Source organism: Cyclopterus lumpus, chromosome 6 (assembly GCF_009769545.1).
Source record: "Cyclopterus lumpus isolate fCycLum1 chromosome 6, fCycLum1.pri, whole genome shotgun sequence".
Classification (NCBI taxonomy): Eukaryota; Metazoa; Chordata; class Actinopteri; order Perciformes; family Cyclopteridae; genus Cyclopterus; species Cyclopterus lumpus.
In genome coordinates, this window is record NC_046971.1 from 5,314,671 (window position 1) to 5,454,673 (window position 140,003).

General features: G+C 42.7%; 11 protein-coding genes across 26 annotated transcripts in view; 4 read left to right on the forward strand and 7 right to left on the reverse strand.

Moving 5' to 3' along the window:
- The window catches only part of LOC117731962 (WD repeat-containing protein 78-like), a 7,641-nt gene extending 6,594 nt beyond the window's left edge, over window positions 1-1,047 (reverse strand). The window contains exons 1-3 of the mRNA XM_034534543.1: window positions 1,019-1,047; window positions 469-583; window positions 188-348 (exon numbers count right to left, since the gene is read on the reverse strand). Coding sequence (XP_034390434.1) covers window positions 188-348; window positions 469-583; window positions 1,019-1,047 — 305 coding nt within the window. The remainder of the gene's footprint in view (window positions 1-187; window positions 349-468; window positions 584-1,018) is intronic.
- A 1,527-nt stretch (window positions 1,048-2,574) lies between these two features.
- LOC117732773 (AP-3 complex subunit beta-2) lies at window positions 2,575-34,033 on the forward strand. 6 transcript variants are annotated; one of them, XM_034535945.1, is made up of 28 exons: window positions 14,002-14,077; window positions 14,448-14,522; window positions 14,726-14,821; window positions 15,803-15,963; window positions 16,170-16,236; window positions 16,481-16,663; window positions 17,644-17,829; window positions 18,693-18,790; window positions 19,807-19,861; window positions 19,985-20,056; window positions 20,133-20,195; window positions 20,342-20,474; window positions 20,836-20,945; window positions 21,059-21,235; window positions 21,398-21,584; window positions 22,121-22,255; window positions 24,026-24,081; window positions 25,086-25,124; window positions 25,884-25,998; window positions 26,862-27,048; window positions 27,203-27,374; window positions 27,502-27,580; window positions 27,752-27,861; window positions 29,198-29,426; window positions 29,953-30,037; window positions 30,216-30,313; window positions 32,171-32,309; window positions 33,396-34,033. In XM_034535945.1, the coding sequence occupies exons 1-28, from the start codon at window positions 14,021-14,023 to the stop codon at window positions 33,544-33,546; spliced, it is 3,315 nt and encodes a 1,104-aa protein (XP_034391836.1). In that variant the 5' UTR covers window positions 14,002-14,020; the 3' UTR covers window positions 33,547-34,033. The 6 variants fall into 6 exon arrangements, with proteins under 6 accessions (XP_034391831.1, XP_034391836.1, XP_034391832.1 ...); XM_034535940.1 differs by lacking the exons at window positions 24,026-24,081; window positions 25,086-25,124 and adding an exon at window positions 2,575-2,839 and having other exon boundaries at window positions 22,121-22,239; XM_034535941.1 differs by lacking the exons at window positions 14,002-14,077; window positions 14,448-14,522; window positions 14,726-14,821; ... (4 more) ...; window positions 24,026-24,081; window positions 25,086-25,124 and adding an exon at window positions 17,971-18,081 and having other exon boundaries at window positions 22,121-22,251.
- A 2,380-nt stretch (window positions 34,034-36,413) lies between these two features.
- sv2 (synaptic vesicle glycoprotein 2) lies at window positions 36,414-44,397 on the reverse strand. 2 transcript variants are annotated; one of them, XM_034534397.1, is made up of 13 exons: window positions 43,290-44,397; window positions 42,731-42,829; window positions 42,207-42,368; window positions 41,321-41,483; window positions 40,955-41,076; window positions 39,831-39,994; window positions 39,648-39,728; window positions 39,316-39,411; window positions 38,239-38,327; window positions 38,009-38,154; window positions 37,308-37,403; window positions 37,017-37,176; window positions 36,414-36,822 (listed from the first exon to the last, which is right to left on the reverse strand). In XM_034534397.1, exons 1-13 carry the CDS (start codon window positions 43,372-43,374, stop codon window positions 36,639-36,641), a joined length of 1,647 nt encoding a protein of 548 aa, XP_034390288.1. In that variant the 5' UTR covers window positions 43,375-44,397; the 3' UTR covers window positions 36,414-36,638. The 2 variants fall into 2 exon arrangements, with proteins under 2 accessions (XP_034390288.1, XP_034390289.1); XM_034534398.1 differs by having other exon boundaries at window positions 42,731-42,810; window positions 43,290-44,001.
- snx1a (sorting nexin 1a) lies at window positions 43,807-55,371 on the forward strand. Of its 2 annotated transcripts, none has more exons than XM_034534395.1 (15): window positions 43,807-43,971; window positions 45,823-46,792; window positions 47,458-47,594; window positions 47,840-47,933; window positions 48,213-48,256; window positions 48,490-48,631; window positions 48,723-48,801; window positions 48,883-48,958; window positions 49,297-49,410; window positions 49,999-50,092; window positions 50,559-50,764; window positions 51,608-51,751; window positions 52,350-52,430; window positions 52,533-52,604; window positions 53,161-55,371. In XM_034534395.1, the coding sequence occupies exons 1-15, from the start codon at window positions 43,831-43,833 to the stop codon at window positions 53,209-53,211; spliced, it is 2,445 nt and encodes an 814-aa protein (XP_034390286.1). In that variant the 5' UTR covers window positions 43,807-43,830; the 3' UTR covers window positions 53,212-55,371. The 2 variants fall into 2 exon arrangements, with proteins under 2 accessions (XP_034390286.1, XP_034390287.1); XM_034534396.1 differs by having other exon boundaries at window positions 47,461-47,594.
- A 4,754-nt stretch (window positions 55,372-60,125) lies between these two features.
- On the reverse strand, window positions 60,126-71,409 carry ireb2 (iron-responsive element binding protein 2). The gene is made up of 22 exons (XM_034534599.1): window positions 71,278-71,409; window positions 68,737-68,823; window positions 68,332-68,497; window positions 68,096-68,233; window positions 67,649-67,879; window positions 66,995-67,064; window positions 66,440-66,623; window positions 66,199-66,338; window positions 65,816-65,987; window positions 65,621-65,721; window positions 65,292-65,408; window positions 64,656-64,815; window positions 64,347-64,482; window positions 63,854-63,938; window positions 63,599-63,755; window positions 63,224-63,348; window positions 62,992-63,096; window positions 62,750-62,892; window positions 62,363-62,510; window positions 62,086-62,208; window positions 61,794-61,979; window positions 60,126-61,649 (listed from the first exon to the last, which is right to left on the reverse strand). The coding sequence occupies exons 1-22, from the start codon at window positions 71,300-71,302 to the stop codon at window positions 61,539-61,541; spliced, it is 2,910 nt and encodes a 969-aa protein (XP_034390490.1). The 5' UTR covers window positions 71,303-71,409; the 3' UTR covers window positions 60,126-61,538.
- An 888-nt stretch (window positions 71,410-72,297) lies between these two features.
- slc25a44a (solute carrier family 25 member 44a) lies at window positions 72,298-76,988 on the forward strand. Of its 2 annotated transcripts, XM_034534601.1 has the most exons (4): window positions 72,299-72,614; window positions 73,785-74,492; window positions 74,586-74,713; window positions 75,654-76,988. In XM_034534601.1, the coding sequence occupies exons 2-4, from the start codon at window positions 73,859-73,861 to the stop codon at window positions 75,843-75,845; spliced, it is 954 nt and encodes a 317-aa protein (XP_034390492.1). In that variant the 5' UTR covers window positions 72,299-72,614; window positions 73,785-73,858; the 3' UTR covers window positions 75,846-76,988. The 2 variants fall into 2 exon arrangements, with proteins under 2 accessions (XP_034390491.1, XP_034390492.1); XM_034534600.1 differs by having other exon boundaries at window positions 72,298-72,614; window positions 73,785-74,713; window positions 75,654-75,954.
- A 446-nt stretch (window positions 76,989-77,434) lies between these two features.
- On the reverse strand, window positions 77,435-83,040 carry wdr61 (WD repeat domain 61). The gene is made up of 11 exons (XM_034536125.1): window positions 82,931-83,040; window positions 82,515-82,558; window positions 82,388-82,415; window positions 81,371-81,476; window positions 81,002-81,174; window positions 79,795-79,943; window positions 79,438-79,531; window positions 78,999-79,092; window positions 78,707-78,799; window positions 78,256-78,334; window positions 77,435-77,673 (listed from the first exon to the last, which is right to left on the reverse strand). Exons 2-11 carry the CDS (start codon window positions 82,524-82,526, stop codon window positions 77,584-77,586), a joined length of 918 nt encoding a protein of 305 aa, XP_034392016.1. The 5' UTR covers window positions 82,527-82,558; window positions 82,931-83,040; the 3' UTR covers window positions 77,435-77,583.
- Window positions 83,041-87,110: 4,070 nt separating this feature from the next.
- On the forward strand, window positions 87,111-100,708 carry crabp1a (cellular retinoic acid binding protein 1a). Its single transcript, XM_034536103.1, has 4 exons — window positions 87,111-87,415; window positions 90,150-90,328; window positions 97,743-97,856; window positions 100,321-100,708. The coding sequence occupies exons 1-4, from the start codon at window positions 87,346-87,348 to the stop codon at window positions 100,369-100,371; spliced, it is 414 nt and encodes a 137-aa protein (XP_034391994.1). The 5' UTR covers window positions 87,111-87,345; the 3' UTR covers window positions 100,372-100,708.
- A 10,549-nt stretch (window positions 100,709-111,257) lies between these two features.
- sin3aa (SIN3 transcription regulator family member Aa) lies at window positions 111,258-128,284 on the reverse strand. Of its 8 annotated transcripts, XM_034534749.1 has the most exons (23): window positions 125,737-125,957; window positions 123,533-123,755; window positions 123,050-123,247; window positions 122,645-122,751; window positions 122,366-122,419; window positions 121,716-122,016; window positions 121,363-121,611; window positions 120,544-120,696; window positions 120,152-120,307; window positions 119,936-120,025; window positions 119,526-119,644; window positions 119,185-119,395; window positions 118,941-119,057; window positions 117,909-118,147; window positions 117,621-117,804; window positions 116,765-117,365; window positions 115,931-116,100; window positions 115,666-115,839; window positions 114,855-114,947; window positions 114,277-114,371; window positions 114,157-114,178; window positions 113,702-113,894; window positions 112,847-112,955 (listed from the first exon to the last, which is right to left on the reverse strand). In XM_034534749.1, exons 2-22 carry the CDS (start codon window positions 123,722-123,724, stop codon window positions 113,751-113,753), a joined length of 3,669 nt encoding a protein of 1,222 aa, XP_034390640.1. In that variant the 5' UTR covers window positions 123,725-123,755; window positions 125,737-125,957; the 3' UTR covers window positions 112,847-112,955; window positions 113,702-113,750. The 8 variants fall into 8 exon arrangements, with proteins under 8 accessions (XP_034390634.1, XP_034390637.1, XP_034390636.1 ...); XM_034534743.1 differs by lacking the exons at window positions 114,157-114,178; window positions 125,737-125,957 and adding an exon at window positions 128,214-128,284 and having other exon boundaries at window positions 111,258-112,955; XM_034534746.1 differs by lacking the exon at window positions 114,157-114,178 and having other exon boundaries at window positions 111,258-112,955; window positions 123,050-123,229.
- A 1,618-nt stretch (window positions 128,285-129,902) lies between these two features.
- On the reverse strand, window positions 129,903-133,864 carry LOC117732890 (paired amphipathic helix protein Sin3a-like). The gene is made up of 4 exons (XM_034536130.1): window positions 133,738-133,864; window positions 131,659-131,781; window positions 131,193-131,299; window positions 129,903-130,318 (listed from the first exon to the last, which is right to left on the reverse strand). The coding sequence occupies exons 2-4, from the start codon at window positions 131,746-131,748 to the stop codon at window positions 130,189-130,191; spliced, it is 327 nt and encodes a 108-aa protein (XP_034392021.1). The 5' UTR covers window positions 131,749-131,781; window positions 133,738-133,864; the 3' UTR covers window positions 129,903-130,188.
- Window positions 133,865-134,712: 848 nt separating this feature from the next.
- Window positions 134,713-140,003, reverse strand: part of ptpn9a (protein tyrosine phosphatase non-receptor type 9a) — a 17,721-nt gene continuing 12,430 nt past the window's right edge. Inside the window, exons 8-13 of the mRNA XM_034534458.1 lie at window positions 139,848-139,935; window positions 139,640-139,709; window positions 138,061-138,139; window positions 137,800-137,950; window positions 137,351-137,558; window positions 134,713-137,256 (exon numbers count right to left, since the gene is read on the reverse strand). Coding sequence (XP_034390349.1) covers window positions 137,066-137,256; window positions 137,351-137,558; window positions 137,800-137,950; window positions 138,061-138,139; window positions 139,640-139,709; window positions 139,848-139,935 — 787 coding nt within the window. The 3' untranslated portion in view covers window positions 134,713-137,065. The remainder of the gene's footprint in view (window positions 137,257-137,350; window positions 137,559-137,799; window positions 137,951-138,060; window positions 138,140-139,639; window positions 139,710-139,847; window positions 139,936-140,003) is intronic.

The window sequence follows — 140,003 nt, forward strand, 5'->3', positions numbered from 1 at the left end:
GTACATAACACTACTGAGTCACATATCAGTAAACATCTAACAGAGCTGCTTTGCTCAATTCAAGTGGTGCAGCTATGAATGGGTTCACACACCCTGCACTCATCCATGTCAAATCGGCTCTAAACTGTTTTTGTTTGCCATTTCATCATCAGCTCAGAAGTTGCACCCGCATGTTACCACCTGGTACCTGTAAGAATGCACATTGGAGCTTGAAGGGGATCTCGAGTGGTCTGATCCCGAGCTGGTAAAGACTTCGTCCAGAAAGTATCTGCCTGGTTGGGACTCTTCTCCTGGCTCTGCACGATACAGCAGCAGAGGAGTGACGTCTTTGCCATCCTTATTCAACACCTGCGAAGACGGGAACCAGCAGCCGGAATCCGTTTTTTAGATACTTCCACGGTGTTTTCCACGTAGGCCCTGTTTGGTGATTTACATCGTAGGCTTAATCTTAGTAGATTAAATAGATACCTTGACTTCTTTTTTGGGAGCTTGATTAGTGATCCTTTTCTTATTCTTTTTGCTGCCCCCGACCGAGAGGGAACTGCTTCTGCTTTGTGTGACGCTAGAACTCGGTGTCCTGAGACTGAAATGAATCGAGAAGAGCTAGTGTTAAAGCTAGAAGAAAGCTAGCTACATTAGCTCGTCAATTTAGCTAGCGTTAGCTAACACCTAGTTAGTTAGCTACCACTACCACTAACTAAGGTAAGCAAGCTAACTTTAATAATTGAAACCATATTTTTTTTAGAAAGGTAATAAGTTAAAGTTTAGTTTAACATCATTAAATCAACTGAAACTGACAGATGATCATTTGTATGAATATTGTAAGTGGATTTTTATTGCCATGTTAGCTAAAAACGGTCCGTTAGCTAATGATACATTGTACTAGCTAGCTAGTTAGCTAGTATAGCTAACTAGCTAACAAACTAGCTACAGTAAGCTAGCTAAAATTAGTATATTGTTTTCTTTTAAACTTAAACTGTGTTGATTAACTTTACTTTGTGTGAAACAGTGAACTTACGAGTGGAGCAGCTGGCTGTGTTTCTTCATTTTTCCACACCTGCTTGTCTCTGTTAAAATGGCTCAAAGCTACCTTTGCTCTAGGTTGTTGGCATGGAGACGAACCGACGACCCTCGCGCCCTGTCAGCCTCCGTCCAACCTTGATGTTGGAGCTGGTCTCATACTAGGTTAGTTTTCTGTTGTTGTTGTTGTTTTATACTGCAGCAACGTTTCATCTGATAAGTATGTTGGTTTCTTGTAGCTCAGTACATTACAGCAGTTTTTCATATAGCCTAAATAAGTACAGTGATGTGATTTGAAGTACTTTAAAACTTTATTTGAGTATTACCATGTTATACTCACGTTTCTTTATATTTCTCCTCCACTATATGTATGTGATAGTCTAGCAACATTAAAGTGATGCTATCATTAATGCATCACTTTTTTTAATCCAGTAGTATATCACGATTCTACAATGCACCATTCTGCATTTGGTACTTTGAGTATATTCTAATCCGAATACTTAAGCACTTTTTTTACTTAAGTAGAGTACAATTACTTAATATTTTAGCATTGACATGCTCCGCATACCGCCTTCACAGAACATATGAGTTTAGTGTACACCCGCTCTACCTCCTGAGTCACAGCTGCCTACACAATATTATCCAGATTAACGCTATGGGTTTTACTGACTGAATACAAATTATTGAAATATAACAATTAAAACTCTTGTTGGGCAATTCTGATTCATATTTTTAAATGATATTATCCATATTAACATTTAGATGAGAGATTACCAATGTGGGAATGTGACATGAATAATGCCCACATCTAAGTTTATTGATTTAGTAATATAATATATGAGATATTAATTAAAGATTTGGAGACATTATGTCAAAAATATTAATACACTAAGTCAGGGGTTGGCAACCTTTTCTTATCCAAAGAGCTTGCACATCATGTTTATAATTCAGAATCTATAGAACCTAAGAGTTGGGTAAACTAAATTGTGTCACTCTTGTACGTCACAAAAAGCTTTTGTTTTTTATTGGTCTTTAAATGTTGGAAAACATAGTTTAAAAGTACAATGTTTGTTGTTAATTTACATGGATTTTTAATGCTGCTACTGTATAAATATTTGTGAGTTTATAAAATCTGATAATGCTATATCGGCTGATTATAATTTACTTATACATAAACAAACAATCTTTATACAGAGCCCCTATAGGTTTTTTTTGTTTAAATATTGTAACCATGACTGACTGAAAATACACAGGTCATAGACCTATTAATAGCTGTTTTTATCTTAATAATAATGATAATCAGAGCAAAGTAAATCCACATCAATCATTGCTGGATATGTTTTATTTTGAGAGAATAAAATATTGATATTATGAGTCATTACAATGATCTTTATTATTCATCACAGGCCCATGCATACGGTGACGGAAGCCTACATCCTGGTTAACGGACTACAAACAGAAACAAATCACGTGACCAGAGCATCACGCCCCCCGCCCCTCCGTTACCCATCACCCCCCTCGGCACCGAGCATCTCACAGATAACCGCCGTGTGGTGTGCGTCTGTGCGCCTTTAAGAGCCGCGCTATCCCGCTGCCCTCTGCACTAAATCTCCATCGAGGCTCTGAGAGGGCGACAGGGATAAAAAAAAAAAAGAAAAGAATAACAACATTTAAAAAAATAACAAAACCACAGGAAAGCCACGGCAATGTCCGCCAGCTCCGCTTTCAACGACGAGAAGGGGGGCTCGTCCAGCGTCGGAGAGCCTGAATATGGTCACGACCCGGCGAGCGGAGGGATTTTCTCGTCCGACTACAAAAGGTACGAATTACCACCTGCCTCCTCGGTGCCGCTGGACGCCGTTTTTATTTGTCATAATGTGCAGTGAGGGAGGGGGTGGGTGCTACACCGGGGGCAGCTAATGGCGGGGGAGGCGCAGCGTGAATGTGGTTTCCTGTTTTGTGAAAATGTATAGAAAGTCATTTATTTGAATGCAACATATGAACTTTTGTTTGTTATTCGGCCCGTGATTTTTTTTTTTTTTTTTTTTTTTTTTAAAGCGGCGCTCTAGCTTCTCCTCTCGTGAATCTCTCCACCGTGATTTGGTCGCTCGGGCGGCGGCGTCAAAAACGGCGAAGCCTGGTGCCCGGTGCGGTACTTTTAATAAATGCGCATCTCTTTTTTTTATTTTATTTATTTTGACAGCGTTTTTAGAGGATCGGGTGGTTTTTATATGCGAGGTGAGACCGGGAAAGGCCTGACAACAGAAGGGGGGGGGGGGGGGGGCAGGCCTCAGCGCCGGCCTCTTTCAGCACCACCCCTGCTGGACAGCGCGCAGAGCCGCAGCGCAGCTTCGGTGTCAGACGCCATATAGAGCCGGTTTATTATGACCGGAAACACACACTTTTAGCTACTGGTGAGACCTGCTTCAGTCGTGCTCCTATATGAACACAACAACAACTATTTATGAGGATGGATGAGTTTGTCCATGTTCGTATTCGGGTCCCGTGTGTGTGTGTGTGTGTGTGTGTGTGTGTGTGTGTGTGTTTGTGTGTCCATACAGTACATTAGCTAGACAAACACAATATTAAGTACGGTAATAATGATGATAATGATTAGTCATTATCGATACATTATTTGTGAGTTTCATAAAATCTGATAATGCTATATCGGCTGATTTTATAATTTACTTATACGTAAACAAACAATCTTTATACAGGAGCCCCTGTAGGTTTTGTTTAAATATTGTGACCATAAAATGTACTAAAAATACACAGGTCATAGCCCTATTAATAGCTGTTATTATCTTAATAATAATAATGACCATGCCCATATGTACGTACATTTAAAGATGTGTTGGTTTCTGAAGACGTGACGCACATTTACACTTTGATCTGTGAGCTTTTAAGGCAATACAAGACAGTGGACAGATAACCAGCTGCATTTATCCAACACTGATAAATGAGTACGTCAACATATTCATGGTTCTTGGAGGAAAACTTGTCGGTTAGTCGTCCTGCGCGGGAACAATTTGTTCCTCCTGGAGCATTTTGTTCACCCGGGAACATTTTCTTTTTGCGCAAAGCAGGATTATTATGGTATAGCATTTCAGCAGGACTAAAAATGGTTAAATAATTGGGTTTAAAAACCACAGTGTGCTTCAGTGTGCAGCCTGGTTAATACCATGACCATAATAATCCACAGCAGACATTTGGACTTGACAATTTAGTCTGCATTGATGTTGTTAACGACGACATGTCAACATGTCTGCTGTAGAAAAAGGTCTGTTGAAAGAGAGCATTTGGTACGCTGGACAAACAGGGAGGAACTCGGGGCTCTTTTTCTGTTTGTTTATCTGTGTTTTAATATAGTACGTCTGCTAAATATTTTCGTCACACCTTTCTTTCTGTTTTCCCCCTCAATTTGTCGACATTCACAGGAATCTATGCACAATTCACATATGTTTAAGGCCCGACACGCAGTGTTTTAACTTAGTCGGGTTGATTAGACCTCTGTTCGGGTTGAAATAGGCTCTCGGAGCAAGGAGAGGCACCACAGGTGTATCCTGAGACAAACTACCTATGGAAACACAAACAGCTGCACATTATTATGAATTATTATAAAACACTCTTTATAATACGCTCTACATAAGCCAAACAGCATTGTTTGTATTCCTCCTCTAACACTGTACAGCCACACAGTTGTGGGTATTATCATAGCATCGTCCTATAACGCTAACGGCAGGTGAACCAAATCACATTAACGATGGCCGAGGCCCCATCATGTGTCTCTTGTTGTCAGGCAGCATCCACCGTACCAAAGCCCCGGAGCTCGCTCACCTAAATGTCATGCAGTCATTATTAATGCCATTAATAACTTATCCTGCAATGACATGCAAACAAAAATGTCCGCTGTGAGGACGGTCTCGTTGGTGTAGAGCGATGCAGGGAATTATTGAAGGCACAATGGCGGTGACAGTTGTTTTTTTAAATTTTATTTAAGCTGCGTTCCAAATCCCTTCTTTTTTACTTTTTGATACATGCTGCAGCTGCCCATTCAAAGTACTTACTGTTGCATGCAGTATGCATTCAATTGGGACATTTGTCATTAAAATTGCACCTTGAACTGCGCAAAGGATTGTGGATCAGAATTACCCAGAAAACCCTGCTGGCTTGCAAACTGTGAACACTAGAACATCCTGGTACTTTTGACACACTGCATTTTACATACTGTGTATTGGAACATACGGAATCTTTTTTTTATTTTTTTTTTTGGCGTGCCAAGTAGTATAATAGTATGTTTTTTTTGGAATGCACAGTGTGTTTCCAACCACTTCCCACTTCCTCCAGACCCCTGCATTGTCATTCTCCACCCATCCACCAGATGCCCTCATAAATCCCCTACCTGTCCCAGTCTCTCTGGTTCCTCCGCTCACCGGTTTCTGCTTTCACTCATCGTCTCGCAGTGCATAACCACCCTTTAACCGCTCATTCCCCGCTCAGTCTGGCAGAGTGAACATGTGCTAACAACGGGGTGAAGAAACGAGCTAGGACGAATAAAGTCTTCATCTCCAAACACAGCACATCAGTGTTTCTATTGGTCCACCATGGTCCAAGTCGAAGTCCACAAGAGCTAAAACAGGCTTGGGTGTGTCCATTATAAGGGCTTCAAATGAAACATGCTGCCAACCACTGTGTGCTGACTAATACGTCCAAATGCATCCATATGACGCATCGGTGCCCGTGTGAGTTATACTGAATGCACGTTGTGTCAGCTCTGTTTATTCACTCAGCTTTATTAAAATAATTTAAAATAATTTGACAATTCCCATGAATTTTTCTACTCATAGTCTTCATGACATGCAATTTATTTCCCCACAGCAGGCTTTTATTATGTGAATTATTTGGTATGAGTTGTCTCTAACCGACACCACTGCTAACTCACCAACAGAGGGCGCTCACTGTTCATAGATAGTAGATGGAATGTGTGGCTGTGAACTGTGACCTTTGGATCTTAGAGGGGGGTACATTTTAAACGTTTAAACTACTGGTGCTCTGCCAGTGTAGACTGGGAGTTGTCGTTACGTCTCTGTGTTGATTACGTCGATTGTCTGTAAACATGTCAGTGAAAGCACAGACTCGACCTTCGCGGTCGTCTCCTTGGAAACACGGCAGACGTGAGATGCTGCTCCAGTCCTCAAACCACGTCAATATTTGTCTGATCTATTGTAAGTTTAATAGGAGTGTTGGTCTGTGTCAGTGGATATTTCTTGGTCCTGAGATTTTAATGTTTAGTTGTGCTCTGCAACTCACGATTTAATTTAATTTAATTTTTAGTATAATTTCACAAGGTATGGTTGCTCTTCTTTTGGTTAAGAGTTCAGTGATCTGTGAGCTTTCTTTGGCTAGTTGCTTGTTCTTTTGTGAACATGTGACAGACCTATAGCCATGCTTGTATTGATTAGGGGGTTCTTGGCCCATCAAAAAGGTTGATAGACTTCAAACATTGCCTTTTTTCTTCAAAGGAATAGTTTAGCCACATCAGCCTACCTGCACGTTTAAAGCTCTCTAATTAACATGTTATATCTTGTTTTTGTAATAGATATAAAATCCAGAGTGTTTAAAAGACAAACGACACAGCCAGGCGATCTTTCCTGTGTCTCCAGTCTTTATGCTAAGCTACGCTAACCAGCTGCTTGAGTTACCCTTTCTATTTGGCACACAGACATGAAAGTGGTATCAGTCCTTGCATCTAACAACTCTCAGCGTGACCCCAAAATGTCCAACCATTCCTTTGAAAAAACACACTCACACACACACACACACACACACACACTGAAGCACACGCGCGCACTCGTGTATCAGGATCAAAGCTAACACAAATGTACTGAAGCTACACAGCTTATTTCCATCGTGGGCCCCAGTGGGGGGATGAATATGAATTATCCAACGTCATGACTTGCATATAGAGTTTATTAATTCATGGCTCGCCTTCACATGTTCTTTGTACAGTAAGCCACCTTCATTTTAGAGAATATGATATTTGCACTGCAAATAACAGCAGCTTTTCTTTTTGTGGTTAGAATCACAATAGATTTGTAGAACTGGATCCTCTTCGATATGTTTGGAATAATAACCCATATTTGTTGTGTTTATGAGGATTTAAATGTGTTCCTCCTAAACTGAGTTTTTTATTTTTATTTTTATTTTTTTTTTAAACCACCAAAAATAATTTCTGAAGGGACTGCATGGAAGATTATCCTCTCTCTCTCTATTATATCCAACATGGCATCAGTTGTCACTGCATTGTCATTGTCAGTGTAATTAATTGTCAGTGCTGCAACCCTGGGGTGTATTTCCTGGTGACATTACAGATTTAAAATCATATTAGTCCTTAGCTAATGTCACATAATAACAGGAATAGCATATGTGAGAGAGAGAGAGAGAGAGAGAGAGAGACTCATTACGACACGACCACAGAAAGCTGAGTCATGTAGGAGGAGATATTAAAAAGGCACCTCTCAGAATGTTAAGAATGAACTAGACGGGGACATTTTTAAACACAATGAGCGAGAGGAAGCATCTGTCGGGTTCGCGTGGCCGTGAGAAAGCTGTGACGGAGTGAGAGTCAACGTGGAGAGGCGGAGCGCGAGGAGGGGAGGAGGAGGGGGGGTGACAGTGTGGCGGAAAAGGTGGGAGAGAGAGAGAGAGAGAGGCTGTGTGTGTGTGTGTGTGGACGTGTTTTGTGCATGCCGGGAGGCAGAGAGAGAGAGAGAGAGAGAGCGAGCTGCTGCTGCTGCAGCGGCCGGGAGGAGTCTCGGGAAGAGAGGCCAATAAAACGCGCCACGCCCCTTCTCTGCCCAGCATCCATTTACTGAGCAGCTGATGTCTGCTGCTCCGCTGGATGCGTAGGGAGGCGACTCGGCGAGCAACAGAACAGGAGGAGGGAGAGACACTAAACCCTACGATGCACCGGAGCTCTGGTGGATTTGGATTACAGCACTCGGGAGGCAAAGTGCATCCACCTCGCCTCCGTTGAGAAGAAGAAGAAGAAGAAGAAGAAGAAGAGGTGCGCTGCATCATCTTGGTCCACATTGGATGCACTTAAACTCGGATTTGAAGGAGCTTTGTAACGCAGAATCTGTGTGGAAACAGTCCGGTGGAGAATTTTACAAAACCGGTTGATTTTAACACCGAGGAGCGGCTGTAAAGGGGGGAGGAGGGAGAACCGCACAGTCCACTTGACTCCACAGGTTGCTACGAGTTCCCAACATGACCACCATGCAAAGGCTGCTGCTGCAGCTGCCGGTGAACGCGGCGAACATCGTGAAGACGGTGCAGAGTCAGGTCCAGGGCCACGAGGAGGACAAGAGCCCCGTGCTGTCCCCGGACGGCGGGCAGCAGGCCTGGTACAGCGCGCTGCAGCCGGACGAGCTGCGCTACCTCCGGTCCGGAGGTACGGGAGGAGGAGGAGGAGGAGGAGGAGGAGACCACCACGGGGAACGGGCACCACTGGAGGAAGGCGGTGGTGGAGGTGGAGGTGGAGGTGGAGGAAGTTTCCAAACACAACCTTTGCGGTAGGAAAATCCCGGAGAATCCAGACCTGTTCACGCTACAGTTGTGTGTGTGTGTGTCTGGGCATTTCCAGGGCAGATTACAATGGGACTCAAAGAATAGTAGGAGATTAAATCAATAGTCGGTGCCCCACAATGGGTCTCAAGATAGGTCTTAAGATGAGAAAAATATATTTCTTCAACACTGAATCGTGAAACGCCTCATCAGGCTTATGAAACTATTATAAAACTGCATAATGCTCAGATAAAAAAAGTGTATACTTTCCTTTGGTCTATAAAATCCTCAGAGAATACTGAAAACGCCCATCCAAAAGAATCCAAAATCACATTTCCAAATTATCTTTTGTGCAACCAGCGGTTCGAAAAAAAACAACCCCAAAATAATTCAGTTTGCGATTTTTAAAAGATGGACTGGCGGCCTGTCCAGGGTGTCCCCTGCCTTCGCCCTATGTCAGCTGGGATAGGCTCCAGCGCCCCCGCGACCCTAATGAGGATAAGCGGTATTGAAAATGGATGGATGGATGGATTTTTAAAAGAGAAAATTAACATCACATAGAACAGAAAATCTTTTTTGAGAAGGAAAACAGGAAACGATGAAGCACAATACATGTTCTGTCATTTCAGCGCCAGTCTGCAGACAACATAACGTAACTGATGACTTTTGAGAGTCGAGAATGCTTCATTAGTAATGCAAAACGGATGAGAACATATGGTAAAAAACAAGTGAATTGCACCGGTTTACCTTTTTCATAGCACTACTGTATGTGTAGCTTTTGTTTTGATACACGAGTCCAAGGTAAATATGCGTCTACAGCTTTTCTGTATTGGTGCCGTTACTTATGTAAGACGTGTATTTGCATTTTGTTTAGTGAATCGGATCCATGAAGGCCGTATGGGAGCTGCTGTACTCTTCAATTAATTAGACTGCGAACCTTTCAAACCAAACATCAAAAGTGCTTCTCGTCCGAAATAGATTTGGTTAAAGAGAGCTATAATAATTTTTTTTTGGGGGATGATATCGGGGTCGTGTCTATAAACTAGATTATTCTCATTTTAACAGCATGAGAGATTCACGGAAGTAAAGTTTTTTTTTTTTTTTTTTTTTAAGGAGGCGTATTTTACATCTGTCGCAAAAAAGAAAAAACAAGAAACGTTCAAAAGTCTCTGCAGAAAGAGTCGGCTTATGTAAAACGGCCTCCTTGATGAATGCACGCTGCAGCCCTTCAATCTTTTTCCTTCCCTCCCTGATTCATGCAAATGCACTTCCATATCTTTTTGAAAAACGCCGGCGAGAGTCGTGCACGGCTCTGTTCTCGGGGGGGGGGGGGGGGGGGGACAACGAGGTTGAGGGGGTACGAATACGAGCGCCGGAGGCCTTCATCCAAGCTGATCTCTGGGCTTCGTGGGTGCCGGGTAACCTGACCGCCGGTGGCCTCCGATGTACCACGGCGGGTTAAATAATTCAGAGCTGTTTGTAAATTCAGCTTCTTGTTCGTCAGGACGGGACAAAAAAAAAAAAAAAACAACAACTGAGAAATGAGAGAACCGGTGTTGGTGTCGAGTTACCGTACGGCCCTGTGGGCAAGAGCAGGGGAGTGTGAAGCCGGTCGGAGGATAACTCACTGAGGCTTGAAATGTGTCACGGTTCAAGCATGTAGACCTGAGGCTGTATTTTTGTATTTTTGTCTCCATTATAATTTTTAACATGGGCCACTACGCTTTGATTTAAAGAATCAAGAAGAGTTTTAGTGTATAAAATGGTGAAAGTGATGTTCTTCTTTCCTTATTGGTTGTTAACGGGGGTTGTTTTTAATTATATTGTTTTCCTTAAATCGTAATAGTGTCGCTCTGTTTTTAACATCGTTGTTTGCATGGTTGAAAGGATCTGAAATACAAACCATAATAGCGAGAGAAGTTTAACAAAAAATACATATATATATATATCTTTTTTTTGGCGTTTCAGTTCTGTGATGATGTCATGACGCGGTGCAGAATAACGCCAACACACCAATGTAGACACTTCTATATTGCACAGGACACTATTCCAATGCCTTTGCACTCACAAACATCTAAATATATATATATATATTTAATTAGATTTTCAGAAAGCCTATTTGTCTTCACACATGAATCCCCGTCACGTTATTAATTAGCGAAGCCGATCACGGTGGTGAATTGCAGCCGTCGTCTCTCCTTTTTTACACTCGATTCTTTTCCTTTAGAGAAGCTCGGGCTGCAGACGGTGACGCCCACGCTATCGGGTGTTGGCGTGGCTCTGAGGGGAGGGGTTTGAGGGTGGGGGGGGGGGGGGGTCAGGTTGAATATTTTTATCTGGTTCATGAATAAAGGATCTCACGTTCTTGTGAAATTCACAGACCCGACTGCACTTTTTTTGCGTCCGGTGCTAATTAGCAAACGTTTAGCATGCCGAGATCTAAACTGAGATATTGAACGGTAAACAATTTTAAAATGCTCGAACGAGCTCATTTCATCCAAATGTTTTATGCAGCACATTTGGTAAACGTTAAAAGGTTTGTCTGTTGGCAGTAGACATTTAAATGCAGGATATATCATGCAAAAGGTGCTTTATGGATAGTCAACTCCCCAAATCCATTGCATCCACGTTGCATTCTCTGCATTTGTGCTGTTATTCACAGGAATGAGGAAAAGAACCAAATGTCAAATCTGGCATTTCATGTTTTAAGGTTTCCTGGCTGTAATAAAGAGACTAGTTGATAGAATTGTGAATATTTCTAGGTTTGTATGGCCCCGAGGCCATAAAGGGAGACATGAAAACGAGAAATTAAACTTAATTTTCTGCTGGAGATCGGCATTCGTGTTACTCGTCCTCGTGTCTCGGCTGTCGGCCCTTTGGGCAAAGTTCTCTTGCATTTCCAGAGTTTATTTAGTCATTTTGTTTTGGTCGGCAGCCACGTATATACTTGTTGTAACCAAGGAACCGGCTTCTGCTCGCGGGCCAAAAATAACTCGCCATGAACAGCATTTTATAGACGCTGTTGGGTTTTAATCCGACACACTTTGATGCATTTAGGTTTTATAGTGTGTGTGTGTGAGTGCTTTTTATATTATTCATGCATTATTTGATGAGAATGGGCAGTTAAGAGTATTAATAATACACTTTTAAGTATTCTAAAAAGATTAGTACAAGTACTCCAAGGTAGTTATTCTACCCTTTTCTGGAAAATGTTTAGATTTTCATTTAAAAACCTGCATCTCCCTTCATATGGATCAACTTCAAAATACACACATGATTGGAATTGTTGAAACGATCGATTTGCTGCAGAAATATTAGGGCTCTGAATTCTGCCGAACTGCATCGTGGGTATTTAAATATAGCCATTATGCCACGTGTGGCACGCTAACAAGCAAATTAAACTTTCTCCCGGCTCGTCCAAATCTCTTTATGCACCACATTTGGTAAAGTTAAGGGTGGAAATTTGAAGGATTGGTGTAAATGTAGTATGCAGAAGATAAAAAAAATAAATACAATTAAACAGACAAATACAATACAAGACCTAAAAAAATATATATCTGATATCTGAATTGCGTCGTCCGTGTAGCACCTGTTGTGTTTTCAGTGTGAGCGTGAAGTCTCAGGAGGAGATCAGCTCAGCAGACCTTCGGATGCAACAAAGGCGCCGCAGGAAGACGGGAAATCACTTCACATCGCCACTTTGCGTCTTTTGTTGCCGTGGAAACTAGAGTCCGGGGGAAATGTGCAGCTCCACAGCCGTTAAATCACAAACGATCCCCGACCCAAAGACTCTCTCAGGGAGGGGATTCCTCCGGGGTCGGTAGCTCTTGAGTTTTAACATTTTGTTTTTCGTGAATTCAGGCGGGCGAACTCACAAAAGGATTTTTTTTTTTTTTTTAAATGTAGTCTTTTAAATATTGCCTGTGACAAAAGCTTTTATATGACATTTTAATTGGAAAATTAGAAAGAACACCAGGGGTACGACATTATGGTCATGGATAATATGATTAGTGTGAAAATGAATACATACATTGGATTATTACATTTTACTCTTAACGTGGAGAAAAAGTATTATTGTGGACTTTTTATGTTTTTAAGTTTACGTCATCATTTTTAATAAAGTCAATAAAGTGGGCTCTCCGCGCACACGTAATACCGAACATGATACCGTTTTAATTAAAAAAAAACATGACGTTGCTTAGAAGTCGCCATCGGTGTCTTCTGCTCTTTCGGGGCCTTTTATTCCATAACGTGACCGCACGATGCTCTGACACGGCGACGTTGTTGTTGTTGTTGTTGTTGTTTTCTTCTGTAACTGGACAATAGAGAGCAGCGTAATAAAAGGTGCCGTGGATCATTAAATAAAGACGTCTTCATCCCGGCGGCGGCGGTGATCCGGTCTTCGCTGCTGCTGTTTGCAGGTTCCTCGTCTCTTTGTTGTTTTTGTGTGTTTGCATTGCAGCAGGGTGGAGACGTCCGTCCATCAAATCCACCCAAAGGATCCGGCTCACAGTTGCAGCACTTTTAAACTATACAAATACATACTTCACCTGATACCTTACGCTGGGAAACTCAAATATGGAACGTGAGACGCCTCCGATCCACAGTGCTCAGAGGACGAATCCTCAACCAATATCATTCCCACATCCTATTGTGGTTCACTGACGATAAGAACAGGAATTATCACGCAGTTATATTATTATTTATATGCCGCATTACCACGAGCAGCACATCTGAGACGAATGGTGACGGTTATACTTCTCAACTCTAATCGATTTGAAAGTGAGAATATACAGAAGTGAAGAATCACAAATTTCACGAAGCTCAAGGTGACGTCTTCTAAAAATATATATACAACTTCACATTTGAGGAGCTGGAACAATACATTGTTTTAAATGTGTGCATTTAAATGAATAATTTGCTTAATGCAAATGATTGATTGATGTCCTGTTGATCTACTCATCATTTCAGCTCTGGAATCTGGTTATTTGAGTTGTCTCGATTTTAAAAAGTGAGCTTCTGCTGCGTCACATTTTCCGACGGAGAAACGTTTCTTCCGCCCTTCCTGCTAAAATATCTATCATTTCTATTTCGAAGTCGACATCTTTTTCAGAGATTATGTCTCTTTGCCATTACGCCCAGCTTTTGTGAGCTGCGGTTTCAAAGGTTCCCACATTTCTGCAAGGCTGGATTTCATGCTTCAAAAAGAATAATTTCTGGCTCACACCAGCACATTTTTAAGCATTTGAAAGGGAAAATCGTTAAAAAAAAAAACCCAGGTCTACGTTTCTCGTCTGAGACCCTCGGTAATCTCTGCCGGTAAAGAGTCTTTTTTTTTTTTTTTTGCTGCTTTTAAACAAAACCAAAGAGCCGGTGAGATCATTTTAATTTTTTTTCTTCTCCTCCTCAACTCAGACATGACGACTTGAAGGAGATGCTGGACAGCAACAAAGACTCCCTGAAGCTGGAGGCGATGAAGCGGATCGTGGCTGTGAGTACGAAATTATGTTTGCTTTTGGGGATTTTCGCAATGATCGGCAGGCGAAGGTACGGATGCGGGATCAGCAGGCGCGCTTTCTGGGAAAAGGACAAAAAAAACAACATGCAGCATTTGTTATGAATTCAGAACAACGGTAAAGACACAAAGCGCGTTCTCTGTACCAGACTTGATTTGATCATTTTGACGAGAGACGCGGATGCAAACTCAACCGTAAGTGAGATTTAATGTCCTTCAGCTGCGATATAACTCCAGTGGTTAGAGAAACAAACGTAATCTGAAGCTCTTCAGTCATCAGCGGGACCACGAGTGTGAAATACAAACCTCCTCTTATGATTTCCCCGGTTTGTCTCTTTCTCCGCAGATGATCGCCCGAGGTAAAAACGCGTCGGATCTCTTCCCCGCTGTGGTGAAGAACGTCGCCTGTAAAAACATCGAGGTTTGTAACGAGGTTTCATGTGTTTGTTTGTTTGCTCCGTCGCTTCAGTTTGTGGAGTTTTCTCTGTGGTGAGGCTTTCTTTCCCCCGGATTTGCCGAAGTGCAAACGGGAAATAATTGAAGTAATCTACATAATTTGGATTAAGCGTGTGTGTGTTTTTTTTTCCTCCCTCCATCATCTCTCCGTTTGTTTCTCTCTTGCAGGTGAAGAAGCTCGTCTATGTTTACCTGGTGCGTTACGCCGAGGAGCAGCAGGATCTCGCTCTGCTCTCCATCTCCACCTTTCAGCGAGGGTTGAAGGTACGACGACTCATTCAGATTTGGACTTTTTCTCATGAGGAATGCACATTTATAAAGATTTGGATTCAGTTTCAATTTCAATTTTCAGTTTATTTTGTATAGCCCAATATCACAAATTACAAATTTGCCTCAGAGGGCTTTACAATCTGTACACATACGACATCCCTGTCCCAGGACCTCACATCGGATCAGGAACAACTCCCCAAAAATAACCTTTCACAGGGAAAAAAGGGTAGAAACCTTCAGGAGAGCAACAGAGGAGGATCCCTCTCCCCGGATGGACAGAAGCAATAGATGTCATGTGTACAGAATGAACAGCATTTACAAAGTTACATAAACACATTACATGAATATGACAATGTATGAATGGACCTCCAATCCATGAAACAGAAGGAGGTAGAGAGGAGGGGGGGGGCGGGGCGCATCAGCAGGGCCAACGCGGGAGGCCGGCTCACCAGGCAGCAGACACCTCCAGGTCCAATGGACCCTATGAGACGTGAAGTCACAACGACTCCGGGGAGGAAGCAGAGTTATCTGATGTTGTGATGAAACTCTATAACTATATATGTAGTCGATAGATGCCAAATTCCTGCAGAAGTAACAATGTTACCTTCAGCTGAAAGCTTTGTGCCTCCAACCGACCTTTTGCCCCTCCTAAGAGCGAAAGTGGCTGAGAGCTAGAGCATTTTCTGTCTCGCTTTTATGGTCCTTTGATAATGTTTCAGCCGCCACATTCATCTCCTCTATTACATTTCCACCACTGCTGAGGAAAATAGAGACTTTTATCTTTTAAAGAGTTGTTTTCCAGCTCCTTTACCGTCTGCTACGAGCTGGAAAAAGTCCCACAACAAGTCCAACAACGTAAATGAGCCATTTGTCATGCGCATTTGTAAAGAAAGAAGCAATTACTCTGGGAAGAATTATATATATATTTTGCCTGCTAAACATCCCGTACGTGAACCTTGCTCTGTACTTCTGCAGGATCCGAACCAGCTGATCAGAGCCAGCGCTCTGCGAGTCCTCTCCAGCATCCGAGTCACCATCATCGTCCCCATAATGATGTTGGCCATCAAAGAAGCCGCCTCTGATATGTCGCCGTACGTCAGGAAGACGGCCGCTCACGCGATCCCCAAACTCTACAGGTGACGTGCCGAAATCCTTTCCGCTTCTCAGGCCCCCCACGATTCCCTGTTCTTGGGTATAAAGAAGATTATTTCATCAGTAAATAATCGGAAGATTGGCTTTTTTAGTTGAGGTTTTATTTTTTTGGAACAAATGATGGGCAACTCTTTCTCCAGCATTTTGTTCCATTCCTTTTTTTAATGGTTTTATTCTTCTCTGCTCCCAGTTTGGATCCGGAACAGAAGGACCAGCTTATTGAAGTTATAGAGAAACTCCTCGCTGACAAAACCACGGTGGGTTTTTTGCTGATTCTTTTATTTTGATAACAAATGCGACTGCCAGATGGCGTTCAGCTGTTTCACGACTGATTGATCCCTCTTCGCCGTGCAGCCGTCGTACATTTCCGAACCTTAAATTCGGGTTTATCGTTAAACTTGAGAATGTACGTGGAGAATGCACGGATTGTATTTTGTGCATGTGCCCTCCTGACGTCGAAGAGAAGCGCCCCTGACGTCCCCCACCTGTCGTGTGCCGCAGTTGGTGGCGGGGAGCGTTGTCATGGCGTTCGAGGAGGTGTGTCCGGAGCGCATCGACCTGATCCACAAGAACTACAGGAAGCTGTGCAACCTCCTCATCGACGTGGAGGAGTGGGGCCAGGTCGTCATCATCAACATGCTGACCCGCTACGCCAGGACCCAGTTCCTCAACCCGAACATGAACGTGAGTCAGAATACCGGCAGTGACATCAGACGCGTGCAGCCGTGTCCGTCGGAGAAGCTTCCGGTCTCGTCTGACGGTGCCGCCCTCCCCAGATAATCAGTACTGCTCAATGCGCACACTCCATCCTCATCTTTATGCACGTTAATACGCACTTTGCTGCTCCTCTCGCACGTCTGTTTAAATGCCAAACTGCACAATGTTGTCTCAGCAACTGGATGTGCAGTTACAACCAAGTAGAATCTGACCTGATGAATCTTATTTTAATAAGTCTCTTCCTTCTCCGACCGACTCTGGTTGTCCCAAGTTTTCGTGGCTGCTGTCTGAGATTCAACTTGGCTGTTACCGGAAGTTCTTGCGCAAAATGGCAAAAGGAAAAAGTTTTTAAAAAATTGCTTTGACTGAATAAGAAGTGACAGTAAGCTCAGTCTGTAAAAAAAAAAGAGATCAGAGACCATAATTAACAAATCAATTTAAGTTAGTCGTTCCAGCACCACATGCAAATATATCTTACGTGGTTCTTTTTGCACGTCGTCATTTACTGTTACGCTGCCGCGTGTCTCCTGATCCCATGTGAAGGATCGTTCGTGCAAAATTTACAACACTTGAGTTCACTGCGAGTTCACAGTATGCAGCTGTATCAAGTTGCATACTGTTGGATTAATCTTTCCGCTTGTTTTCTATGTTTATCAATCTTTCAGACGCACCTGTTGAATTATTCCCTCGTCTGTCTAGACTTATTTTCACACCGTGTGGAACGTTCTTATTGTTGTAATATAATTGTCTAATAGTACTTTTCATATTTTTTAACCACATATATTCAAGAGCAGATTACCATCTGGTGACTTTTTTTTTTTAAGGAGCCAATAACCAATTTCCTTCGCAAGAGAGATTTCTTTTCTTGGTCCCGTTTCGCCTGCAACAGACCAAGACGTCGTGCCTTAAACCCCCCCCCCCCCCCCCCCCCCCGGCTGTCGTTGCAGGAGTCCCTGCTGGAGGAAGGAAACGACAAGACCTTCTACGGCTCGGACGACGACGAGGACGAGGAGGAGGAAGAGGAGAAGAAGTCGGAGGCTCCCATGCCGAAGAGGAAGCCGTACGTGATGGATCCAGACCATCGGCTGCTGCTGAGGAACACCAAGCCGCTCCTGCAGAGCCGCAACGCAGCTGTGAGACCGCTTGCACTTCTAAATAAGACGCACGGCGTACATCATTAACTCTCGACTCGGTTGCCATGGTAGAGATCGTTATTGTTTTCTCTCAAAAGCGTTATTTCCACTTTTTTTTGCAGCAGCTCGTTGTTTCGAGTGGTTGACGTCTTCAAAAGCTCGACCTTGGTTCACGTCAACAAGCAGCTGAAGTGCCCTTGAGCACTAAATCAGAGTTGACCTCTCACTCTGAAATGAGGACAATCTCCCGAAGTAAAATTAATAATGCATCACTCTCTATTAGTGCTGCTGTGGTCACCTTGGAAGGCCTGCTTTACTTTGCGTTATGAAATTCCCCCGTCGCACATTATTAGCCGTCGAGCTGTGTTCCAGATTAACAGGTTTCCTTATCTTGCATTTAGTATAGCAGACGATCATCAAGCTCTAATTTATGCTTTATGCTATATAAGTTACTGATAAAATGTATGTAGCCACGTAATAGAAAAGCCTGTTTAAAGAAAAACTCTACAAGTTTAAGAATCTTCTATATTTGGAATATTTTCCCCGCTTTGTGTTGGGGCTGTAGCCGATATCTTTGCTCTCTTCAAAGCCGCCAGACTCCTTTGACAAAAACAGTCCGTTTACCTCAACAGAATAAACCCTAAATACTAAATGAATGGATTCTTAACAGAGAACAAAAGCGTTCCAACACCCAGACGGGAAATACATATATATATATATATATATATATATATATATATATATATATATATATATATATATATATATATATATCACATGCAACTCTCATACTGTATTTGTGAGATTGTACCACTGGTGATGATTTAACCCCCCCCCCTGTCTGCTGTCTCCGCCCGCTCCAGGTGGTGATGGCTGTGGCTCAGCTGTATTTCCATCTTGCCCCTAAAGTGGAGGTTGGGGTGATTGCCAAGGCCCTGGTCCGTCTCCTGAGGAGCCACAGGTGAGCTGTATACTCTCCGATAATTTATAAATTTTTTCGAGCCAGCAGCGCGAGCAGTCTCGCAACGTTCTTGTGGCAAAAGTGGAAAAATAAAGAAGAGTTTACGAGTCTCGCTTGAAAAGGAACAAAAAAACGAATCCACGTGCCCGAATGCGATGAGAGGAAACCACGACGAGCAGGAAACGGAAACGAGAACAGGGGAAAAAAAAAAACACATAAAAATGACAAGCGAGGGTCGTCAAATGAATCCGTAACAGCCCTGAAGCAGGAAGTGAAATTAAACGGGGGAGCTCGGTGAGTCTGAGGTAAACACGGAGGCATAAACCACGAGGATTGATGACGGCACAGAGGCGGCCTCGCGGCAGTAAGTCCTGCGAGCCGTCGGGCTTCTTATTGAGCGAGTGCTCTTTTGGCTCCGAGTGAGCTGTAATGGGATCAAACAAAACGGCAGCGTCTCCCTGCAGGGGTGGGGGGGGTGTCAGGACCGTACGATATGTTTCATTAGAATTTATTATCTCGGGCTCCTAATTAAAACCACCATCTGTTTACTACCTCGAAGAATAACATTCTCGGATGTTTACCATAAAATCCACTGAAGTTCTTCAAAAACAATCCTATCGGTCTTGTTTGTGTACTAAACCGTCCACAAACATACCCGAATGGAGAAGTCCTGTGGTATGTTTGCTTGCTTTTATTCACTCGGGAAATGCTGTAGCCATTTTTCTGTTTCTGTAACATTAATCCAGTAAGAAACGCAGATGAAAAAAACTAAAAAATCCAACCAAACTGCCCTTTTTATTGCTATATATTGGTATCTTTTGTTAGGGATGTATTATCAACAAGACTGTGAGGTTTTTTTTTATTTTTTTACTCTCATTCATTAGTCAGCTGATATGTAGTTGCATGATTTTCTCCAATATGGCCGCAGGCTGTCTCGGGTCGAGTGCAAAGGGATTGAATACGTCTCGTTTCCCCTCTTTTTGATCCATCGATATCTCCCGTGTCTCTCCCTCCAGTGAAGTCCAGTATGTCGTTCTTCAGAACGTGGCAAGCATGACGATTAAGAGACGGGTGAGCTACACCTGGTGGTGTCTTTTGGATCAGTTTGAACAAGTGAACACTTTTTAAAAAGCTGCAAATGGCACTGCAGATTCACTGAGTTGTTTCCTCTTCATCTGTCTTTGTGTCTCACAGGGAATGTTTGAACCGTACCTGAAGAGCTTCTACATCCGGTCCACAGACCCAACGCAGATTAAAGTCCTCAAGGTTCTTTTTTCGGTTCCGTTATATCCTATTTGTGCTGCCGCTGTCCCTTCTCCCTTTTAATCTTGTCTTTTTGCAGCTGGAGGTTCTCACCAATCTGGCCAACGAGACGAACATCTCCACCATCCTCAGAGAGTTTCAGGTGCAGTGAAACGCGCTCCACGAAGAGCGACTCTTGTCCTCCGAAGTAGCAAAAATAAGATTTTTTTTGGGTACTTCAGCGAGGAGGGATACGCCAACTTCCTTCAAGTTTCCCTGTGCACTCAGTGGACATTTATTTTCCTGCAGACTTACATCAAAAGCATGGATAAAGACTTTGTGGCCGCCACGATTCAAGCCATCGGCCGCTGTGCCACAAACATCGGCGAGGTGAGGGACACGTGTCTGAACGGCCTGGTGCAGCTGCTGTCCAACCGAGACGGTGAGTGTCTCCCAAGATGTTTTTTTTTTTTAGGTGGTCCATATTGCAGTAGATGTACTAGAAGGACTTAATTGTTGCATACTTTATACATCGGGTCGGTAGGATAATTTAATCCAGTTTATCCACGTGCAAATATAGTTTAGCACAGTGAAGAAAACAGGAGATCAAATACAAATCTCCAACAGACAGACTTCAAGTCCAAACACGCTGAAAACAACAACAACAACAACATATTAAAACACAAAAAACTGCCCGTGAATAAGTAAACGACTGAATTTGAATTTTTTTGCAACTCAATCCAGTCCGAAGATGAAAGGAAACATCTTCCAATGTTGATTCTATTATTCCTCCCGTTCAACAGAGTTGGTGGTGGCGGAGTCGGTGGTGGTTATTAAGAAGCTGCTGCAGATGCAACCGGAGAAGCACAGCGACATCATAAAGCACATGGCGAAACTAACCGACAACATCCAGGTGAGCGTCGTCACAAGGGAACGACACTGGGGGTTTCGGCGTGTTGTAAAGAAACGAGCTCGCCGAAGGAGGTTCATCCCAAACTAAACTTGTGTCCTTGTTGTCGTCGTCAGGTGCCGATGGCGCGGGCCAGTATCCTGTGGCTGATCGGCGAATACTGTGAGCACGTACCTAAGATCGCCCCCGACGTCCTGAGGAAGATGGCCAAGTCGTTCACTAACGAAGAGGACATCGTCAAGCTTCAAATCATCAATTTGGCCGCCAAGCTCTATCTCACCAACTCCAAACAGGTGTGAAGAACATGCGTTTATTCATCGATCGGAAAATATTTGAATCAAGACTATAAAGCTCGTCGACGACGTTGTTGTTCTTTGTTGTTTTCCGCTGTCCTCGCCCGACACGCGTCCGTCCGTCCGTCCGTCCGTCCGTCATAACATTCTCTCGTCCCGCAGACCAAACTGTTGACGCAGTACGTTCTCAACTTGGCCAAGTACGACCAGAACTACGACATCCGCGATCGGGCGCGCTTCATTCGTCAGCTCATCGTGCCCACGGAGAAGAGCGGCGCTCTGAGCAAGTACGCCAAGAAACTGTTCCTCGCCCTCAAACCCGCACCGGTGCTCGAGTCTCCATTTAAAGGTACAGGAGCCATTTTACCATTTTACAGTTGAACGCAAGACACGCTATAATTCTCAAGATGAACCTGAACACTGAAATAGAGATTCCCCAAATATGAATATACATACATATGTATGTATGTATATATATATATATATATATATATATATATAATACTTTTTTTTTTTTTTCTTCAAAAGTTCTGTTTTCGTAACACTTTCATGTTTTTATTAAATATTCCTTATGGCTTTATTACATTCAGTGTTTCGACTTTGAAATGTGTGAAAGTAACTTTTTTTTATCAAATTAAGTATTAATTTGATTAAAAAAAAGTAATTTCACCACCAGCATTGGTCTTGTTAGTTAGTTAGTTTTTTCCAATTAACATTATATCAGATATCCATTTCAAATTATCATCTGCACAGAAATCATAGAAAAAGCTGTTTACATCAGCTAAAGCCAACAAAATAACTAACCCCCAATATTAATAATAATAGAGGCTACACAGTGCCTTACTTCTGTGCATTCTGGATTGCTTTTTCTTTTGTTGCCTGCAGACCGAGACCACTTCCAGTTGGGCTCCTTGTCCCACTTGCTGAATGCCAAGGCTGGCGGCTACCAGGAGTTGCCCGACTGGCCCGAAGCCGCCCCAGACCCCTCCGTGCGCAACGTGGAGGTGAAGGATTCTGTGCGTGCAGTGGGAACAGTAACTTACAGAGACACAGGGGGGCCCTTTGGGGTGTCCAGGGGGAAGCGAGGGTTGCTCCCGCGCCCCCCCCCCGGAGCGTTGCCTCAGAGGGGGCTGAACAGAGTCACCAGAGCCTCACACCCAATATGACAATTAACTCCAATATAACGCCGATTCCTCTTTCACTAGCCATCTGTCATCCACTTACAGCCCATAAGCATTAACATGCATCCTTTTGGGCCTCCCATCTTATTTCCAAAAGGATGCCCCCCCCTCCTCCCCTCACACACACACACACACACACAAAAAAGAGAAAAGAGGGGTTTATGGCTTTTATTCAATAACTTCCGATACACTACGAAAACACGGCGGGTGGTGTTGAACTCCTCGCCCCTCTCTGCTGCACTTGCTTCGGGGTTCGGCGGCAGCTCGCTCGACCCGTCCGAGTGATTTCTCACCGATGTCGGAGCCAATAGCACATGCGATACAGAAGGGAACCGAATTTTGGGAGCATCAGTCAGCATCAACTGGACCCGCCTCCTGTAGTCTCTGGAGGGCCGGCTCTGAAAACAACACGGATATTTCTGTACAGATAATAACAGCTAATAGTTGACTTTTAAGCGTCAACGTATTTATTACGCTCAACAAACACACTTTTAATTTTGATCTGAATGCATTTGTCTCTCCTCTTCTCCTCCATCCCATTCACTCCATGTGCCATCGGTTCACGAACACTAATGAGATCTAAACGAAGACGTGAAATCCCCCAAAAAACTTGAGCGTGTTGCGTCTGTTTTAAAATCAAGGCTGGTAAAAAAAAAATTAAAAAAAATCCCTTGATTTTTAAACTACAGGAGCGACCTCAAGGCTTTGATTTCTGTCGTCGTAGATTTGTTAATTATCGTGATTACGGCGTCGTTTGTTTTTAACGTTCCATATCCTGGTGTTTAACGTGTCATTTTACCTGTGATGCAGATTTCAAAACGAGGCCACAGGTGCATGGAGTTGCATTTTTTATTTTTTTTATTTGTGGTGAACAAGAGGCCACACACGGGCAGTTTAGAATATTTTGTGAGCTAAACAAGGAAATAAGTTTCGTTGCTGCTGAACGTTTTATTTTTTTTTACAAAACATTTAATCGCTGCTCTCCAGGCAGGTCGTGTTTCTTTTTGAGCGTTGAGACTCGCTCGAGAGCGCCTGATGCAGTACGGTGAACGACGTGAGGATGCAGGTGTGTTTTTGCCGACATCCGACTAAAATGAGATTTAACCTGGATTCAAGCGCAGATCCTAAAATATTGTTTTTACACGTTAAAGAATACCATGCAATAATGCAATTTTCTCATCGTACCACACCGGAAACACCTGCTGCGATGAAAACAATATTAATAATAGTAAATAATAATAATTAATAGAGTTTGATAACACCCAGTTCAGTAAAATCCATTCAAAATAATATACATTTAAACATCGACTCTCGAGCACAAGTCTCAAATCTCAAAAGTGAATGTTATAAAAAAAAAAAAAATATATATATTTATTTTTATTTTTATATATATATATATATATTTTATTTTATATATATATATATATATATATATATATATAAAAATAAAATAAAAAAAAATAATATATATATATATATATATATATAGAAAAAAACGGCCAGCAGTGACGTATAATATCGAGAAAACCTCACTGGGTCACTATCAATGTGTGAGTGTCCCATTACATCCGCTGCTCTCCCTCTGCTCACTGTGCATCTCCACAGACAGAGGAAGTCAGAACCACCGGCGAGGGGCGGATCAGCTTGCTAGGAGAATGGAGAGAGGTGCCCCCCCCACCGAACCCCCCTCGCCTCAGTTTGGGAGTGTGGTGATGTTTGTTTTGAAGACAGCTCTCTCTCTCTCTCTCTCTCTCTCTCTCTTTCCTCTCTTAGTCTCTCTCCGGTTGTCACAATGTAGGAACAAGTCAGTAAGATTAATGAGATTTTACTCCCCGGTGCCGATTCATATTATACAAGTATTTAATTATTCTGAGCATAAAAAGATGAGTTTGACACTCGCAGTTGACAAGATCTATAACTCAAGGTCCACATGCTATGATTACATTTTAGCGTGTTCAAAATAATAGAAAGTTTTCGGGTTGTTGTCACGACAACTTGGCGAGCTTCATCCGTTGAGGATGAAGAGGAACCGGAAGTTAAATTTGTAAAGCGTTTTCACTGTTTCCTTCTCTGCACCTTACTGGTCTCGCGTGAAATTTGTGACACGGTTTGTGGTTGTGTCACAAGCGTTTCTGTTGTTGTTGTTGTTGTTGTTGTGATACAGAGTGATCTCCCGTTCCGCCTCTCGTCATTTAGCTCATCTTAATCCATGCCCAACGTCACGCTTTGTCACCGATGAAGTCTAAATGCATCGTTGTGTGTATTTGCTTGACGTGTTAGTACGTAGTGAATGTTAATGTTGACCTCTTCTATCTTCATGCAACGCAGTATAATTAAGTTATATTGGAGTGCATTGAAAAAAAAAAAAAAAAAAATCCCTTTAATTTTTTTTTTAACTACCTAATTGACAGATATTGTGGCAAATACACACATCTGGGGTTTATTTTTCGTCTCTGATATCAGAAACTGTTCTCACGCGTTTTTTTAAATTTTTATTTAAACCAAGAAAGAATATGCCTGTTTTTCTCTTACTTTCCTGGCTTTTTTTTTTTTTTTCTTAAAAAAGAAGAGAAAAAAACCCCATCAAAAACCCCATCTTCCTCTTTCCTTATCTCACCTGCATCCAAATCTCTTTTTTTTGTTTTGTTCTTCTTTTCTACATCTACCAGGTTTTTACGCTGCTTGAAAGAGTCGCAACATTAACGAGTGTGAGTCAGTTAGCGGCGAAGAGCCCATATACCTCCTTGAGCCTCAACCCATATAGCCCCCCCCCCCCCCTAAACCCCCCCAACCCCTCGCCTAGTAATCCGCTGTTCTGTGCTTATAGCTCAGCCAAAGCTACCTGAAACACAGCCTCCTCTTCCTCGGTCTTTACCATTTAAAGAAGTGATTCTTTTAGCAGGACGTGACACGTCGGGATTCCTTAGCAGCCCTGTGGGTTTTAAATGAGCTTGGCGGGGGGGGGGGGGGGGGGGGGGGGGGGGTGTCCACCCTCATTTGCTTTGGTCACAGAAAGAGCGAGACAAATCTTCTTTTATTTTATAAAAATATATATTTCTTGTGTGAGAGCGTCGTCACCACTCCTCAAAGACATCACTTCTCTTAATGGAACTGCTCCCTGTATTTTAAAAAGGAAAAAAAAAAAAACATTTCTGCAACTGGTCATGAAGGCATTCCCCCCCCCGCCCCCCCCCCCCCCCCCCCCCCCCCCCCCCCCCCCCCCCCCCCCCCCCCCCCCTCCTGGTGCTCGCGTCCTATAAACACACTTTAAGTGTCTGCACTGAATTTCTTCTCCAAAAAAAGAAAGAAGCGAATCTGACATCCGTGGCGCCCAGGCTGGGGAGGCGTTCATGGCCACGCTACTGTAATCCGCGCGTCTCCGCTTCTGTCCCGAGGAAGGTTTTTTTGTTTTTGTTTTGTCAGCGAAGGTTTCGAACCACTCACTGTTTTAAACTTCCTCCCTACAGGTGCCCGAATGGACCAAATGCAGCAGCCGAGAGAAGAGGAAGGAGAAGAAGGTGGAGAAGCCCTTCTACTCCGACTCGGAGGGCGAGTCCGGGCCGACGGAGTCCGCTGACAGCGGTAGCTTGATGCGCCGTCACATCCTTCTAATGGGTCTAATGGGGCCCAGTAGATGAGTGTTTGTGTGTGTGTGAGCACGAGTGTTTGGTCTAGGGAGGCATAACCGCCATCATTCAAGGTTGTTGTTACTGTCAACAAATACTATGAAAAGTCTTCACATAAGAGCGGTTATAAGTATATAGTTTAATTAAAAGACAAAATTCATGGATGTCATTTTGTATCTGACAAGTCTGTGTAAACATCAACAAGATCACTTAACATTTCTTCTGCTGAATTTCGTGTGTAATACCAAATTATCGATATCAAAATCTTCATATTTAAAATATTTTTCCAATATCTTTTCTATTCACATTGTTGTGTGTGTGTGTGTGTGTGTGTGTGTGTGTGTGTGTGTGTGTGTGTGTGTGTGTGTGTGTGTGTGCACGTGCACAGGTAAGACCTGTAGGAAAATCTGACAGTCATTGTTGCTGCTTAATCTTTTTTTTTATCGGAACTTGCCCTTGACAACATATATACGTGTGTGTGTTTATATATATATATATATATATATATATATATATGTGTATATGTATATATATTTATTTATATATAATATATGTATATAATATATATATATGTATATATATATATATATATATATATATTTATATAATATATATATATATCTGAGGCATCAATAATACACCATTATATATATATTTATATATATAATATATATTTATAATTGTACTATCTGTACTAATAAATATATATATATATATAAAATTAGTACAGATTTTACTGGATATGCTGTGGACATCACCAGGAAGTCTTCACTGTTTTCTGTGCTCGCCCCTCTGATCCCGATCTTCTCTCCCTTTCAGAGTCGGACTCGGCCAGCGGCTCGGAGATCGGCAGCGGCGTCGTGGGCAGCGTTTCTGGAACGGCGAGCGAAGAGAGCGAGGAAGGCTCTGAGTCTGAGGAAGAGGAGGAGGAGGAGGAAGAAGACGAGAAGGACAAGAAGATGACGATGAAGAAAGAATTAAAGAAGCCGGTGCAAGAAAGCGAAAGGTAGCACATTCTGTTAATATTTTTATCTTATTTTGTGCCAAATATTTTGACTCTTTGACCTCATCCATTCATACCGGTGGTCACTTTACCCTCTTCCTGTACATCATGACGATAATAACAGCAGCATCCTAAAATGGGAACCTTTCCTTTCCAGCGAGCAGAGCAGTGAGGAAGAAGAGGAGAGGAAGCACGAGAGGAAGAAGAGTAAAGCGCGCAAGAGCGACTCCGAGTCTGAATCCGACGAGGACGAAGACAGCGAGTCTGAGAGCAGCCAATCGGAGTCTGAAGACTCCGAGTCTGAGGCGGAAGTCAAGAAGAAAAAAAAGGTATCGAACAAAAATAAATAAATACGCCCTGGAAAAAAAAAAACGTACAAAAAACCCTCGTACATCGACAGACCGACCCGAACATTAATCCGTCTTGATTTCTCAGTTTTCTCTCGCCTCCTCCCAGGCAGCTCAGTCCAAACCTCCTTCTAAGCCGGTCAAGAAAGAGAGCAAGAAAGAAATGTCTCTGCTCGACCTCGACGATTGTGAGTTTTTCTCCCCTTGACTAGTAATGACGCTCACTTCAGGGTGTGTGTGTGTGTGTGTGTGTGTGTGTGTGTGTGTGTGTGTGTGATTTGTTCTTTTTCTCACAATGACTGTAAACAAAGACCCACGAGAGGATGACATGCGTCTCACCCTCTCGTCTCTTTTCCCAGTCGAACCTGCTCCGTCTCCTCAAGTCACGCCTCTCAACAGCTTCCTGTCCAACAGCCTCGCCACCGACCTGGAGGGTCTGTCTTTGTCTGACGCCGTCCTCTCTCCGGCAGTGAGTAGACTTCACTTCTTCTTCTTCTTGTTCTTCTTCTTCTTCTTCTTCTTCTTCTTCTTCTTCTTCTTGTTCTTCTTCTTGTTCTTGTTCTTGTTCTTCTTCTTGTTCTTCTTCTTGTTCTTGTTCTTGTTCTTCTTCTTCTTCTTGTTCTTCTTCTTCTTCTTCTTCTTCGTCTTCTTGTTCTTGTTCTTGTTCTTCTTTATTCCTTCTTTCCTTCCTTCCTTCCTTCTTTCTTTCTCCCTTCTTCTTTTCCTTCCTTCTTCTTTATTCCTTCCTTCTTCTTCTTCGTTCTTTCTTCGTTCTTCTTCTTCTTCTTCTTCTTCTTGTTCTTCTTCTTGTTCTTGTTCTTGTTCTTCTTCTTGTTCTTGTTCTTGTTCTTCTTCTTGTTCTTGTTCTTGTTCTTCTTCTTCTTCTTCTTGTTCTTCTTCTTGTTCTTGTTCTTGTTCTTCTTCTTGTTCTTGTTCTTGTTCTTGTTCTTGTTCTTGTTCTTCTTCTTCTTCTTGTTCTTCTTCTTCTTCTTCTTCGTCTTCTTGTTCTTGTTCTTCTTTATTCCTTCTTTCTTTCCTTCCTTCCTTCCTTCTTTCTTTCTCCCTTCTTCTTTTCCTTCCTTCTTCTTTATTCCTTCCTTCTTCTTCTTCGTTCTTTCTTCGTTCTTCTTCTTCATCTTCTTCTTCTCGTTCTCCTTCTTCTTTCCTTCCTTCTTTCTTTCTTCTTCTTCTTCTTCTTCTTCTTTTCCTTCCTTTCTTCTTCTTCTTTCTTTCTTCCTTCTTCTTCCTTCCTTCTTCTTTATTCTTTCTTCCTTCTTCTTCCTTCCCATCTTCGTCTTCCTTCCTTCTTCTTTCTTCTTTCTTCCTTCTTTTTCTTCCTTCCTTCTTCGTCTTCCTTCCTTCCTCTTCCTTCCTTCCTTCCTCTTCCTTCCTTCTTCTTTATTCTTTCTTCACAACCTGATGGTGGTTCAGGCAGTCGCTCACGTCCTTCTACATTCTCTGCATCTCTGCTGCTTCCACTCTTGTCCTTCATTAACATTTAGCCGTGGGGGAACTTTGAATGTTTAAAATATGAGTTTATGTTTTATGTGACGGGTTGGAAAAAAAATCTGAATATTTGTCAGTTATTGAAAGAGTCAAAGTGTCGGTTAAAATCCTCATCCAACAAGGATCCACCAGATGGATAATAGATAGGGGGAAAAAAACGTCAAAAATAATGTCTTCCATTATTCAGAGTGCATCTCCCTATTGAACTATTTTAAGAGCACGTTTCCTTCATGAATAGTGAACCTTTTTCAAACGTAGCTCGTTAGCTTGCATCAACCCGTCTCCTCCTCCGCCTGCAGACCCTTTCTCCCTGCAGCGCGCTGAAGAGCTACGAGCTGCTGCACCGGATCCGAGGGGAGGGTCTGTCGGTGGAGTACTGCTTCAGCCGACAGCCGTTCAGCCCCGACGCCAACATGGTGGCCGTGCAGATGCAGTTCACCAACAACGCCACCTCCGAAACCAAGAACCTGCACATGGAGGAAGTGAAGCTGCAGTCCGGGATGAGGGTCAAAGAGTTTCCGGAGATCGGTGAGCACTTCGCAATGAGAACGACGCGACGTGGAGTCGACGTCGTGCTCTTCGTGCCTTTACGAGCAGTGTGGTTAAAAAATGTAAAGGTTAGAAAAGGGATCGTCAGAAACACGAATATGGATCTTCTCTCCTGTGAAGATGGGGTTTGTGTCGAAAAGGCCCGACGGTCACAAAGAAAGAAGACGCAACAGAATAGAAGCAAACAATATGACTAAAAATGGCATTTCCACAAAATGCTTATGTTGTATATTTTACTCCATTTGTAAAAATGCCTCCTGATCAACTAACTACATGATCATTTTATGCATCTTATGCAAAGATAAATAACTATTGGTTCATTAACATTTCTTTCAAATGTATTTCACTGTGCAGCTTTCTTCATGCATTGTATTCAACGGCACAAAGTGAAGTGTTTCTAGTATCCAGGCTGTTGCAGACTGACGGTTTATGTTGTTTTATTCGTGTGTGCGTGTGTGTGTGTGTGTGTGTGTGTGTCAACACCGTTGTCTTTTTGTTCCTATAGAGCTGCTGCCAGCAGGCGAGACGGCCACAGCGGTGATGGGCATCGATTTCTGTGACTCAACGCAAGCAGCAAATTTCCAGCTGTGGTGAGATGGAGTGTGTGTGTGTGTGTGTGCGTGTGTGTGTGTGTGTGTGTTTTTTAATGTGCAGTCCTCCTCATAGTGTGGCGAGGTCTGCGTACAGCACTGAGGACGCAAACACTGTAAAAATATGATAAAAACTGCTGTTTTCTTTATTTTCTATTGTCTCTCTCTCCATTTTCAGCACTCACACCAGGAAATTCTTCGTGTCGATTCAGCCGCCGGTCGGGGAGCTGATGAGGCCCGTCTTCCTGACGGAAAACGAGTTTAAAAAGGAGCAAGGTGAGCGATTTTAAAAGGGAATTGGATTACTCTGTTAATGAATATAAGAACATTAAAAACACTGTGACTTTATGGCCGTCACATTAAAATAAATCTATAAAGGTTGGTATGTCCGTACCGAGCGGAGGAGGACAGACGAGTGATTTTCTTTTCTTTTTTATATTTATACAACAAAAAATAATTTGTTTGAATGGGCAACTTAAATTAAGGGCCATATCTTTCAGTCACATATATGTGGTCCACTTCAATGTTTTACATTGACTTTGTCCCATTTAAACGTGGATTATTCTGCAGTTTTATTTAATTTCCAACATTCAGCAACAACCGCACTTTCAGTACTCTAGTAAATAAATCGCCGCCAGCTCTTCTATTATTTTGAAGGTTTTATATCTGATATAATTTTTAAATGAATTAACATGTTTTCTTATTCATCATAAGATATGTTATTAATTTATGTCGATATAGAATATCATTCATATCACTCTCATGAAGCAGAATCTATCTTTGTTGGCTTTGTTGAATACTTGACTCTCGTTATATCAATTATACGTCGTTCTTCGGGCCTGTCGCCTCTTTAATAAGACTGTTGCCATGGACACGGTTCTGACATCAGTCCACAGTCAAATGTTTGCGATTGTCGGTCACGAAAAAATCATCACGGATGTTTCCTTTAGCGCTGAATACTTCTTTGAGGCGGTACGAGGACCAGTTATGTGTGTATGTCTGACGTGGGACACACAGTGTGTGTGTGTGTGTGTGTGTGTGTGTGTGTGTGTGTGTGTGTGTGTGTTGGGACAGTTCCCGCGTGTTTACTGGCCACGAGCAGCGACAGACGGCGGTTAGCGGCGTGTTTCTGTCGTTGCGTGTTCGTCCTGACTAACAAACCTGCAGTGACTCTTTAAACATGTGTGTCGTATCCACGGTTCCTCCCTCTTCGTACTGTCCCCCCCAATAGAGAAGCTTTTACTAGGTAAGTTGATAGATTTGTTTCCCCCAGCCATCCGTGTGCCCACCTGCCTTTTAGCCAACCTCACAGAGACCCTCCTCCTCCTCCTCCTCCTCCTCCTCTAATGCCTCTGGCTGACCCCCCTCCCCCTCCCCCCTTCCCTGCCTTGGTAATGAACACTTAACTGCATCTCCAGACCTGCAGCTGCAGACAGACTCACCTGTACTAACCTGCATCTTATTAAAGGCCGCTCTCACTCTGCTGCACCGGGAATGACTGGAAATGCTCGTCCACTGATCCCGAGTCACTCTTCAAGCAAAAATAGTCTGCTTGAACCAGTTGTCACAGGTTTTCTTCTTGTTTTAGGGGTATTTTTTTTTCGCTTTTCTGAATTGAAGATAGAGGTTGTTGTACGTTTTATATTTAATATAATATATATATATATATATATATATATATATATATATATATGTATTGGAGTATATGTGATATTAGGCTATATAAAAAAAAAATGTACTTGACTTTTTTTGTTAACCAAAGATTCAAAGTGTTTTATCTGAGTACTTTGCCAAGAGCCTGAATATTAACATAAAACATAATTCTTAAGTAAAAAGAAAAATAGATTTAAGTCAGAAAAAAAGGCTGAAAAATAAAGATTATTTTGTGTATTCTTCTGCTTTTGTTCCCTGTTTATTTATGGGTCCTATATCCCTGTAAACTGTATATGTCGGTTTTAATTTGACGTAATATGTAAAGGAGCAACTGTACTGCGATCCCCCACACTGTTATCCATAACTGCTTTGCACTTTATGCTACTGGGAGATGCAAAAAAAATAAGCAGGGACTCTCTTCTTTTTTTTTTTTTTAAAGCTTTTCCCAGTTCGACCAGTGCTCTGCTCGTTGCTCCACAGGTCAGCTGATGGGCATGAACGAGCTCTCGGAGAAGCTGACCCTGGACGCAGAGTGTCGGAACGAGCACGCCATCGTCCAGAGGGTGACCGCCGCCGCCAACCTCAGCCGAGTGCCCTGCGGTTCGGACAGGGAGTGCAGGTGAGAAGATTAGCAGGAAGTTCATCCCTCCAGCGTCGCCCCGCGGGACGCCGCTGGTCGTACCAGTAGACGAATACGTCTGAGATCCTGTTTCGACTGTTTTTTAAACCCATGAATTATGAATATATCCACTGTCGGTGGTTGGAACAGATTTCAGCTTTAAAAGGGTTAAAAACAATTGTTTACTAGTGTTGGAAGACCAGAGCGGAAAGAAGTACTGCAGGTTTTTGTTTACTTATTTCAAAGTAGCAAATACCACAGTGTAAAAATACTTTGTTACATTTACAATTTACTGAAGTAAAAGTACAAATTATTAGTATCAAACTATACTTAAAGTGCTACAAGTAATAGTAGTCAACTTTCAGAATTACCCATTTCAAAATTATGCATTTTTGGATTATAGTTATTGATGCATTGATATTTGAGCATCGCTTAAATGTTGCAGCTGGTAAATGTGGAGCTAATTGTATTTAAAGTGTGTATACCGCTGGGTGACGTGTGAGTTTACCTTCAGGGATCAATAAAATCCATATCCATATTTAAAATATGACATCATAATTGGATTTATATTTTGTATCATTAATCTGAAATAAACAACAATATTTCCCTCCGAACTCGTCCTGAAGATTTAAAGTTCCCAAAAAACAAAACTGCTTTGTTAATTATGGTTTCGAGGGAAATCTTCTTCCTTTTTTTTGGGATTATATTTGTAGGGAGAAGGTTGAGATGGAAGGATGGTTCAAACAGACACAGGACTTTCACCCAGGTTTATTTAAAATAAAGTCCGTAACTTAAATAATGTTAACGCGTGCACATATTTTTATTTAATAAAACTGCGACCTGTAATCCGGGAGTAGACGAGTTTTCCTTAAAACACAACTGAGAATGCAGTTTCAATAGAATTATAGAAATGAGAGCAAAAAAATGGAAAATACTCGAGCCGAGTGCAGCGCTCTCGTAAATGTCGTTGGTTACTTTCCCCCACCGGGTATTTAAGGAAAGCATCGTTCTTCTGCCGCTTTGACCTCCTCCTCTTCCTCTTCCTCCTCTTCCTCCTCCTCCTCCTCCTCGTCGTGCCGTCCTCAGGTTCGCGGGCCGGACGGTGACCAGCGGCAGCCTGGTCTTGGCCACCGTGGCGACCAAAGAGGAAGCGGCCGCCCAGCTGACGGTCAACTGTGAGAAAATGGTGATCGGCACGATGCTGGTGAAGGACGTCCTCCTGGCTCTGACGCAGTGACGCCCCCCCCCCTCTCACCTTGACCCGCCTCTCGCATATCGTCCATCACACGTGTAGCACTCTCCTCCGTTCTCCTGTTAGCGACCGATACTTTCAGAAATGACTCCTACACCCACTGAACGCCGCAGCTGTGCGTTGTGTTTACGACAATCAGACGTGAATCCCTCGCTCCCCTTTTTTTAAGTTGCTTACATGTCGTTACCCAAAAAAAAATACTTAATTTTCCTTCCACGAGGAGCCAATTGGATTTATTTGAATGAGATTTTGTGCAGCTTTTTAAACCTCATATCCACTTGAAATGAAAAGTGGCGCGTGCATCGACTCCTCGGGGGGTAAAATAAATGAACATGAGCAAAACGCAAAGTCGGCTTACGCATTGTTTTCTAAGCTTTCCGCCGCGTCTCGTGGCAGATTGCAGTCGCTCTCTCGACGTGAACTGAGACTGAGTGAATAAACGAAAGGCGAGTTTATTTGGATTCAAAGTGATAACAAAAGACAATTAAAAATATATATATATATATATATATATATATATATATATATTTAAGTTTGAGAACTAGGTATAAAAGAAACATACGGCAAGTAGAAGAATAAGAGACGGCAGCTTTATGTTAAGATTTTTATTTATTTTTTCAAAACAAAAGGATTTCTTAATTCATTTTTAAATTTAAAGAACTATCTAGTTTCACCCATTTTGTTTTATTCCAAAATACGGCGCCCCAAGTAAGTCATTCTAACTGTTTAACGAGCGGATACCCGCATTATGAAGTCATGAGCTGATTCGAGATGTAGATTATATAAGTGAGGGTTTGTTTACTGGAGGAATAAACTCGTCACCGCAATACAACGGCATTAATCAATTCTCGTCCAGTTATCGGAAGTCATTACTTGAATGTAGCGTGAAGTTCTCCACTGAGACGACGACGACGACCTTATAACTGATCAACTTTGTTTTAAATACAACCGCTCCGGGGAATAAAGACTATAAGCATCTCTCTGTCGTGGTGCACTCGTTCATTACAATAAGTGGGGGCATTCATAAAATCTGAAGATGTATAAATGTTATTGTATGTATTACAACATGTAATACAGTACTACTATAAGTAAGGGGCGTGCGTGTGTGTGTGTGTGTGTGTGTGTGTGTGTGTGTGTGTGTGTGTGTGTGTGTGTGGGCGTGATGGCACTGAACATTTAATTAGCCGTTTTTTAAAATGATTCAAAGTGACACTTGACTTGAAAACATCATGAAGCACATTATTATTATTATAATAATAGTGATAAACACTGGACAATAAGTAGAAAATCGCTTGTATTTGTCGATTGCTACAAGATGCAACAATTTAAAAGTCTCACATTTTACGTTTTGTTTAGAGCTTCATAAATCTGCCTGAGAGCAAATTTTACTGTCGCTACGGAAACAAATCTATTTAACATTAGTCACCAAATTATTGAGCTTCAGCTAACTTGATTTTTCAACATTGAGAAATAATAATAAATATTTTCTTGATTGGTTCATAAAATGTAAGAAAATATAAATTTCCATCAATATTAAAGTCTTTCTTTGTCTAAAAAAAAAAATAAGAATAATAATTTTCCACAGGTAGCAACAGGAAAACCAGTAAATGTTCACATTTAAGAACCTGTTAACACAAACAAACAAACAAGTGTTAATTAGTGATCTTTAGAGACAGATTGTGTCACTTTTAAATAGTCTTTATGCTAAGCTAACGAGCTCTGCTAGCTGCATATTTACACACCAATCTTCTCATCTAACTTTAATTTTCTACACATTCATTTAGGGGTTCAAATGAAATCCTTCCCGGTTAAAACGCATACTGTAAACATCTGATGTTTACCACGTCAACAAACCTTCCCTCATTGATTCTTGCGTTTTAGTTTGAGAATAAATTTAGATTATGGTGCTCGTGATGACGTGAAGTCAAGCGTTCCCTTGATGTCGTTTGTCAGGCGACTGTTTTCATGCCTTCTGTTGTTGTTTTCAGGTCAGAGGTCACGCTGTGGACCCTCACGTGTCCAAGCTGCATGTTTCTTATATTTTAAACACAATATCTGTGTATTTATTTATTGTTTTACTGTTGTAAAAATGTGTTTTACCAAAGGAGTACGTTACGGTCTTAAACTTGTATCTCTTTTCGTAGAAAGAACTGAGCGTCATCAGCAGTGGGCGCTTTTATTTCAGCCTTTTTATTTTATTTTTTTTACCTGCTGCATTGTTTACCATTAAACCACTCAGACCTGATATGTCCAGTCGCTGCGTCAGTCATGATGAAGAATGTAAAGAGTAAAAAAAATAATTATACTTCTAATGTAAAGATACACACTGATAAGAGAGACTGCTTTCACAGAAACAGATACATTATTTAATTCAGGTCTTGCAATATTATTTTTTTTTTTACCTGCATCTTTCAAATATCCAAAGTGTTTTATTTAAACCGTGTTTGGTTGTGAAATGTGGTTCCTGAAGTATTACAAGTTTATTTATTATACAAATAAATACAAAAAAATACTGAAAGTCTCGTGTCTTTTGTTATTTAATCGAATCATTCTCCATAAAATATATATCAAAATTTTTTTTTTTAAATATAGATATTTTTACATTTATTTTTATATATATATATAAATAAATTAAAAAAAAATATATATATATATATATATATAAATAAATTTAAAAATATATATATATATAAGTTTATGAATGCAGGACTTCATTAATAGTATTTATTTAATGTACTGTTCTTTAGTTAAGTGAATACTTCCTACACCACTAGTGTTCATTAACAGCTGAAATGAACAAAAACAGAAGAACAAAAATAAGAGTCTGTTACAAAAGGCAGCAGTTTCACGGGTGGGAGCTCATCAACACTCATAAAAGTGTTATTTTAATCCTCAAGATGACTTTCCTTGAGTAATGATTCTTGGAAGGTGTAGAATGTCCCCTTTTTATCCCAAGAAAACAAGGCACAGGATGCAAGAGAGAGCAGAAACGGGAGCTAAACGATCAAGAGAACCAACGCAGCCGTCCTCCAGTCCGCTTCAGAGGGCGTCTTCACATCCAGTCGCTCCGGAGGGGGTCAGGTGAGCTCGGTCTGCCTGGTTTGTGGAAGCACGAGAGCCACCAGTCCTCCGGTCAGCAGCAGAGCCGAGACCAGCAGGACCGGGACGGAACAGTTCGTGTCCACCAGCCTGCCGAAGGCCAAGTTACCCATGATGGCCGCCACCCGGCCCACGCCGGTGAAGAAACCGAGAGCGGAGGACCTGAAGGGGGAGAAGAGAAACAACGGGACACACAGTGAGCAGCAGGATGTGTTTTAATAGAGAACGCAGCCGATTCATAATAACCTCACACTTTTCATTTCTCCTACCGGTTTACTTTTTGACAGTTTAGTCACGTCTTGTTCCCGTTTCTAGTACTCAAAAGGAAGTATGACGTCGTAGAACTTTAAAGTTACCGGAGCTGGGTCGGGTAGAGCTCCGTTCCCAGCACGTCCAGGGCGTTCCAGGTGATCACGGACACGCCGCTGAACACGCAGGACAGGACCAGACTCTGGACTTTGGTCTGGACCACGTAGATGAGGAAGACGCTCAGACTGGACACCATCAGGCTGCAGGCTGGAGGCGAGAGATTTGGGGACGTTCAAGGATTAAACTATGATGTGATCTTGAGGTCGAGGTGCAGGAATGTTGATTTAAAAAAAAAAAAAAAAAAAGCGATTAATGGTCCAGAATACTGAAAGACTCACACAGTAGAGCCTTTCCCCCCAGCCTGTCGATCATGAAGATGGTGAAGATGTTTCCCGGTAGGTTTGACGCAGCGATGATGAAGCCCTCCATATACACTGTCGGGTGAGGAAGAGATACAGGAAGGCTCAGAGGAAACATCCATTCATCACTTATCGATTCCAGATCATTCGCTGGAGCTTATAAATATGAACTAACTATAAAAAAGGAAAAAGAAAGAAAAGCACGCCGTCGCTACTTTCTCTTTAATTGGAACCTAATTATAAAAGTTATGTCCATTAACCTTGTTTGATTTTTATTTTTTTAAGAAAACAGACAGACCCATAAAATAAAGCAATACAAATACGTTCTAATGCAGGTAACGACAAAAAGACATTCAGAGCCTCCAATTCACAGAGGAAGCTCAATAGACTCAAACTAAAATCTGGTGCCCTTTAAAACAGTCAGAGAGGAATTTTAAATGCAAGGGTAACAATGTTATTTGTTTTGCAAGTTTTAAAAACAGCCTGACACTCTAAACGTGATCAACACCTCTTCTAACTCTATTTCTAGGCACTTTCATAAGATATCGGCACTAACAATGATTTAACCTCATTCTCAAACTCCATATTTTCTTCTGTGGTTTGAGCTATAAGTTTGTGCAGTAAAAATCTGCATATTTTTCTCTGCCATCCCACACACACACACACACACGCACACACACCTGCTGTCTTGACCGGGTAGCAGCTCTGGTTGTGGAGCGGAGACGCGGCGGACGACGACGACGAGGCGTTGGCGTTGGCGCACGGCGAGCCGCCGTTCTCCATTCGCTCAAACAGCTCCGGGAACCACATCCACAGTCCGTAGTAACTGAAAAGAGACGTGAGTTGTTGTTTTTTTAAGTGTCCTCTGACTCCGAGGTCTACGTGCAGACGAGCGGATGGGATTCCTCACCCGAAGGAGATGCAGTAGAAGACGATGAGCAGAGCGATGCTCCTGGATTTGAGCGGACCGTTGAACATCTGTTTCACAGGCGCCAAAGCCTGCGAGTCAAAACGAAGACGGTATTTTAAAAAAATGACATAGACACATTTTATACAATCAATTATTTATTTGTATTTATTTATTTGCACAATTCAAACAATAAAATAAAAATCACAACAGGAGATAAATGAATATCACAGTGCAGGAAGAGATAAAAAAAAAAAAAGCCAACTGGCCTTTTTTGAAGCCTCCACTTATATAATATTTAACATTTTACAAAATTACAAAAATGCATAAGATGGACAACAAAAGAAAAAAGAAAGAAAGAAAAGAAAATATGAAATATTACCAACAGGGCAAAATGCCCTCAGGGACGACTTTAAGTCAAGTCTTACCGTCAACTTGTTTTTGCCAATTTTATTGAAAATATGTTTGGGAATATGTAGTAAAGCACAATAACTGGCACCTTGAGAGGCTTATGTTGGGTCCTGCTCCATAACTTCATCTTAAGGCTCCACCATGAAGAGATTCTGACTGTCAAAGTCCAGTTTTTAAGAACTCAATTATTTCAATTATTATTATTTTTTAATACTCCTCAATGAATGTGTCAAATCCAATAACCACGCGGCAAATCTGCAAAGAAGCTTAAAATAATTAGACGTTTAATCGATGAGTCAAAATCGACTGAAAAATAATCAACAGCAATTTTTAGCAATTTTCGAGCCAAAACGCACAAAATTCACCAGTTCCTGTTTCTCAAAAGTGATTTGCTGCTTTACTATATAAAAAGAAAACAAATAGTTGTTTATTAATTAAGACAACAATGATGACCCAGAGCAGTTTAATACAACCATGCTGCTTCAGGTCCTTAAAGGACACATATTGAACAGTGATGGACCCTAAGGGTCTACGATGATGTAGTAGACAGGCACCCCACTTCAATATATAGAGCAGAATTAAAAAAATTAATGTGCTTTTACACATGTCCTCGTCCTCGGACTCAGGCAACCTGTAAAATGTGGAACTGCCTCTCTGTGGACGTTGTACCTTTTTCAAGCTCCCGGCCAGTCTCTCTCTCCGTGAGCGGGTTCTGGTCTCAACTGGTCCCCCTCTTTGCTTGGAGCTGGTGCACAAACCAAATTCCTTCAAAAGAGTTAAAGACAACAATCAATTGTTACCACAAACACAAATAATCTACTTTCAAATACAAATATCACTTCCCTTTCAGGATTTCCCCTTTTGCACTATTTGTTTGTTTTCTTTTTATTCGTGATCATTTGTAATCCCTATCCTTTGTATTTTATCGTGGTCTAAATAAGCCACACATGTTCAATTTTTTTCCACTAAACAATGATAATGAGTATAAGAACAGTTCATACCGGTAAAGTCTTTCCTTTCCCCCACATGTTCAGCTTAAACATCACTTGGAAGACGTGGATCGCCTCTTTCTCCCGACCCGCCTGGCAAAGACAAGACGAGAAAAAAATATATATATTAAAAAGATATAGCTCGGAAAGGACAGGCTGCAAACCCTGAAAACTGGCCCGGGGCCTTTAAATGACCTCCATGAGGAACTTGGGGCTCTCGGGCATAAACAGCCGGAAGAGGAGGGCCGAGGTGAGGCTGGGGACGGAGCAGAGCACCACAAACAGTCTCCAGCTCTGAAAGTCCAGCGTTCCCAGTGAAAAATGCGCCCAGGTCCTTGGAATCACCAGCCAGGCCAGACCTGCAGACAGAAACCACTCATGGGTAAACACACGGAGCGATGCGTCGTCTTGTTTTTGATCGCGCCTGCCAAGGACGTTCAGGCTTTCACCCTGAAGTCTAGAAGTCAAAATATTTGTGTTTTGAAGGATGTATCAATACCATTAAAAGGTTTTGAGGGTGAGAACCATTTGACTAAACTTGGTATTGATCCAGCTCTGGGGTTTCTGCCAGCAAATGATTCATTTTTGGCTGCGACTATGAGCCGAGACAGACACTGAATTGCAATTTGTTGACGAATTTGTACTTTCTGGTGGTGAAAAACTATACGACCGCAATGTCCCCGATGCTGGACATTTGTAGTATTTCACAACCCTCACTCTATCTCTACAGCCACTATCAAATAAAAAAAGGCAACATGATAAATAAATACGAATTTAAATCATTAATTCAATTTTAAATTATGTAGTGTTCATACTATCACTCGCCAGTTTCAGCGATATAATATGGACAGAAAACTCCACGAGCATCAGTTTCAGTTTCAGAGAATAATCAATGAAGCTAAATCCTTTTATGAGACAATGGAAAAAGTAATCGTCTATCCAAGGAAGAGACGTCGAATGCTCTTTATGACTACTGAAAGGTCACAAGCTTCACGTGGCACACTTAAAGACATAAATACTATGTGGGCATATCTTGTGTATACGATTGTTGTGTTCCTGCAATGTGATATGATTCATCTCCGTTATATTTGCGTAATTTTTTGTTAATTGAGCAAATAAACTTGCTACTGTAAGACGAGTCAAAACATGTCATTAAAAGGCCGATTGATGACACCAGCGAGCTAATGTGCACAGAAATACACACCAAATTTCCGCATGTGACTTTGGGGTTTTCGGCACTTTTGCAGACAACTTTGGTTGAAATTCTGTTTCTTTGATCCTGCAACACTGACATTGTTCTCTTGATATATTTTCCTTACCTGCAGCCAGGATGTTTCCTGCCATCCAGAAGGTGGCCAGAGCGCTGATCATTGCACCTCTCCTCAGTCGAGGCATGAACTCTGAGAAGTAGGAGAAAATGACGGGGATCGACCCCCCGACCCTGCAGAGGTTGGAAAAATAAGTTGGTCAAATAAGGGCACAACTAAATTGATTCAGACCATTGTTTTTCCCCAAAAAAGTCCTTCATGAAGGAACCTGTAGGTTCTGTCAGGATAAACACTCTGACCTGCCGGTTGCAGCGTGATCTCTCCAAGCATCAGAAATACGTAGAAAAACATACTGCATTCACTGTTTGGACGTAAACTATATCACTCCAGAATAAAAAAAATAAATCCTGTGCTCACCCGATGCCGCTGATGAACCGCAGTAGCAGGAAGAGCCAGAACCACGGAGCCACGCTGGCCAGACCTCCAAACACCCCGTTAACCGTCAGGGACACGACCAGGACCCGGCGACGCCCCCTCTGGTCCGCCAGGTATCCCCACATGTAGCCGCCCACCATCATGCCTAGAAAGAAAACCCAGAAAGAAGACAATAACATACACACATCCGTGTTCAGCTCGAAGCGTTGCTCTGCCAGGCTCGACTGTCTTCTTATTTTTTTCCTTTAGTGTTGATTTTACAACCAGATTTGATAGTTTTGGCTCTTTTTTTTTGTTTTGTTTTACACAAATGTTGGCAACATTTCTAAACTCCTGTTTTAACTCATTCTCCACTGCATCCTCATGAGTTTGTTGTCATCAAACATTTGTTTTTTAAATATTTCCGACAAACAAAAAATAAAATCAAACTATGTATTCATTTACCTTGTGTGTAATTTTGTATTATAGTATTATAGTTGTTCATAAATTTGTAACACTGCAAAGTCACAGTGACTTAAATTAGAATTGTACGTATGAGAAATACCACAAACTGCCTGCTCAGTAGGACTGCAACATTATCGACAAACATGTTTATTATTTTATTGATTAATTGTTTAGTCTATAAAATGCTAACATATAAAAGTACCATTCATAATTTCTGAGAGCCTACGGTGATGTCTTTAACGTGCTTGTTTTGTCCAGTCTAAAACTCAAAGATATTAAACTGTCATATATGGACAGTGGGTTTGAGACGCCGAAACAATTGGCAATTATTTATTTTTTTAAACGATTATCAAAAACTATTTCTGTCGATCCACCTCGGCTCGGGGGAACGACAACACCGGTTCATTGACTGATCGTGATTCACCGAGGAAAATGCTGCTGGTGAGCAGGCCCATGTCCGAGGAGCTGAGCAGCAGGTCGCAGCGCGCCGTCGGCAGCAGGAAGGACACGCAGAGAATCTCCACGGCGTCGCTGGCGTTGGCCCAACCGCACACCACCAACAGCAGCCAGTGGAAGGAGCCAAAACCTGAGAGCCAGGGACGGAAACAAAGAGTTGAGTGAATAAAGAGAGAGTCGTCCATAAAAACTCGATGGGCCTGTTTTTGGATATAGGCTCAACAGTGGTCATTACGGTCCACAGACACCAGGGTGTTTTAAAGTTAGTCAAATGTGTCACAAACAGAGCACAATAATGTGACCGAATTATAGATTTTTTAAGAATGCATCGCCACTGACAAAACCTTAGTTTTCATAGACTATGAAACAATACTGTGTTTTTAGCTTGTAGTTTTCCCCTCTTCAGAACATCAATACCATGTTCACTCTTGCTTTTTGTTTCACACACACAACACAAAACATCACAGCAAAAAAGGGAAACGACCACCAAACCTGCTTCCTCTACTGCTTCCTCATATGTCAATCTTCTCTTTGCGTTCCCACCAGGGTCACACGGGATGTTCGACGTGCTCCTGTCAAAAATAATTTCTCCTAAAAAAATTTAAAAGTAAACAAAAAGGTTCCAACCACAATCTAAACTTGACAAACAGAAAATCTGGATCAGGAAGTATTTGAGTATAAGAGTGCTGAATAATATAAGCAAAACATGCCAAAATGTCACTGGTCCAAGCTTCTCAAATGAGATCACTTATGTTGTTGTTAAAAGAAGCATAACTTGTAAATACTCAAATGAAGTACAAGTTTCTTCAAATTATACTCAAGTAACAGTTGGAGATGAGTAAATGTACTTAGTAACTGACGCTGTTTGTTTTTTTAAAAGGGATATTTTGTCATGCACTACAAATCCTGTTTGTTGTCTTCTTCTGCAACACGTGTGTTTACATTGGTCCAGTGTGTGTGTGTGTGTGTGTGTGTGTGTGTGTGTGTGTGTGTGTGTGTGTGTGTTGTACAGTTTGTGACGAAATAAAGTCACAACAAATGTTTACGTTACCTTCATCTGAGTCCCGCTCCGGGTGTTCACCTGTAAGAAGCGGCTCACGCGCTTCACGGTCTCCGGTATGCACGTGATGAGACATCCCCCCCCCCCTCTCTCTCTCTCCCCCTCCCCACAAAAAAAAGAAAAGAAGAAAAAAAAACTGACGTCCTCAATATGGGCACGGATTGACACCACTGTCCAGGTCCATGTTACTGTTGCAACCGCTGCATCTGTCTCATGACCGACGACAAGCTTTCTGGCTAGCTAACAGTAAAGAAGGAGGACCAGGAAGTAAAAAAAAAAAAAAAAAAAAAAAAGGACAAGCGGCAGTTCGCGCGTCCAGAAGCCTCCAGTCAGTCTCTCTGCTCGGTTTAGCTGTAGCTCCGATCTTCCGGTGAACTGGAAAGTTAGCAGCTAAATTAGCAGCTAAATTAGCAGCTAAAAAAGGTAGCCAACGTCTGTCGGTTAGTGCGGCGCGAGCGAGCAGAGAGAGAGCGAGCGCGAGCCGTTGACGTTGCCTCCCCGTGTGTTGTGTTTGTTTTAAGAAGATTTGAAGATGGCGACCAGCTCGGAGCGCAGTCCTCCTCCGTTCCCCGACTCCGAGGACCAAGACGTGCTGGACTCCGAGGAAGTCGGAGGCCGAGAGAGCGACGAAGACGACGACGGCGGCGGGGACGACCTCCTCTTCGTGAACCCAGTATGTCCGAGCGGAGCTAACGTCGGTCTCGCGCTAATAAGGCTAAAGCCGCCGCTGATATCTGGCTAACTGACACCAACTGCCAAAAGACTCGCTGGCTAGCCGTCATCGAGAGATGCGCTTTAAGCAAAAGTTTAGGAGGGTGTTGGACACGCTTTGAGTTAGTTTAATAGGCGTGGAGGAAACCGTAGGAGAAATACCGTCGACATAATCGACAGTCTTTCTGTCGGATAATGTGACTGATACTGTGATTTTAAACGATCGATGCAGCGAGGGGGGTTTAAATTGAGAAAACACACCTTGTATCGCAGCTTTTTTAAAGCGGTGGGGATCTTTAACACTATCTTTAATTCGCAAACGCCCATTTTGGTATTGATTTATTCCTGAAAAGTTGCATTGCTAGCTTTTTGAAAAAAAAACATTTTTATCAGGTCTACTGCGAAACCGGATGACTTGATTTGATCTCATTATAAGTTCCTGTTTGTCTGACATGTGTGTGGGTGTTTTTGTGTGCAGACTTTCATGCCATGCAGCATGGCAGCAGCTTAGTGTGAGCAGTGTGTAGCGGATGTGGGTTGTTTGTGAAAGTTGTTATATTCACAAGTGGTTTTAAAAATTCACTATACAGTATTACACAAATCTGGCTCGTGCAGCCTCCTGTCATGTGAGCTGTGGTCACGTGGTCAGAACCCGGATGTTTTGTCAAAGTCAAAGTTCAGAGGAAAGATTGGAAAGTTGCTGTCTGTGATTTTTTTTTTCTCTCTCTCTCTTTGCTGCATGGAAAACATTACTCAGCAAGTTGTGGATGTTAGGTTAAAAACAGATTTTTTTTTAAAGCTGATGTAATGTTTGGAGATGGACCATGCATTCAGAGCTGCTTCATACATGAAGGAGACGTGATTATTGGTTTATTGTTGAGTATTTATTTAAAACTGCAACTTGTGTGGAGAAACTATTTACATAGTATTACTCAACGTGATAATTAGCAAGCAAGTACACCCAAAGCCTATGACGAGTTATTTACACTACAGCTCTGCTGAGAGTGATTTCTAATGTGGGGCTGGACTAAATATTACACATCTCCCTACAATACAATTCAACCGCATGATTAGTTTGAGGAAGTTGTGTTTTAGCAATATTATAGGTAAAACAAATGCGTAAAGACTGTACAACTGGATACCAGAGACGTGGATAATGCTGCAGGAACAGTTTACGGTTTGTTAACATTCACAAACTGCAGCCGGATAAACTATCATAAAGTTTAATCAACACCTCTCTATAAAAGTTTCAACAAAAATGTAACTTTACAATCTTTTGGATTTATTGGGGAACTGTTGTCGTGAGAAGTACCTACTAAACTGTCACCGCAGCCGCATTTACTGCTTCCAGTGAAATTTTTTTTTTGTTTAAGTTCATTGTTATGAGGAAGTGTCTTTTTTATTTGCGGTCTAATTTTGGATGCTTTATTCCTTGTGACAGAACGAGAGTACAAATTAGAAAATATTGTTTTGGTTAAAGTATTCCTTCCAGACTGTAACAATGACATTCATGGAATACATATTACAAAGTGAAGGGAAAATAGGTTTAGGTGATTGATCTGCAATTTTTTAAATCGGTTAATCATTTAAGTCATTTTCCAAGCAGAATTCAACAGTTCCAGTTTCCCAACTATGAAGATTTGCTGCTTTGTTTAGTATAATTGAGGATTTAATATCTTTTTGTTTTGGACTGTTATCAAACGATTGGAAGTTAGTTGAAGGAAATCAGGATTTTATTTTATTGTCCAGATGAACAACCCAAAAAACAATTGACAGATAATTGTTCAAAACCTCTGTTTCCCCTCATCTCCAGAGCAACCCTCCACTGACCAAAATGGACACCACACTGCCACCTGCCAGTCAACCCAGCGATGTTTTAATGGAGCCTCCCAGTGACCTCATGAATGATCCCTTAATCGAGCCCTTCAGCAGCCTAACGGAAAACAAACCAACGAGCAAAATCGTCAGCGAACCCTCGGATGATTTTGTCGACCTTACAAACAACTTGGCCGACTCTCCCGAAGACGCGGCCGAAAGTGTCCTCGCTGATGTTGCCATAGACACGACTGAAATCCCTTTAGATGAACCCTCAGATGATTTTGTTGACATATTTGGAGGTGAGACTGAAGCTCCACGAGAGGAAGTCGTGATAGCGAATGTAACTGTTAAAGCAGCAGCAGCAGCGGATAAAAGTGAAGTGACCAGTGATGTGACGGATCCACCTGGGGACCTGAAAACAGGAAGTGATTTTGAACAGGAAGCCAACGAAACCGCCACTGACTCAATTATCGACCTCAGTGATGATCTGTTATCCAGTAACGCACAAAAGCCACCACTTGCCAGTGACCAATTCGTCGACCCTCTGGTCGACTTCCTTAGCGACGCTCCACCCGCTGCCGATGCCAAAATACCCAGCCGAGCGACAGTCGACCTGTTCGAAGATGAGGGAAACGACTTGTTCACGGAGCCGCGGCAGACTAAATCTGCCAAGCAGCAGCAGAAAAGCCTCTTCGGCGAAGCCGACGAGGATCTGTTCGGCGAGCCACTCGGTGCCACTACAAAGAAACCCGTCATCAAAGAGCCGAAGGGCAAACCGGTCCCAACCAAAGCTGCTCGCGATGTCAGCAACATGGGCGGTCCTCTGCAAGACGGTTACACTGCAGAGCCTGCTGACATCTTCTCTGAGGAAGCCGTCACCACAGTGCCCAGCATCAAAAAGACCAGCGCCGTCAACTCCAAGACTAACGGAGTCCACTCTGAAGAGGACACGGATATATTTGCTGGTAGGTCCACAATTTTTATTAGTATTATTAATATTATTATTGTGTTCCCTGAATGGGAATGTTCGCATTGAGCAGATCATTCAGACTCCATTGTTCATCCGATTTAATTCGGTTGGTTTATGTTGCATTCAAAGTCGTCTGTGCAACAGATGTTTATTTTCAATTAGAGATTTTTACTGGAAGTAAAAACATCAAGAACCAACTACAATTTAAACACACCAGATGGTCATAGTTCAGCATTTCAGCGTGTTCTTTACTTTCCAGTGTTTATTTTTTGGAGGTATGTTTACCGTTATGAGATAGTGAACAATAGAAGGCTGACAGGAAATGAATAGAGACAGATGGAGGATAACACGCAACAAAGGGTTCACAGTCAGGAATATAATTTCATGGTCAACATGGACTGTTGTGTGTGTGTGTGTGTGTGTACAAACAGTGAAGTCTCCATTTAACTGTCCCATAAAATAGTCACTTGTGACTTCAGGTCACACGCACCAGTCCTCACGTGGTCGAACTGTATTAAGTTTGAGCATCAGAGTCCATGATCTGTGCATGAATTTGCATGTTTATTTGTGCCAGCATGAACATCTCACGTTACATTTCCATTCAGCATGTAATGACCCGAGTCTGGTTTCTTTCTTTTTTTCTTTTCCTCTCTCCAAAAGAAGCAACAGTGGAGCTTTCTCTCGACAGTCCGCAGGAAGAGAGAAAGAAAGGTGTGCCGGCCGTACCGTCTGCGTCCGCCCCCTCCGTGTCAGCCGCCACCAGCCTGGCCAAGCCGCAGTCTGCTTCCCTGGAGGAGGTACACACACATATCTAATCCAAGAGTGACATTCCCAGTGGCACTGCAACAAAGTAACGACCGAAAAATGTTCAAGTTTAGGGATTTGCAAATTGAAGTTTTCTGGAATAAATTTATTATTTGCAATTCTGACTCACCCCGAACAAACGATTCAAAATAAACTGTTTTTACAACAACAACAAAATTCAAATTTTAAAGAAAATGAAGTTTTAAGTGTTACACTTTCTGTTCAATATTTGTTTCAGTTGGATGATGATGAAGAGGAGGAGGAGGAGGAAGAAGAAGAACAGGAAGACAAATTTGATATCTCTATCTCTGTCAAAGACCCTGAAAAAATAGGTGAAGCTTAATTTTTTTTTCATTCTTAATTTAATTGCAATAAGGTTTGTCATTCGTACTACAAACATCAAGCAAGCAACGGTTGTTTTGAGGTGTTTGACCTTTTTTAATTAAATTATTTCAAACTTGGGAAGAAGACAAAGGACCCAAGTGGTGAAATGAGTGATAAAGTATCTTTAAAGAACCACGTGCAGCTCGCCCCGAGTGATACTCTTAAGTATTTATATCAGTTTGTGTCTTTTCTTGCTCTGACTTTGATCCTTTTTCTTTTTTTTCCAGGGGACGGGATGAACGCCTACATGGCCTACAAAGTAACCACACAGGTAAAAAACTTGTCGAAATGGAGCATTTCAAGTGGGTCTTCTTGTAATCCAGAGGACGTTAGTCATTGGATGTGTGGTAACAATGTGCTAAGAGAGGATATGGTCAGCGATTTGTAGCGGAAACGCCCCTGCACTGGTCTTGGAAGACAAACATAGATTACATCAGAATGTCACAGTAGTAGTTCACCAAACTTAAGCCTCTTTTAGGGACTAATGATATGAATGCGTTTCAGACCCCGCTGCCCATGTTCCGCAACAAGACATTTACAGTGAGGCGGCGCTTCAGCGACTTCCTCGGCCTCTACGAGAAGCTGTCTGAAAAGCACGGACCAAATGGCTTTATTGTGCCTCCGCCACCAGAGAAGAGCATTCTGGGTAGGCTGCCTTGGCTTTGCCGTTCCCTCTTGATACCGCAACTTTAAATGTGCTCTCCATCAGCGGTAAGAAGGGTTGTTATGTTGCACAGGTATGACGAAGGTGAAGGTAGGAAAGGAGGATTCCTCGTCTGCAGACTTTGTTGAGAGAAGAAGAGCCGCTTTGGAGAGGTAAAGGAGAAGCGAGGAAGGCTGCGTCATGACACTTCAGTTAGAAAAACCATAATGTTCTGAGCTGTTATCGTTCTACAGATACCTCCAGAGGATCGTACATCACCCATCACTTCTCCAAGATCCGGATGTCAGAGAGTTCCTGGAGAGAGAGGAAGTAAGTCGAAACTGACTCAGCCTTTTTAAAAAAGACTATGTATTACTCAACCTGTGTCACCTTGTATTCTTAAGGAAAAACATTGTTTTTAATCAAATGCCTACACAGTGACTGAAAAGAAAACAACAAAAAGCTCTCGATTTAGAAATAAATATCTCCAGCAAAACTACACAGAACTGGATAAATGAGACTAAAATTATACCGCAAGTTGTGTGTGACGAAAACTTTTTTTTTTTACGGTTTTAATTCAAGAATATAAATTTGTGTTTTTTACTATGACTAAAGTTTAGTACATTTCTACCTGCAGTCTGTGTTGTAACGTGCGTTCATGCCTTCAGTTGCCCAGAGCAGTGGGCACCCAGGCTCTGAGCGGCGCCGGCTTCCTGAAGATGATCAACAAAGCAACGGATGCCGTCAGCAAAATGACCATCAAGATGAACGAGTCCGACGTGGTGAGTTCAGCGGTAAACGGTCAATTCCTAAAAATGAAAAATTGATTGGACCGTTCTGTGTCCGGTGCATTTTGAACTGTTTATTTAGATGATAGCATTCTAGTTGACTGAATACTAAAGAAGAAGCGGCGAGTCCTGCTGATCAAAGAGTTGTTATATAAAGAACCTGAGCCGTGGCGCTGCGTTCCTTTTGATCTGAGCTCAAAGTTCCACACGCATGCCAACTTTGAGCTTATTCAAATATTCAGCATGCAAAGGAAGATGAGTGCATTAAACTGCACTGGATTATTAGTGTGTTTTAAGACCCCAAAGAGTCCTCATTTGCCTACATGTATGAATCTAGAAAGTCTGGACAAGTATTTGGATTGCATGAGATATCTACGACTCCTTTTCATAGTTCAAATTATAATTATTTCACCTTGGTGACCAACAAACTGTGGTAAAGTATCGAAGTGTAAAAATGTAATTCAAACACATTTTATCCATTTTTGACCCAATGAGACTTGGCATTTCTCTTTTTACAGTTTGTGATAATGTGGCTTTGTAATGTAATAGAGTTGTACAAACATGTATTTTTTTTTCCCACAGTGGTTTGAAGAGAAGCTGCAGGAGGTGGAGTCTGCAGACCAGCAGTTCAGGAAGCTCCACGTGCTGGTCGAATCTCTGGTCGTTCACAGGAAAGGTTAGAAGGACACGTCTTCAATAAGTGTCCGACGCTGTTTGTTTATTACTCTGAAGATGAGGATCATTTTGACACAAAGTTCAGTGTGCCATTCGTTAATGAGATCAGCCGTCGCCAGGTGGCAACCTGCGGGTCTGAGAGTGAAGCCTTAAACCTGCATTATTTATCATGGCCAGCAGGGGGCGACTTCTGAAGTCTGATGGTGTAGAAGTCTAAGAACATAACTACAGCCTTTTACTAAAGCCTACATTTTTTAATATATATATATATATATATATATATATATATATATATATATAATTACTCTCTTTACCAAAGTGCTCTATAGAAAGTGTTATTTTGACACAAACCCATGTCCAGAAAGTAGCTCACCCAGATGATCACTCACTTGTTTTTTATGTTTTTGGTGTTTCTGAGACCACAACGCCTGTTTCACACCGTCGTTTGGCTCCCTCTTCCCCTCCAGAACTGTCGCTAAACACGGCCAGTTTTGCCAAAAGCACGGCCATGTTGGGCAGCGCGGAGGACAACACCGCTCTGTCCCGAGCACTCTCTCAGCTGGCAGAGGTGGAGGACAAGATGGAGCAGCTGCACCAGGATCAGGCCACGAACGACACCTTCAACTTTGCCGAACTCATCGCAGATTACATCCGCCTGCTCGGATCCGTGAGGGTACTGAGGACATCTGGTTACATTTTTTTTTTTTTTTTTTATATATTCAAATATCAGAAGCGCTTTCACTTTTTAAAGGGTGGGAGGTGAAATTAGATAGTAATTAAATATAATTATTTCTCTGCTAATCGCTACTTTCATTATGGACTTTATTGGGCTTGGCATAAGCATACAATTGCGTCTCAAGCTGTGAGGTAAAGTCGGCCATTTTTATTTAGTCCAAATAGTTGTGTTGAATCTTCATACAGAGAATCTTGAATTTAACATAAGAACCGAGGCGGAGAAGGAATTAATGAATAGTGTATAATATAAAGAGTGATGCCGTGTCGGTGTTGTAGTATGTTTTTGAACATCACTATCATTAATTTGCATAAGAACGTGAGAAAGAAAATTATGATTTTGAAGATTACTCTGCAAACGTAAGTCATATCTGAAAATGTGTAGGAAGAAGTAAATACTTAACTCTTCACACAATGAGATTTTTTTTAACATTTTTTTTTATTTTTTATTTCAGATCATGTTGGCGCTTAAAACAATCTGGAATAATCTTTTATTTTTCTTGCTCCGTACCGGATTTGAAACCATATAAAAGTCAAATATAATCTTTACTTTTCAGTGCTTTTTTTTTTTTTATTTAAAGGCTAAAAGATGAATTCAGAATCTGTTATTATTCTAATGGTTGCTTTAAAAATATTTTTAAAATCTACAAATACTCCCCCACAGCCACGACGCCCTTCAACACTGACTGAAGGGCGTGACTGTCGTTGAGCGGTTTTGAATACGAGGCTCCGCTTCGTGGCTCGCGTGAATAAACCAAATGGAAACGTGTCATGTGACCCGCAGGGCTCGTTCGATCACCGGATGAAGGCGTGGCAGCGCTGGCAGGACGCGCAGGCCGCGCTGCAGAAGAAGAGGGAGACGGAGGCCAAGCTGCTGTGGGCCAACAAGCCCGACAAGCTGCAGCTGGTCAAAGAGGAGATCGCTGAGGTACACAAACAACTCAGGGCTGCAGTTTGATGCTTTTTCGTTTCTTTTTTTTCCTTCTTTTTTTCAAATAAGTTTTGAGAACAACGTTTGAATAATAAATGAGCCACTTGAAAAGCTTTTCATATTGTTTCCAATCAAAAAAAATAAAAAAAAAAATAAAAAAAAAAAATATATATATATATATATATATATATATATATATATATTTATTTTATTTTTTTTTACATTTTCCAGTTATGGTCTTGAGACAATAAAAAAAGTACTTTTTTATTCCTACTATTTATTTGGTCCTGGTAGGAACGGGCTTGAATATCTAATGTTTAGTTGTTTTTTTTCCCATCTGACGAGGCTGATTTTAATCATCGACGTTTAAAAAATAGCGGCAGTACAATTTTTAAAAAGGTCCATAAGTTATGAACACGAATCACAATCGACATTTTGACTGCCTGTGAAAGTGTTGAGATATCAAATATCATGTTTGTTTTTTTGCGATTCAAAGTAGATGGCGTGTTAGTATTATTATATTATATTATAACACTGACCATAACCTTTTTTAAGTGCATCGTTCCCGGCGTGATTGTTCTCCTCTCGTTCTCAGTGGGAGGTCAAGGTGACGCAGTACGAGAGAGACTTTGACCGAGTCACTGCGACCGTGCGCAAGGAAGTCGTCCGCTTTGACGTACGGACGTTTATCTTTCTAGCGTTCACATCGGTTACCGCTGAAAACGATATTCAGTACTGATTGGAGGATACTTTTTGTTGTTGTTATTTGCTCATGCAGAAAGAAAAGGCCAGGAACTTCAAAAGAGAGATCATTAACTACCTGGAGTGTCTGCTTCAGTCCCAGCAACAGGTGAGTGTCAAACATGAATTTACATAATCAAATATTCCTCTTGTCCTACTGGTAACCAGTTTGTAATTAGTTCTTTTAGTAATTAGTCTTTTTCTATTTTCTCTTGTCGTCTTTTTTATTATTCGATTTTAAATTAAGATGATTTGGAGTTGGTGATCTTATTTAGAACGAATCAGCAGTAATAAGTGTGAATATAAATAATCAAAATGAAAAGCAACCATAGAAGCATGGTGTCTGAGTGGTTTATTTAGGGAAAGTAAATACGAGCTTAGGTGGGAGATGTGAATGAATTTTCCTAACAATTTATTTTTTATTATGAATTAATCTGTTGATACGTTTAATAAGAGTGCATAACAAATATTGAAAAGTCTCAACAGCCAATATAACGTCTTCAACCTGCTTGTTTTGTCCAACCAACAGTCCAAAATACATAAATGTTAAAGTTTTTGTTTTAATCTTCTGCATCCGTTTTTTTTTTTATTCCTGATTTCTGAACCACGTCTCGTCTGTTCATTTTGAATGACCGCTGGTGTGCCCGTGTTCTTCTCTCCTCCAGCTCATAAAGTACTGGGAGGCTTTCTTACCAGAAGCGAAAGCGATCGCCTGATCCTCGAGCGCCAGCCTTCAGGACGACGGCGCCGGCGGCCTTTTTCTATACACTTTACCTCTTGCCTTTAAACCAAGGAAAATGCGCGGCATTGTAAAGGGAGATACAATCAACCAGTTTTTTTTTTTTAAATCACCTTTAACACATAGCTCTGTACTCCTATTGTATTAATAACTGTATATTTTCATTTAACCTTCCACAAATATTTTCTTAATAGATGAAAAGAGTTTGCATATACAAAGATATGGACGCGCGCAAAGAGAGAATAGACACACGATTCCATTGAGTTCCACAAGAGACGGGGAAACGAACCCGAGTCCGTCGCTCTCAGGATTTCCTCCTCCACGTCAGCAGTGGGTCTTCGTTTACAGCGCGGCCGCTCTCCTCACACGTTTCTGGGGACCCAGGTGAAGAAAGTGGCCGAGAGTCTCACTACGATTTTTTTTTTTTTTTTTTTTTTACAACTCAAAGGGATCAAAAAATAATTAAAAAAATTTAAAATGAGAATGACGAGCACTTAGATAAAGTACTTAAGTACCAGCCATGTTTTTGTTTTGTCTTTCCAGGTTTAAAAATACTATTGTTGCTGAAGGGCGGGGCGTCATTAGATGGCTGTGGTCAAGGAGGGGGGGGGTTGCATTGTAGGTCAAAGCTTGTGAGTTTAATGTTTTTAGGTATGATTTCAATCATCATTACTTATAACCACACGTCTGTGCCTTTTTTCTTCTTTTTTTTTTTTCAAAGTCCGAATGATGTTTTTGGTATAATCCGGTTTGGGGGGAGAGTTGCACGCGGTTGTGGGCACTGCAGAGGCTCGTTACTGGATGAGTGTCGGTGCTGGAAAGCGATACTGGTGTACGTTAAAGCCCATTTACTACAAATTAAGTTAGTTTTTTTTCCCCCTCTATATTCTTGCTTATAACTAAAAAATAGCACATAAAAGACGGCTTATTGTATGAAGATCCACCTGCACAGACTTGAGACCTCACAGTCCGCATCGTGTGCGTTTGTAGTCGTCGCGTCGTTGTCATGCGATAATGCCGTAATCGGTGGCTTTGAGGCGTAACCGGGCAACAACGACTTACTCTGAGAAGAGTACAGTAAATGCTGCGTGGAAAAACATTCCCAATTGTTTTAAGTCTCCGCAAGCCAGATGTTCATGTTGTGGAACGAATGGAAAGCAAACGCTGCCTCGATCGTAGGGTTCTGAATTCTGCTTTAAGACAAACAAATATGTGTTGTTCCATCAAAGGAAATGTAATTGTTTAGTGTATAAAATTAATAAAATGTTTCCGAGAGCCCAAGAAGACATCTTGAAATAGTTTATCTGACTAACAATTGACATTAATTAGATTTATTTTAAAGGTACCCTGTGGAGTTTTTGATCAGTAATGGAGGAATGGAGCTTTACTTTTTCTTTTTAAGGGTGGGTGAGGCGACGCAGTCCTGGTTGCTTCACGTTTATCAGCTGATCGGCGGCTGGTGGCAACGCAGCAATGTGCCAATCAAAAGACGAGACGCAAACAATGTAGACTTCCAAATGCCTCCACTCACAAAAAAAAAAAGGAGATAAGATACTTAATGCACTTTGGTGGGAACCGGCGAATGTAAATACATTTGTTGCAAAAAAAACTCAACAGGGTACTTTTTTAAAATAATTTTATTATTTACAAAGATTATAGAAGCAGATCCTCAAATTGTGAGGCACTGGAACCAGAAACTTATTATTATAATAAAATATAATTATAATCAGATTGTTGTTGATCCGTTAATTAATTTCAGCACCGCGTGTAGTAAACGGGCGACATGATGAAACGGGCTGTTGACGTGAGATTAACGTCTCGTACTAAACGTAACGATGTCGTGATGAACCCAACGATTCCCACGAAGCCTCGGTAACAAACCCGTCACATCTTTTTTTTTTTATTCCTTTAAATCTCACATATGCAGACGGTTCTTTTTCATTTTTGATCGTTGGAGCCAGCTGCGTTTTTTTCGGCTGTTCGACAGCACGCGGATGAAAACTGGTTGTTTGTGCGGCCTCGTGTTGTGTGTCATCACTCGTTTAACGTGCAGAGCAATGTCGGCACTGTGTCATATAAATTGCTTTTCAAACAAATCAATAAAAGTTGCACTGTTTACACTTGGAAATTCCATTAACCTCAGACGTCAGTGTCTTATTTCTCCATTCACATTAAGTACTTTATAAGTGTGGGATGAAGTCATGATGTAATGCTATGTGGTGTGGAAACAAAAGGCCCTAAATAGCATCTTTGTTAGTCCTTTATTCCTGGTGAATGCACCTTATGTATGACAGACTGAGCCCATGATTACGCTCTCGAGAGGTTCCCTCCACCATTTATTAAAAACTATTTACAATACAATTCAGTGACAGACATGCTGCAGTTGAGCTTTCACGCTCTGCTGCATCCAGACGTCACCGACCAATCACAGCACAACACCAGGAAGGCAAACTGTGGAGGGGCAACTTAACTTAAAGCCCACGTGTAGTATGAAGCACTGGAGGAGCAACTTAAAGCCCACGTGTAGTATGAAGCGGTGGAGGAGCAACTTAAAGCCCACGTGTAGTATGAAGCGGTGGAGGAGCAACTTAAAGCCCACGTGTAGTATGAAGCGGTGGAGCAACTTAAAGCCCACGTGTAGTATGAAGCGCTGGAGGAGCAACTTAAAGCCCACGTGTAGTATGAAGCGGTGGAGGAGCAACTTAAAGCCCACGTGTAGTATGAAGCGCTGGAGGAGCAACTTAAAGCCCACGTGTAGTATGAAGCGGTGGAGGAGCAACTTAAAGCCCACGTGTAGTATGAAGCGGTGGAGGAGCAACTTAAAGCCCACGTGTAGTATGAAGCGGTGGAGGAGCAACTTAAAGCCCACGTGTAGTATGAAGCGCTGGAGGAGCAACTTAAAGCCCACGTGTAGTATGAAGCGGTGGAGGAGCAACTTAAAGCCCACGTGTAGTATGAAGCGCTGGAGGAGCAACTTAAAGCCCACGTGTAGTATGAAGCGGTGGAGGAGCAACTTAAAGCCCACGTGTAGTATGAAGCGGTGGAGCAACTTAAAGCCCACGTGTAGTATGAAGCACTGGAGGAGCAACTTAAAGCCCACGTGTAGTATGAAGCACTGGAGGAGCAACTTAAAGCCCACGTGTAGTATGAAGCGGTGGAGCAACTTAAAGCCCACGTGTAGTATGAAGCACTGGAGGAGCAACTTAAAGCCCACGTGTAGTATGAAGCACTGGAGGAGCAACTTAAAGCCCACGTGTAGTATGAAGCACTGGAGGAGCAACTTAAAGCCCACGTGTAGTATGAAGCACTGGAGGAGCAACTTAAAGCCCACGTGTAGTATGAAGCGGTGGAGGAGCAACTTAAAGCCCACGTGTAGTATGAAGCACTGGAGGAGCAACTTAAAGCCCACGTGTAGTATGAAGCACTGGAGGAGCAACTTAAAGCCCACGTGTAGTATGAAGCGGTGGAGGAGCAACTTAAAGCCCACGTGTAGTATGAAGCGGTGGAGCAACTTAAAGCCCACGTGTAGTATGAAGCGCTGGAGGAGCAACTTAAAGCCCACGTGTAGTATGAAGCGGTGGAGGAGCAACTTAAAGCCCACGTGTAGTATGAAGCACTGGAGGAGCAACTTAAAGCCCACGTGTAGTATGAAGCACTGGAGGAGCAACTTAAAGCCCACGTGTAGTATGAAGCACTGGAGGAGCAACTTAAAGCCCACGTGTAGTATGAAGCGCTGGAGGAGCAACTTAAAGCCCACGTGTAGTATGAAGCGGTGGAGGAGCAACTTAAAGCCCACGTGTAGTATGAAGCGGTGGAGCAACTTAAAGCCCACGTGTAGTATGAAGCACTGGAGGAGCAACTTAAAGCCCACGTGTAGTATGAAGCACTGGAGGAGCAACTTAAAGCCCACGTGTAGTATGAAGCGGTGGAGGAGCAACTTAAAGCCCACGTGTAGTATGAAGCGGTGGAGGAGCAACTTAAAGCCCACGTGTAGTATGAAGCGGTGGAGGAGCAACTTAAAGCCCACGTGTAGTATGAAGCGCTGGAGGAGCAACTTAAAGCCCACGTGTAGTATGAAGCGGTGGAGGAGCAACTTAAAGCCCACGTGTAGTATGAAGCGCTGGAGGAGCAACTTAAAGCCCACGTGTAGTATGAAGCGGTGGAGGAGCAACTTAAAGCCCACGTGTAGTATGAAGCGGTGGAGCAACTTAAAGCCCACGTGTAGTATGAAGCACTGGAGGAGCAACTTAAAGCCCACGTGTAGTATGAAGCACTGGAGGAGCAACTTAAAGCCCACGTGTAGTATGAAGCGGTGGAGGAGCAACTTAAAGCCCACGTGTAGTATGAAGCGGTGGAGCAACTTAAAGCCCACGTGTAGTATGAAGCACTGGAGGAGCAACTTAAAGCCCACGTGTAGTATGAAGCACTGGAGGAGCAACTTAAAGCCCACGTGTAGTATGAAGCACTGGAGGAGCAACTTAAAGCCCACGTGTAGTATGAAGCACTGGAGGAGCAACTTAAAGCCCACGTGTAGTATGAAGCGGTGGAGGAGCAACTTAAAGCCCACGTGTAGTATGAAGCACTGGAGGAGCAACTTAAAGCCCACGTGTAGTATGAAGCGGTGGAGGAGCAACTTAAAGCCCACGTGTAGTATGAAGCGGTGGAGCAACTTAAAGCCCACGTGTAGTATGAAGCGCTGGAGGAGCAACTTAAAGCCCACGTGTAGTATGAAGCGGTGGAGGAGCAACTTAAAGCCCACGTGTAGTATGAAGCACTGGAGGAGCAACTTAAAGCCCACGTGTAGTATGAAGCACTGGAGGAGCAACTTAAAGCCCACGTGTAGTATGAAGCACTGGAGGAGCAACTTAAAGCCCACGTGTAGTATGAAGCACTGGAGGAGCAACTTAAAGCCCACGTGTAGTATGAAGCACTGGAGGAGCAACTTAAAGCCCACGTGTAGTATGAAGCGCTGGAGGAGCAACTTAAAGCCCACGTGTAGTATGAAGCGGTGGAGGAGCAACTTAAAGCCCACGTGTAGTATGAAGCGGTGGAGCAACTTAAAGCCCACGTGTAGTATGAAGCACTGGAGGAGCAACTTAAAGCCCACGTGTAGTATGAAGCGGTGGAGGAGCAACTTAAAGCCCACGTGTAGTATGAAGCACTGGAGGAGCAACTTAAAGCCCACGTGTAGTATGAAGCGGTGGAGGAGCAACTTAAAGCCCACGTGTAGTATGAAGCGGTGGAGCAACTTAAAGCCCACGTGTAGTATGAAGCGCTGGAGGAGCAACTTAAAGCCCACGTGTAGTATGAAGCGGTGGAGGAGCAACTTAAAGCCCACGTGTAGTATGAAGCACTGGAGGAGCAACTTAAAGCCCACGTGTAGTATGAAGCACTGGAGGAGCAACTTAAAGCCCACGTGTAGTATGAAGCACTGGAGGAGCAACTTAAAGCCCACGTGTAGTATGAAGCACTGGAGGAGCAACTTAAAGCCCACGTGTAGTATGAAGCACTGGAGGAGCAACTTAAAGCCCACGTGTAGTATGAAGCGCTGGAGGAGCAACTTAAAGCCCACGTGTAGTATGAAGTGGTGGAGGAGCAACTTAAAGCCCACGTGTAGTATGAAGCGGTGGAGCAACTTAAAGCCCACGTGTAGTATGAAGCGGTGGAGGAGCAACTTAAAGCCCACGTGTAGTATGAAGCGGTGGAGGAGCAACTTAAAGCCCACGTGTAGTATGAAGCGGTGGAGGAGCAACTTAAAGCCCACGTGTAGTATGAAGCGGTGGAGGAGCAACTTAAAGCCCACGTGTAGTATGAAGCGGTGGAGGAGCAACTTAAAGCCCACGTGTAGTATGAAGCACTGGAGGAGCAACTTAAAGCCCACGTGTAGTATGAAGCGGTGGAGGAGCAACTTAAAGCCCACGTGTAGTATGAAGCGGTGGAGGAGCGGTGGGCCTCGGGACACCGTGCTACTTGTTTCAGATCGTTTTGTCAGTTTGGCAAAAACAATTCTTTGATCGCTATTTGAAATGATAAAATCAAATACACCGTTTTGTTTCAGGCAGAATATGTTTCAACGTATCACAGTAGTGTGTTTAAACCAATAAATAACTTCCCTTTAGCACAGCCAGTATTACACCACGCTATTACCACTAAAATAAATTAATCTATATATATACACATATATATACATATATATATATATATATATATACACACATATATATATATATATATACACACATATATATATATACATACATATACACATATATACACACATATACACATATACATACATATATGTATACATACATATACATGTATACATACATATACATATATGTATACATATACATACATACATATATGTATACATACACATATGTATACATACACATATGTATACATATACATATGTATACATACATGTATACATACATATATGTATACATATGTATGTGTATACATACATATATGTATATGTATACATATATGTATACATATATGTATACATATACATATATGTATGTATACACATATACATATGTATACATATATGTATGTATACATGTATGTATACATACATATATGTATACATACATATTCATGGTATATATGTGTGTATATATGTATACATATATGTATACATATATATACACATATGTATATATATGTATATATATATATACACACATATATACATATATATACACACATATATATATACATGTATGTATATATATATATATATAGCGCCTTCACGCTAGAATATATATATATATATATATATATATATATATATATATATATACACACACACACATGTATTCTAATGGAGCGTGAAGGCTCCAATCTGTATTCTAGATAATGTGACGCGATACAATGAAGGGATGGTTTTATAAAGTGCCGTTAGCCAACACAAACTTTTTACTGCGTCAAAATGATTTTGAAAACATGCACAAAATGATACCGAGCTGACAAACAAAAAAAATGAAGTCCGATCCCTCAGCACATGTAATACATATACATTTAAGAATACCTGTATTTTAGGCCGGGCTGCTGTCCATCCATTCACTTACAGTTCAGGTCAAACTACGATAGAAGCTGGAAAAATGAGCATTTGTTATAATTTTTTCCCACTACAATTGATTTGATAATCTCCTCATGCTTTATTTATTTATAGTCAATAAGAGACAGAAGTCTAAGTGAGAAACGCCGACGCCATGAAGGGACATGATGACGCGTCACTTTCAAGCAGTTTTTAACTCCACATCCGAGTCACGACCGGGACGAGTAAAAAAAATAAATAAAAATTAAATAAATTAAAAAGGGTCCAGTTGAGAATATGTTAAAAAAATTATTATAATAATAATAACTTTGGGGAAATACAGTCATCCGCTTTCTTGCCGTACCCCACACATTTTTTTTCTCCTCAAAGCCCGTCGCCAACATTACCCACAATGCATCTCACGAGCCGTCGGTGTAAAACCTCTGAACGCTGCAGGCCGCCAGTCTCCCGAGATTTAAAAGCTGTTAAACTTATAATATTGCATTTAGATAATATTTAATACTTTGGGTACGAAGACTAAATGTGTCAAAATGTAATTAAACCGTTATGGATTATTATTAATGCATTATTAAGGACGAGAAACTTTCATGATTTATAATTTACCTTTAATGGGAAGCTGTCGGTGGGAGATGGGGGACATGTTTATGTAGCTTAGTGATGCCGCCAAGAGGGATTTCACATTTCCCACATAACGACTTTAATTCTGCAAAATGAGACTTTACTTGGATGTTGGTAAAAACAGGATATACCCTTAAAAAATTAAAAAATAAGTATTCACGCCGCAGTACCGCGAGCACCATGTGCGCCTTTCTAGGCGTCAACAGAAGCAGAAACTCTATGACAAACCGTCCCCTCAGTACGCAGCAAATCCGGTCTCCCAACGCAATAAAACAAGAAAGAATGATTAAAAAGGATGTTTAAAAGGTCGTCTTGGGTTCAAGTCTCCTCATTGAGCGAATGTCACTAGTCGTCTTCTCGTGAGGAGAAACGTTGAAGAAGAAAGGTCACGTGTAGCTCAGGTCGGGGGAAAAAGAAAACAACTCCAAAAGTCCGGAGAGGTTCATCCAGCTCGAAAACGGACAAATCATCATCATCATCATCATCATCATCATCATCATCATCATCAATGTCACTCCGACGAGCGACTGGGTTCTTCGTCAGAACTTGAAGACGAGACCGGTGACGCGATGAAGACCGCTGGGGTGCAACATTCAGTCGGGCTGCGGGACGTTTTTTCAGAGCAGAGTCCGAGCGACGTATCGAAGGAGGCCCCCGTGTCGGAAATATGTGACGTCCATCTCCGTGTCGAACAGCGCGGTGACGGAGAAGGACTTTCCTTGGCTGGTCTGTTAAACAAGAGAACAGAGATCAGTCAAATTCATTTCACCAGGAAGAATATTACTCGGTCTCGGTTTCCAGACTTTACCAAACAAACCGTAAAAAAAAACCAGTGCGGTCGGTTATCACGGCTCAGGGCTCGGCCGGCCTACCTGGACTGTGAGCCGCTGCCTCGGACTCGGGCTGTCCGGCTGGGTGATGGTGAACCTCTCCTTCCCGCTGAGCTCCAGCGAGTCCGCGCTGTCGCCGGGCAGGAACTGGAGCGGCATGATGCCCATCCCCACCAGCTGATTCTTGTGCAGCTTCTCGAAGCTCTCGGCGATGACCGCGCGTACCCCCTGACGACGGAGCGGCAAAGAAACAAGTGAGTGAATAGCTTTGTGGGGCGTAATCACTGTAATGTACCTGCACCATGTTGGATGAAATGTGTGTGTGTGTGTTTACCAGCAGGTACGGGCCTTTGGCGACCCAGTCCCTGGAGTTTCCCGAGCCGTAGTCTTTGCCCGCCAGGATGATGAGGGGAACGCCGTCTCTCTGATAGCGATCGGCTGCCTCGAAGACATCCAGCTGATAAAAAAAAAAGAAGGTAAACAAGGAGGGAGGATGCGTTATCGTCTTTGACATCACACACACACACACACACACACAATGTTCCAGCTCAAAAGATCACAAACAAAAGAAATCCGCCTTCTGGGTCTTAAAAAAAAGCGTTCTCGCTCACCGTCAGGCCTGAAGGAATGTGCAAAGTTTTGGGGCCCGGTTTGCCGATGAAGCGATTTTGGAGCTTGATGCTGGCGAACGTGCCTCTGGTCATCACCGCGTCGTTCCCCCTGCGAGCGCCGTACGAGTTGAACTCCCGCGGCGTCAGGCTGAGGGGAATATGTTTTTCAAAAGAGGCATTATGACATTTGCATAGCAACGATGCCCGGCGACAACACTTCATACATCCTTCCCCGACATTATATCTTTCATTATTTATTCGTCATAATAAAAAATGTAAAAAAAGGTTATTTATTCTATTCTACCGTTTCTCCACATACAGTTTATTTCCTGTAACTGCTTATTCACATTTATTGATCGATGTTATCTTGTCGGATTGGAAACCGACCGTTTGCTCAGCAGGTACTTGGCAGCGGCGCTGACCCGGGCGATGCTGCCCGCTGGCGAGATGTGGTCCGTCAGCACTTTGTTCCCGAGGAACAGCAAGACGTGAGCGTTCTCTATCGACGGAGGAGGAGGCACCTCTTTACTCTGAGACGAGAGAGAGAGAGAGACACGGGCAGAGGAGGCGCTTATTGTCAAAACTGCAGCCGTTTGTATTTGACTCCCACAAAATGTCTGGAGACGTACCAACTTGCTGAAGAAAGACGGCGAACGGATGTATGTGGACTTGTGATCCCAGGGGAAGAGCACCGAATCTGGACATTCAATGTTGTTCCAAAGTGTGTTCCCTTTCTGGAGAGAGAGAGAGAGAGAGAGAGAGAGAGAGAGAGAGAGAGAGAGAGAGAGAGAGAGAATCACTCATTTACTTGATTTTAATTGAAAAGGACGTAAAATAAATAAAGCTGGATCGTGTTCTGACCTCCATCCTTCCCCTGAGATCCTTAAAAATGGAGCAGATGACCGTGTCCTCCTCAGTCTGCTGGACCTCCTCCCTGGACGGCCAGATATCACAGAGATACACCTCCTTCCCCTCGGAGGTCACACCTTCACCAAACAACAGGACGCTCCATGTTAAAGTCTAAAAACCTTTAAATGAAAGCCGCTCATTTCACTGCTATAGTCACTGCCAGATTACCCAGTGGGTTAGACTCTTAAACTACCCACAATGCTCTTTTGTCACCCGTTCTGTGGCTGATGCATGTCTGCACAAGACACAGAATGCCTAAACGTTGCATCCCTGTAATCAGCCAAGCCCTCCGGCTTTAGAGCAGCTCCTGACGGGTGCCTTCCTTACCCACGGGCTCCTTCTCAAAGTCGATTCCCACCGTCCCCGCGAGAGCGTACGCCACCACCAGGGGCGGGGAGGCCAGGTAGTTGGCGCGCACGCAGTTACACAGGCGCCCTTCGAAGTGCCTGTTGCCAGACAGCACGCCGCAGGCCACCAGATCCCCCTTAAAAAAAACGCAGCAAGATCATCGACGTCATTGTTTTCGCGACGGGTGAGATCTACAGGAACGGCGTGAGATCGATCGCATTGTGGAGATCTCACCTGTTTGATCGCATCCACGACGGCGTCGGGTAACGGGGCCGTGTTCCCGACACAGGTGGCACAGCCGTAACCGCTCACCTCAAACCTGGGGAGGGGAGGGAAAGGTGAAAAGGAATTAAATCATCGGCCGCCTTCACAGATGTGCTCGGGGGGGGGGGGGGGGGGGGGGTGTCACAGATGCAGTTTGAAACTAGCTTGAACTTATTCAACACCTTTTAAACTGCATTGCAATACACCGAGAGGTGTTTGTTATTGTTATATGTATCCGTAAATGGGGTGGACAAAATAATAGAAACACCTGTAAGGATTATGTGGTAAAATCCCAACAGGGCCACAAATTAAATCCTCCAAAAATGATCACGTGAACTCTTTCAAAACCAGAGCTAAGCTAAGTTAAATCAATGGTATGGGTTTATCCCAGGTCATCGCCCTGGTGGTAAAGGGGCGTGTGTGTGTGTGTGTGTGTGTGTCGTCACTGTGTACACACGCTTACCCTAGCTGGCTAAAGTAAGGCAGGACTCCACTGGTATTGAGGTAGTGAGTGACCATGCCACTTCCAGGAGCCAAGCTGGTCCGAATATAAGGCTTGACAACAAGCCCCGCCTCCACAGCCTTTTTGGCCAGTAGACCTGTCAAGCACAACAACAAAAAACAGACGCGTTATGCAAAGTAGCCACAACAACGAGTTCAGAGACACAGAACAGGAGATTCATTTGGTGAAAGACTGGGGAAAAAAGCACAACATTTTAGGGAATATTTTCAGAGGAAATCTGATCCATAGTTTCATCTTTCGAGTCTTTACCTGCAGTCAGCATGACGGACGGGTTGCAGTTGTTGGTGCAGCTGATAACGGCAGCGATGACCAGCGAGCCGTGGGCCAGCTGGTACTCCTGACCACAGTGCAGGAAAGGAACGCGCTTGTCCTGCTTCTCCTTGGAGACGTGGAAGCCTTTGAAGCCAACCTGCAATAATTAAAATAATAATAAATATTTAAAAATGAAAGGAGAGAAGTGGGGAAAGCCTTCACACACCGGAGGAGTTTCACACGGAGCGAAAAAGTCATCATACTGGAATAAGGTCAATTTGAATAGCTTCTATTTAGGAAACAATAACATGGAGAGGCTTCATAGTCTGAACCAAGAAACTCTATTAATTATTTCATCCTCAAACAACGGCGACGGAGACCAGATCTACTCCTTCTGTTCTTACCTTTCACAATAAAAGCCCTAGCCATATCATATTTGCGAGTCTTCGATTATTCGTCAGCTCCTGCTGGCCTTGAGGCGCCGGATACATTTTGTCTTACTCTGTTCTTTTTCAAGGCAATGTTTTCCAAATGCACCCGAGTATCTTTGCATGACTGTACACTTGGTTCCTCTCCAAAAGGGCAGTAGACATAAATATTTTGCAAAGTGTTATTGTGCATTTTCTTTGTTACCTTCTCATTCAGACAACTCTGGAAGTCTTCTTTCATGCTGCTGACCGCCACTCGGTCCTGGGGCCTCTTCGGTCCACTCACACAGGGCACGATGGAGCTCAGGTTGATCTCAATCACCTGCACAGAGATGAATGGTTTCCACGTTATTATCAAAATTAAATTCCTCTACTGCTGCTACCTTGGCACATACCGTATGACAAAGAAAAAAGGGAATTAGATCAAATAGTTTTAATGTTAAACCACATTCAATGTTTCTCTGTTCTTAATCATTATTTTACTAAAAAAAGAAAACTTAAATAAATAAATCATAAATATATTTGACGCGTTACCTCAGAGTACTGAGGGTCTTCTGAGGGCTCTCCATAGCTTCGGAAAAGTTTTACAGCTCGCATGTAAGACTCCAGTAATTCAAGTTTTTCCTCGGTAAAATCTGGAAGAAAGACAACGACAAGTCAGTTCACAACGCATGAACAGAACCGGGCGCTGTGACTCTCAATGAGCCGCGTCGCTTCTGCCAAACTTACTCGTCTTTTTAAAGTGCTTGAGGGTGACTTGGTCCACGGGGAAGAAGCTGACGGTGGCGTTGTACTCTGGGCACATGTTGGCGATGGTGGTCCGGTCGGGAACCGATAGCTGGGAGACACCAGGTCCAAAGAACTCCACAAACTTTCCAGCGATCCCAGCTTGCCGCAAGTGCTGCAACAATAAAATGGTACACGATACGATTGGTGCACAACGAGAGGCAAAAGAATAAGTGCTCTTCCTGTAAATCGTGCCATTGATTGCTTCTTGCAACAATGACTGTGCGTTTTTTTTAGTCGACAACGGTTTCAGTTTAACTGTCAGTCCTCACTGAGAAGAACGGACATCCTAATAAAAGGCAGGAAGAAAGGCAGAGCAGTGTCACCTTTGTGATGCCGAGGACGATGTCGATCGAGGTGGTCAGAGGGTTGATGGAGCCCACCAGTTTACAGCCCACCACATGAGGAAGGGTCAGAGACACCGGCTGGCCCAGCATCACCGCTTCTGACTCAATTCCCCCAACACCTGGCGGAGGAAAGCGCGGACAACATTTTCTTTTTAATAAATCAACTTCCCTGGTTGACAAATATGTCAACGACTGGCGAGAACAGTTTTTGTGCGTTTACCCCAACCCAGGATGCCCAGGCCATTGATCATGGTGGTGTGGGAGTCGGTTCCCACCACGCTGTCGGGGTAGATGAAACCGTCGGTGACCTGGATCGCTCTGGACAGATACTCCAGATTCACCTGGTGGACCGCACCGACGTCCGGAGGAACCACGTTCACATTCTTAAAGGCTTTGGAACACCACTGTGTTGGTTGATTGACAGGGAGAGGAGGAGGAAAGAAATGTGACTTGCGTCCCACTCAAAAGTACAAACACTGTTTTGTTCTGTTCTCTCGAGTGGGAGAAAAGTTATTTACATGACTTTACACTGAAAGCTACAGAAGAAGCCGAAAAATACGAATAAAATATACGGAGCTGTTCTGTTACAAAAAGTGTCAAATAATACAATAGTTTGACCTTTTTGTTTTTCAAACTGCCAGCAGCCCGCTAACTTTGCTTCGGACTACTTCTTGATCGGGAATAAAGGAATGAGATACACTTTGTAAAATGTCCTTTCCCTCCGATGATCTGATGTTACCGCATCAACAAAAAAAAGATTTGCCGTTAGCCGTACCTTAAAGAACTGAAGCCTCTCTTTGTTTCTGATGAGTTCCACTTCCTGATTCTTCAGAGCTGTTTCAGTGCTGCAGAAAAGAGAACAAATCCACATGAGACGTGCTGAAGGGGAACTCTGTGTTTAAAAAAAAAAAGACATATAAACATGTGGTGAAAAAAAATAAAAAAGGCAAATTCAATTAGCTTACATAACAATGTGTCAAATGTGTGGCTTTGTTTCCTTGGAGTCTAACGTGAGCTGGGGTGCTATTTATTCCAAACTTAACTACTACTTGTTTAACGTTACCATTTTACCGGCGATTGATTTACCGAACTTCCCTGATGCTTTATGCAAAGATAATCTTTTTAGCATAACAACACAATTAAACTAATTCCCTTTGGATTCGTTTTGGAAAATGAGACTAATTCATTAAACAAAAGGTGCAGACAGTTAGCTAAAATGGCCAAAAGGTACTCGTGTAGTTAGTTAGACAGATATTTAATTATGTCGCTTGACAAAGGGGGAAAATGACCATGTTTTTATTGTGGTTTTAGAGGTTGTAAAATCCATTTCTAAACATCACATCTAAGCGCTGCCTATTAATGAACCACACAGCAGTTTCAGAAGCCGTAAAGAGCGAGAAACCGCATTAATTTTCACAGGCAAACTCACTCAGACACAGGCTGCAGGTGGAAAGGGCAGAGGAGAGGAGTGTTCTCGATCTGCTGGACTGAGGCTGCAGGTTGACCAGCGGAGGCTGGAGGGTCACTGCAGGTAGCTTTGCTACAGGAGCCCCGCTGGGCCCCGCACTGTGAGCCCCGCCTGGAGGGCGTGGAACGGGAAGGACCCTGGCTTTGGTTTGGACCGTCGCCTCCACCGGGGTTTGGTGCATTCTGTATGGAGCTGTGAGTAAAACAAACTTGTGTTATCTCACGGAATACATTATGAGAACAGATGTTCATGTAAATACAGACAAAAAGTCAGTTTTACTAATTCAGATTTCTATCGATAAAAAAAAAAAAAAAAAGGTCACTAATTAAAAGTGTGTGTACCTTTATGTTCTCCCTTTTTTTAGCTCACTGTTAGTATATAAAAAGGATAATATACACGCAAACACACCACTTGCTGTAGTCGATCTGTAATGAGTGGTCTACGATGAGGTCTGTGGGGCATTTAGGGTTGACCAGTCCGGGGTCCCCGCCATGTTTGGCCACAGCGTCCCTCATGGCTGCCAGGTCCACCATGGCAGGAATACCACTGTCAAAGGACACCGGGAGAGGAAACAAATGTAATCAACCTCACCGTCACTTTTATACCTCAAAGCATGATGATATTAATAACCTCGCGAAACTCACGTGAAGTCCTGAAGAAGGACTCGCGCTGGAGAGAACGGCACCTCGGCTTCATTCTGCTGCTGCTGCCAATCCAGAAGGTTCTGGACGTCGTCTTCTTTAGTGTAGACGCCATCACAGTTACGGATTGCTGCCTCCAGTAAGACGCGGATGGACAGAGGCAGCTTGTCTACATAGGGAAGCAAAACAAAAAAAAAACAATGTGTAAATAAATCTGATTATTATTATTGTGACAAATGCGAAAACAAAAAGGCTCTCATAGGTTAATTCGACAATTATATGACGTAGATTTCTACTGTACGACGTCGTACTACTTATTCTTCGTTGTGAAGATCCGAGTAAAATAAATGCCACCTGGAAAAGGTCTAGAAAGAGGGACTTTCTTTTACTCACAGGGGCTGAACTCACCATATCTTGGATCGTTTAGTTTCTGTGGATTGAAGAACTTGATCCTGCCGTCTTTCAGGGTGTCAATTAGATGGTTATATGGGTGCTCTGCAGAGGGGAGACAAACATTTAGTTATGCAACCTAATAATGTGTTACGAGTCCAGGAAAGGTGATATCATCAAATGTTTTTCTTTTTGTCTCAGCATGTGTACTTGTAGGTTGGACAGGTTTACTCCACAAGACTTTAATATATATATATATATATATATATATATATATATATATATATATATATATATAGTTAACTACCTAACTAACAACATTGAGACAGTGCAAAAAACATGGCAGTTCAAGCACGCACAAGGCTCAAGTTATCTCGAAGGCCTCAGATTTTCTGAGCTGTCTGTAAACAAACAGTAGTGCGTCCATAGAATTGGGTTATTACATACCATATTGTATTAGTGGTCATAAGTCGCTGAGCAGAAGGGCCAAACTTTAATTTAGACTGTACTGTAAATAAGCTTCTTGGATAATGTAACAATGAACAACGGTGCATTTTGGGGCAAAATGTAAATGCAGAGAAAAAAAAAACAATAAAAGAAAACAATCTCTCCGGTCTCATTTCATTTATTTAGCCCCCAGCTGTTAAACGTTGATGATATTCTACTTTAAAACTTAAAACGAAGCAAGTGCTGAGCCCCTATGGACACAGTTATCTTTTAAATCTTGGCCCAACTCTACTGGCTGGACTCACAACAGGACATCAACACACTGTAACTTTGGCTCTCAGGTTACTAGATTTTAAAGTATCAATTGTGTGATGATTGTGAAACAGAAACTCTCTACACACTTGACTTAATCTGAATTACATATTGTGTAAAATTACTATATAGTGTCTTTTTCTAAAGCATGTACTGTAGGTTTGGTTACCTAAATCCTACCGAGCATTCACCGAATAAATAATAAGAAGAGGAAGAATCTCCTCAAGCCTCCCTGCTGAAATCCATCATGCAGAGGTGAAACTCATGGGAAAGATGTGAGCGTGCACACACGTGCACACACACACACACAGAGAACTGGTTTAGAGTGAGTCCTACAAATCTGATAAACCAATGTGAAAGGCACACACTGTCTATTTCTTCTGCAGTATTTCCTCTCAACATGTTCACCATCGGTGAGGCAAAGCAACACGAGTATTATCACTGCTGCCAGAGAAACAGGAAAAACAACTCCGGTTTTATAATCTAGCAATTTAACTAATCGGGCATAAACCAGTTTTGAAACAAAACTTTTGTCATAGTCGGCTCATGGGGGAGAGCGGTCGTCCTGTAACCACAAGGTACCGGGTTCGTTCCCCCCATAGTTGCATGTCGAAGTGTCCTTGAGCAAGACGCAGAACCCCCAGTTGTTCCTTAATAACTAAGGATGGGTCGAATGCAGAGAAGAATTTCCCCACGGGGATCAATAAAAGTGTACATTTCTTTCATTTATTTTTCTAAATCCTGATTAAAGAACAGCGTCTGTGCCCACTGCGACATATTTAGAAATGAAATGCATGTTAAACGAATTTAAACACCCAAAGCGAAATATGCATTCAACCTTTTCAAAAGGAACTTGTCCTCTTTTTGGTCAGATAATTTCACAGGAAGCCAACGCTGGTGTTTTATTGCTCAACATTTCCCTGCATCACTGTGATCCTTTGTCAGCAGGTGTTTTGAATAAGCTGTATGAAACTAAAACCCATAACCCTAATACAAAGCTGGGCGAAAGGAAAATATTCAGTTTTCATATGTTACTACTTGACCCACAACAAAGACACGATGGTTGATCCTGTGGAGATAAAAATCATTTTTGGGGAAACCTGCTTGCACTGAAAATCCAGGTTTGTTGAAAATACCCAATTATTGTGAGGAAACTTAAATGTCAAATTTTTTTTTTTAAATCTGATTTACAATTTGTTTTCCTCGACGGTCTGTTTTTTTTTTTGGGGGGGGGTGTTAAAATATAAACCAATTCTCGTCTTGTTTGTCGTCTTGCTTGCGGTCGACACAACTGTGATCACGCGCATCGACGTGGTGCGAACAGGACAAGCGGTGTCGACGCCGCCTGCGAACATCCTCACACATGAACCCGTCGTCTCTGTCCCGGTGTCACGGCTAACGGTCAGCTAGCTTAACACTGGGCTAGTTAGTCCTTATCGTGGAGCGCACTCTCTCGCTTATCGTGCTACATGCTGGACCGCCTTGACGCGATAAGGAAAAAAGGGCAATTAGTCCTAAGCACACGGTTTACGTTTAGCTAGAGAGAGTGCTTTAAAGTTGTGACACATCTTTGCGCAGAGCAAAGACGTGTCTAGCTTTCGGCGTCAGCTAGCTAGCTATTTGTACTGCGAATAACACCAAGCTAGCGACTGTTTTAACTAACTTAGCTATGACAGCAAACGACAGACATTTTAAGGATCTTTTTTAAATTATTTTTTTTGTTATCGATTCCCGTCTTAGGTGAACGGCCTCTCGGATAATGGCTGACTTAGTAAGGGTTAGCAGAAGACAGCTCTTTACCTTCGACTGGCGGAGTGAGCGCCATGATGACTTCTGAAACCAACACGACCCGTTTTGGCGACTGCACTGGAGCAACACCGAGCTGACCAATCAGAGAAGGGAGATGTGTTCGGCCACGCCCACTCCCCAAATACTGACAAAATAAAAACGATTTAAGAGAGCGCGTCATGAAGCTGGCTCTATATTTATTTATTATGCTGACATTGTGTAAAAATAAGCAAATGTATAGAAAATAAATAATATTTCAAAAACAAAGAAAATTGCAAAAGATATGGAAAATCCATGTGAAGTCAAAAATAACGACATGATTATTTAATAAAACTTCTGCCCTAGTTTTTTAAACACATACATGAAATTCTTTGTGAACATAACAGGACTGTGAGACTTTGTAATTTTAATGTTATGCTTTTTTTCCTGTCTCTTATTCTCTGCGTTTGCCACTCTGGCATGTTAGTTTAAATGGAAATTGTACATGGGCAATTGTTGAATAAATAATTATAATAATAATAATAAAAACAGCAGAAATTAATGATATTTGCTACTATTGCAATATGTATGTAAATTAAATAAAAATTACTGTGTGAAAAAACGTGTAGTCGTAAAGGTCCCACGTGACCGTACAGATACTTGCAGATGCCTTCAGAGCGCCTCCGACTTTGTCTGTGTGTGTTGCAACGTAACTAATACATATTTAAACTAGTAATACCGGTGAAACTCACACATACTCACAACGAAACACGGCTCAAGGTTTTAGTTATTGTCATTCTACAAAACAACACAATTCAGTTTGTACTCCCATTTTAGTACTTCAGAAAAACACAATAAAAAGACTAGAAATTACTAGATTTAACTTTACAACTAGCAAACGATGTATCTGATAGTTCTTCATACGTGTACAACTTGAATGCATTGTTATTCATACTCCTACCTTAGTATATAATCTGAGCACTTCTTACGCCGTATATAAATCCATGTCAATGTTGTTTACTCGTTGTTCGGGCCTCGCTAGTTGAAATTCCTACGCTCGCATTGTACCGTGAACGCATCAGCATGTGCAAACAACAAGCTAAGTACCCGACAGTAACTGATAACCGTTACAGGGATCACCTGCACGAGGACACTAGCGCCACGCTCTTTTTTCTTTTTTTTTAAACTAAAGAAACGTTTATTTCTACAGCAGTAGTTTAAGAAAAACCACCCATGACCTTTCACCTTTTACAGCGTTAGTTCGGAGCAGAGAATGGGCGGAAGACATGATCCACCTTGTCGCGGAGCGGGCCGACGGAGTTTAACAACGAAGCAGCGAGCGGGCGGCGGAAGGTGAACCCGAGCTACAGGTACGTTTAATCGTTAAACCTCTTTCTTATTTCTCGCGCTCGCGCTGTTAGCTCGCTGCCAAAACAGCTCGAGTACACTGTGTGACATTGCACGTGCTGCCCAACCCCCCCCCCTTCTTCACCAACCGCTGCAAAAAACAACAACAACAAAAGTGGATTATTAGACTTTCAGTGTTAAGACACAATACTCGCGGACTAATCTGTAGTTAAAAATGTTACGTCAGATACGGATACAAGTATCATTACATTTCATTTAGCTAGCTGACGCTTTTTTCGTTTTATACCTTTATCGTTTTATGTTTTCGTTTTATTGAATATATTATAACATGCTTGCTGCTGTAACAAATAAATTGAATAAAGTATATATAATCTGATCTAATCCCTTGCAGATCAGTCAATTTCTCCTTTTTTGTCCGACGCTTTTTGTACGACCTTGAACGCAACGTTAGTTTTTAGATGTGTGTAATGTGTCGCAGCCTCAGAGGCAAATGGCTGCGCATAACTCTCTGCGCATGTGGCTGATAACACCGTGGAGCCGTTCAAGTCCTGTGAGGTTTTTCCGTCTCTGACTTGCGACTTTTTTTTAAATATTACAACTAATTAAACGCATCCGCAGCGCCACTATTTTAATAATGCGGGATGTCATTAAATGGATTCTTCTGCGTGTATATTTGTTGAAAGAGCTCAGACAGCTCAGGTACGCCTGCTCACATCACGGATGCAACGAGTGGGAGAGAGAAATGGACCTGCTTTATTGTGATGGTCCACTCAAATCAAGGTCAAATAAATTAACAGCGTTGGAATTTATTGAGGAAGTCTGTATAATAAAAATTAAAAAAGGAATATGTCAACATGTGTTTGGGGTTTTGTGCCGGTTCTCTGTATATTCTGACATTTTTAATAGACCAAATGATTGATAAATGAAGCTGGAAAATAATTGGCAGATTAATTAATAATGGAAATAGTCTTATTCAAGTTATGCTATGTGCGAGAGCCCTGTATTGTTACACATATAAAGACTGATTTAGTGTGTTATCTGGTATTGCAATGCCTTTTGACAGCCGTCCTGGGATCAGTCCAAATTCTGAAAAAGAATGAATGAATATTTTCGTGAACCCACCTTGCATCTGATCCCGGAGCTTTGCTAACGCCGAATGTTCTCGTTCTCAGGTGTGATGGCAGTTGGAGGGCTGACGACCGCAGATGCGTGGCTTTAGGGGTGCAGCGCTGCTCTAGCCGGCACCATGCAGCAGAAAGGTGCGATCAAAATTATAGAATGGGAGGACCTGGACAAGAGGAAGTTCTACTCCCTGGGTGTGTTCATGACCTTGACAACCAGGGCCACCGTCTACCCGGCCAGCCTCATCCGCACCCGGCTCCAGGTGCAGAAGGGGAAGGCCCTTTACTCCGGCACCTTTGACGCTTTCTGCAAGATCCTGCGAGCCGAGGGCGCGCGAGGCCTCTACCGCGGTTTCATGGTCAGTACGCTCACGCTGATCTCGGGACAGGCTTATATCACCACCTATGAACTCGTGCGCCTGCATGTGAGCCAGTACTCGCCCAGTAACACGGTGAAGTCGGTGGTGGCCGGAGGGGCAGCGTCCCTGGTGGCCCAAACCATCACGGTGCCAATAGACGTGGTGTCCCAGCAGCTGATGATGCAAGGACAGGGGGAGCACCTGACCCGCTTCAAGGCCAAACCCAAAATGATGCTCGCGACAACCAAGCGCAGACTGATTTTCGGGCAAAGCCGCGACATCACGGTGCAGATATTCGCAGCCGATGGCTTTAAGGGGTTTTACAGGGGCTACGTGGCATCGCTTCTCACGTACATCCCAAACAGTGCACTCTGGTGGCCTTTTTATCATTTGTACACAGGTAAGTCGACGCCCCGGCTCACCTGCTTGACTAAAACCCACAAATGTGCACAGTTTTTTGTTTTATGCATCCTTTTTTGTTTTTGTTTTCCAGAGCAGCTGTCCTTGTTGGCGCCAAGCGAGTGTCCCCATCTAATTCTGCAGGCTTTGGCGGGACCAATGGCGGCGGCGACCGCCTCCACCATCACCAACCCCATGGATGTTGTTCGCGCTAGAGTACAGGTAAACTCCCTGAAAACGCCATTGTGCACCACGTGAAAGCAAAAACTTCATATGCGTTTAGGTTTCGTCATTTATGTTATTACTTTGCTTTGATCAAGTTTATGGCTGACAAAGTGGATGTTTTTAATTGATACATTTTTTACTTTTTTTAACAGTTAAAAACCTGCAACTGTTAGTTTAAAGCATCTGCAGGTTAAAGGGACGGTCTCTAACCTCCAGGCTGCACGGCCCAGCCACGGTCTGCTAATAGACTCGCTCTACAGAACGGGAATTATTAACCAACACAACTTAGTCTTAATCCAGGGTGAGCATTCACACTCAGAGTATTCAGAGCTCACTAGAATCGTGTACAGGCCAAAAATGAGTTGGTTCAGATAGCAGTCAATAAATCTACAGAACCATTAAGTGAACTCTCTGTGAAATGCCAGCGTTGACTCTGTGTCACAGAGTCCGAGAGGTAATCTCTCGGCACCAAATACAGCCGCAGTCGGCTCGTTTCTCTCTCTGTTGCGACACACTTCCTTTTAGTCCCTAACGTTACTCAATAGTGCAGCAACAGGCCAACCGATGTTTTTGTAGACGTATAAGCATCAACACAAAGTAGTTTACTTTTTCTTTCTCTTGTGTACATGCACACATCCCCGTGTTTTCATTCGGCGCTCACACAGACAGAACTTTGCTGAACTTTAATTAGATGAGGCCTCGAAGCACCGGTGAAAAACTAAAGTGTAAAAAAAAAAAAAACGTCTCTTGGTCGAGATTGAAAAGTTAATTCTAGAACTTGAAAAACAGCAGTCGACGAAAAAAAACAATCTTACCATAAAAAGGTCCATTTAGTAGTCGTTTTGTGACCGTGTCACATGACATCCCGATGAAGACTTTTTGGTGCGATTTTTCTGCAAATAAAAGACGATTTACCGTCTGTTGCGTCTGCTTGCAGGTGGAGGGGCGCTCGTCTCTCAGAGAGACGTTCAAGCAGCTGCTGGCGGAGGAGGGCGTCTGGGCGATGACCAAGGGGTTGTCCGCCCGCATCATTTCCTCCATGCACACGTCGGTGCTCATCGTCGTGGGATACGAGACTCTGAAGAGACTGAGCCTGCGAGACGATCTGGTGGACTCCAGACACTGGTGAAAGGCCAGAAGGGAACCAGGACCGCCTCGTGCCGGGCTTTGCGCGCACACACACACACACACACACACACACACACACACACACACACACACACAGCAGGGCAGGAACATTTCACGCACCAGCCTAAGATTGTCACTTGATGCAGCTACAGTTCACAATCCAGCTAGGTTCAGTTTTGTTTATATAAATAGTTACTCTGCAATTAATCACAGTACGTTTTGGTTTTTATAAGAGAGTTTGTGACAGAGCCAGTCAAATGATTTTTTTCAATATACCAAAATCTGCACACACAAATGCCGTCTCTGCTCGTCTTGAGAAGTTTGATTTCTTATGTGCATTCCAGTGAAAATGTTGTGCAGAGGTGTGAACCACCTGTTCAGGATCTCACCTTTCTTTTAAATTTTTTCTTTTAGTTGAGGCATAAATTAAGTAAGAATAAGATTTGTTATTTAATGAGAACAATACTGATTCTGTACATCTTCCAAATGTAAAAAAAACTTCAGTTAAACTGCCAAAAGAATATATATTTAAAAAAAACAATTTCAAAAGGTCTTTGTAACCTAAAACCTTTCTGTAATATATGAATCCGTGTCACGTGATTTTAATTACTAGCTGTCTGAAGTCAGGTTTGATTTAATTGTACTAGAAGACAAGTCTTTCTGCTTCTTGGCGTCTGTGTGAATGTAAAGTACAAAACAACGTGGAGCTTGAGATAAAGAAAGCTACAGGATCAAATCGCTTAACAAATTATTTACAGCGCTCTGATCACATCGGCAACTGTTTGGTGGCCGGACCGAAACCACTGGGAGATGGTTTGCTTAAAGCTGACACACCAGCAGACACGAATGAACTTCAGATTTCACTTTCACAGAGCGTGAGGTGCATCAACAAGGCCGTGTTTAGACACGACTATTACTGCCAGGGATCTCAGTGAGGTTTGACACTCTCTGCTCTTTCTTTTGCAGTTACAGTTTCTGAACTGATGTGATTTGATTCTGAAAAGCAAATGTAAAATAGACCTACCTGTGCTACACGTGTATTTACCGACTACCTGCTTGCTGTGTGCGCAGTATCAACAAATTGTTAAAAAGTACAGTTTAATGCGTTTCAAGCTTCAAAGTTAATAAAGAATTCTGAATCACCGACTAGTGTGAGTGTATGTACTTCATAAAGATAATACCCTTTGTTTAAAAGTAGTGACGATGAGGCTGCAGTGCACCAGCATGACCACCGGAGGGAGCACTGCAGCTGAAACAAACCTCCCTCCAAACCTGCTTTTGCCACAATATTTTAAATGTACATCCTGAAGCAATGCCTCCAGATTATGAAGCCACAGAAAGTCTGAAATGTGTAGGCAAAAAATAAAGTTAGTTAAAAAAATGTAAGATTAATAAAATAGGAAGAGTTAAAGAAATGTGATTTAATTAAAGAATTATAAATCCATATTTGACCCATCTGATGATCTTTTATTGCCTTGTGTCCGTTTCAAGGCTCCATGCCAAGGCACTTACTTTATTAATTTAATATACAATGAAATTTATGGGCATGATAAATATCAGCCCATAAACTAAAGAAAATACAATACAAGCTTAAGTACAAAAACAACCATTTTATTTGACCGTAGTGGGCCAGTGCAAAAAAAAATACCTCCATCACCATTTACAGTTCCCCCCCCCCCCCCAATTACCAACTCATGATTTCATAAGCAGCTGTGTGAATCCTCACAGGACGACGCCCATCACATGGGACAGTCGTAGATGTGGATGGAGCGGTCGTCTCCGGCCGAGATGATCTTTGAGCCTTTGCTGTTGTACTTTACGCTCCACACCTGAAGAAGAAAAAGGAGGACCACAAAGGCCGAGAATAAGATTCGAGTGACGTGAAAAGGGCTATTCCATAAATCACAAAAAGTGTCCACATATTAAATAATATTATGCATTGAGATTGAAGAAATGGACGGCAGTTAAAGCAGAAACCACGCAGGTAGAAAACAGCGGTTATATATCTATTTGAGCTTTTTCACAAACGCCTTAAAAAAAAAGAAGCTCAGCGGCGCGGAGAGCTGAGACTTCAGGAAACAAGGGCTACAAAAATCTGGTGCAGAACAAAAACAATAGAGCAGTCAAAACCGCCTCTGAGGAGCCGGGATATTTCATTTAGAGGCGTTGTTGGAGAACAGAGCAACCTCCCCACAGGCGTCTGCAACCAGGGATCTAATGACAGCGGGCTTTATTGGTTTAGCCCCAGCTGAAGCGTCAGAGAAGGGTCATGTGAGGGGCCCCTCCGTGACATATTGATTCCCCCCTGCTGCCCCGACACATCAGCACCTACAGTGGATGGATTTTTCTCACTTTGAATCCGATTATAAAACACACTCCCGTGAGGAGGCGCCGGGGTTTGTCTTTGTCACCTGGTCTTGATGGTCGAAGAAAGTGTTGATGCATGCCCTGGAGCCGGCGTCCCAAACCTTCACACTCTTGTCAGACGAGCTGAGGGGGGTAGTAGCACAGGAGAGAGAGAGAGAGGACGTGGTTTTTAAACAGTTCATCAAACGTCGCGCTGCTCAGTGTGTTTTTGGCAGCGGGAACTGGAAACTTAAGTCTGGAAAAGGTTTCACGCGCCGGGAGTGAAAGCTCGTTGAGCGTAGACGACACAGAACGTACACACACTCACACAAGTACTGGATATTATATTATAATGCATTTACAGCAGCTCGGTCTGCTTTTCAGGTCAACCAACGTCGTCTTCTGCTGGTAAAATGTAATGTTGCAGAAATGCAGGTTTTATGCTTCAGCACTGGAAAAAAAAGAAGGTATTCCTCCATTTTGTTGTTTTTAAATCTGTGTGTGTTTGATGTTTACCTTGAGACAAAGTGTGTGTTGTCCGGGGAGAAGGAGACATTAAGAACCCAGGATCCGTGTCCGCTCAGCGTGCCGGCCAGGTTGGCATGTTGCCTGTGAAACAATAGCTGAACGGTTAAAAAAAAACTTTTTCTTTTCCCTTTCGATACCGTTTTGTGTTTGTAATTTGTCACACGTGTAACACTGGTGCACCCCCCCCCCCCCCCTCCCATGTTCAATGTGTGTATATTTCATTTTTTTAATGTATAATGAGCATCTTTGGCACAGAATACAGTTCATTCACAAAACTCACACGTCGTATATTTTGATGTAGCCGTCGTCGGAGGCTGTGACCAGGAGCTGGGAGTCGGGGGAGAAAGTGAGGGATCTGATGGGCATGGCGTGCCCTGAAGAGAGAGGAGACAAGTCACTTATTGATCCATTCATTTATGAAAAGAAAACACATTTTAGTTTAGTTCATTTAAAAGTTATTTATCCGGGAAAATAGCTAATGTTTTCCAGCTTGTGTGGATGTGAGTATTTGTATAAGTATAAATCTAACTGTTGGTAAAACAAAACAAGCAATCTGAATACCTTTAGGACATTGTGGTGGACGTTATTCATTGTATTTTATTACGTTTACCCAACATGAAAATCAATTAATGTATAATTGGTAATGAAACCAATCACTTGTTGCAGCACTAGATCCATTATTTACGACATAAACAGTGGATACTAATATTTGAACCGACCTTCCAGTGTGTGGAGTAGCTTTCCAGTGGCGATGTCGAAGATGTTGATGATCCCATCGATGGCTCCGCTGGCCAGATATTTTCCATCAGGGCTCTGAGGGGCAAAACAGAATAAAACCAATGTGATTAATTATAAAAGACAACCTACAAATATAGACACGAGACTGGATGAGCTATTAATCTTTCTAAAACCCTCTCTTTTTTTTTTAAAGCATTGGACCCGGAGAGAAAGGTTTAACCGTGTTATTATAAGAAAGAAGAAACACAAATCAAGAGGAGTTATTGTAAAGACGAGACAGTCTCAGTCCTTAAGAGACTCCACCCGGCTGACCAAAAGGACAATTTATGGTTCCTTACGTATGCTATGCTCAAGATGAATTTCCCTCGAGTGTCCAGAGAATATTCCTTCTTGCCGCTCTCCACACCGAAGATGTTGACCTTGCCATGGTGGCTCCCCGTGGCGATGTGTTTGGAGTCCGGGGAGAAGGCGACCGACCAGGAGTCAACTAGACGGCAGAGCAGAAAGGGAGCGAGGGAAGGTTGAGCATATCAAACTGGTTCTTTTCAAGGACAAGTCTATTCTAACAATGTTGTCTGCAGCGAACACAACAGAATGAATGCGATGCGTCTTCTAGTTAAAACCTACTGTTATGTCAAGGTTTAGCTAACAAGACAGCACATAAAAACAATAAAAACAAAAGGTTTCACCTTAACAGGACTTAATTCTAAAGACTTCAAATATACTAAAATAAACCGCGTCCCAAGAGGAAAAGAAGAAAAAAAAAAGGTCTGCAGTCCACTGACCCAGACCGACCACTGAGGGAAGTGGAGCGTCACTAATGGGAGGTGACATGACATCAGATGAAGTGCAGCTCGGTTCAAGATACACAACAACAGAGAGGTTTCTGGGTTTGGGGTTGAGAGGAAATAAAACAAGCTTGCTGTGCGACACAGCAGACGAGCTGTCATCCCCTGCAGGTTTGGGTTTTATACTAAAGACTGACAATTTATAATGTCGTGACCTTTTTTCCAGTGCCGTGTGCTAGACAAGTAAAAAAAGTAAATGAGCACTCAATACAACACAGTTTAAGACCACATTCACAAGGCCAAACAAATACAGCTACCTTTTTTTTTCCATCAGAAGTATACGTTTAGGAGCAGAGTTACTCCAAATTAGTCTGCTTACAGGCGTCAGACTTCCTCTATGAAAGGGAATTATCGGATTTATCGGAGACAAACAATGAGACCTGAATTCTTTCTGCAACCAACAAATCTTTCAGAAAGATTCTTGGTGTTTTTGTTTCTTTGTACAAACTGTTCCAAAGTTATCGCCCTTTGGTGGGACTTTCTAATTTAATTATTACACTCGGTCATCAGTTTGAATTAAGTTAAAAAGGTAAAAAACTTGAACACAAAGTACTGTGTTCTGTGTCATGTTTATTTAGTTCAGAAGTTAAGTATAGAGCTGAGGGTATCATTATCTCTCTCCTCAACACGCTATCCTAACCCCGAATAAGAAATAATTCAAAAGAAATGTCACTGGTCTTCTGAGGGCAAGCCGTACCTGGTCCGGCGTCCATGGACCGGATCTGTTTCCCAGAATCCAGGTCCCAGATACGGATGTGAGCGTCGAGGGAGCTGGAGGCAGCGATGGCTCCGTTGTGACTGATGTCCACTGACACCACGCCCAGCTGGTGGCCCTCCAGAGTCCACTGCAGCTCCAGCTTCTCGTCCGACCTGCAGCAACAGTGAAAGATTATTCGGTCACGAAATGTCAAATATACTCGACTCGACTTCTAAGCTTCACGGCTCTCTGTAAGACATTCAAAAATCATGTGACTATAGAGAGAACAATTCTAGATGTTAAATAAATCCCATGCTACAAAAGAAAAATAAATAAATAAATACAATATTGGGTAAAAGGCCCACTCACCATTTCCAGACTTTCACCAGATCATCTAGTGAGCCGGTGACGATAGTTTCTGACCCGTCCGACTCACTTTTACCCCACGCCGCTGTCCAGATAGCATCATCGTGTGCTGAGAGGAAACAAACACAGGTTCAAACGTGTGACGAACGTACGAGTACGAGTGATGTTTAATACCTGAAACAAGCAGGGACGTTATTATTGTGGATAAATCCAATGAAAACACACAAAAAAACAATAATTTGTTAGTATGCCAGCCTATCTGTGGCTCTCAGCTCCAAGCCTGTTAGGTACTGCAGATTAAAAAAATTAAAACAGAATCATGAACATAAAGTTTCAGTTCCCGTCAACTTTTTACAGCATAGGTTGCCATGCACTTCTCCCAAACTGACTAATACAGATACAAACACCCTCAAGCATAACTCATGCACCTTCCAATGTTCTTATCAATAACTGCACTACAACTCAACAGTATACCATTTGCACTTTTGCAAAATGTGCAGCCCACTAGGTTGTACTTCACTACCACTGCACAGCATTTTCACATGTATATATAAGTTAACCCACTTATTTATTTTATAGTATTATATATTGTTTTGCTTGTGTCTTTCATGCTGTATATAAGCTGCTATTACAGCAAAACCTCCTGCTGGAATCCATGAAGTTATCCCTCATTAATACACACGTGGTTCTCTAGTAAGTATTTATATATAATGTGTAATTGACTGAATTAATTTCAGGAATGTGTCACCCAGTACATCTGAGTGGCTCACTGATTTGTATGTAATAGATTTTGGAGAACGGTGGAGGCACAGAAGACTATAAAGCGTTAGCTACACAGACTATACTAGTTAGATTGTAGAATATAGTTTTGAGGGGTTTGTTGACAATAAGTCTTATGCTGAGGGGACAAAGAAGAAGAAGACAGGTTTGAATACAGGAAAAAGTAGTGGTATTAGTTTTGAATAACAGGACTTTCTGTTGATTTATTAAGTAATATTTTTTATCCAAGCTGTTACTCACCGTGTTCTTGCTTAAAAAGAATGCTGTACTGAAATAGAAAAAGCACACATGTCTCTTAGTATTTACGGTCTTTACCCCAGAAAACAAATACAGTGAGAAATATGTTAAATGTAAAAGTGTTGCTTACTTGAGTGCTCATTTTCTTGGCCAGTTAGATTACCTCACTTTAACCTGAAAACAACAGTAAAGTGTGTTAGCTTCATTTTAGAAACTTAAGTTGTCACTAGTTAACGTTAGTTCTGCTGCCTAGCAACACTCAGTTTATAGACAATAGCATAAACGTGTAGCGCTGCCACAGTTTATGGGGAAACATACAAATTAATCAGGAATCAAACTGCACGTTCACAGTACAGCATTTGTGTATTTGAAGACCAAAACACCGCAGCTAACGGGGGCTAGCTGTGACTAGCTGCGGTTATTACGACAACAAAGTGCAGTTTGCTGCATTAACAGTTACCAGGGCAACGCGAGGTCACCTAGGTCACCGGACTATCTCTATTTGTGATAACGTATTTAACTAGCATGGAAAATGCGCACACGTACCTTTAAAACTCCTAATAATATGTTTTATTAAATTTCTGAAACTCGGACAATTACATGTGAGACGCCATGACAGCATGCGACGTAACATCCGCTCCCCTTCTTCTTCGATTGTAACAAAACGGTTGGCTAATAACGCCCAAACCGCACTATCGCCACTAGCGGTAAGTGGAGGTAAACGCAATTACTGGAGTTGAAAAAGATAAAGTATTTGAAATTGTTGATTACATGTAAAAACAATAAATAATTTAAAAAAACATATTGAAATGTAATAGGTAATTCAATTAATAAAATAATCATGATATAAGCATTTCTGTAATTTGTTCTCAGTGGGTCAGAGAACTGGAATAATTATTGAAAGTCCAAATTACATTCAGTTATATGGAATTAATCTTATTATACATATTTCTTCCCAAACCTACTTACTTTTTTAAAAATTTGATTTTAGAAACTGATTTTGGCAGCGGCTCACGATTAATAATTGTCTCTTGTCCTAAAGTAAAAGCCTCTGTTATGCAGATAGAAAGGCAAACCTCAGCCACATGAGCAGGGAGAAAAATATTCCAATATTTTTGACAGTTGCTGCAGCAGTCTGAGCTCCACACACTCAAAAAACGGTTGTCAAGATAAAGTTTTTAAGAGAATGATTCCAAGTCGAGAAAAGCAAATACAGCCGGTGTGTTTTAAATAACTCCTAAAGTGAAGCTGAAATGGGCAGTTGTGTTATAGAGAGAGGACATCAGTGTGCATCTCCTGACAGCCTGAGTGAAGGAGATGAGAGATGTCCTATTTAGAGCAGTGTTTGTGTTACAAACCCTTTGAATGGGATCATGTATTCTTGTTCTGAAAAGTCTTTAAAATACCAGTAAAGTCGCAAGATGCTAAAACCTTTATTAAGCCCTATAGTAAAAGATTTGGTATTTTTAAGGTTGGCAGATCAAGACATGCTTTGTAAGCAGTGTATACAAATTTAATAAAAGGGTTATAACCCAGTAATAGGTGTAAGCAGATGTACGTGTTTATTATAAAACTATTCGTAAGCAGCTCCTGTGCTGTAGGAACCCAGAGAGGCTTCGGGTTCAGTTGGTGTTCTTGACAAATAGATGCGTACAACTACGTTTATAAAATTATAATGCGTATACTTGTAAATGTTAAATAGGGTGTGTTACCAACTATATTTTTTTTCCAGGTGATTGTTTTTCTCGATCACATAAGTCCCCCATCATGGACCAACTTTTTTCTAACATTATTATTTCTATATTCATGCTTGTTCAAAAAGCCGGCATATCCACATTTTCTGTTATTTTATTGTACCTTTTCTTACATGCTAGGAAAATAAATCTCCAAAAGCAATTATACGAGCACTGAAAATGTCAAGTTATCCTCAACCATCAAAATTGTCCACGTTCTTGTATTTTCCCTTTTTATTGCTCCTATTGCTATTTTCAGCCAAGAGATTCATTTGTATTTTCAGGGAAATAATAATCAGTAATAAAGCCAACGTAATGTCATCAGCTGCAGCATAAGGGAGAGGAAAGGAGCAGGACTTCAGTTGTCATTATCTTTTGAGATGACAAAATAAAGCACAACAATACAACATCTATCTATCTATCTATCTGTCTATCTGTCTATCTATCTATCTATCTATCTATCTATCTATCTATCTATCTATCTATCTATCTATCTATCTATCTATTAATTCTGTTTGTAGATCATATTGAGCTATTACTGTAGTCTATTTTGGCCCAAAGTAAAAAACTAAAACCTTAAATGCTTTATATTCGACTCAAAAACAGTGTGAAGAGATATAGAAATAGAAATAGAAATATCGAGATAAAGATTAAGAAATCTGGTGCAAAGTCAGAATCAAAGCTTCGTCGTGCACAAATTATAACTTTTGAATGCGTCACATATTTCTATTATTCTTAAATGTATAAAAGCAACTCTTTGTCTCCCCACTCTGTTCTTTAAGCACATCTTGACACAATAATTAAATATAATTGCAATGGGTCTTTCAAAATGAATTATTATGTAATCATCATTTTTACTACTTTAGCTTTTAAATGATCAGTCCAGCCTAATTATTATATTATTATCATTATTATGGGATTTGGTCTTTGGCGCACTGTGTCGATGGAAACATTGGAGATAATTTAATTTAATTTAATTTAATTTAAAACTTTTAAGCTGAGGGGTCTGTTTCTAAAAGGTTTTGAGTCATTTAAATCCGTCCTGTGGAAACTATTTCAAATCCAACATTTAGATATTAAATGTGGGAACTTTCTTAATTTAGTAGAGTGGATTATAACATCTCTGACCAGTTGTGTTTGGGTGTTTCAGACTTCAGAGTTTTGTCAACAAGTCTGCAATAAAAAACGTTTTTAAAAAACTATTGTTATGATCTAAAACCGTGGCATCTGGTAGTCACTGATAACATAAAGTCTGGATAATTTAATATAATATAATAAAACTTTCAGTTGTCAAATAGAACCGTTTTCAGCCTGGATTTAAACATTGTCAGAGTTGAGGCCTGTCTCACATCTTCTGGAAGACTGTTCCAGATTTGAGCATAAAAGTGAAACGCAGCCTCCCCGTGTTGAGTCCTGACTCTGGACCAGCAGGAGACCACTCCCTGAGCTTCTCAGAGCCCGAGATGGTTCATATGGCTCTAACATGTGAACCACTTCCTGAGCTTCTCAGAGCCCGAGATGGTTCATATGGCTCTAACATGTCACACATGTACGTTGGTGCTAGACCACAAGCAGAGCTGTTTTAAAGTCTATTCTCTGAGCAACAGGAAGCCGGTGCAAAGACCTGAGCACTGGACTAATATGGTTGTATTTCCTGGTTCTAGTCAGGACTCGAGCAGCAGCGTTCTGGATGTACTGCAGCTGTCTGACAGCTCGTTTAGAGAGCCCAGTGAGCAGGCCGTTACAGTAGTCTAACCTGCTGGAGACAAACGCATGGATTAGTCTCTCCAAGTCTGGTTTAGACACTGTTCCTTTGATTTTGGCAATGTTTTTTAGATGGTAAAAAGCTGTTGATGTTATTGATTTAATGTGGCTGTTGAAGTTCATTTCTGAGTCCAATATTACCCCTAGATTTCTAACCTGGTTTTTAGGTTTTAGAGAGAGAGTCTCACGGTGACTGATAACACTTTCTCTTTGTTTCTGTGGGCCACAGACAATGATTTCAGTTTTGTTTGAGTTTAGCTGGAGAAAATGGTTTTGCATCCACACACTGATCTGTTCGATGCAGTGACAAAGTAAATCTACAGGCCCATATTCACCTGCCGTCAGTGACACGTAGACCTGAGTGTCATCTGCATAGCTGTGGTAGGACACGTTATAGCTGCGTATTAGCTGGCCTAACGGAAGCATGTATAGATTGAATAATAGGGGTCCTAGGATTGACCCCTGGGGAACCCCACGGGTCAAAGCCATTTTGTCTGAGACACGGTTACCAATTTCAACAAAATACGTCCTGTCCTCGAGAGGACTTGAGCCAGTTTAGAGCAGTACCGGAGATTCCCACCCAGTTTTCTAACCTCTGTAATAAGATCCCATGGTCAACTGTGTCAAAGGCAGCGCTCAGGTCCAGCAGAACTAAGACTGAGACTTTGCCTGCGTCTGTGTTCAGGCGGATATCATTTGTCACCTTTAACAGAGCTGTCTCAGTGCTGTGGTGGGGCCTAAAACCTGATTGGAAAGTATCAAACGCATTGTTAGACAGGAGAAAGTCAGTAAGCTGTTGGTATACAACCTTCTCTAGGACTTTGCCTAAGAATAGCTCGAAGGAGAATATACTGATAAAAGTGTAATTTTGGATAAAAGTTATCAGAGTTTCATAAACTTTACTCCCCAAACTACAAGTTTGGAACACACTGGCTTAATAAAAAAAAAAATAGAGCTCCTTATTTTTCCTCCTTAAAAAAAAAGCTCTTTGATTGCCAAACTTTTTTAACATCTTTTATTTTAATTATCTTTTGGCAGTCAAGTTGTTGACAAAGTGCTTTAAAAAAGCACGAGTCGAGTCGTCATGCAGTCGTCTTGATCCTCAGAGGACGCCGACGCGTCAGTCTCGCTCTGTACTGACGGGACAGAACTCCCAGTGGGAGGGACCTCCGCTGACTCCCATCAAAACCCAGTAGCTATAAAGGAGCTCGAGACGAGACTGCAGCCGGCACACACACACACACACACACACACCGTGGGGCACGCAGACGGAGTGTGTGGAGAAGAAACTAAAGAAATAACCAGGAACACTTGGGAGAGAGAGAGAGAGAGTGCAGAGCCCAGAGCAGAGGAGACAGGAAAGGAGGAGGAGGAGGAGGCGAGAAAAAGAGAGTCAACGAGAGACAGAGGGGAAGAGGACAGAGAGAAGCGTCGCAGGCTTCCTTCGGCAGCCACCGAGCAGACATGCCTAACTTTGCCGGCACCTGGAAGATGAAGAAGAGTGAGAATTTTGATGAACTTCTCAAAGCCTTGGGTAAGTCCCTCTCTCCAGTCTCCTTGCTCCCTCTCTCCTCTCCCTCCTCTCCCTCCTTCTCCCCCCTTTGGTCCATAAGCCGGGCGCCACATCCCTGCATGAGGTCGACTATCCATCGTGGCCTTTATAGAAAAAAGGCTTTTCTTGTTCTTGGAGAACGGCGTGCATGAAGAGGAAGCTCCCGGGGAAAAGAGAAAGAGAACCCCATCGGCTTTTTACAGGAGATATGAAACGCTGGATGCTGAATTCCATCCTAAACAGACGTGGTATTGTTACATGAAGAGAGAGAGAGAGAGGAGAGGGGGGGCGGGGGGGGGGCACAACATTATTCATGTTAAGCATTTAAGTAGGGCATGCATTAGCAATGCCAGGGGAGGTCTCTGGAGGCCGGTGCGTCGCTCTTGTGTCTTATCTTTTTCTTTTTCATCCCTTTTCTTATAGTCTTAACCGATGATTGGATGATGGTTTGGATTTGGGGAAAACCAGTTAGTTTAACTGGGTCACTCAATTGTGTTTGCGGGCGCTTCGTCACGCCGGGACAGAAACAGGCGGCGCGCATCAAAAGGCTGCGTCTTTAGAATAATGTAGGAATCTTTTGGGGGGGGGGGCAGACTGTGAGGACAAGGAGCTGCTTTTTTTTTTCGACAAGCTCTCTAAGAACTTTTAGCACAATCTGGCAAAGTTAAGTTGAGGTTTTGAACAGTTTTGAACCTTGTAAAGCTGAAATAATTAAGAGATTTCTGTAAATATTTAGCTTCTTTTTGGTTGCAATCTCCCTTCAAACACCCCAAACTGGCAGACACTGTATTTGTTTAATAGTTAAAAGTATAAGGCTGGTGATATTATACCTTTTATTTACACATTTGTATTTATGTAGCCAAAGTCTGGTGTTCTACAGGTGAGATTATCTCGCCATAGATCTTAATATTTGTCCAACAAATGAATAGAAAACGCATAAATGAGCCACACTGTTGCACGAGGTGATATGTTGAACCTGGGCGCTGTATTTTATTTTAAATAAACCCCAAAACACGCTGTCCCGCTGCCGTAAATACCAAATGTGTATTAATCCACAGCTAAAAAAATAGCCCCTAGAAAATGCACTATTACTCTTTTTCGAGTTACATCGTTTTTAATGAAAGTAGGTATTTGTAACTTGTTATTTAAGATTTACATTTTCATTAGGAATATATGCGGGCGTGGGGCTTAGTAGAGTATGGCGGTCTGGGTAGGGGAGGCCGGAAAGTATTGAGAGACTAAAGTAATGCGGATTTTGTTCTTTTCATGGGATTTATTGACAATATGAAAAAAAAAATAGATTAATGTCAGCCTCATCCTTCAATCCAAAGTTCTCTTTAAGACCCCGCAATCGTTGAGGAAACCCTAAAACACATTGAAGTGTTTTTGATACACGGTCCATAAGGAAACTGTCCGTGGCGCCTCCTCCCTTAAACCACATCTGCTGGAGCAGAAACCCTCTTACGTAAGGCCTCGGTCAACGGGGAGCGACTACGCCGCTGTCAATCAACATCTTCATAATCATCTGTTGACTCAGAGGTTTCCCGACAGTCGGAGGGGATCGTTATTAACCGTGTTGGATATTTCTGATTCAATGGGGACTGCAAATTAAATAGAAACCTGCGGGAGTGTCTGAGGATAAATGATCTTTACTTCTTAGGCACTCCTTACTTTTGGTATTCTCGGAATAATAGTGGTGGAAAAAAAAGCTGAAGCTCGTTGTCCTTTTGACCAAAATGATTTGGTCACACGTGAAGCATAAAAACTTGAAACGAGGACACACTGCTCGTGCATATTTAATGTTATAAAGCTCAGTGTAAGCTGTCAAAATTAATATGTTTTCATGCCTGGGAGTTGACCAGGCGAGTCAGCGGTGCTCCTCACATCCTCAAGAGCTCACTTTCTTTTTCCTCTGGACGTGAATTGAATTCATCTCTGAAAGATCTCTCTGAATCTTTTAGAAAACAGTTGAGGTTTTTCTGCCCAAATCATTTATTGCGTTTGTGTTTTTTGTTGTCTTTCTTGGATCATAATTTAAAACCCTGTTCGCCATACACAGAAATACAAGGAGACACGCAGCCAGCATGCGGCTCTATATTCAAGGTCTAGAGTCTGATAGAAGCTGGCATGAGGGCATGAAGAGGTCTAAATCTGGTTGGGGGGTCGAGGTGTGTGTGTGTGTGTGTGTGTGTGTGTGTGTGTGTGTGTGTGGGGGTGGGGGTGGGGGGGGGGGGGGTGGTAGCCCATTTGATTTTGTTTGAATAAAAATTAAAAAAAAGCCACTTTTCTTTACATTTTTCTCTTGCATGCATAACAGAGATCAAGCTTTAGTCTAGGCGGTTCTTTTTCCTGCCTTTCTTTTTTTCATCTGTCTCTCATTATTAAAGATGATGTCATGGGGTATTAAGCAATCTGTGACTCCTTTAACGGACACAAAACCATACGTTTACCGTGTCGGCGGAGCAATTAGAACAATTATGAAACGCCATTTCTAACAGCAGTGATTAAATATAATAACAACACTGTCTGTTTGGCTCATTTTCCGACTACAAAACCAAACCTTAAAGAATTTGCCAAGTGACACATGTTGTAACTCATTGAGTCATATTGATCAACTACCCTAAAACATCCCCATGGATATTTCATTTTGCACCACGACATTTGACCCCCTTCACCGATGTGTTCTCACTGCTCTGACTTGGGTTGATCCGGCCAGGAGTGAACACCATGCTGAGGAAGGTGGCCGTGGCGGCGGCCTCCAACCCCCACGTGGAGATCCGTCAGGACGGGGACAAGTTCTACATCAAAACCTCCACCACCGTGCGCACCACCGAGATCAACTTCCACATCGGCGAAGAGTACGACGAGGAGACCGTGGATGGGCGAAAGTGCAAGGTAGTGTTGAGAGAATAAGGTGTTTTTGAAAATATGGTAAAACTCACAGCTTAAAAGGACCGTACCGAAGGTTACGATAGCGTAACCCTAGTCCTGTGAAGAGTGTGCTAATGTACATTTACACGCATGTTCGTGATCGGAGGAGAGTACTCTCTCTACTACTTCACAATAGTGAGTCATGTAGACAGGAACCCGTGTTAAAATGTGAGTTAACCACGAGGCCACCAGAAACACCCATAGTTTGAAACTTTTAGTTTTCAAGATGCTGAAATTGATTATTATGTTGAACAGAAATGATTGGAAACCTCGGAAGCTAAACTAGATGTATCCAAAAATATTGTTACTTGGGATATTACATAGAACAGATTTGCAGTAAACGGGATAAAGCGTGAAAAGCCACCGGCTTGGTCCAATTATTTTAATGTGTATGTTGAACCCTTTTAACTAAGTGAACATTGGACCCCAGTAAATATGAAAAGTTCGCTCTGCCGCATTTCTGTGAAACATTTCTACCATTGAGGTCGGTTGATGTCATTAGCGTGTTAGCATTATGGTTTTTATTACGTTTTATTAAATGGCATTGTAGGGACTTGCCTCCCATTTAGGGACACATTAGGAGTCCCCTGAGGGGAAACAGAGGGCTGTGATTGGGTTAAGTTTAGGTTATGGTTGAAGTTAAGGTGTGTGTGTGTGTGTGAGTGTGTGTGTGTTGCATTAAACATGTTTCAGAGACAGAAATCCGTTCACACACTCAACTCCCATCTGATGAAAAAGTTCAACTCTTAAATTCTAAGGGTTTTTATTTTAAAGATTGCGGTTTAGGTTGTTGTCGTAGGGGTTTAAGGTCGAAATCCAGCTGCACCACTAGTATTCATTATGAAATACAAACACATTTGTTTCACCTCAACATTTGGATGATGCTAAAGTGAATAAATCAGTTCCTGCATTAATAAACATGACTTTTATCATACTTACAGATATCTAATTGAACGTGTCCTCTAAACTTTCACATCATTTGGTATTCTCTGCGTGTTTGTGTGTAATAAAGGTCTTTCAAAGCTACCTTCAAAATGAATACCTTGCAGTTTTCATCCATTGGCATCGTCCTCACGTCCGTGCAGATGGATTAAGGGCCGCTTGAGTTTCTCTGTGAACCTCTTCGGGCCCTGAGGGGGGTTCCTCACATCCTGATGAACAGTCAGAGCTCCTCAAGGTTTTGGATCGTAGGCAGAGATGTTTATTCTTTCATTTTCTTTATATTTTTTAAAGAACATCAAGGTTTTTATAAATCCTCGGGAACTCATTACTAGAATACTTGCGATAATCAGCAAATCATAAACACAAAAGTAACATGAAATAGGATTTTTAAAATAGAAGAATAAAAGATATTCAAGCACTGACAGTCTGAAGTCCTCTCTCTTATAAAAAAATAAAGATTTCTTTGTGGAAATCCTGGAGCTAGTTTGGGATTCAGTGCCTTGCCGAATGGCACATCGGCAGGACATCTTGGAACCAGTACAGTGTCTCAAATTAGCGTGCCACCATATATGATACATATAGGTGGATATTACAATTCCCCTTTAGAAATAGAAGTTTGAAATAAGTATGTGATGCCATATGCAATATGCATATCAGAATTAATGTTGGTCTCTAAAAACTCTTATAAAATATATATTTAAATTTATATATATAAATATTAAAAAAGATATATTTATATATATATATATAATATTATAAAATATATATTTATATATATATAAATATAAAAAAGATATATTTATATATATGTATATACATTTATATATAATATTATAAAATATATATTTATATATATATATTTTATATTTATATATATAAATATATATTTTATAAGAATTTTTAAGTTAAATATATATTTATATATATATTTTTAAGTTTTTAGAAATATAACATAAAACTATAAATGTATGTAGCTATTAACATATTTTCACATAAGGATCCAAAAATTTCCTGTTTTGGATATTTAATTTTGCAGTAAATGTTTTACTAACTACTTTAAATCTGGACGACTGATGCATTTTTTTTTTTTTAGAAAAGCCTTACTTCTTTCCAATCCCCCCCAAAAATACTGTCAATGTGATGTATATGTAGGCTGATTGAAGAGTTTCAAGTAAAAACATTTAAAATCTAATTCTGACCATTAAAGCTCGAGATATCTGAGGCAGTTTCGTGTAAAAACAAACAAAAAAAACAAGACAAAACACATGAGAAACGCTCGAGACGACCACTTTTCAACCGGATGGTTCCAGCGGCCGCCTGCCGAAGTGCCCTTGAGCTCGGCACTGCGTCTCTGTGCTGCTGTTCTGACCACACAAACTCCGCCCTTAAGAATGCCTTGGCAACAGAAAGCAGTGATATTCATGCTTGTCGAGAGGAGTTATTGCACATGGAAATTGTGTGCACGCTCTACAATAACTCAACAGAATCAACCAAAAACCCGAGAAATTAGAGGTCGGTACTTTCTGGTACAACCGCATTGCCCTTGCTGGGTTTGAGGAGTGCAGGATACATTAAAGCTGAATTTATGTCCTGCAGACATTAATTACATTAAGATGCAAAGATCACATCATGTTTGCAAAATGTAGCAATAAACAGCTAAAGTCTGTTGTCTCTGCAGACGTGACCTATTTCTGATTCCAGGAGACAGTGTGGCGGCGTCTGTCTGTGCCCTGAGGCATGCTGGGTAATGGCCAGAGAGCTCCAGACAGTGTGGATTTTCTTGCCACATGACGCCTCGTGTCAAGTTGTCATCACACATTTGCCACATCCACTTGTTTGGGCATCCCAGAATGGTTTTGTGTCTTCACTGCAGCACACTGGAGTTAAAGGTCCTCGGTTTTTTTTTAATGTTCAGCACCTTTAAAAGACGCTTAAGGCTATTATCCAAGCTTGAAGTTGACTGCATCCATATTTGGTGAATATTGATGTATATGAATGATCCAATTTGAATGGAAATTATGTTTTTTTTTTAATTTATCGTCTCTGTATCCTATGCATCACACCTGAAAGCTATTTCCAAATCAATAAACAATGTTGACCTTCCAGCACCGGACGGGACAATGTTGCTCAAATTAAATGAAAGAGTCTTTCGGCCAGTTGCTCTCGAGTTGAGCTTCATGCTGTTTTGTCACCACGAGCGACAAGCTAATCCCAATAAAAGATGAAAGGCGGAGTGGCGTTGGCTGGTTCTTCAGGTGGAGCGAGTCGGCAGGAGAACCCTAAGTGGGTTTTGGCTGAGGCCGGGTGCCCCTTAAAGGGATTACACGCTGATCTGTGGCTGCATGGCGAAGAGCAGAGGGCTGATTAACACCGCCGCGAGGTTAAAAAGATCCAGTTAATCTGTGGGATCAGACGCCCTCTCACTTACAGGAGGAGACGCGATAAGAGACTTCCTGTCAGTCTCAGAGAAACAGACACCACGGTGAGGCGGTTCTGTTCCTGAGAGGCGGTTCTGTTCCTGAGAGGCGGTTTTGTTCCTGTAAGGCGGTTCTGTTCCTGAGAGGCGGTTCTGTTCCTGAGAGGTGGTTCTGTTCCTGTGAAGCGGTTCTGTTCCTGAGAGGCGGTTCTGTTCCTGAGAGGCGGTTTTGTTCCTGTAAGGCGGTTCTGTTCCTGAGAGGCGGTTCTGTTCCTGAGAGGTGGTTCTGTTCCTGTGAAGCGGTTCTGTTCCTGAGAGGCGGTTCTGTTCCTGAGAGGCGGTTCTGTTCCTGAGAGGTGGTTCTGTTCCTGTGAGGCGGTTCTGTTCCTGAGAGGCGATTTTGTTCCTGTAAGGCGGTTCTGTTCCTGTGAGGCGGTTCTGTTCCTATGAGGTGGTTAAGTTGGTTCTGTTCCTGTGAGGCGGTTCTGTTGGTTCTGTTCCTGTGAGGCGGTTCTGTTCCTGTGAGGTGGTTCTGTCCCCATGAGGCGGTTCTGTTCCTGTAAGGCGGTTCTGTTCCTGTGAGGTGGTTCTGTTCCTGTAAGGCGGTTCTGTTCCCATGAGGCGGTTCCGTTCCTATGAGGCGGTTCTGTTCCTATGAGGCAGTTTACGTTCCTATGAGGCGGTTCTGTTCCTGTGAGGCGGTTCTGTTCCTGTGATGCGATTCTGTTCCTGTGAGGCGGTTCTGTTCCTATGAGGCGGTTCTGTTGGTTCTGTTCCTGTGAGGCGGTTCTGTTACTATGAGGCGGTTCTGTTGGTTCTGTTCCTTTGAGGCGGTTCTGTTCCTGCGTCTGTGGTGCGGCAACATTTTCATTTAATTTCCCGTTGCAGGACAAACCTTCTGGAGTCCTTTTAAAAACCAGCTGGTTGCTATGGAAACGTGGGGCTAAAAATGGAGAGCGGAGATGTTTAAGGATCAGAAATAAAAAATATATATATATATTTGACTCAAGAAACAGACATCACATACTAATAAGGATAAGACGCCATTTTTTTTCTTCTTCATAAATGGGACGTTCGACAGAGAATTGAATGGCGAAGGCAATATGTGGGTTCTGTAAATGGATTAAAAAGCGTATGTTCTGTATTTCCCGGAGACTCGAGGATGATTTCTCTGCTTTTGACAGAGTGTCGATTTAGCACCGAGAGACAGGAACGGGCCTGCGGGCGAAATAAATAAATAAAAAAACACATCAGTTCGAAAGAGAAGCGAGCGTGGTTTAGATTTATGACTTTGGAATAATTCAGACGAACAAATGAGGGCAAAATATTGGATTTTCAGCCCGATCTAACATAATTAAAGTTATAATCTGGGTTGATTTGGTAGAACCTGGGTGTGTTTTTTGAAAATATAGTTTTCCAAGGTTGTGTTTATTAAAGTGATCGTGGGCTGTATTAAAAAGGCCTTTCTCAGTCACTCCTCTGTACAAAAACGTAACTATATTAAAAAACTGTAAACGCCGCAGGAAATAAAGACGTTTTCCGTTGCTTTTTTAGACCCACTTGTCTGATAATTAATGTGAAGAATGAACCAACGCCAAAGGCAGCAGATGTTTTTCCGATTAAGTGGAGATAAGGATAGAGATGAGAGAGCTAAAAAAAAGTTTTAAAAAAAGAAAGAAAAACAAAACGCAGGATGAATATTTATATTATTTTATATAGTGTGTGTGCACAAGCGCTCGTGTGTGTGTTACTTGGAAGAGAAAGACGATGTGTGTGAGGATTTGTCCGTGACTTCATGTGCAACGGGGAGAAATGGAGCCGAAGCTAATCGACTCTCTGGGTTCTGGCTTTTATTGGGAAGAAAAAAAATAAAGAAAATCAAGAGGGCGAGCTGGAGAAAAGCCCCCCCCCCCCGCTGTTTGTTCAGCTTGGCAAAGCCTGCAGGACGGCAGCCTGCAGGGATCCACCATGGCTTTCCTCACCTTTTGATATGGTGATTAACGTCCGCCTCTGAGCGACATTGGGGCAGGGGTGCTTCATAAAATATAAATGATGTACAAATTGCCCCCACCCCCCCCCCCAAAAAAAAGAAATTGTCGATGAGCAACAATACAAATATGAAAGAACGTGCTCCACGCTTGTGAACAGCAAACTATTAAAGACTCGATGGCTAAAATAGCGGGAATTTTGCATATAGTCAGTCACTTGAAGATTGATACACATCGCTCAAAATCTGTCTATTCAATTTAAAGCGACAGCCAGGAGAGCTAGCGTAGCTTAGCATTAAAAACAGATTACTTTGACGCTTTTTTTTTGCAGCCTACTGATCAAAAACAAACTAAAATAAAAGCGTTAAACTGGAGGGCGGTTTTTGCGGAGTGGGGACCAAGTCTTTGCTTTTGCAAGTCACAAGTCTTTGCACTCAAGTCACAAATCTTTGCACTCAAGTCACAAATCTTTGCACTCAAGTCACAAATCTTTGCACTCAAGTCACAAGTCTTTGCACTCAAGTCACAAATCTTTGCACTCAAGTCACAAGTCTTTGCACTCAAGTCACAAATCTTTGCACTCAAGTCACAAGTCTTTGCACTCAAGTCACAAATCTTTGCACTCAAGTCACAAGTCTTTGCACTCAAGTCACACATCTTTGCACTCAAGTCACAAATCTTTGCACTCAAGTCACAAGTCTTTGCTTTTGCAAGTCACAAGTCTTTGCACTCAAGTCACAAGTCTTTGCACTCAAGTCACAAATCTTTGCACTCAAGTCACAAGTCTTTGCACTCAAGTCACAAGTCTTTGCACTCAAGTCACAAATCTTTGCACTCAAGTCACACATCTTTGCACTCAAGTCACAAATCGTTGCTTTTGCAAGTCACAAGTCTTTGCACTCAAGTCACAAGTCTTTGCACTCAAGTCACAAGTCATTGCTTTTGCAAGTCACAAATCTTTGCACTCAAGTCACAAATCTTTGCACTCAAGTCACAAGTCTTTGCACTCAAGTCACAAGTCTTTGCACTCAAGTCACAAATCTTTGCACTCAAGTCACACATCTTTGCACTCAAGTCACAAATCTTTGCTTTTGCAAGTCACAAGTCTTTGCACTCAAGTCACAAGTCTTTGCACTCAAGTCACACATCTTTGCACTCAAGTCACAAGTCTTTGCACTCAAGTCACAAGTCTGATAGTGGTATCAATCTCCTCACGTAAGAAAGTGAATAAACTAATTTCCCCCAAAATGTCCAACTGTTCCAGAACAGCTTTTGTGTCGGTAATGAAATAAGACCTCAGTTAATGGACCCTAAGCCGAAGAAAATTATAAATCCTCTCCATTAATACGAATTAGCGCCACAGGGTCACCGCGGCCCGGCTCCTTTATGGATTCCTCGCCCTCTGATAGGCCGTCTGAGTTCGGTGACTTCAGGAGAAATTAGTCCTGAAGTCAAAATCTGACTAATCCCGTTGAAGTCATTTGAAATACTATTGAAGAGAATTAGCAGATGGAGACCCTGATTGACCGAAGCGCTAAGAGGATTTTATACTTTATACTTTGTTCATTGAGGGGCCGGCCATGGATGAATTAGCACAGGGGACAGGTGTCATTTTAAAGTCGGCAAAAATATATGGATACTATATATGATTATTGAACTTATCAATCATGAACCGTGAGAATTAATCAGCCTCTGATCGTCTAGGAGGGTTTTTCTTTAAGGACCTTGTCTTAAATATCATTGCGCTCACGTTTCCCTTCGTTGGACCTTTTTGAAAGTTCCCTTTGTTGTGATGTCTAGAAAAATAATATATCTAAATATTATACATCAACAAGGCTAATTAGCATGTGACCGACATTCAGAGGTCCTTAAATACTTTTCGGAGGAACCTGCATGTCGATGGCCGATGAGCAAAACCTCCGATCTGAAAAAAAAAGGTGCTACAAAAAAATAATAAAAAATAAGGGTTTATGCCTTCACCGACCCCCATCACACTCACCTTCCCACCTTGTCTCCCCCCCCCCCACTGCAGAGCCTCGCCACCTGGGTGTCGGAGAACAAGATGTCCTGCAAGCAGACTCTGGTGGACGGTGACGGCCCCAAAACCCACTGGACCCGAGAGCTCGTCGGTGACGAGCTCATACTGGTGAGCGGACGTGACTCATCGTCTCGCCCGAACACTTATTAATAGATTGCTGCAACTCTCATTTCAGGCCGGGTCCAAACAAAAAGAAGACATGAAAGTTCTTTACAGAGAGAGAGAGAGAGAGAGAGAGAGAGTTTCGATGTGATGGGGAGCTAATCTGTATGGGCTGTCTGTCACGTGGCTTGTTCTCATGGAGACTCGAACAGGCATCAGGTGCAGCTATAGTGTGTTCACTCTGTTTGAGAAGTAGTTGATGAAACCCGACAGGGGGATTGTATGAAGTCGCCCCGGAGATTCCTTCCGTGGAGGAAACTAGAGAGAGGCCGTTTCCCAAGGAGCCCCCGAGCTTTCATCCACCCCGCGGAGAGATGTTGAAAAGGAGAACAAGAGGAGCTGCTATACGCTGACATTGCAGTAATACCCTCCTGTATTTAGCCAGATTAATATGGGCAGAAGTCAATGGGTCTAAAGCCCCTTCGAACGATGTGCAAGGGGGGGGGACCGGACGACCAGTTCTCAGGGACTCAACGGCCTTCCAACGCTCCCACGCTCTGCTTTGTGGTTCCTGGAGTATTTTTGCAAGACGAACGTCCAAAAAAGGCGAAAGCTCGAAAGGTTTAGGTGCTGAAAACGTAACCACGGGATGTTTGATTAGTTATGTATTCGAAGCAAGCACTGGGGAGAGGCAGGAGGGAATATTTGAGCGGGATGTACATTTTACAAGAGGGATTCAAATCAAATCCTTTGCACTTGATTGGACGGCTAAAACGTGGGCGGGCTTAGAGGACCAACCGGGTAAAAGTTTGAGATGGATTGATTGATGCATGTCATGATATTATTAGTTGACATTGGTTGACACGAACATACGTAAGCACAAATTTTGTTTTCCACAATAGGTGCTCTAAAAAGGGTTAAAAATGCATTTCTTTCTCAATCATCTTCTCTTTAAATAGCATCTCAATATTCTACCAGAAGCCCAGAACATGTTAAATCTTTACCAACCTTTGGGTTATGAAAGCAGAATGTGTTACGGCGCTCGCCACTCCGGAGGAGGGGAAGCACTCGTGCACTAATGGAGATTGATCTGGCCGAGTTGTGACGGCGTCCGTGTTTCCTCCGCTCTTCTCACCTCCGTCCTCCCAGCTGTCACGCCATCGAAAACAACCCGCAGATGACCCGTGTTCACCGCGCGGCTCGTAGAGTCTCAATTTGGACATTTTGATAACGAACAAAAGAAAATGTACCTTTTAGATTCAGTATATTTTGCCCTCTAAACTGCAACTGCAACACTATTTTCTTTCGGATTGGATTTACGCGTGTACAAAATGTGAAATCTCATAACCTACTCTGCTAGATGTTCAAACAAACCATTCGACCAGAACATCTCGTCATCATAGCTCATAAACCGTTGTTTACCTGCGAGGGTAGAAATCTTAAAAGAAAAATGCAAAATTCTGCATCGTTAAAAATGAAGAAAAAAAGGAGACACGAGTCCTCTTTGCACACCAGACAACCTCTTTCTTTTGGAACAAGCAACAAACCAAAACAAACACTGAATCTGAATCCTATATATCTGTATCCCCCCTCCAAAAAAAAAAAGCCTCCAGACACAGAGACAACCCAACGATTGTAGAGCGTCGAGACTCAAAGGAGGACCGGCGCTCATAAGGCGACGGTCTGATTGTCTGTGGCAGTTCACACTTTAAAGTGGGGCACATTTCCATAAACATTTGCATGATCCCGTTTAATTGGTTTAGTCTGAAAACATCTTAAAAGGCCAAAGTCGTGTGGATTTTCTGCCGGCTACGTCAGCCCGAAAGGAAACGGGGAGATCAGAGGGTCGGACCCTCAAATCGCACGAGGCCGTTCCTTTTGGTTTTCGTCATCAACCGTGCGCAGTGTGACTCCACATTGACGGCCATCATTTCGACTGGGATGTTGTGACGCGCATCATCGGTTAATAGGATTTCCTGGACATTAGGTGGATCACTCTCACTGCGAACAATATGGGGACGGCGCCGTCGTAACCCAACAGTCTTTAACCAGGTTTTGTTTGTGCGTTTTAGAACACACACACACACACACACATATGGCCTCACTGATCTCTCTCCAAAAGGTCTTTGCATGTCTCTTCAGTGTTTATGCTAATCAGTACAAATGGGGATGCAGGCGTACACCCGGAGGACCTCTACTCGAAGGCCTCCATTGACACAAACACAAAAAAGTGAGAGAACGAAGACAAAAAAAAGAGAAAAGAAAAGTTTAAATCGGTTGTTGGATTATTAAAGTTTACTCTTGTGGGGGGGGGGGGGGGGGGGGGGGGGGGGGGGGCAATTGTGAGGTAAACCGAAAGAAATACGGAGTTTGCGTCACAAAGTATTTTTGACTGTCTTTCCCCCCCTCCCAACTAATTTAAACATTTTCAGCCACAATTAACACAACCATCCTTTTTGTTTTCCTCCAGACCTTCGGGGCGGACGACGTCGTGTGCACACGGATCTACACCCGGCAGTGAAGCCCCTAAAAAATAAATAAAAACCTTCATCGGGACAAGACGGAAGCTCCGCAGTTGGACCACGACGAACACCTCGAACCCCAACGGCACGCCGTCACGCTAACACACATTTGCAAAGTCATCCTGTGTAGTCTCCACCAACCCAATAGCAGCGTCTGTGTAATCTGGTTATTTGTAGTGAGTGTTGTGTCTGCAGTACAGTAGCTGGACATCTCAGTGTCCGTATATATATATATATATATGCAAAATCGGTGTCAGCTGTGTGTACGTAGGATTTATCCATCAGTTGCATTGATTAAGTATTCATGTCCGATGACAGGAAACAATAAAAACACGGAACAAACAGAAGCAGAGACTCTTTTTTTTGTTGCTATTATATCCCATGGAGTTATCATGGAAAAGGACATATGTTTCACGGTCAGGTGTTTCCAGAAGCCAAATTAACATTTTCTTCTACCATAAAACCACTTAAAAAGAATATTCCATGCCAACTGTCAACCGGTGGAATAGCGGAGGCTCGCGTGCAATTACTCCACGGCACCACTAGTGGTCAAAAAACTCTCTGGAGCATCTTTAAATAATGTACATTAGACCTCACAAATAAGGAGTGAAAGGATAACATATCAGACAGCCAAATGGTGAGGATACATTACGTCCCCCCTCCCTTCTCCTCCCCAGCCCAAAACAAATATACAACAAGGCAATTTGATATGCAAACAGACAAGAAAATTATAAAAGCAACCAAAACCCAACATCAACAAATGGCTATTAAATGCTTGCAGTGGCAGATATAGTAGAAACATACATCCACTCACTCACCCACACGCATATCCACTTGCATTAATTGAGCAATGTAAAGACTATAAATAAGGAAACAAAAAATTAAAATTAAAAAAATTAAAATTAATATATATATATATATATATATATATATATATATATATATACACACATACACATACATAAAAAAAATTAAAAATAGAAAAATTGTAGAAAATAGTAGTGCTGCATGCTGCTAACATGTGCTACCAATAAGGCTAGTTAAAACCGGGCACTGGTGCGTTGTTGGGGTGAATTAAACAATGGTGGCGATATCTAGTTGGGTAGACCTGACGTGCTCTAAGAAGGGATCCCAGACCTTACAAAACTTAGCAGAGGTGCCTCGTAAAGAGTACTTAATTTTTTCTAGATTGATAAAACGAAGGGCATCTCTAAGCCATTGAGAGTGGGAGTTCTTCCAATGTAGCAAGATAACACGCCTCGCTAAAAGTGACAGAAAGGCCACAAGTTCACGGGAAGTAAGATGGTAGTGAGTTCCCAGAAGGTAGGACACCAAACAGGGCAACTAATGGTGAGGGACAGATATTGGTAGAAGTGACGGCTGAGAGAGTGTCAAAGACACCCTTCCAGAACGGCGCAAGTACAGGACAATCCCAGAACATGTGGCCAAGACTGGCCGGTCCTAAATGGCACCAGTCTGCACCTGGAAATATACAAGCCAGTTTGCTCTTGGACCTATGAACCCTGTGCACTACTTTACATTGTAAGGTTCCATGCCGGGCGCAGGCAGAGGATGAGTGGAACCATTTCAAAGCGTTCTCCCACACCTCCGGGTCTATCTCTATATTAAGAACAGCCGACCATGCAGTACGCAAGGCATCAGAGGTTGAGGATTGGGGCTCAAGAAGAGTCCTTGATATGGTACCTTTCCGGTATGGGTTAATTTTGAGGATGGTGTCTATAAGTGTGGGAGATGGTATGGTGGGAAAATTGGGAAAGCGGTTACGTACAAAATCTCTAATTTGCAAATACCTGAAAAAGTGGGTTGAAGGCAAGTTATAAGCCTGTGCTAACTGACCAAAAGAAGCAAATTTACCATCAATGTAAAGATGGTTAAAGGATAAAATTCCTTTGTCTCTCCAGATTAAGAAAGCATTATCCATAATGGATGGAGTGAACAGGGGGTTAGAGTAAACAGGAGCCAGACCAGGTGTAGATTGCAATGTAGTTTAAATTGTTTTTCACAACAACACTGTCTGAATGCACATATGACGGAATAGTTGATGTATGATGACCCACATGAGGCCTCCTCAACCTGTAGCCAGGGTGGGGGTTGGTCATTAGTGCAACAGCAGTGTAACAAGGCTCTAATGTTTGTTGCCCAGTAATAGAGTAAGAAGTTGGGTAGGGCTAGACCACCCGGCTCCTTAGGTTTTTGTAAAGTGCCTTTTTAAATTCTAGGGGGCTTCTTGTTCCATAAGAATTGGGAGATTGTGTGTTCAAGTGAGCAAAAGAAAAGTTTAGTAAGGAAAATAGGTATACATTGGAAGAGATATAGAATTTTCGGGAGCACACTCATTTTAACACAATTTATCCACCCTGCAAGAGAGACCACCGCTGAAGATCCTGAGTCAGCCTCGCCAGAAGAGGGGAGAAATTAAATGTATATAAGTCTGAGTATTTTTTGGTTATACAGACACCTAAGTACTTAAAATGTTCAAGAGATGTTTTGAAAGGTAAGTAAGACAATGGATATGCCATGGCTGCAGCATTGATCCACTTTTTTGAAAATGTAGTTTGTAGCCTGAAATTTGACCAAACTCCTCCAGTAAGTTTAAGACAAGAGGGAAAGCTCTGTCTAAGTCAGAGACAAAGAGTAAGAGGTCATCCGCATACAGGGACACTTTATGTTCGACGCCACCCCTTGAAATACCTGGAATCTGACTTGACCTTAGGGCCACCGCCAGTGGTTCAATGGCAATGGCGAACAAGAGTGGAGAGAGTGGACACCCCTGACGGGTCCCACGCTTGAGGGGGAAATAGTCAGAATAATCATTGTTTGTGCGAACACAAGCTTGGGGGGACGTATACAAAAGCCTAATCCATGATATGAAGGTATTACCAAAGCCAAAACGTTTTAACAAAGAGAACAGGTAGGACCATTCTACACGGTCAAATGCCTTCTCTGCATCCATGGAGATAACCACCTCAGGGGTGTCGGAGGGTGTCGGTGCATAAACAATATCAAATAAACGTCTAACATTATGAAAAGAGTGCCGGTCTTTAACAAACCCTGTTTGGTCAGTACCTACAATAGTTGGTAGTACAGTCTCCAAACGCCTGGCCAGCATTTTCAATGGAGGGAATCTCCAAAGAGTTAAAAAAAACGCCATATTGTTTCTCATTAGCCACACATTCAGAGGTGTATAATTTGGCATAGAAGTCTCTGAAATGGGTGTTAATTACCTGTGGGTCAATAGTTGTCCCATCGATAGAGCTGATCTGAGTTATATGTTGTGATGAAGATGCTTGTCGGAGTTGGTGTGCAAGCAGTTTACTAGGTTTGTCTCCAAACAAATATTTATGACGTGATTTTAACAGTGACTCTGCAGCTTCGTTGGAAGCCAGGAGATCAAATTCGGCCTTTTTCATAAGTAATTCTTTTGAGAGATCTGCATTGGGTGAGTCCACACATTTAGACTGAAGTTCTGATATATCTCTAGCAAGTCTAGCACTTTTCTCTGAGGTGATCTTTCTCTGATAAGCTGAGTAAGATATTATCTCTCCTCTCAGGTAAGCTCTGCATGCCTCCCAGATGACTGCTGCCGATGTATCTGGGTTAACATTGGAGATAAGAACCGAGCCAACGCCCCCCCCCCCCCCCGGTGGCTCCAGCGTGACTAATGCTGCACATCCACACGAGGCGACTGGTCGACATTCGGGGCTTTCATTCTGTCGTGGTGGCTATTAAATTCAGGGGGGGGGGGGGGGGGGGGGGGGGGGGGGGGGTGGCAGTGGGAGACTTTTTATTTTATTTTTTTTACTAACAGAAGTGAGAAAACGAGGAAACTTGTCCTGGTGCGACCTTTCCCCTCGGGGGGGGGGGGGGGGGGGGGGGGGGGTGGGGGGGGGGGGGGGCCCCGTCATGCGGAGGCGACGTTATTGGACCGAAACAGACACAGAAGCGCTGTGGTCAGTTCATCCGTTCATGACCTCTTTCGCTTCACTAGTCTTTTTCGAGCCCGTTTGCCCGACGCCCCCCCCCCCCCCCGTTTCACCAACAAGGTGGTCAAAACAAGAGACGAGAACGTCCAAGCGGAAACGGGAGGAATCAGGCGTCCCAGGGTGAAGACGCACCGCCTGACCAATCATCTGAAAGCCGGTCTGAAGTATGATCCGTGCACGTGATGCAGGTTGTGGACAGGCGGCAGGCAGGTGGTGTAAAAGCCAGAGGAAATGAGAAAATGGAAGTCTAAGCTACGGTACAAACATGTCTCGAGATGATTCAATCTTTCATGAAAGAAAATTAGTTTAAATCCAAAAAGCCTGAGGCCTCACTCCGCGTAGTAAATAATAATTACGGGTGATTCGCTCACCAACCGTTGTTTCCTGCTCAGCCTGCAGTAGCTTAGCGTAGCTTAAACCACACCGTGTGTTCCACAACCCGGAGGAGAATAATGCAAACGGGAAGTTAGATGCCAAGAGAACCACGGGATGCTTGTTTCCCCCCTTTAATGCACCCGATTTGTACTTTCTCCTGGCTAGATATTAGATGCTGTGCATCTTTTTTTACACTACAAGTATTTAAACTTTCCTTTTGTTGTTGCTTGTTTTACTCTCTCTTTCTTTCTTCCTTTCTGAGCTCAGGGTGTATTTTTCTCCCCTTTTTTATTTGTCTTTTCTTTGCCAAAAAGCTTGATGAGAAAAGAGAAATGGGGCTGAAATGAACCCATTCACACTGATTGTGCACAGCGACTGTTTTCCATTTACTTAGAAATATAGGTTTTTGACTTTTTCTGTCTTCAGCTTTTGTTTCATTCAAACCGTTTCTGTGCCGCTCGGGTGCTAAATTAGTGTGTTTTCAGGCAAATCTTTCAACTGGAAAAAGCAGCATCGGGGAACTCATTCAAGATACTGTTCCCCCCGGAGCAGGTGCACGACAACATGATCCATGTGTGTGTGTGTGTGTGTGTGTGTGTGTGTGTGTGTGTGTGTGTGTGTGATCCGTGTTGCCGCGGCCCCGCCCGCCCGCCTGCCTTTGGCGTGGACAGCAGTCTTGAATATGGCGTGAAAGTGGCACGACATCCCAACAAAAAAAAAAAATCTGTCTCTGTCCTTCACGGCTGCCAGGGATTAAAAGGTCGTCCTTTTCAACACTCAGAACCAACGCGGCGGCGCGGCGACTGTTCCCATTCCTCAACGACCAAAAGGGCCGCAGGGACGAGTCCACGGCGCCGGGCCCCGTGCTTTTTGACCCGGCACCTCCCCCCCCCCCCCGAAAGAATGAGTTTCCTCCCGAGTGCACCACAATGCTCCGGGGAAGCAAGGGCCAGGGCGCGCGCCCGCTGTGATGTTAATTTAATGACAACATGCCGTTCAGATGGCAGGTCCACACAGATGAATAAAAAAGGGCTTGTTGTGTTTATGCTCCATTTTGCCCGGTGAAGGGGCCCCTCTAGCCTCTTCTGGGCCCCCGAACAGTGGAGCCTCTGTGAGTACAGTGGAGCACAACTTCCTAAAAGACTAAACAACAGTGTCCCTCCTCGTCCCCCCACTTGGTGTCCCGCTGTAGCTTTAGAGACACTTACGGAGAAAAAAAAGTCCCATTGAGTTTCAAAATAAGACTTAAGACTAATTAGTGCATTCCAGTTTTAAACAACTTTAAAGGCTTCGGTCACCCCTCCTATTGATGATGATAACATTAATATGCACCACGGTTAATCGCTGATATGTGGGAACGCCGCAAGCACGTTTAAAAAAAAACAAAAAAAACAAACACAGGTCAGCCGGAGAGCAAGAAACACAAGAAACCCGATTATCAGGCATGTTTTAAACAAACAAAACGAGTCGAAACTCAAGTAAAAACAACCACCATCACAGTTCACAGAAACACTCCTTGATTAAAACGCTAAGCTACCGTGCAAAGTTGAGACTTCCTCTGAATATTAGCAGCATAAACATAGACAAATGTTGCAATAACTGGGTCAAGTTCAGCGTTATCTGACAGAAATCATGGCCAAAAACCTACGGAAATAAGACCAAAGTTGTAATAACGCCAACATGCTGATGTTTAGCCCAATAATTATACCACGATCTCCATATTAGTTTAGCTTGTTGCTGGCATTAAACGTAACGTACGGGTCGAGGCTGATGGGAATGACATATTTTTGCAGATGTCTGGTCATAAACTGAAGTTTTTGGAGAAGCAGTCGTGTTTGTGGAAAGGGAATTGCCCGAGTTGGTTGGATTCATCCTCTGGGGATCATGAATGTTGATAGAATTTCATCGCAATTGATGAAATAGTTGAGATATTTGAGTCTGATCTTCTAAAATATCTGCCTCTGTTTGAACACATATTTCTAAGATCTACACGTTAACAATTACAAGTATCAAAACTCTTTGTGCATAACTTATTAGCATGTATTACGTCAGACTCAATGCCTCTAGGAAATGAGCATTTATTATTGGTTCGCCACCATTTAGAGCTAAATTATTATGAAATTGAAACGTCAAATCAGGTCTCTCGCCACCTGACAACCCCAAAATCAGTTTTTTCACCAATTGCTTATAACCAATCTACACATTTAAGAATGAATACCATTATTAAAAGAGGTATGAAACAGTAATAAACCCATAAGTCAGAGCATACGAGCCCTTTATCAACGTTGCATTATTAGAAAGCGTTACTAAGCGCAGAATAACCCTCCACTCTGGTGGAGAAGGCGTAACACGCAGCACATTAACGTACATGTGTTGCATATAAACACCGAGGGACAACTTCAGCCAAGTGTGTGTGTGTGTGTGTGTGTGTGTGTACCCAGCATGCTTTGTGCCTCTGAAGTCCTTAAAGACTTTCATCTTGTGATATATTTAGTCACGCTTAGGTCTCCAATGCTTTCTCAGGAGGCGACACACATACACACAAACACACACACACACACACACACACACACACACACACACAGAGAGTAATTCAATTTGGCACCTCTGGTCAAATGTCTGAGTGAGGAAGAGGAAGAACATTTACATTTAAGGCACCTGGGTAACATTTGAGTGTATTACATGGCGAATTATAATAGATTGAGCATGTTGAACTATGACATTCACATATTTTTAGATTACCACTGACCATCTGTGGTAAATATTCTAGACGCAAGCTCCACCTCTTTCTGTGGTTTTTAGTTGTTTCAGCAGAATGACGACAAACCTGCAGAAACTCGCCATAAATAGTTAATTCGCTCACATTTCGTTGCCTTTACTTTTTGTCACGCACAGGTGGGGGGGGGGGGCATTCAGGGACAATCTACCATTTCAGAGTTGCAGCCTTTTTCCAAGTCTGCATCATCTTGTCACACATTGTTTGTCTCACAATCGCCGTGCAAAGACTTTTTGAATCGAGGATCGTGGAGCAGATTTCTTTTTTACCCCACCACAGATATCCGGGGGATTCAAACTACCGTCATGTTACAAGTCTTCATTTATTTATTTATTTTTTTTAAAAGGCTCGCCCCAAAAAAAATCTCAAGATCTAGGGGCGGTCTCCAGAGATATGTGACCACGCAGTCATGTCGGCCTTTATGTGCTCGATACAATACAATGGACACGATGCGAGTTGAATACGAACACCAGCACGCTTAACGTTGCGTCCACATGTCAACACGCTGATGTTCAGCAGGTATCATGTCTACCATGTTCACCTCAGGCTACAGCCACACTAATGCAGTTTAAAAGACATTTGTTAAGACATTTAAAAAAAGGTGAACCCCTATGGTGGTTGCCAGAGGGAGAGCCAGAGGAATCTCCTAAAAGTAATTGTGATTCGCCCTCTCGGGAACCTTGAATGCATGTGTGCAGAATGTCCCGGCAATCCATCCAATAGTTGTCAGGACATTTCAGTCTGGACCAAAGTGGTGGACCGACTGATAACTAACACTGCAGCCTTATTAATAAAGATGTAAGAACACCAGATATCCATCCGGATCGCGGTGGACTGGGATAAGTGACGTTCCTATGTTTCACAACTGTAAAATTGGCATTTTAAAAAGGTTAAAACAGTCGGTGGAGAGTTTTTTTTTCTTTTTCTGGTCTGTTTCAAGTTGCTGAAACTGAGCACGTAAACTCGCCTGCTCGGGCACAGCAGCTTGCAGCGGTGACGTCAAAGGGTGCCAGACGTCACTAATCATTTTATAAAGGGGGGGAGGGGGGGGGAGGCAGAGACACCGTACGGAACAGAAGAGCCTCTCAGACAGACCAGGAAACGGCCTCTGGATGCAGAGAAATCACCTGAGAAGTGGTGAGACGGATGAGCGGTGAAAAAAAAGAAAGAAGAAAAGATGAGAGTGCTTTGTGTTATTTATAGCTGCTCCAATTCATGCTTCTTATTCTTCTAATGTGCCCCCGGGCTTCGAACCTTATAACCCACTCCAAAAATACATCATTTTTGGATGATCCTGCCCTTATTTAGCGGCGCTATTTTCAGTCTCGACTGAGAAAACCTGCCGTCATCCAAAAAAAGGCTGGCCGAGATTGTCCACGAGGAGTTCAGGACAACCACTCAGATGTTGTATTCCTCTTGGAAGCTTTTGAAATACAGCCAACACTGTAGATGTATATATATGTATTAATAAAACTGCATCCCCACACACGAGGAAGAAGAACAGAACTCTACGCTCCCTCTCAGTGAGTTGATTGCTCTGCATTGTGGGTGCCAAGGCCTCCAAGGCCTCCAAGGCCGGAGGGACAATACCAGCTCTGTAGTCGTGACAATAGCTCCACTCTCCGAGTCAGAAGTTGCGGAAGTGCCGTCATTAGTCGGTTGAAAGCTGTTGAAAAGTTCAGGAGTGTGCACTCCAAGGAAGAAATCACGCAGAAGAGCTTTTGGGGTGGGGGGGGGGGGACCTCCCCCCTCAGCCGGTGCTGCCTTTGAGGAACTCATTGTTAGCGCTGCCAGTGGGAGGCATGGAGGGCTCTGCTGGCATGTGTCGGCCTCACTCCTCGTCAGGGCCTCAGCACCATGACGGCCAAGTGGGTAAAGGGTGTGTGTGTGTGTGTGAATGTTTTGTTAAGGGGCTGAAAGCTGCAGGTACTGTAAGGGAGGTGACGTTTGGGGAGATGTTCAGCCTCTCTGCTCTCACTGTACAATGCGGGGGTGGGGGGGGGGGACCACCCATGGAGGCCGGTTTTTCCCAGCAGATCTGAATCTCACACAAGAAGCTGCCAAGAGCCGTCGGTCCCGTCTGTCTCGTCTCTCAGGTCGCCCCATAACAAATGAGAGAAATTAAAATATTCATTGTTGTGGTTTGAGAATGAGGAGAAAGAGGACGGTTTGTTTTACACACTACGTTACGATCGTTTTTTAAAGCGTTTATAGTTTCATCGGCTCTTCAGAGCCCGTTCTCTCACACGGATCTTCAAAAAGGAAAGAAGTGAGCTGATGACAATAATTTGGCTCTACATTTGCAATATGAATGCTTTTGGTAAAAGTTAGCATGATATTGCAAATCTTTTTGATAAAATTATTAGCAGAATCAAATAAAATTCATGTATCATATATATATCATGTATGTTTACAATGCAAGGGGCTCTTTTTGTTGGATGGAGGACTCCCTCTGCAGGATCCTAAAGGGAATACACCATCTGATGGAGGTTTTCACCAGACTAGAACTAGTGGCTCTGTACTGTAATTATTAATTTTTTTGTCTTCACAGATTTCTGTAAAATAAATAATTGTTCAACAATTAGAATGGAAAACCAGTGTGGACAATATGGACTAGAATTATAATCACATTTGTCAGTACTACCAATCAATCAATAAATATAAATAAAAATATATATATAAAAATCTGAATTATGTAATTAATGTGAACTGGATCATGAAGCAGCAGAAAATGGACGGATGAATGAATCCATTTAATAAAATCAATTCAATTTCGAGGTCCAGTGTGTAGGAATTGGCACCATCTAGTGGTGAGTTTGCAGATGGCAACCGCGGTTTGTCCGCTCTGGGCTGCCGTAGAAAACACAGCGGTGGACTCTGACCTCACTGAAACGCTACAGTAGAATATCTGAACCTCCTTCTGCGCGCAGAAATACTCCATCTTAGTTTACAGTCCGAAAAATAAATTACTTAATAACAGTATTGCAGGCAAGAGAAAAAAATTAGAATATTAGAATAAATACACTGGCTGGTTTTAGTGTACTTTAACTGGTAGTTCAAAGTCAACTATTGTGTTTTATACACTTTCAGTACATACTGTAATTAATCTACTTATTTAAACTGATGTGCATGAGGCCCGTTTGCTGTTAAGTACCAGGAAGTAACATTTAAATACTGAATTTAGAAGAAAAACTGTAATCTGTGTATATTTAATGTGTTTGATAAAAAGGTAACCCCCCCCCCCCCCCAGTTCACTGAAACACAAATGCAGACAAATAAATAAATTTAAAAAAAACAATCAACAACTCCACAAAAGGCTCCGTAGGCTACAAATGTCGTTTTTTATTATTACTTTAAATAATGTCTAAATAAAGGGACTAAAGACATGCTCGTGTGACTTCCTCCATTATCAAAAATATGTGTGTGGGGGGGGGGGGGAAGGGGGGCAGCAGAAATCTATCCAGAGAGGGACGCGTTGTGGAGTCTATTCATCTGAAGACAAATTAAATAAAAGTTCCAGCATCCCCCTGGACGGTGTCGGGTGACAAAAAAAAGGGGGCTGGGGGGGGCAGTGATTCTCTTCTTTGTTTTCTTTTTCCAAACCAACCAAATCAGAAGAAAAAAACAGAAGTCATTTCCTCATATATATATATATATATATAAAAAACTGAAAGACCTGGATACATTTCTACTTTTCCACGTTGTTTTTTTTTTTTTTTTTTTTTTTTTTTTACTACAGAAATTAAAAAAGTAAAGACATAAAAAAAAGGAAGACACAAGGGCAGGGGAAGAAAAAAATAAATAAAAACTGCTATTTTTTTTGTTATTATTAGAATCAACTCCCTTTGGTAAAAACTGTAATAAATGGTCTTGCATTTGTCTTTTTCATATACATACTAACTTTAGCCATTTATCACTAAAGTCCACAGTAAGCTTGGAAAGTATTACTAGCACGACAACACGGATCTGTCATAAAAAGTCTGAGACTATGTACAGTGTATTTACAACGTGAACGGCATGTGGACGTGTGTGTGTGTGTGTGTGTGTGTGTACAAGCTGGTGTATTGGCAGAGGATACTTAAAAAAAAAAAAGGTTGACTTCCAGGGCGGCGAGGATCATTTGTGTTAATAGAACTATATATATATATATATATATATATATATATATATATACACACACACACACACACACACAACACATACACTGGAATACATGTCAGTATCTGACATTCACAAGCTATACAATTTTACAGTCTGAGACCAATTCAGTGTTGTGTGGCAATCATTTTTTCAGTTGTCGTTTTACATGAATTCAACAGCACTGTTTGGGGGCTCAGGCACAGTTTCTAATAATGCTGCCGTGTGTCTCTGAAGAGGAAGTGTGTGACCCCCCCCCCACCCCACCCCCCCGCTCCGTCTTGTGATAGGTACATAATTGTGATTTGACCGTAAACGCAGGAATGTCAGAACAAGATCTCTCAGACTTTTGTGTTGTGCTCACGTCCAAACCTTCAAAACTGGGAAACAAAAAATATATATATTTTGTGAAAAGTTTGTTTTTACTCTTTTCTAAATAAGTGCACTTGTCCACCACATTGTTTTTTTTGTTTTTTCTCCCCACGGATACTGTAGAATAACAACGATCATTAAAGAAAAAAAAAAGAAATCCCTGTGTGATTGATTCACCTCGATGGAGCTCTCTCACTCTTGGTTCGTTTGAGGAAAATAAAAAATAAATCGAAAACCGAAGCTCAGTTGTGAGAAAAAAAAAAAAAGCACCACTCTATCTCTCTCTCTCAAAAAAAAAAAGGGGGGGTGGGGGGGGCTCAGTGACGTGAGAAGTGGCTCCGAGTGCCGGTAAGAGCTCAGGTTTGCGACCGGGTCGTGACGATTCCTATGTTTTGGCACCGAAGGCCCTGCAGAAGAAAAAAAACTGGGCCCAGCTAAAAACGCTGGTAAAAAAAAAAATCTGTAATCCTGCCGCCCCGGGGTGCAACACACACACACACACACACACACACACACACACACACACACACACACACACACGGTAGCTAGCTTAGTTGTGCTCCCATGTCGACCTTAAAAAAACACACACATTAATAAGCCCTCGTCCATACCTCTGCTCCTGACCTGTTTGACCCAACGCCCCCCCAAGAAATCAGTCTCTCTCTCTCTCCGGTTTCCCCCTTGGCTACGGCGCCTTGCCGGGCGGCGGGCCGTACTTGACGCGGTACTTGTTGATGTTCACGAAGTGAAGGATCTCCGGCTGCCGGCTGGTGGTGCAGGGCAGCAGGCCTTCGCGCGCGCTGCCCATCAGCCACTTGGTGGTCTCGCCGCTCATGTCGCGGGTCACGTGCTCCTTGGCCCACGTGTCCACCCAGGCCTGGAAGCGCTTGTGCAGCCGCGTGCTCACCCGCTCGTGTGACTGGGGGGGGGGAGGGGGGAGGGGGGGGAGTAAAAGAATCGTTAACACAACGTAGTGAATCCTCAGTGTAGCCCAGACAATCATGATACACAGTGCGTTAAGTGCCTTTTATGAGGCTACTCGCCCTATAACAGTCTTCATATTGGCCGAGTTTGTGCTACTTTAAGAGGAATAGTTTCACATTGTAGCGAAACCGTAGCGTTTTGCCAAAATAAATGATAAAAAGATGGACTTTGGCTACATATTTAGACAGCGGTATCGATATTGTCATCTGAAGTGTTTCCCAGTTTGTGAAACTACTCCTTTAACTTAAGTTTGAACAAGCAACTGAAAACAGGAATGCTGTCTGAAGGTTTTTTTCTTCTTTTTTTTTTTTACAAGTCAATAAAATAAATTGTTATTGTAGCTATTTTATGGTGCCGTTAAGATTGCTTTTGGAAAGCTGATTGTTGTTTTTTTAACACAATGAAATGTGTTTTCTATTTAAAAAGGCTAAACGCCAACAAATACAGGATTGAAGGAGAATATTTGGTTTGGAAATGATTACATTTATCCATCTCAATACATTAGTGACTTTACATTGGAAATGTTTGGAGTTCACGGAGGTTTTGCATATCTTTGCGGTCATTAGATTCTGAGCCACAACACCCTCATCGCTCCCCTCCAGAAAAGGGAGTGAAGTCCAAAACATTCGGCAGAACAACCCGAGGAAGTCATTGGGAGGTGGTGACGTTGACGGTGAATACCTGGTGGGCTCGCTGCAGGGCGGTGCGTCTGTACATGTAATCCTCGGACTTAAAGACGTACACCATCTTGTAGGAGTTGAGTTTGAACATGCACTCCATTTTCTCCTTCTCCAGGGATTTCTTGCCTCCCTCGCAGGCCTCTTTGTCCAGCTGCTCGCGGCCCTTCTGGTACTTCCTGATCCGTCTCAGATTCCTGGTGTTTTTTTTTTTTTTTTTAAACGAGCGCAGAGACAAAAACAGTGATGAGCGGGACTTAGTGAGCGGGGCCCGGCCGGAATGTGTCAGAACCCCTCAAAAAAAAAAAAAAAAAAAATCGATTGAGAGTTCATTTAAAATCAAGATGGACTCGTGTTTTCGAACTTTTGCATTTGTACTTTGATAAAAAAGGAAAAGGGGGGGTGGGGGGGGGAGGTAGCAAGACACTGATGTTATGCAGTAAAATAAAAAGTCCTTACCATTAACATCACCCTATTTTTTCTGCGTCAAAAGACATAAAACTGCATTCACAATTCAAAAATAATATTGGCAAATTTGAGAAAATCTAAACGGGGCCCCCACCTGATGCGACGACTCACCTGGGAAGAAAAACGGGCTTCTGAGCGAGGTGCTCCCTCAACTCAGGTGTGGTGGAATCCGGGTTTAAGTAGCGGCCGACGTAATCGGACCAACGCTGCGAAACGAAAAGGACAAGTAGGACGCGGAATTTAAGACGCGAGTCCGGCACATAAACACTACTACTAACACCAGTATTACCAAAACGTTGGCAATAGGTCCTTACTGGTTTTTCCACTCCAGCTGGAAAAGTAGACCCTCTTACTAGACAAAATGTAAAAACAACTTTTATTTGCATTTATTCACTGGATATTTAGTTTCCTCACTTAATATGAAGATAATACTCAAATATAATACTCACTGTGACACAAGCAGCCAAATGAGAATCATTCACTGCCACTAAGCACCAATGTGTGAATTCAAGACTAGTCAAAAGCCCCCAAAAAAACAATCATGGCCCCTCCCAAGTTCCTTCTAATTGTGTCAGTTTGCCAGCCGTCAGACTATATTTTTTTTGCCTTACTGGTTTGTAAAAAGGAAAAAATAAAAAATGAAACACCTTAAAAGCGACAGTCTTTGATGGGATTTATCAGTTTCGTACCTCGGCCTCCATCGGCTCGTCAGAGTTCTCCTCCTCCGTGTCGAGCAGCTCCACCGAGAGCTGCACCTGCGACCGGTTCCTCGAAAACATCACCTGAGAAAGTGACAAGAGACGAAACGAGTGTGAAGCTAACGGGAAAAAAATCTTTTTTTTGAGGAGGTGCAAACCAGCATATTATGGCTCAATTCCACGGCATGGGTCGACTTGACTTTAACTCCCTTTTGGTCCTTTTCTATACTTCTTATAATATAAGGGATAATAAAAACCCTCAGGGTGGTTTCTTAGCTGATTTCCATCGCGACGATATGACCAATCAGGGGTCTGCAGAGTTTTAAGTCAACCTTCTAATAACATGGCACCTCGACTGAGGGAGTGAAAAGAAAAAAACCAGTACCAAGTTCTGCATCAGTTCTGCTGATGCGAAACCGAAAAAGAGCGAGTTGAGTGGAACCGTATCCTGCAGTGGAAATGCAACGTTAGGTTGAAATTCAGTGGTTCCTAATTTCTTTATTTAAGTGTTTAATAAATGCAAAAAAAAACAAACAACAAAAACTCTTTTTTTTTTTGCTCTCACTCCACTTTTCCGTCTGTTCTTTTCAAACAACATTTCCATCTCTGGATTAATTAAAGCAAACACTTTCTGCAGCCTTGTGGAAAAATTAATAATTAAAAGAACTTCTCCTCAGATGAACTTTAATTGAACCGATTTCCATATTTAAAAAAAATATATATAATAAATAAAAATATTCTGGACGATGTTTCATCACCTGTAATCCAATTGCATCTCCCCCTCCCCCCTTTATGCATTTACCTTGAAGCAGTTCTCGTCAGACATGAGCTGCTCGCCCTTCCGCTGGTACTGGGCCTCCGCAGAGCTCCTCGAGGACTGCGTGGAGGTGGTTCCCCCGCTGGCGCCGTTTGCGCTCTCCGCGAGGTAGAGGTCCGTTACCTGGACGCAGATCTCGTCGCTCACGATGTGCTGGAGCTGGACGGGAGAGAAGGAGTCGTGTTTTAAAAAGAGGGAAACAAAACTCAAAGTGTAAGAACACCGACCAGAGAACAAAACGGGCGCTTGCCTGCCGCACGATGCTCTGGATGAGCTTGTCCATGGTGAAGGCGATGTACGCGCGGATGGTGAACATTTCCCTCAGCGAGTCTTCGTACTGAGAAGCCTCCATGTTCCCATCCAGCAAATTACGAACCATCTCCAAGAAGGCCGAGTAGTAATCCTCCACCTCGATGTCCACTAGAGAGAAGCAAGAAAGATAAATAAAATCAGACGGCTGCGTTTGAAGTTCAATTTTCTGGTTCAATATTCAATAGTCAGCTTCAATGGATCTCGTGTTCCCCTTCTCTCGTTGTGTCCGTTGTTTGCACTAATCCTATAAATATTGTTCGTTGTGTTAAGAAGAGCAGGATCGTGGCCCAGGAGTCGAGAGAGAATGTTTGCTCCGTCCTCAATGGGAAAGCAGAAAAAAACAAAACAATGCAGTCTGGTTTATATTAAAAAGGGGGATCAGTTGTTGGAGATAACGACCGTAGCGGTGTCCCCTTGCTCTCGGAAAAATAATGACACGATACATCAATGTCTCTTTCTAGAAATCATGACCGTGGCTACTTAAGATAATCCAGTATAACCGGTGGAGTTTGGTAGAAAGAAAAAAGTCCCTACGTGAAACTGCTCACACGGTCTGTGGATTATCTCGAGTAGCCGGGTCATGATTAGTGGAAAGAGACCACAAGCCGAGCCTCCAAGACATCTCTACAGCAGAAACCTCAGAACACCAACATCATCTAGATTGATAAACAGCACTACAGGTAGAAATGACCCGATGTATTCTGGATTCTAGGGCGAACTGTCCCTTTAAGAAGGTGAAACATGCGAGGGGCCGTCTGCTGCTACTACTCACTGGGCTCCTTCAGCCTCAGCTGGACGGCCGGATTGTCGTTCTTCTCCTTCTTCAGCCCCAGGACCTCCCGCTCCCAGTCGCGCTCCCTGACCTCCTCCTCGATCTGCCGCTCCGCCTGCCCGTAGAGCCGCAGCAGGCGCGAGCACAGCGTCTGGTGCAGCCGCAGGAAGATGTACCAGTTGTTGTTGACGTAGAACAGGTTGTAGGCGTCGTCGGAGCCGCGCGGCTTCTGCGCCGCCGTGCTGCCGAACAGCAGCTTGGACTTGGAGGGGCTCCCGCCGCCGGGGACGCCGTTGTGCTTTTTGGAGGCGCCTTCCTCCAGATCCATCTCGTCCTCCTCTTCCTCCTCCTCCTCCTCCTCTTCCTCCTCCTCCTCCACGTCGGAGAGCTCGCCGCGCTGGGAGAACAGCATGTCGGGGATGAAGTGGTAGACGATCTGCTTGATCTTGTACTTGTCCTCCTTCTGAATGCCGGTCTGCCGCTTGACGTGGTGGATGATGAGCGCCGCCGCGTCCTCCAGGATCTGGCTGTCCTCGTACGCCAGCGTCAGCTGGGGTCCCGTGGGCGGGGTGGCGTTCTCCTCGGACGCCTGCTCCTGGCGCTTGAAAAAAAAGGAAGAACAAATCTACGTCAGCTTTTTTATTTTTGGATGTACAGAATATCTGATTTGTTTTTTCTTTGCGCGATGCCGACCTCGAGACGCGCGTGGTTCTACAACCTGTTCGTAGATACAGTTTCCCGTAATTATGTTAATAAAAAGAATCATCATATAAGCTAAACGCCAACACGGGCTGTTAATTCAGATCCCATAATTTGTGCCCGGTGCGGCACCGAGGCACAGGAGAGGGAAGCCTACCTCGTCGTAAATGCTTTCGATTTCATTCAGCAGGGACTTGGAACGAAGCACTTTGGTGTCATTCTGTTTGAAGTTGATGCCTTGATGGTCCAGAGACTTCAGGTAATACTTCTCGTTCTGCTCCCTCCAGATCTTGTTGAAGCCTCGTTGGGCCTCCCGCCACTCGTCCTCCTTGGTCTTTAACCTGGTCGGAAAAAGAGAAGGCGAATATTCTTATTGCAAATCGGCTCATTAAAAGTACATTTAAAAAAAGAAAAGATTCTTTCGACTCCTCCCTCCCCCCCCCACCTCTTTAACACGATGGGGACAGAAACAGCGGGGTTCTTCTTGAGGCCGTCGATGATGTCGGGCGCCTTGTCTCCGTATATCCTCTGGATGGCCTTGCGGTGCACGACCTCCGAGGAGCCGCCCAGCGTGCTGTCCAGGCGGAACTTGGCCTGCTCCTCCGCCGACATGCGGGACAACTTCCGCTGCACCGTCTCCAGGACTCTGATGGTCGCCAGGTTGGTCTCCAGTACCACGTCCAACTGCGGGGCGAGAAAACAGGGCGCTCTTAATATCCATTTACTTGTTATCATACTGTAGAGGCCCACTTCTGATTGTTGTAACGATTCCCAAATAAATAAGTAAAACTTTACGAGAAAAAAATGTTAGCAAAACATTAACCGGGGCTGTAAATGTGTGCAATGCCACCGTGAGCTGTAATGACCACATTAAAACATTCTGCTTGGCCTCACCCACCACTACCTGCCATTATGCTTAAATATGTCATGCATGCATATAAATATGTAATGTATTCAGGGTCATATTTCCTCACAACGCACTTTGGAGCATTAACTAGTGCATACTTCTCTGGCTTCAGAGTTAATTCTAAGGTTATGCCGGCCGTTTGAATCTGTGAAGTGGTGCAAATGTAAACGAGCACACCGCTCAGCTGTGACTTCATTCAGAACACATGTTCATAGCTGGAGGGTGGCCATCGATAGTTAAAAAAAAAAAACGTTTCTTTGACAATAGGTGGTCTGTGGGTGAAAATACTTTTTGAGCCACAGGGGATTTTCAATTGTAACTGGTCAAATGTAACACTCGTGTGATTTCTTGATCACATTTAGACATATAAATATATAGCTTTATGCATTATTAAAAAAGAAAAAGAAAATATATATTCTTAATTAAATCAAACCATTTGACAGTACCTCCTCAGTCCACTAGATGGCACTCAGCGGCCCCACCGGTTGAGAGCCTGATCACTACGGTTTGCCACTTTAGTAATTTAAAGTAAAAATGCAACAGCTGGTTTTCACCCCCCGTGCTGCTCACCTCAAAGCGCTCGTCCTCACATCTGTAGATATGCTCCTCGTACTGCGTCTTCTTGGAGCTGACAAACGTGGAGTCCTCAGACCAGGAGGGGAAGGAGACCCAGGTGTCATTTAAGACCTGGACACGGCACAAACAAAACACGGCGTCATCGTTTCAATTCTGTCCACATTAACATGCGAGATAATTCATCTCGCAATTAAGAAAACTGTCCATCGGGTTAAAAATAAATAAATATTTATGTTACCTCTTTACAAAGTGGAGTTCTGCCGGTGCACTTGGGCTGTTGGTAGCTTTTGGGCAGCGCTCTGTAACTGGAACCGAGTCTCTTACAGGAAGCATAATCAATCTCCATGGCGATGCCCTCGGTGGCCCGCTCCTTAGGGTACGTTTCGATGTGGGACATCTCCCGATATCCCAGGAAGTTTTTAAACCAGTTGAACAGCTCTGGGAATTTTCTGTATAAAACATAATTAAAAGTGGAAAAAACATAATTATGATATTCACAGTGAACCGTTTAAAAAAAAAAAAAAGAAAAAGAAAAAAGAAAAGGAGGATTCTTTCCAGCTGAGATGACTGCGTACTCACCCTAAAAAGGGCAGCACCAGCTGCACTAGTTCAGCCCTGGAGATCACCTCCTGATTGAAGATGACCAGACACCGCAAGAAGTTGTCGTAGGCCTCCGCACTTCGCAAGGCTTTGCGCACCTGAAGTGAAAAATAAAAACAGAAAGTACATAAAATAACTAAAATAACAGAAAACAAAACTCAGCAGTAGATTTTCAGAAGGTTACAAGTTGAAACTGCATTAGATAACCATTAATAGATATGATAAGACAAATCAATATGAAACAGTATTACTTTCCGAGGTTAATTATTGCTGTGTGACTTAGTGATGGCTTCCTTCCTTCACATCCTGTGTCATATCCTTTCTTTTAATTAACGTTTGCTTTCACATAAACACAAAAGATAAAAACACAGCACAAAATAAAAACTCACCTTCTCAAAGAACAGAGACTCGGTTCCGACTCCATGCTTGTTGGCCTCCGCCACCGAGGGATCTTTCAAATTCAGCAACTTGGGCTTCTTCTGTAGCGTTACCGGAAAAAAAAAAAGCAACAAGAAGACGCCGGTTCAGTCATTAAAATATATATTTTTTTTTTAATTTTTAAAAATCGGACAGGAGTCGGCTATAGCTTGGATGCATGCGCGTACCTTGACAGGGGGCGTGGTCCCCGGAGTTGGATGACGGCGGATCTGCAAGCCGTTCTGATTGGGCCTCTGTTTGTTGTTGAGCTGCAGCTTCTTGGCAGTGCCGCCGTGGTCGTTCCGTACAGACTCTGCCTTCTCAGCTGTGGTCTTACTTAGCAGCTGTGAAGAAGAAGAAAAAAAAACAACACTGATTAAGACGAGGGTTCGTGAATACGCTCCGCTGGACTCTGGATCTCCAGAACTACAGATACAGAGGGATTATTCCAGCAGAGCGGGCGCTTAGTTTAGAAACGAGGTTGAATCCAGAATGTTTAACTGGTAGGAAGTCTCTAAATAAGAGAAACAGCCCTAAAAGTAACATCTGCACTACAGTGCAGACATGCGTCTCTGCTCACCACCGAACTGTTGGCATCGGGGAGAAACTGCCCAAACTCAGAGAGCAGGTCCTCCTGGTTCTTGAAGAGTCTCGCCACCTGAGCGTACACCTCCTGCTCCGTCAGAGCCGGTGTGTAGTTCCCGCCGGCCTCCTTAGCGTTACGTTGCTCCTTCTGTGGTGGAATAAAGTGAAGAGTGAAACTGAGTAACATGAAAGGGTACAAAGGCCTCGCGTCTAATCTGAGAAATGCACGTGCAGATTTTCTTATTATTTATTGAATACGGTTTTTGAGACTAGGGTCCAACTTGTCCAAACGAAGCTAAAGTCGTTATGCTCACTTTGGACGAGTGACTGAAACGGCAACATTTGACGTTTCATAAGTGAAAACGGTTTCACTGCAAAACGCACGGTCAAGCGGTTCCTTCCTTAAACAGGAAGTACACACACGACACGTTATTTGTGCACCGCACATTAGGGCTGCACTCGTGTTTTTCACGTCACAGAAAGACAAACATATTGCGAGGAGAGTTTATGAATACATACTTTGCAAACATTGTGTTTTTGTTGCTCAAAATGAGCCTGTTTGTGTCTCCTTGGACTGAAACGCAGAGTTCAGCCGAATCCTGTGGCTCCTCCCTAAACGTGACGACATTGATAAGACCCGGAGGTCTGCTCGATTCTCTGTCAACAACACATTTAGGGCTGACGAATCGTAACGTTAAAATCACATGAGCCAGCAGGGTCACTGCTATGTACCGACACTTCCTCACAGACAACGGAAGAATAAGACATTTTTAAGCCGTAAAAAGTACTTTGCTTTCAGCAGCAGGCCACTGACCTGGTACGTGTGGAGTATCTCCAGGAAAGCTTTGTAGATGTCGGGCTGGCCCTGGAAGCGGTTCTTGATCTTGTTGACGTAGTTGATGGCGTGGTTGAACTCCACGGGCTGGTTGTTCTGCATGGGCGGCCCGGTGGGGGTCCCGCTGAGAGGCAGGTGGAGCTGCATGGGCGGGGAGCGAGGAGAGGTGTACGCGGGGATGGACGGATTGCTCTGACTGCTCGGTGTCGACGCCGGGGGCTGAAGAGGCTGGGAAAGGCCACAAAGGGAAAAGTTTTAGGGAGGTATTAAACCAGATTCTGGACCGCAAAATAAATAAATAAATATCTTTTTTTGTTACTTGAATTACTCACCTTGCTCATCTTGGCAGGGGTGGGCTGCATCAGAAGGGGCGGGGCGGCGGCGGCGGCGGTCGCAGCAGACGGGAGCTGGGGCGGATGTTGGGTGGCTGCTCCTATTATGGGGATGTTCTGGACTGAGATACCGTGCGGGGTGATGTGGTGGATCTGACCGGGCGTGGTCACGTTGACCAGGTCAGCGTGCTGGACCTCGATCTTGTAGCCGGGCGGCAGGAAGGTGTTGAAGCCCATGATGAGGTCGGGGTGACCTTTGAAGAGCTGTGACACTCTGCTGATGACCCCGGGGGTGTCGATACTGGAGGGGGAACAAACAAAAATAAACCGGATGAATTCAAATGTACCCCGACTGTCATCCTGCCAATCCCTCGGAACTGAAACTGATTTATAAGTCAAGTGAAGAATAATTGTTTCTAGATTCTGTTATCCACTTCTTTTAATAAATAAAACTGGGTAGGACTGACTATGGAACCTCTAGATGTAAATATTGGAACACTTAATAATGCTATTAGCTGCTTAACACCAAACGCTGTCTGAGGAAAGCTGTGTTAGTGGAACGGTTAGTGGAGTGGTGCTTTAATTAGGTACAATTATTGTCATCAGCTCTTTCTGTATTATGTTTCTACTTGAAGAATAAATCAACTCACTTGTCTCTTGGTTGTATCTCTACAACAACGTTCTGGTTTAAAATAAATCGGCTTCTGCAAGTTGCAGACAAGCAAGTTATTATCATTTGTATTATTAATAATATTATTGTTAGTACTGAATTGTGCATTTTAGTTACCAAGACATTGTTGATCAAGGTAGGACTGAACGAGTAATAACGTAGTAATAACCAATAATGTTTGAACACCAAGTTGACTGACTTTGTGTGTGCATCGTAAAAAACACAGAATCTTTTATGTAAAATCAAACAGTGTCCTCACCTTTGAGACTTGAACTCTTTCATTATGTCCAGGAAGTCATTGTAGACCTGAGGCTGGTTGCCGAACTGCAGTTTCACTTGATCCAAGTAAGACAGAGCATCTTCTACCTTTGGGGACAGAGAAGAGGAAGAAGTTCATCCACCGGACGACAGCAGTGTCCCGATTCCGAAATTACACATTTACACAGAAAAAGAAAAGTAAATACACTAGTAAATAATTTACCCAAAGATTTAAAGAAGTATCTTAAAAGGTGCTCAAACTTCCTCCCACGTGTTAAAAATACACAAATGTCCTGAAAACATTGAATAACGTCTGTATGTTTATTTTCACTGGTGTGAACATTTGAAGGTTTTCGCGACGACTGTAAGAATCTGTCAAAAAATATTAAAAAACGGGCCGACTGACCTTGAGCCTCTGGAACTGCTGGCCCTGGGCGGAGGCTTGGGGAGCAGCCGTATGGCTGTGCCCTGACATCACTGAGGGCCCATGGGACTGGACTGCGGGGCTGTGGTGGTGGGACCCGCTGTGGACGGCCGGGTTCGGTGTGTGCCCATGCCCGCCAGTGTTCTGGGCCACAGTGGCGACCTGGGAAAGCAGAGACACCTATGACACCGAAGGCAAGTAGTTAACTTTAGTATATCTGGTATAAAAACGTTGACAATCAATAAAATCACCACATAAAATAAGTATGTACAGCAATTCATCTACATAAAAAGCGGGACATGCATTATAGAAAAGAAGAAGAAGAAAAAAAACAGAGCTTCAGTTTATGACTGGCAACACAAACAGGGTTTAAATAACAGCAACGGGTGACTTAAAACGACCTAGTTTTAAATCTAAAAGTCAGTGAGCTTCAATCTAATCTGCAGTTGGCAAGCAAGAGTGTACCTGGTATCCCTGGGGGACGGAGTACTGGACACCTGCTGTGGGCTGCATGTTGTCAGACAAGGCCTCATACACCGCCGGGGCCGGGGCCGGAGCCGGAGCCAGGACGCGGTGCTGGAAGGCCTCCGGGTTGCCAGCGAGGCGCCGCTGCTGGGACGCAAAAATCGTTTCCTGATCCTCCAGTCGCCGCTTCATTATGAACTCATTCTCGTAAGAGCTGAGAGACCTGCGAATAAACAAGCGCACGGAGCCAATTTTCACACTGGTTATTGGAAACAATTAAAATCGACCTCTTGGTTTCATTCAAGACTTTGCCGAGGAGCACGTGGCAGTAATTCAACTGCAAATTTATGGATGCGCGCCGTGCCAGCGAGCCACTTCTGTTGTTTTGCTCGGGAACGTTTTTTAAAATTATATATCTGACAATAAAACCAACGATACACTCAATGCTTTTAGTGGCACAAAGACACCTGAGGGTTTACAGAGGTCAACTACATGGGAGCGCATTGATTCATTGACTCACGCATGTCAGCTTTAGTTTGTTGTAGTTTTTTAACCTTTTTTTTCTTCCCGGGGGAATGAGGTCAATGTCCCGCTGACAAAAGATTAAGTTTGCGTTTGTATGACAACACTCGCAGAAGTCCTGAAACTGTCTGGCAACGCCGAACCTAGAACTGTATACGCAGGAGATGTGTAATCAGATAAACGTTTTAAAAAATATACGTTAAAAACAGAGCAGCTACGCCACCAAAGGGGCTGCTGCAGACGATGGTGGAGCAACAGTATGCAGAACAAGGACACTTTGTGTGGGAATGAGCCGATTGGAGGGAGGCGTTAAGAGGAACAGGAAGCGGTTAGAGAGGGGGGGAGAGACCCTGGAAACAACAATATACAGATGATTTTTCTCATTTAATTAACTGTCTCTTGTTTTGTGCATGTTTGTGTAAATAAAAGGCTGACTTAAAGATTGTGGCATTATTATGGCTTGTTATAAATAACCGTTTCATTATCTGAAGACTTGTGTTTGTGTGAATCAAATCTCAAAGCTTTAGAACTACACAACTTGCACAAAAAAAAACACCAAAAAAACCCTGAATATCTTACAAACAGCTTTAGGTTTTATAAATGAGAAAGAATAAGTGTGTTGCGTAACATAAATATATATTTTTTTAAAAACGCTTTAAATTTCAACCCCCCTAGGAAACGCTTTTCCTTGTCAACGAAAGTTCACGCGCTCATTCAACTTGCATCGAAGGCTTTTCATTGGCTGCGGAGAACTGCGAGTTTTTAGAGACGGTCTACGTCACCGATGCAACAAACAGGTGCTGAGGAAGCGCCGGAGTCAGTCTGCCATTCACAACTTCCTCGAGACCGCAACAACTTCGCGAGCATCTGAATTAATGACGTATATAAAAAAACGACCGCGGAAGAATGGATTACGTTTCGAGCCGAAGTGACACAATGGCTGTCTTCTCAGTGAAGTGTAGCTGCTCGCCATCATATATATATATATATATATATATATATATATATATATACACACATCTCTATATATCTATACACAATTTAAAAAAGTATTTATAGAAACCCTCCACTTCACGTTTGTGTCATAACGTTTATAGGTCACGGTACGGACAAATACAGCCTTGTCCGTTAGCTAACCGTTAGTTCACCATCCCCTTTACGGCCTGGCAACACAAGCACCGACCTCGAGTTACAGCGCGCCCGCCATTTAGAGCGTGGCGCGAGGGGGGGGAGAGAGAGAGAGAGAGAGAGAGGAGGTGCCGCAAAATCACACTCCCATTTCAGGCACGTAAGCATGAAAATTAGTTGACTTTCAAGCCGCCATACAGCCTAAATGTACACGAAATAATTGTATTTATAATATTTACAGCGATAAGTCGTTCATGTCGAGAAGGGGGGGGGCGGTGAGCCGCCAGTTAGCTGCTAGCTAATGTAAACAACATGAGTAGTCCGGGGCGAAGCACATGCAGCTAAACGTTAGCGGGGTGTAGGTTCACTGAAACAGGCGAGCTGAAGCGAGCGTTGAGATATCGATTTGTAAGGTTAAACTCGCATCGGGTCTGGCTACGAAGTGAGTGACAGCCAGGGAGACGCCGATGTTCTCTGCGTGGTGGACTTCACACGTCTGCTCGCGGTCGGTATGTAGCTGCTTTAGCTCGCTGAATGAATTCAGCTGAACTCACCCGTCTCCCAAGTAGCAACGCTGAAGATCCCAAATTGGAAAAATCCGATATTCGGGGGGGAGACGCCAAAGTGACGTGTGTGCCCAAAAAGCAACTTATCGGCGGCGCGCGGTTTTATTAAAAATAAACAATTTCTAGCGGCTGTGCTGCAAAGTGAAAATATCCCCGAAAGAGGAAAACAATCTCCGTTCGGTTAGCTCTGGATAGGGGGGCGTGGTTTTTCAGATGTAACCCCGCCCCCCCGGGCAGGCGCCATTGGTCAGTTCGTTCAGCGGCATCCGCGGAAGGGCGGGGCGACGAACCCCGGGTTGTGAGTTTGAACTGTCAATCAAGAATGTTTCTCTCTCCGCCACCATGCACGCCCATTTTGGATTTGAAGCGCGACAATACCAGCGGTGTGAACAGTCCCGTCTGTGTCATGTGTGGACAGTATAACATTTTACGTAAGTGTAAGTGTTATCTGTGGAAAGTATAACATTTAAGGCAACTGGAAGGCAATGTGAACGCGTCTTTAAATTAGACTTTGTTGGGTTTTTTTTCTATTTAAAAAAAGTATTTGCACTGCACGGCTATTCTTTCTCTTACTCAAGTCTCCCTGCGTTAATAGCATACTAATAGATATAATTCTCTTTTTTTTTAAATGTACATTCAATAATGAATGCTAAATAAATACTGTCCACTTGCATTATAAATTGATTTTTTAAATAAAATATATTTATTACATTTTAATATGTGTATTTTTTTTAATTATGTTCTTGGCCTTATTATTATTATTTTCTTGGTCTATTTTTTTGTGTGGGGGGGGGGGTCTTTAAAACTCTTTGGGACACCACATTATTACCTTGTGGTACCTTGATAATCCAGCCCCGGTGTATATTACATACCAGTTTGTATATATAGATTCACTATATAGTTACCTGTACCAATACGACATAATACAGTATCTACTTGACTTACACTAACCATGCAGACCCCATCAAACTACCGGGCACTCTGAGCGGATCTATTTCAATTTCATCAGACAACTCGGGAGATCCATCTCCAACGAGCTACTTCCTGGAGTTTGGCTGAACACGTGACTTTTGTAGGCGGGAGTCTGCTTCTTTTTTTTTGGGGGGGGGGGGGGGGGGGGGGGGGGTTGCACTCGTGTCCCGCCTCCCGCGTGGGACACTCCAGCCAATCGTCGCAGCACGACCGTCATTACAAATCCCCCCAAAAAGGTGGAACTTCCAAAATAAACCATCGCCCACGACAGGCGGAGCTGCAACACCAGCCCGGGATCCCTCATTCCAGTCCGGGCGGAGGACTCAGCAGCGCCCGTGGGCTGCGGCCCACACACACACACACACACACACACACACACTCTCTCTCTCTAGCCTGGGTTTCGCTACACAATTCCGTGCCTCTCTGCAAAAAACAACAACAACATGCACCAGACCGACCGGAAAACCAAATTCCAATGGTTTGAACGCACAATATTTTATTCCCCCCCCCCAGCATTTTTTTTTTTTTTTTAAGTATGTTTTCAAGTGTTGTGCAAAAGCACGCGAACCAACGCACTGCGGGCAGTGGAGCACCGAGCTCCACGGTGAGGAAGACCAGCCCCCCCACACACACCCCTCGCTCGACGTGTGTATTTACAGGCAAACAAAAGGCACTCAAATGCATCATCTGGGGGGAAATCACGCTTCGCCAGTGGACGCCGGTGGGCTCCGTGGAAGCAGGGCCCCGAAAGGCGGCCGACCCTCCGCCCCCCCTCCACCTCCACCCCGGGGAGAGCCGATCCGCTTGCCCTTACCAAACAATGCCAAAGTCAAACGGAACGGGAACTACGGCGTCGGTCGGCTGCGTGGAAACATCGGCGCGGCGGAGCCACGCCATTCCCCCCGCTCGCTCCGCACTCCCAAAACACACGCACACACGCGCGCGCACAGCCCCATTTTTGTCCTTCTTCTCCCCTACTCTCTCTCTCTCTCCTGCAGAGGGGACGACCTCGCGCTCTCACGGATCCTATTCTTTGTTTACTTCGATAGTCGGGGAGTAACATGTCTCTACCACCACAACAACAACAACAACACCCCCCCCCCCCCACACACCTCCTCCTCCTCACGATCCTTTCGCGTTACATGCTCATAACAACGCTGCAGACGAGATGTTTCCACTTCCACGCACAGCCTCACATTATCACCACGCAGCGCGCGGAGGGACATTGTTTACCAGCCGACAACAAAATGACGTCCTGCAGATTTTTGGGCCATGTAATCGCGTTGTGTATTATTTTTTTTTTTGGGGGGGGGGGCTATGCTGCCATAGTCGACCATAAAAAATTAAAAAAGAAGCCCCCCCCTCCTTTTTACAATTAATTTAAGGACACAAACGCACGCGGGGCCCGCACCCGCTTCGACACGAACATCGTTCACTTTTGTTTACATCCGCGACACCGTAAATATGATTTAGTTTAACCAGCTGTTACATACCCGGGGAAGGAAAAAAAAAAGAGAGGACTCCTTACTCCGGATTCGTGTTTGTAACCAAAGAGTTGGAGACGCCCCCCTCCGCCTGGCATTGGCGCACGCTCCCGTGCGCGTCACTTTATTTTGAATATCGCCCGCTAAAAAGCGCGAGAGAGAGACGACACAGTGTCTTCCAGACTCCACATCTGCGCGAGGATGTAATCGAGTACATTTACTCCACGCGCGTGCTGCAGTGCTCGCGCTTTACTCCACTTTACTTTATGTAGTTATCTATTCTATGATCTCCTGTGCAGAATCTGAATTTAATGCACAAAAAAAAAAAAAAAGATGCACTGTTATGGAGGCTTCACTTAAATGTGCCTCACTCTCCATCAAGCTACGTCATTAAAATGCTGCCAACGTGTTAATGATCAGTAATAATACAATGAGATCTATACAAACATATTATATATATTTAGAATATTTAGAAAATAGACTTGGAAGTAGCGATTCTGTATTATAATACGTTTTACTATGACACTTAAAGTATTTTGGTGATTGGACTTGTTTTACTTGAACATTTACTTGTGCCAAAGTATTTTTGCTTACTTTGTTATGACAAAGGTAAAACAAATATGAGTACTTCTTCCACTCTATAAACTAGTTGCACTTGTCAAACATCAAAATAAACCAATGCCTCAGTATTTTATATTTGCCCTAATTATAGTGCAAAAATAGTCTACAACAATTATCACTGTTAAGATGGCTAATGCCAATTCAGGGCCTGCATGGCAACGCAGTGACCACATATATATATATATATATATATATATATATATATATATATATATACACAGAGCAATTTATATTAAAAAGTATGCTGCATTGTGGGAGTGGGTTTGTAATGGTTTAATGCTCTAAATACATTTTCCATCAACACGATTCAGAGTAATTAAAAAAAAAAACTTGCATTCATACATATTTCTTCGGTTTTGGTCTCCACCAACTCTTGAGGAACTTATGCAGCTCTGTCTGTGCAGTGGGTTTATTATTGATATAAATATATCACTTTAACTGTAAAGTTACTGGGCTGCACGGTGGTGTAGTGGCTAGCACTGTCGCCTCACAGCAAGAGGGCCGTGGGTTCGATTCCCGGTCGGAGCGGTCCTTCTGTGTGGAGTTTGCATGTTCTCCCCGTGGCAGCGTGGGTTCTCTCCGGGCTCTCCGGCTTCCTCCCACAGTCCAAAGACATGCTGCAGGTTAATTGATCTCTAAATGGCCCATAGGTGTGAATGTGAGAGTGAATGGTTGTATGTCCCTACATGTGCCCTCGATGGACTGGCGGCCTGTCCTTCGCCCTATGTCAGCTGGGATAGGCTCCAGCGCCCCCGCGACCCTAATGAGGATAAGCGGTATTGTGGATGGATGGATGTAAAGTTACTTATTAAAACACACAATACCCGGATTCATACTTTGTTCACCCATGTTGATTTTCTTTTTAACTTCTTATCTCTCCACTTATTGTTTTCTTTATATGTTCTTGTCTCTACAGGTTTACAATACTCATCTTTTAGTCTCAATAAATGTTTGATAGTATACAAAACAGTCAAACTGTGATAGCCAAATTAAAAATACTCTTCATGGAAAACGAGTAACATTAAATGACCGATTAATCAGATTAATAAGCCAAAAAAACACAGCTTTACAAATGTATACGTTGACATTATTTGTATTTAATACAGTATAGCTTGATTCAATAGTCAGAATTATAATTAGTCAGGTTATAATAGAACAAATATAAAATTCATGTAGATAACCGTGTATCCTGGGTAATCGCTGAATACAATAGAACAATTAAAAAGGGGAAACTTTGTCTCCGTCATTAAAAGAAAAATAACTCTTAAAATCAAAGTGCGTGATCATAGCAGACTTAAAAATGCTTCTCCACAATTCAATATGAATTTTGTCCCAAAGAAGCCTTTTTATTTTTATTTATTTTTCACCCGGCGACAGCGTTCTGGACCTCGATCTTGTAGCCGGGCGGCAGGAAGGTGTTGAAGCCCATGATGAGGTCGGGGTGACCTCTGAAGAGCTGTGACACTCTGCTGATGACCCCGAGGGTGTCGATACTGAGGGGAACAAACACAAGACAGAATTAATTAAAATGTACGGTCACTGTCCTCCTGCCAATCGCATCTTTAAGTTGAGTAAATGGTAAATGGACCTGTACGTGTTGAGCGCTTTTCTAGTCTTCCGACCACTCAAAGCGCTTTCACACTACATGACATCATACACTGGTGGGAGGAGCTAAGGTTCCACCTGCCCATCAGGAGTATCTAACATTCAGACACTGGTGGGAGGAGCTAAGGTTCCACCTGCCCATCAGGACTAACTAACATTCACACACTGGTGGGAGGAGCTAAGATTCCACCTGCCCATCAGGAGTATCTAACATTCACACACTGATGGGAGGAGCTAAGGTTCCACCTGCCCATCAGGAGTAACTAACATTCACACACTGATGGGAGGAGCTACGGTTCCACCCGCCCATCAGGAGTAACTAACATTTTTTTTTATCACACTTCATCAGAGGCTGGTCCAGGTACAGTAGGTAAAAGTTAATAATCTTGTAGCCCAATCAAGCTTGAATGATAGTTTCATAGGAGAATGGACATTTTTTGTACACTTATTCAGAAAAGGACCAACCGGCCTTTAGATTCTCGGATTATGCGTCTATTATGGACTCAGCTGTTCGATTACGCAACTTTAAAGATGAAGAATCCTCAACCTCCCGCAAACTCACGCACAGCTTTTAGTTACCGTGCGCTCTGGTCGTTTCGCAAAAGAAAATGGCAAAATAACGCATTTAGTGTCTGAACAAAACTGTAAAAACTGCCGCCATCAGCTGTTTCTGAATCGTGTTTCTACTTGAAGAATAAATTAACTCACATGTCTCTTGGTTGTATCTCTAGAAAATCCACAGCAAAGACACAGTGTCCTCACCTTTGAGACTTGAACTCTTTCATTATGTCCAGGAAGTCATTGTAGACCTGAGGCTGGTTGCCGAACTGCAGTTTCACTTGATCCAAGTAAGACAGAGCATCTTCTACCTTTGGGGACAGAGAAGAGGATGAAGTTCATCCACCGGACGATCGGATTTTTAAAAGGATCTTAAATGTTCATTAAAAGTATCTACTACAGCATGCCTTTGGTTAAATGTTTCCCTGAGAACCTCCTGCATGGCTAGAAACAACTAAAGGGGTTAAGGAGGCAAACCAGGTCACCAAAACACAACCAATGAATCAACTTGACCTACTTACGGGATAAACATACACATATTTCTCTGACAACGTCTGTATGTTTATTTTCGCTGATGGCGTGAACATTCCTTGACATTTGCAGTTTTTTTCCTTCCCGTTGGGAGGTGACAACTGCAAGAATGTGTTAAAAATAAACCGGGCCGGCTGACCTTGAGCCTCTTGAGCTGCTGGCCCCGTGCGGAGGCCTCGTCCGGGCGGCCATCAAAGAACGTTCCCCGATCCTCCAGTCGCCGCTTCATCGCGAACTCCTCCTCGTATAAGAGCTGAGAGGCCTGCGAATAAACAAGTGCACGGAGCCGATTCGAGTAGTTATCAGCCTCTTGAGTGGCAGTAATTCAACCGTGTTTATGGACGCACGCTGTGCCATGCGAGCCACTTCTGTTGTTTTTTTTGCTCGGGAAGAATATGATTTTAATCCGACAATAAAACCAACGATACACTCGATGTTTTTTTAGTGGCACAATGTCGCCCGAGGGCTGCAGACGATGGTGGAGCAACAGTATGCAGAACAAGGACACTTTGTGTGGGAATGAGCCGATTGGAGGGAGGCGTTAAGAGGAACAGGAAGCGGTTAGAGAGGGGGGAGAGACCCTGGAAACAACAATATACAGATGATTTTTCTCATTTAATTAACTGTCTCTTGTTTTGTGTATGTTTGTGTAAATAAAAGGCTGACTTAAAGATTGTGGCATTATTATGGCTTGTTATAAATAACCGTTTCATTATTTGAAGACTTGTGTTTGTGTGAATCAAATCTCAAAGCTTTAGAACTACACAACTTGCACCAAAAAAACCCCCAAAAAAACCTGAATATCTTACAAACAGCTTTAGAATTTTTTTTATAAATGAGAAAGAATAAGTGTGTTGCGTAACATAAATATAAAAACGCTTTAAATTTCCACCGCCCAGGACGCTTTCCTTGTCAACTTGGGCTGAAGGCTTTTCATTGGCTGCGAGACGGTCTACGTCACCGATGCAACAAACAGGTGCTGAGAAGCGTCGGAGTCAGTCTGCCATTCACAACTTCCTCGAGCTGGCTGCAGAATACAATGTAAACAACACGAGGAGTCTTGTGTTTCGGTTTATCTCGTGACCCCGTTAACTGGTGACTTCCAGCCTAATGCGTCTGTTGTTGTTGTTGTTGTTGTTCTCCTTCATCTTCTTCTTCGTCGATGTTTATTGGCAGTTGGCAAACAACACGTTGGTTCATTACTGCCACCAGCTGGTATGGCGTGTGGATCAGGATGCCTAGTAGAACTTAACGTTGCGTTTATTTAATAACAACAATTATAATAACAAATCATTCTAAATAATATATAAAAGTTACCATATGACAAAATAGTATTTGATAACACTATGCAATATAAATAAGCTGTGCCATCCACTGTGCTATAATAACAATTCAGTCGTATTATTTATTTTAAAATGTTTTTATTATTATTATTAATTAACGTTTTGTACACATTGTACATCGACTGTATGATTAATTATTCATTATACTTGTTTTTCTACTTATGTCTCTTGTTTTTTTGTTTGCACTATGTATGTACTATTCTTTTGCAGAATGTCTATTTTATAAAAGACGTGTACTTTAATCTTTGCTGAGGTTGCCTTCTTTCTTGCTCATATTTCTTACAGTGTACATTAACATATTCTATCGTTTCCTCTGGCCCACAAAACAAACATTGGCGTAATGTTTTCCTACTTTTAGGAGCGTGCTGTGAAGCCCATTGTGTCCACATCTAAGTGTAGATATTAGTTTGATCTCCTCTGTTCCTTTCCTGCACGTCATGTCTCCCACTTTCCTCTAAACTCTATAAAACCAGCCACCATTCCTTCAACCTTTTGTTTAATAACACATTTGGTTTATGTTTTACTGACTAAGCTGACTGCAACAATATTGCAGCTATTTTTTATAAATCTTATTTTGTTTTAATTCATCTGCCATTTAATTTCCTTCGACACCAATATGAGCAGGTATATCCATATAAATACTATCCAATATATACCCATCGTTTGATTTCTGTGTACTGTTAGTTGAGCTCTCCTGTCTGAATGGCTGCTCTGTGGGTGGGCTCATGTTGGTCTGTTGTTGTCAACAGCTGTTGAAAATAGCACGCGCACACGTAGCTGTCCTCGCGAGTGCCGCATTGTTTAGTTTATTTATTTGTGTTGCATTAGTGTAAAAAAAAACCCCTCTCATATACGGTCGGGTGGTCAAAACATACCGGATTCGTCGTTGGGAGTCTCCTTTGAGGAAACGAGTCCACTCCCGTTTGAAACGTCAGACGTCGTGCGCGTGTGCGTGCGCGCGCTGAAACCGGAAGAGAGAAAAGCTGCTCTTCCTTTTAAAAATAATAAAAGTTTATAAATACACGTAATCGTGTCCAGAGCCTGTTTTGGGGTTAACACGTGTCACAGAGGAGAACTACGTAGCACTTTGATATGTTAAAAAATAAAAAATAAAAATATTTTTACGGGATTTTGAACTCCTATTATTGCGTAAGAAAAATAAGACGGGATGACGGGGTCGGCGTGTGTGCGTGTGTGTGTGTGTGCGTGCACTGTAATACGTATTCGTCCACTCTAAAGCTACCGTAAATCCCTCCACGGACAACTTCCGGTTCGGATTTCAAAGTAAAAGATCGCGTGTGGTTTAGTTTATGTTATTTGCGATGAAGGAACAGAACAGTAATTTAGGAGAATATTATTTGGACCGAGTACTATCTAGACTACAATTAAAAATAATATTAACTATAAAAATAGTTATCGATTGTAGTCCAACTAGTGGAATAGTCCAATGTTTAAATCCCTTTCAGAGACCCAGAATATAGGCTTCTTTATCTAAATTTGATGTGGAATTAAAAAAAAGTTTATTAATCTAATAATTTTTGATTTAGTACTTCTTAGATCCCTTGCACAAATACTATGAAGTACTTTCACAGAGTAACTTTTGAGTATTCCAAGGCCAAAATTCCTTCCAGACTCCAAGAATAGTCTTTTTCGTCCAACTTTAATGTGGGATAAAGACCCTTTCTTCCAAAAGTAGTTTATGAAGCTAATATTTTTGGACTAAGTACTTCTTAGACTATTTGCACAAGTAGTATGGACTACTTTTACTGTGTTTAATCAATGAACTACATTGAATTACCTTAATAAGCCCCCCCCCCCCCCTCCCCAGAAAATACAGCTTTACGAATGTATACGTTGACAGTTTGTATTTAATACAGTATAGCTTGATTCAATAGTCATACGAATGATAAAGTAATAGGTTACAATAGAACAAATATAAAATTAATGTAGATAACTGTATATCCTGGGTAATCGTATGAAAACGGTTGTTGAATACAATAGAAAAATAAAATACGGCACATTTTGCGTCCGTCATTGAAAAGGAAAAAACAAATTCTAAAAATCAAGAGTGCATGACGATGGCAGACTTAAAAATGCTTCACCACAAGCAAATTCAATATGAATTCTGTAGCAAAGAACACATTTGTTTTTTTTGTTGTTTTTTTTTCACCCGGCAACGACATAATGCAACGTATGACACACGGACACTCAGTTTTTGTACATGTACTCTGGAATAAAATGGCAAGATACTGGGACCAGATGAAAGCACTGATTACAACCACAGTCTGTAGAACGTAAAAAGTAACACAATAATAATGAAAATATTATTCAGACAAAATTTCTGACTCTCAAGTGTCCCGAGGAGGACCCTATAGGGTGCAGGCACAGATTTGTGGATGCCTGTTCAACCTTTTCTATCATTCATTTCTGGCTTCCCTGTAATAAATCCTCTTGATAAAGCTCTATGCAGATGTTTACAGTAAGTCCCAAAATGTCACTAAATGTTTCCTATTACATCGCTAAATTTAACAATCAAGTTATCCCCAGCGTCACATGCAGACCTACAGAATTATGTTTTATGCGTCATCCCATCCTATCGCCATGACGACTAATCTCATCGGGAATAGTTATCGGAAAGTGCTAAGACAATGATTGGTGTGTTAAAAATAAAATAAAAATTGCACTACTCATGAGGTCTCAACCGAGGGCTCCCACAGATGTTTGCTCCGAGGGCGGAGTCACTGCAGACTGCTCTACACCGTGTGAGCACAACCACTGAAGCACTGCTCGTGAGCAAAGGCGGCCACGAGGACACCGGTCCCCCGTCTGGAGAAGTTAGAAAATCTCAATTTAGTGAGACGGAAGGTCCAGTGGATATATTTGGAGAAAAAAAAATTAAATAAAAACTAGGAGAGAGGAATTCACACGGACAGCGATTTAGCGAGTGATCACAGTGGGGGAGGGGGGGGGGGGAGACACACGCATCGGCCATCTATAGGAGTTCACAGCCCGATGGTTGTGGATGTGCTTCACCCCTCTTTACCGAGTCTCTTTCTAAGGCAGAGGAGAATGCGTTACGCAACTTCAGAAGGAATGCGACAACTTATTGGCAAAAGTTGTTTTATTTTGTATTTTTTCTTTTAAAAAAAAGGTTGATCGGTTTGACCTCCATGTGTTCAGCGGGACACTCCTGAGACGAGCTCGTACCTTCTACGCGACATTAACCACGTGCTAAAAACGCACTACTCGATATTTCCTGGACACGGGGAGGTGTAGAAACTACGAAACCAAACCAAAATCCATTATTGTTATCAAGCTCCCCATTTGGAATACAAAAAAAAAAAAAAGTGAAAAGAAAATGGTGTCCTTGGTTAAAAAGGCTCACTTCACCCCAAAATAAAAATTGTCATTAACTTGCATCTCGCCCGCGTGCGTCAATTATAACTGCAATAAATACAATTTGTATATTAGAAAAAAAATATATATAAGATAAGCTAGCTACTGTGGTTCCAGCTCAGCTCTTCTCAAAACTATTAAAAGAAGAAGTTTAGCGCTTACTTTGTGCATCTGATCAAGATATTACTCAGTAACCATGGCGATGGGGCATTCATTTGGCCATTAAAGAACAAACAAGAACAACTTCACGCAGCAGTTGTGAGGAGAAATACAATTTAAAAGTCATATTTATTTGCAGTCATACAAAGTTTAGTGGCGTTTTTTTAAAACCAACATGGCCTGAGTGGATAATGATTGAATACTTATTTTGGGGTGAACTACTCCTTTAAAAAAAAAGAAAGAAATTCCCCTAAACCGTCGGTTTAAAGTGGCAAATAAATATTTTTAAAAGAAAAAAGGTTAATAAAACGTTACCTCGATCACTTCCCCGAGCGTGCCGGATCACAACGCTGCACAAGAGCAGCTCGTTCATCTGAAAGATGCTCGGCACAAACAAAATGTCACATTGAAACGCGATAAATGTCGAATCTCGGGGGGGTTGGGGGGGCTTTTTTCTCCTCGCCTCGTCCTGCCAATGAAGAACGGCCCCGGTTTCAACGGACGGCTTCTCGGAGGACGTTTACCATCCCGGTCCCACAGATTGGTCACGCAACACAGTTTGGGGGGAGGGGGTTCAACAGATTGACTGCAGGGATCTCAGGGCTCGTGGAATAATCTGGGGGGGGGGGGGACGGCATGGGATGAAGCTCACTGATTGGCTGGGAGCAGGCCCTGCCGTTGGGCGTGCTCCAAAATGGCATTGTAGCAGAAGTAGTACTGGTCCGGGGTTTGGATGCTGAAGGCCCTCTGCGTTCTCATGCGTCGCACCGTCTGGCAAACATTCAGGGAGCCGACGTCCAGTAACTGGGACAGACAGATGTCCAGAGCACAGAAGGTACCTGCAAGCAACGGGGGCTCGTTAGTGGCGGCACTTTAAAAAACAAAAACAGAACTATGAGGCCAATTCAGGTTCATACAATCTCAGGGTCTCACCTGTTCTCCCAATCCCCGCACTGCAATGGACAACCATGGGGGGTCCCTGTGGGTGGCCGGCCCACTGGAGTCCCAAACCCTTCACCATTTTCCTCTGCTGTCTCTTCACGGCTCCCAGGAAGTCAATGAGAGTCACTGCTGAGCTGGGGACGCCGTAGTCGGGCCAGCTGAGGTACTGGAAATGACTCACTTGTCTCTGTTCACATGTCTGAATGGATACAAGATGGGTTTTAGTTGCAGGCTTCTTGTCCACTCTTAATACATGGCTTGGTTTGACATTTTGAGCCAGCAGGCGTTTAGCTTAGCATAAAGTGGGCCGTTTGTGGGCCAGAACTTTGACTCTAACGTATCTTTGACTCTACTGTGCATGTCTGCACCCAGGATGCTTAAACGCCCTCCCCGGTGTGCACTGCCCTGTTGCGGTGCACACTCTTGGCCCGTGGCTGTACCTCAGTGTTGTGCAGTTCGAGGGTGGTGTGGTTGTAGTGGGTGTGGTGGTCCACCCTTTGGTTCACCACCGCCATGTGGCCGTAGACCTCCTGCCCCCCTTCCTCCAGGGGCCAATACTGTCCACACTTCTTCCGACTGCCCTCATCCGTCCTGCAGCGCAGAGAACGGGACACGCTTAGTGAAATCATTTGATTCTGACTCAACAAAGTATGGAATTATATTTGGCATTTATAAAGAAGAAAAAAAAAAAATCGGATTACCTGGTTGTCATGACAATAACAAGCATGTTTTGTTCCCAGACCATTCTCCAGAAATCCCCGTAGGTCTTTTCCAGTGGTCCTGCACCAGGACAAGAAGGAGATTAAAAGCACATTTAGATGACCTCAGTTCACTTCTGTGTCATGGAGCATATCCGTACTAAAAAGTGTGCACATTGGAAGCATTAAAGTGCTTCATAAAAAACGCCTGTCAGTCCGCTTGTGGGTCCCGAGCAATCACCAAAACTGTCCGATCAAACAAGACACAAAATACAACGCGTCCCCTCGGTCCGGCCCAAATGAACCCGACTCCAGGCGTGAAAAGCACACTGAGAGACACAGTTAGTTGGGTCTGAAATACAAGTCGTTTATCATGCATATATATATCCATCCATCCATCCATTTTCAATACCGCTTATCCTCATTAGGGTCACGGGGGCGCTGGAGCCTATCCCAGCTGACATAGGGCGAAGGCAGGGGACACCCTGGACAGGCCGCCAGTCCATCGAGGGCACATGTAGGGACATACAACCATTCACTCTCACATTCACACCTATGGGACATTTAGAGATCAATTAACCTGCAGCATGTCTTTGGACTGTGGGAGGAAGCCGGAGAGCCCGGAGAGAACCCACGCTGCCACGGGGAGAACATGCAAACTCCACACAGAAGGGCCGCTCCGACCGGGAATCGAACCCGCGGCCCTCTTGCTGTGAGGCGACAGTGCTAGCCACTACACCACCTCTCTCTCTCTCTCTCTCTCTCTCTCTCTCTCTCTCTCTCTCTCTCTCTCTCTCTCTCTCTCTCTCTCTCTCTCTCTCTCTCTCTCTCTCTCTCTCTCTCTCTCTCTCTCTCTCTCTCTCTCTCTCTCTCTCTCTCTCTCTCTCTCTCTCTCTCTCTCTCTCTCTCTCTCTCTCTCTCTCTCTCTCTCTCTCTCTCTCTCTCTCTCTCTCTCTCTCTCTCTCTCTCTCTCTCTCTCTCTCTCTCTCTCTCTCTCTCTCTCTCTCTCTCTCTCTCTCTCTCTCTCTCTCTCTCTCTCTCTCTCTCTATATATATATATATATATATATATATATATATATATATATATATATATATATATATATATATATATATATATATATATATATATATATATATATATATATATATATATATATATATATATATATATATATATATATATATATATATATATATATATATATATATATATATGGCTGTATATATATATTATTAAATGAATCATTTATTATTAAATGAATCTCATGAGCACAACTCTACTACTACAGTCCATCCTTAGATCAATATGTGGGCAAAAGAACACATGCCGCCGAGGCCACAGAAGTGTCTGTGCTATCGACTCCAGATGACACACAACTAGATCCTTAAAAGCACAACTCGGAGTGTATTGCTTAGCCTGGCAGGTACCTGGAAGTGAGCCTACATCAGAGCATCACACAGCAAAGGTGGATGGATTTAATACCTTTTATGCTCGTCAACCCAGTCGGTGGAATCCTTAATTTTTTCCACACACACACGTAAGTATCTCATTATCTCTTTAAATACTTGTTTGTCATACCTTGAGTACCGATGTATGCGTTCCGCTGCTTGTAGCCGTCCATGAAGCTGGCGTTGATGTAGTCGGACCTCTGTGGGAACAACGAAGCGTTGCTTCAGAAGACGGAGGAGACCGAAACATTGTGTCTTTTTCTATTCTATTTGAAAGACAACTGTAAATGTGCCGATTAACAATAAATAAAATAAAACAACATTTAAAAAAAAACCACCTCGTTCCTTCTGGTTTTCAAGCGAACTCTGGTTTGATCGAGGCACAGCACGTCTCCATAGCGATTCCTCTCCTGGTTGTAAGCTAATCTGGAGCCAAAGATAACAACGTTGTACTAATGACACTACTTCAGTGGCCACTTTTGCTTGTGTCACAC

Coding starts and splice junctions, on each gene's coding strand:
- LOC117732773 (XM_034535940.1), top strand. CDS start 2,727: ATGTCCGCCAGCTCCGCTTTCAACGACGAGAAGGGGGGCTCGTCCAGC. Junction 21,585..22,120: donor GCTCGAGTCTCCATTTAAAG/GTACAGGAGCCA, acceptor TGTTGCCTGCAG/ACCGAGACCACTTCCAGTTG. Junction 32,310..33,395: donor GGTTCGGACAGGGAGTGCAG/GTGAGAAGATTA, acceptor TGCCGTCCTCAG/GTTCGCGGGCCGGACGGTGA.
- sv2 (XM_034534397.1), bottom strand. CDS start 43,374: ATGTCTCATCACGTGCATACCGGAGACCGTGAAGCGCGTGAGCCGCTT. Junction 41,077..41,320: donor CGGTTCATCAGCGGCATCGG/GTGAGCACAGGA, acceptor CAACCTCTGCAG/GGTCGGGGGGTCGATCCCCG. Junction 39,412..39,647: donor GGAAAGGAAAGACTTTACCG/GTATGAACTGTT, acceptor ACTCTTTTGAAG/GAATTTGGTTTGTGCACCAG.
- snx1a (XM_034534395.1), top strand. CDS start 43,831: ATGGCGACCAGCTCGGAGCGCAGTCCTCCTCCGTTCCCCGACTCCGAG. Junction 47,934..48,212: donor CAAAGACCCTGAAAAAATAG/GTGAAGCTTAAT, acceptor TTTTTTTTCCAG/GGGACGGGATGAACGCCTAC. Junction 48,959..49,296: donor AGTTCCTGGAGAGAGAGGAA/GTAAGTCGAAAC, acceptor TCATGCCTTCAG/TTGCCCAGAGCAGTGGGCAC.
- ireb2 (XM_034534599.1), bottom strand. CDS start 71,302: ATGGCGCTCACTCCGCCAGTCGAAG. Junction 66,624..66,994: donor AGAGGCTTCAGTTCTTTAAG/GTACGGCTAACG, acceptor CAACCAACACAG/TGGTGTTCCAAAGCCTTTAA. Junction 61,650..61,793: donor GGCAGCGGCTCACAGTCCAG/GTAGGCCGGCCG, acceptor CTTGTTTAACAG/ACCAGCCAAGGAAAGTCCTT.
- slc25a44a (XM_034534600.1), top strand. CDS start 73,859: ATGCAGCAGAAAGGTGCGATCAAAATTATAGAATGGGAGGACCTGGAC. Junction 74,714..75,653: donor TTGTTCGCGCTAGAGTACAG/GTAAACTCCCTG, acceptor GTCTGCTTGCAG/GTGGAGGGGCGCTCGTCTCT.
- wdr61 (XM_034536125.1), bottom strand. Junction 79,532..79,794: donor TCATCTTGAGCATAGCATAC/GTAAGGAACCAT, acceptor TTTGCCCCTCAG/AGCCCTGATGGAAAATATCT. Junction 78,335..78,706: donor AACACACACTTTGTCTCAAG/GTAAACATCAAA, acceptor TACCCCCCTCAG/CTCGTCTGACAAGAGTGTGA.
- crabp1a (XM_034536103.1), top strand. CDS start 87,346: ATGCCTAACTTTGCCGGCACCTGGAAGATGAAGAAGAGTGAGAATTTT. Junction 87,416..90,149: donor TGAACTTCTCAAAGCCTTGG/GTAAGTCCCTCT, acceptor TGATCCGGCCAG/GAGTGAACACCATGCTGAGG. Junction 90,329..97,742: donor TGGATGGGCGAAAGTGCAAG/GTAGTGTTGAGA, acceptor CCCCCACTGCAG/AGCCTCGCCACCTGGGTGTC.
- sin3aa (XM_034534743.1), bottom strand. CDS start 123,724: ATGAAGCGGCGACTGGAGGATCAGGAAACGATTTTTGCGTCCCAGCAG. Junction 122,752..123,049: donor AGCAGTTCCAGAGGCTCAAG/GTCAGTCGGCCC, acceptor CTGTCCCCAAAG/GTAGAAGATGCTCTGTCTTA. Junction 117,366..117,620: donor TCGAAAGCATTTACGACGAG/GTAGGCTTCCCT, acceptor TTTTTTTTCAAG/CGCCAGGAGCAGGCGTCCGA.
- LOC117732890 (XM_034536130.1), bottom strand. CDS start 131,748: ATGAAGCGGCGACTGGAGGATCGGGGAACGTTCTTTGATGGCCGCCCG. Junction 131,300..131,658: donor AGCAGCTCAAGAGGCTCAAG/GTCAGCCGGCCC, acceptor CTGTCCCCAAAG/GTAGAAGATGCTCTGTCTTA. Junction 130,319..131,192: donor AAAGAGTTCAAGTCTCAAAG/GTGAGGACACTG, acceptor TGTTCCCCTCAG/TATCGACACCCTCGGGGTCA.